Below are 123,337 nucleotides of genomic sequence, written 5' to 3'. Positions count from 1 at the left end.
TAGCTATGATCAAATCAGTTAAACCATTTTAATGAACCGATCCAACTAGATTTTTTATTTTATACAAAATTATATATTTGTCAATATACATTATAACACATAAAATTATGTAATTATCAACATCATACATACCAATAGAAAACTTGCAAAAAAGGGATCACACGGAACCGGACATACATAAAATAAATTACATAACGGTATATGTAATAAATCTATAACATATAATATAAGTCCACTTACTTATAAACTGTTATTATTAGTGAATTTTGTCTGATAAAATATATAATTTGTATAGTAATAAAAGAATTTAATTTTTAATACATATTATTATTGTCACATCAAAGGGAAAACTAAAACCTATGCCTCTATTAATCATTGTATCAGATACTTTTATTTGAAGCTACAGAAATTGTCAATGCACACTTTTTTTATTCTTCTTTAGCCAGCTCATCCTTTGCGTGGCATGGGCCTTTTTTAACTTCTTCAGCCAACGTTATCCTTCGGCAGATCAAATATGATGATGATGATGATGATCAAAGTGGTGATGGGATGGTAGTGGTTTCACGATCTATCAAACCAGCAGAGACGTCATAGAGAGGCAAATCAACATGAAGAGCTGAAGTTGAAGAAGACAACTTAGAGAAGAAGTACATTATGGACGAAGCTTCAAACGTCAGCAACGTTCGCAAGAAGAACAGTCCACCGTCAGCAACATGCGTAAGAAGAACGGCCAAACGTCGTCAGAAGTTGGCCAAACATTGTCATCGTCGTCGCAGTTGCAGCAATAACGGCAACGCTGAAGAAATCACTGCCCTGTAGGAGAAGACGCCTTTATTTGGTGTCTGCAGCTATTGCTTTTTATGATTTTTGAATTTATATATTTAAAATTTGTATGGACCAGACCACAGTGAAACAGACTGGACCGCGAACCAGAAGCAGCCGCAGTCCAGTCCGAAAACTTGTAAAAAACGATTTTTTTTACCAGCAAAACCCATCCGTGTTACCGGTTCATAATCTGACCGGTCCGACCGGCCAGTTCCATCCGAGTTTGTAAACCTTGGATTTTTACATGATTCATGAAAAAAAGTTTAAATTAAGATTGACATTACCCTTTTTTGATAAATGTATTATCAACAATATGCTGCATGTAATCTGTATATATAAGTTCTGTATTTTTCCATATCAAAATTTTAGTAACATACTTTTCTGTTTATCATATCATACCTGTAAATATTGAGCACATTTTTTGGCCATTCCAGATTCACTAACTAGGGAATAAAGCAATACCCATACAGTATAAGAATCGGTATTGATAAGCTATCCCGGGCCCCTTGTTCAAATTGAGAGAAAAAAGATCACCAATGCACTTAATATGCTGAGGGGTTCAGATATATTTGCACTTATGTTTCATCGGTGGTAAGGAAAGCGAAATTGAACCTAGTATTCACAGAGAAGGAAAGTGCTTATTTAACTTCTGGTATATCCTTGGCAGAAACAAGTAACTTGAAGCCAGGGCGTTTGAGGAGAACGAACAGCACTCATTCACTACAAGGACTCCAACTTGTTGGAAACTTCATTCGGTCATGAGCAGCTGTTTATATTTTCAGACAATTAAGGAATCCCGATGGAAATACGACTTCTGTAAAGATGCAAAGTTTGTCTTCTGAACATTGTAAATTTCAAATTATCTAATTATGTTAAGTACAACTGCTTGATTTTGAACCTGTTGCATAAATGAAATCATCACTTCAAATGATATCTGTAAGCATTAGAAACTAAATGGGCTTCACTAGATAACAAAGAACAAGAAATTTAGTACAGGAGTTCTGGTTATTTAGGCAAAAATGCATATAAAAAATCCTTACAAATAGATGCAATAACATGATAATTATGGGTCCCCAAATGACAATTCAGTGGCACTGTCGCAGCACATAAAGTATTAACCATAAAAGGCAATGAATTACAGTATATCCTACTTTTTACAGAGTTTTGAATGTCTATATCATCTAAATTCAAAAGGAAACAGAGTGCTAACTTGATGAACTGCTTGATGCAAGCAGGAAATATTATTTATTTGTTTCTATATTAGTAATGCTCAAGAGTTTTGACATTTTTCATTTGTTTTGTTCAAAAATATCAACATTGTCTTGCTTCTAGGTACTCATAGTATCGATTCCTAAAAAAGACTTTTCATAAGCATGCTTTCATCATCATGAGCTCATTTTGGGTTTTCCTCACTATACCGTGGTATCATTCATTACCAGACATTTTTCATGTCGTTAAGGCTTAAAAAAATAACAACAACAACAAACTAACAAAAGCTACAGTTAAATTAAAATACAATCCCAATGGGTTATAACCAACCAATCAGGAAGAAAAGGCACATAATTTGGAAGAAAAAACCATCTGAATAACACACACACACACACATATATATGAAACTCTCAAATTTGGGCAATGAAAGTCAAGTTTGACTATACATTGCACCGTATCCAACTCATAAATTCAACAAAAACCATATTTGCAAAGAGGCTTTCAATGTACCAAACATTATAATTAGCTCATAACAAAACAAGGATGAAGACTTACTTCCATTGTCCTTGAAGCAATCCAACCAGGAGCTGGCCAAAACAGCTTGGAAAGTTCATGGTAATTTCCTAACGGCTTAATACAACCACTCTCTAAATCAAATACACCTACACCAAGATGAACATCATCATCTGCCCCATCCTTACTCAAACTATGGACATTATCAACAAAAAGTATGCAATTCCCTCTACTGACACTAAGCTCGTCCACAGACAGTGAAAAAACACAATTTTCACCCAAAAACAGTACATCATCCTTCAAATTGTTCACCTCATCCCATTTCTTCCTCTCCTCATCCAACTTATAAACCTTAAACATCACTGTCCTCTCCCACACAAAATACGCAAGTTGTTGCTCCCAATCCGCAAGTTGTTGCTCCCAATCCAAATTTGGATCAAATGTGGCATCGTCAATGCTTAGATGCATATCAATCAACAACAAATCACCCTTACACACAACCAAATACTTCTTATCACCACCAAACACAGGATTTCCAACTAAATTCATACCACCACACGAACAATCAATAAAAAAAGTACTCCCCGTATTATCAACCGCGTAAAATCTCCCTTTATACACTATCACATCCTCGAATGGCAGCACGTGTTGTAATATTGTCCATTTATTATGCCCACTTTTAAACATTGCTAATTTACCAGAAACATGAATGCTAAGCAGCACGAAAATATCGGAATCGCTTTCACATTCACCTAAATACATCAAAACAACCTTCTCCATGTATAAAGTACATAATTCGTTCATAAAATAGGAACTTGGCGGGCAATTTATGTAATTTAGAACATATTCATGTCCGATTTCACAGATATTAAGATTGTGAATGTCTACTACCTTTTCTGAAGTCAACACGGCGTCGCTTCAGAGGATATATCAATCGTTTTCTCTTAAGCGTGTCTTCTTCGATTTTGATGAGCCAACTGGTCGCCATTTGCGGTGATTTGACAAGAAAAATGGTGCGTTTCGAGAGGTGGAACCCGAAGGAGCTAGTGGAAATATTAGTGTAGTAGTCCGGAAGCAACAGAAAACGGGCGGAGAAAGGGCGGCGTTTCGGTGAAACGGAGGATCGCCACGTGGAGCAGACGGACCGAAAGCGGGAGACATCTAAGTCGGTATCTAGGCGTTTAGCTATTAACTCTAGAAGTTCTTTCGGGATTCCGGACCAATCTTCCATGTTGAATTGAACAAAGTTTAGAAATTTTTTTCTCGAGAAAGTGATAGCACGTATGAGAGAAAGTGGAAGAAAAAATTTATGCAAATACAAAAGAGCTTGTGTCTCTAAATTTCAAATGGCAGGAAAAAAGTTTGAGCCTGCTCCGCACATCAAGTTTGTATAGAGAAATTTAAAGGATACCAAAATTAGTGAACCCACATATATTCATAAATTTTATGGGAACCCAAAAAATAAAAATTATGGGATTGTCTATGATGGTTTTCTTAATTGGATGTAATTTGAATTATTTGATGTGAAAATTCATAGGTTCTAGTCATTCTATCCCAACTATTTTTATAATTTACTTCAACTTTACCTAATAGTCATGTAATTTAAGGTTTCGATTTAGAGAGGATATTTGCAAATTTCAAATTCAGGTCTTCTCTTTCTGTATTCTAAATCTTTATACATTCAAACTATTATTTAAGGTCTAATTTTATGTATTTTTATCAATGAATTTTTATCGTTATTAGTTTGATGTGAGAAGGAAATCTTTCAATAAACCTTATATATCATTAAAATATTTTTTGCGTGGCTTATTACGAAAGGGAGATAACATAAAAAAATACCTCAAATGATAGACTCCTGAAGTCAATCAAAGTGTCCTTCTATGAAACAATTTATACGTATTTTGCTTAAAAACAATTAGCATCGATTATTATAGTCTAATAAATAACGTCTCATTTAGAGACACAATTAAACAATATCATTGAAGATTTTCAATATAATTAACATATTAATTTGAATCGATAATATTGCTTTGATGACACTATTAGGAACTCAAGTCCTCTCCTAGTAGCCAATCGAAACAAGATCAGTTGGTACTATCAGAAACTAATATAAATTCGATTCGAATCATAACTAGATAGTCACTGGACCGGTGTAACTTAAAGTTAAACCGGATGACATGTCTAAAACCCTTTTTTGAATTTTAATTTTAATGACACGGAAAAACGATGCTATATATTTTATTTCCCTTGGCTTGCAATTTCGGTATCAGCAAAACTAAAACTTGAAATCAGTTCAACTTATGGAGAAGAAGCATAGCAGAGTGCTGGGCACGAACAAGCTTCAAATCAGTGAAGAAGGGGCGTCTCACTTAGTTGGGAGTATAATCGAAAAGGGTATATCCGATAAGCCTCAAAGCAAGTATTTTTCACCCACCCCAGCTCCTAAACCCACCGTTTTACCTTTTCCCGTCGCTCGCCACCGCTCTCACGGACCGGTTAGCTCTCTCTTTCTCTCTTCTCTGATTTCTTTTATGAGTGGTTTAGCTGATGGCTTACTTTTGTTTTGGTTATTTGGAATGATATTAGAAAGAGAAATTTTATCAAAGTATTTACTGCTTTCAATTAGTTGTAATGAACTTTGTACCGGATTTTTGGTGCTTGGATGACATGTTTGGGACAATTTTAACACTATTACAAGAGCCTTCAAAAGGGTAAACTTGATTTGTATTAATTTTGTCGTGTTTGGAAGAAGTGTTAGTTAGATAAGCCAAGTGCTGTTTAAGATTAAGGAAGTTTTCTGTGAGACAATACTTGAAGTAGTTTTCAGACAAAAAAAAAAAGCATTTCATTGGTGCTTCTGTAGGAAGATATTGACTCAAAACAAATTAAAAGTGTTTCCAAAACAACCATTTCCTAATTCTACATCTATTTTAGATGAGACTGTGGTGACTTTGAACTGAGTATGGGATGAATGTTCTGGAAAGTTTCTCCTTAACTGCATGGGTTTGGTTCACTGATATGAGGATTTAATTTTGCAGCATTGGGGTCCAGTAAGTAGTAATAGAGGTAGCAACGATGATAATGAAGACAATGAAGATGAAGAACATAATAACATTAGTGATGTGTCCTCGATAGCTGCTTTTGCTAATCCAGTACAGCGGAAAAACAAAAAAGATTTAGATTTAAGCAGGTGGAGAAAGCTAATACCAAGCGAGAATGGTGGGAAAATAGAAGATAGAGGATCAAGCCTAGGAAAAATTAAAAGAAAAAGTAAAGATGATAAAGAAACCAAAACTGATAACAGGAGAAACATATCATGTGGCCCATCTTCAACTGGCAAGGATGTGGTCATTCCTGGTGTAATGGATGTCAGGACAGAGTTGAATTCTTGCTTGCCTCTAGATAAACCTAAAAAAGTTGTCACTAAATTTTCAGGCTTTGAATTGCTTGATTCAGCTGCTGACATGGAATTAGATAATAGTCATCAGCGGAATCATCCTGAGGATGTGAAAGAAGAAAGCGCTGTTGTGATGCCCTCAAACATCCAACTGGGTGTGGAATTAATGTCAGATGATGGTTTTGAAGGACATTTTGAGAAAAACGACCATGCATTACAAGGGGTGCTAAAGGAGAGGGACATAAAATCTTCAAGTTCAACTAAAGATTTTAGTTTCAGGTCAAATAAGATCGAAAATGAGAGAGAGCCTATGTCTCTTGAGAGTGAGATTGATGCAGAGAATCATGCCCGGTTGCAGAGTATGTCACCTGATGAGATTGCACAAGCACAGGCTGAGATAATGGAGAAGATGGATCCAACATTATTAAATTTACTGAAAAAGCGGGGCCATGATAAGTTGAAAAAGCAAAAGTGCTCAAGCTCAGTTCTGGCTACCAATTGTAAAGCTGCAATTACTGTGGAAGAGAGTCAGTCTAGCCATGATTCTAAAGATTCTCAGCAATTTGAGGGGGATCTTTCTCACTCACAGAGTAAGCAAGACAATGGTGTGATCCCAAATACAGGCCAATCTGGTGGCACTTTGTGGAATGCTTGGACTAAGAGAGTTGAGGCTGTTAGGGAATTAAGATTTTCCTTGGATGGGTCTGTTATGTTATATGATCCAAAATCTGAGAGTGGTAAGGCTAAATTGTTCTCTTGTTGAATTTCCATTTTCACCTTTCAGTTTTTTATTACAGCAATTTATCTATTTTACTTGATGCCTACGTGTCATTGCTTAAGTATGTGGGATACTTGATAAATCTAACCAAGTTGTAATTATTCAATTCAGCAATTTAAGGCTGATTCTCAGTAGTCATTATTCAATTAACCATTTAAACAAAAAGATAGTTACATTCAGATCTTGGAATGCTAGAAATGTTTTGGAACCCACTGATCCTAACTTTTGTATCCTCATGGTGAGAACTTGGTTCCTTAGTCAAAAAGCTGATAAGTCAGTATTTCTTTGTCAAGCAAATAATTCTGATATCTGATTAATTTTTTATATATTCATTTTATTTTACTGCTTTTTTATGTTGTATTTGACAGGCGATAATTCTGCTCAAAATAAGCTTAGTGTTGATAATGTTGCTGAACGTGACTACCTCCGGACTGAAGGTGACCCTGGTGCCGCAGGTTACACTATCAATGAAGCTGTGGCGCTTACTAGGAGTACAGTAAGTTTTTATTATACCTTCTTACCTATTCTATCATTATTATTTGGCTTATATTGTACTCACTTTATTTAGTGGCAAGGATAATTTTTGTTTTAAGTTTTGAGCCCTGTGATGGAAACTTGCGTGGTTTTCTAATGTGTTACATTGATTTTCCATAATTTTAGGCTGTATGGTTATTGATCGCGTGTTTTTGTTGTCTGCTAACTTGGGTTATATTAGGTGCCTGGACAACGGGCCTTGGCATTGCATCTGCTTGCATCTGTGCTTGATAAGGCATTACACAATATTTGTGAAAATCCAACTGGGAATTCATCGAGATATGATAATAAAGTTGAAAGATCTATTGATTGGGAAGCTATTTGGGCTTACGCACTTGGTCCAGAACCTGAGCTTGTTTTATCATTAAGGTAAATGCATTTGAAGTCTTCTATTCCTGATTTTCATTGACCTTCTGTTATGATTAGACTTTTTGCATTAAGATTGACTTATTAATCTTCAAAGGAGTGTGTTTTATATTTTTATCACATGATATTGCAATGTCAATGCATAAGATGTAGACATGACAAAAAGTTTCAATATGCACAGACTTGGCTTGTCAGATGCTTGCTCTTTGGTAGTTTACAGTCATGGAATCTGATGTGTTTCTTATGTCTTTCTTTTCTTGTCTTTGTTACGATTGGGTGAGGCTCAATAATTTAACTATTGTATTGCATTGGGTTTTCAATTTTTGGTGGTTGTGGTGCTATCAGCTTTAGTCAATACCAATGTAATACACAGGCATTTGATATTAAGAGTATGATAATATGATATAAACTGATATGTTTTCGTTGTGTCTTAAAATTTTTTAAGGATTCAAAGGTTTCTGAGAAGTGCAATAAGACACATCTTGTGTAATGGTGTTATTTTTGCTATTTCCTCTCTGTGAGAGGATGATCAGCGGTAAATTATTTTACGTAAGTCTGTGAATCTTTTCATAACCAAGCTGTATGGCAAGAAGGCATTGAAATTACTAATTATTACATACATAATTCGTAATACATATAATTCAATGTTCCTTTTCTTTATGTAATTTTTATTTTTTAATTGGATGCAATGAAGCACAAAGGTACTCGATTAGATTTTGGGTTTCCATTTAATACTGCTACAAGCTGTTGCAAATATTTGATGAATCTAGATTAAAATTAGTTTTAAAGTAATTTGTTCAAAGCTCAATTTATTCTGACCTTTTTTGCCTTGATTTTCATTTTCACTGAAAGTCTTAAATATTTGGTGTCATTATACAGGATAGCACTGGATGACAACCACAATAATGTAGTTTTAGCATGTCTCAGAGTTATTCAGTGTGCTCTCAGCTGTGACTTAAATGAGTACTTCCTTCATATCTCAGAGGTAGAGCTTTATCTTTTGTATATTACACACACACATGTGTTTCTGCCTATGCACATCATCTTTGTTTTGGAGAAGAATAATATATATTTTGCTTCAGAAATTACCAATGTGTGGGGGGGACATCTTCACTGCCCCTGTGTTTCGACGCAAACCGGATATCAATCTTGGTTTCCTCAGTGGTGGGTATTGGAAGTACAGTGCAAAGCCTACTAACATTCTTGTTTTTGGTGAGGAAATCATGGATGATGAGACTGAAGGTAAGCATACAATTCAGGATGATATTGCTGTTGCTGGACAGGATTTTGCTGCAGGTTTGGTTAGGATGGGAATCCTCCCCAGGCTTCTCTACATTTTGGAGGTGAGCAAGATTATGCTGAAAATTTGCTCTTATTTTGCCCCTTTTTTTAAGGACATCCCCTAAAGGCACTGACCTTTTTGCTTGAGTTGTCAGATTATTACTGATCGGCCAAAATTAGTTAGTGGGAATGAATCCTTTCACATGCTGTCTTTATTCCTCCCTGCATATTTTTATGTTTATCTTCCATGCCCATATGCTTTTATCGAATTCCTTGCATGCAATTGTTGGTTTCATTTAAGTTTTTATGGCTGAGAGCTAGGATACATTTAAAGTTAGTACTTCTATATGGCAGACTTTGCCAGTTTGTGGTCGGAAATGAAAGTATTATGTTGCTCAGTTTAGATTTGTATTGAAGGCTGAAATTTCAAGAAAAAGTAAGATCGCTCCTTTAGAGCTTTTCTCTAAAACAGTAGATAAACTTGCTATATTAGGGGTGAATCTCTGATTCACTTTTTTCTTTCAAATCCCTTTACTTATATCTTTTTTTTTTTAAATGATGATAACAAATAACAGTGTGAGGCATTTACATGCTAATTATAAGTCATGCTTGGAAGTATCCAAGAATTAGTTGCGGGCTCATGGATTTATTTCTGTGTTGGTAGAACTATTTTTATTAATCGTACAAGGACAATGTAACTATCTGCACACTTGAATCTGTGTCTGTTTGTGGAAGAACTATAGAATTTCTACTATTGGAGGGAGCTATTGTATGTAATAAATTTGCTAGCAGAATTGCATAATTTGATTGATGTTTTCTACAGCATTAAATCATAGTCATAAAATTGAATGCTTCCGTCAGTTTGGAAATTGCTCTCAATTGCTTAATGTATCTTTGATGTGCGTTTAAGTATTCATATATTGGCATTTTAACAAATATGTTTTGATATATATGGTTTCAGACAGGCCCTACTGTGGCCATGGAAGAATGCATAATTTCTATACTTATTGCAATAGCAAGGCATTCACCAACATGTGCAAATGCAATCATGAATTGTGAAAGGCTTGTCCAAACAGTTGTTGACAGATTTACCTTGAATAACATTGCTGAAGTTCAACCTTCCAAGATTAAATCTGTATGCCTTTTGAAGGTAGGGATTCAATATGTGTTTGTTCTTTCAAATCTCATAATATCCTTTTACCTGTATATGATGCTAGCATACAGAGTAAAAAGTAAAATGTGGGATAGTTTATGTGTTGGTCAAAATTATCTTTTGGATAGTCAATAAACAATGAGAGAGAAGGTGAAACTTATATCTCTCTTTTTTTTCTTTATTAATTAACATGAAAAGGTGTTGGCTCGGTCTGACAAGAAGAATTGTAGGCATTTTGTAAAGAATGGGATTTTCCAATCTACAACATGGCATTTGTACCGATCTGTCTCCTCAGTTTATGAATGGGTAAAGTTGGGAAGGGAAAACTGTAAATTTTTATCTAGTTTGATGGTTGAACAACTCCGGTTTTTGAAGGTCTGCATTCAGAATGAATATTGTTCGTCTTCTCTTCCAGATATCTTTCCTGCCCTTTGCCTGTGGTTGAATCCACCTTCTCTTGAAAAACTTATTGAGAATAATGTTCTTGGTGAATATACTTCCATCACAATGGAAGTCTATCATGTTTTTGAAGCTTTGGTGGCAAGACTTCCAAAATTCTATTCAGAGGAGCAATCTGATTGTGGTGATGGTGATACGGAGACCTTGTCTTGGAGCCATGTTAGTCCAGTGATTGATACAGCAGTGAATTGGTTAGTTGTGAAGAGTGAGTTTGGTTTACAAGATTCATCTGCATCTGCCTTGTTGTGGGTGTACTCTTCTATCATGCTTTTCTTTAATGGAGTTCTTGAAAGAGTGAGCCCAGAGGATAACATCAACCTGCATGGGAGTGGCAAGCAGTTGTCTTGGTTGCCGGAATTTGTTCCTAAAATTGGACTTGAAATTGTTAAGAATGGGTTTTTTAGCTTTCTGGATGCACATGGACCCAGATATGGAACTCATTTTGCTCAAGGAACCTCCTTTGTTGAAGAATTATGTCATTTGAGGCAACAAGTTGAATATGAAACATCATTAGCTTCTGTATCATGCCTTCATGGACTAGTCCAACTTGTGGTTTCCATTGATAACTTGATCCAGTTAGCTAAGCCTGGGGTCTGTAATACTTTCCAAGGATACAATCTATGTAGAGATGAAAAAATACTTGAGGATGGGATACTGGCGCGATCTCAGGTTGAATTGAAATGTGTGCTGAAAATTTTTATGGAGTTGGTTGCATCAGAGTGGAGGTTTGTGCAGTGCATTGAAATCTTTGGTAGAGGTGGCCCAGCTCCTGGTCTGGGGCATGGCTGGGGTGCTTCTGGTGGAGGATTTTGGTCTTCAACTGTTTTGTTAGCACAGATGGATGCGCGATTTTTTATTCACTTGTTTGGAATCTTTCAAATGAAATCAGTCTCAGAGTTACCCACAGATGAAGAGATGACTTTTGCTGTAGAAAGTATTAATTCTACCTTAGGAATATGTTTAACAGCTGGACCAAGAGATAAAATAATTGTGGAGAAGGCATTAGAGATTTTGTTTCAAGTCCCTGTTTTGAAGATCATGGATCTCTGCATTCGACGTTTTCAAGCTAATAAAGGAATGAAATTATTTGGGTGGGAATATAAAGAAGAGGACTACATGTTCTTCAGCAAAATATTAGTTTTGCACTTCAAAAATAGGTGGTTGGGTGCTAAGAGAAAATCAAAAGCTATTGTTGAAAATAGTTCTCGCAATATATCATTTAAGAAGGGTAGTGTAGCTCTGGACACCATACCAGAGGACTTAGATCCATCAAATATTACGAGTCAAGATCATTGCTGTACCTCTTTGGCAGTAGAGTGGGCTCGTCAAAGATTGCCACTTCCCATGCATTGGTTTCTCAGTCCAATTACAACCATCAGTTCTGGCAAGCATGCTGGTCTTCAAACTGCTCCTACGGTGCTAAATGTTGTTCGGGAACCTGATGAGCTTGAAATTGCTAAATTTGGACTTTTCTTTCTTCTAGGCATTGAAGCTTCGGCCACCTTCATCTCCACTGAAATCCCTTCCCCTGTTCAGATTGTGGCATTATATTGGAAATTGCATTCTTTATCTGTGATATTACTTGCTGGAATGAGTGTGCTTGAAGAGGAAAGGAGTAGAGATGTTTTTGAAGCACTACAAGAGCATTATGGGCAGTTGCTGGATGAGGCATGGGCTAGCAGAAGCAATGAACTCATTCCAGAGATTGATGTAAATTTAATACAGACCAGAGAGAAGTGTAATATAGAGCTGCTGAGGTTTCAGTCAAAAATTCATGAGAGTTACTCAACATTCATAGAAACTCTTGTAGAACAGTTTGCTGCTGTATCTTATGGTGATCTGCTTTATGGCCGTCAAGTTGGAGTATATTTACACCGTTGTGTTGAAGCTTCTGTTCGTCTTGCTGCCTGGAATTCACTATCTAGTGCTCGTGTTCTTGAACTTCTTCCACCTCTAGAGGAATGCATTGCTAAGCCTAAAGGGTACCTTGAACCTGTGGAGGTAATGTTGACTTACTATCAATTTTTATCACTAAACTATCTGCAGTGATCAGTGATCACCTACTTTTACTTGCAAGGTGCCTTTATTAGCACAGCAAAGCTTCCGTATTTGGCTGCAAGTGCTGCGCCACAAAATTTGATTTTAAATATTTTAGAAGTTTATGTTTTAAGGGAAAAAGTTAAAAGAAATTACTTAATTGTCTTGGCCAGGGAATATATCAAAAAATGAATTTGATTGCAATGTTGAATATTGTGCTATATAGTATGTTAGTGTTCATTTTTTTTTTCATATTGTCTGTTTTGAGTATGATAATGAAAACTCATTAGATGTTAATCGGTAGTGGCAAGAAATTCTAATGCTTTGTTTGGTGCAGGATAATGAAGAAATTTTGGAAGCTTATGTGAAGTCTTGGACTTCTGGTGCGCTTGACAGAGCTGCAACTCGGAAATCAATGGCATTTACACTGGTCCTGCACCACCTTACATCTTTCATATTCCTCTTACATGCCAGTGATAGCTTATTACTACGGAATAAGCTTGTAAAGTCTCTTCTGCGAGACTACTCCCGGCAGAGGCAGCATGAGGTATGCAAATTGTTTGACTGCTCTGACTTTTCGTTGGGTCAAATGCTTGAAGATATGCACTTATGATAAAAGTAATTGTTGCAACCGTGTGCAGAGAACTAATTGAAGTGATGATGACATTTAACACGAACAAATTACTATCTTGCGTTGATGCACCATCCTTTAAGAAAAGAAATGCAGATTATACTTGAGAGTTATATCTTTGAAATTAGCCTACCTGAGAAAAAGAAGACTAATCGAATTGATTGTCGTCGTGTTATTAATCTGCATGCAAAATATCAGTGTCATCATGGACATCCATTTTTCAATCTCTTATTTTAATAATTTGACTGCTTTCTGTGCATTGTTTTTTTAGAGAATGATGTTCGAGCTTATACGATACGACAAACCATCTCAAATGCTCAATCAAAACACAGATTCATCACTGCAGCATAGCAGCATAGATGAAAGATTTGAGATACTAACAGAAGCTTGTGAAGGAAACTCCTCTCTTCTCATTCAGGTGGGTAAGCTCAAGTCCAGTGTGAAAAAGCAGTTCATTGTCACAGATTAAACTGTATTTAACACACAGAAGAAAAACAATTGCTTCTTGTGGGTTAGGGATTTCTCACTCTGTTCAACCGACCCCATTTTCCCCCTCATATTTTGCATCATAAACAAGTGAAATTGTTATGAGAAGAACAGATGTAAATTTTTATAGAAGGAAAATATTTAGTATTGTCTCCAGAACATCAGTATCTTGCCTATTTCATTTTCTTCATGGCAGATCTTTATCATTGTTATAATGCCTGCATTTATTTAATACAGAAAAAGGGTACCCAGTTTTTTTTTTTTTCTGAATTTTTTAATGAATAATTGAAACTCATAACCAAATGTTTTGACATTGATTAAAATATATGAAACTGTAAGAGATTTCCTACTCATTAGGATCCAAGTGAAAACAACTTCCTCTTAAGGAAGAGGAACCCACCAGTCTATTAAATAATAATGTGTATCTAGAATCTGTGGATTCCCTGTTTTTATTGGATTCCTTGTTCATTTTATATAAATTCTAATCAAGGCTATATTATTTATTGTATAATTATTGGTTCATGGATGCACACAATTATATGATTTTACTTGGTAGTAGAGTGGCAAATTCCTTTGTCCTTCAACTCTAAAAATTAATAATAGCACTCTTATCTTCGGCTGCCACATAGTCCAAACCCACTCTGCCTCTTTTTCAGCCTGTGTTGGAGTCCCTCCTATCTCTAGACTATCTTTGACCGTGATCTTAACTTTTGTCGCACTTCGCCACACTCTCCCATGGCTGATTCAACGATGATTTCTCCTGCTCTTGCTACCATGGACGCCAGCCTCTCTCTCCAACCCTAGCCAACAAAGAATGTGATTGCTACGAGGTCCTACTTTTTACTAAACAACTGATATTGATGTTTGTGTTTGAAAATTTCCACTTCTCAGTTTCAATATTAGTGTTGACCTGTGAATCTGGATCAATGCAATGACATAGTTATCTGGAGGTAATACTCGTGAATATGATGAGATTGCAATAGAGTGTCTAGATGTATGAATCACAAAACAATCAAATAACAATGTAAAAAAAAAAATTTTGAATGATCCGATCGTTTAAATAATATTTATATCTATTGTTATAATATTATACTCTTTTATATATATAGTATGCTCACTTAATAGGTTAGACCGGGCCATAACATCATCTCTTCATCTAAAATAATTTTAAAATTGTCATTTTGTTATTTTATTTCAAAGATAACATATTAATATATAAAAACTCTATCACTTAATATCTAATAAAATAAAAATAAAATTAAGCTAAATGAGAGATACTAATTTCTTTAAAACATATTTAAAGTAATCAAATATACTTTGTATAGAAAGAAAATTTAAGATAACCAAAAAAATATAATTGAATTGATATTGATAATTTTAAATTTTATAATTTAGTTTTTTTAATACTTTTTTTTTCAGATAATCTTGCTTTGCTTAATTTGAAAGATTATAAATAATAAATTATTAATTTGAACATTTTTAAAAATTAAAAAATTATTAGATGTTAAGTCATCCATAAAAACCTATGGTTCGACCTAATCCATTAATTACATCAATTGATAGACTTAAACACTTGATATGTCATATCATTTAATTCAATACGACTTAATACTACTTATCGTCGTGTTTGCTTAAATAATGATTAACTTTTAAGTTTTGGGTCTATCATAATTTTGTGTCTCATTTTGTTTTTAATGTTTTTTGTTTTAATAAAATTATGTATACTTATTTTAAATATATAAATAGATATATACTTATATGTGTTATTATGTAATTAAATAATTTTTAATTAAAATAATTATACTAAATTATATAATAATACATATAAATTTATGTTTATTTATGTATTTAAAATAAACCCACATAATATTGCTTTTATTATTTTGTAAAGTCATCCTTCCATGTTATTTCTTATTTAGGAAATCTTGATGGGACATTTTGATTTCTGATTTAGGAAATGTTGATGGGATAATTTGATCTCCGAATTGATAAAATAAGACAGTGATACCTGCAAAGTCAAAACTAACTACACTGGACATGCTTTGCACAATTTGTCCACTGGCTGATGAAGAGATATAAGTACAGCGGGATTGCAGCATCATGGTGAATGAATAATTTAGCTCTACGTGAAATTTGAGAAAAATGAAAGAGTTGGGGCCTTATGAAAGTTTCTAGCAAATGGTCTCATCAGTGCACATGATACTTGCCTAGCTTGTGAAGACTTATTTGTACAACAAACGTGGAAATGTGCTCTTTTAGGGCCAACAATATGATTATCCAAATAAAGTGCACTGAGTTTGAAACTTATCTCAACATCAAAACTGTTGACTTATAATAATTATTGTACTAGTCATTAAAACACTACATTCCTACTATGGTCGATTCAGTTATTTTGTTACAAAAATAACTAAAATTAACTATATCAATTATTACGGTTGCATTTGCATTAACCAGATAAGGTTATAAAATTGAGTGTTGCCAGCATTCCACTCTTCACATCTGCCAAAATGAAACGATTTCTTCTTTTTATTTTCTTCGTCCTTCCATCATTCACAATCCCAACAAATCCAGTTGAGTTGAGTAAAAGCAAAACAATTTTTTTCTCCAAGAATGGAAAACAATGAAAGCTTTAGGCAATCTTTGAATTAGCTACCTTTTGATATTTTACATACCATCTTCAGCAAACTTGATGTAGTTTCAATCTGCTCCGTTGCTGCCACGTGTTCAACTTTCAAGAACTATTTTTCTCATATCCTCTTTTTTTTTTTCCGATTTTTAGCTTCTGGTAAGTTTTGCAATGTTCTTCTTGAAACTCTTTTGTCATCAAATATGCTGTTTTTATTTGTTATTGTTTTTTTTTTCTGAATTTATTTGTTATTGTTAGACAAATGAGGGCGTGTCTGAGCAAATTCCTAGAGAATATGTGAATGTTGACAAGAAATGTAAAGGAAAACTTAAATTTTGACTATTGAGTAATTGACAAGGAGAAATTTCTAGACAGTCCATTTATATGAAAATATATTAGTCTTTTTGTTCTTCTTCAATTTTGTATGTGGACGGTTTTTGTTTATTTGTTTTAATGACAAATGAAGCATGCCTGCACAAATGAAACTCAGGAGTTGTTAATTACCATAATATATCTTAGGGGAAAACCAGATTTTAACTTCTGAATAAGTGTTAGATATTCAAGATTGTCGTGTTAGTTTATGACATTTGTGCCATTATATTCATTTATTGAAATAAGGAATGGATTTATGTTGAAGGATGTTGCACCATCAATGGTAATTATGAAGTCTTGGTTGCTGCCAATGCCTTCCTGAGCGCATAAAAGTTGTGACGTTTGTGTATATTTTGTGCATTGATATGCTTTTAAATTGTTTGCTGGTAAACTTGCAAAAAATTTGTGCCTAAATCCTAGTGAGTCTGCTAGTGTCAGATTATCATTTTATTATTAGTGGGACAGATTAATTTGTCGCCTAACTTGAGTAATTTAGAATCAGCTGACCATCGTCCAACAGTAATGGAAACTCTATTTACCATCTGTTGTGTCATCTCCAACCATCTCAACCTTTAAAATGTCTATTTACCATATATGTCACTCCCAACCATCTCAACCTTGAAAAGTAAGGTTTCTTTGGCCACTTGAATGCAAGTTGTGTAATGTTGCCACAGTCATAAACGTACAAGAGCTGTAAGGTACTATCATACCAACTGTTGTCACCAACCTGTATTCTCTCTAATGCCATGATTTAGGTGTCAACTATTTGTGGGCATTTTCGCATCTGAAGTTCAGAAATTTGTACCTGACCTTTGCAAAGTACCAGAATTCCATAGTCTGACAGATTAGGAAGATTTGATTGGTCTAATTTCTACAACTGCAGTTTAGAAGCGCCATCAAAAAGAGCAAAGATGCATTTGTCTATAGGTCTCTTGCACCCTCTAACAGACAAGGAAACCAATGAACGGATGACTTCATATCCAAATTAGTTATATCCTATCCATCCAAAAATAAGATTCTCAATTGAGGAAGGAAGCTGATTGCTTGGAGGGCTTCATCCCCAAGGCTTCTGCACTCTATCAAGTCAAGAACTTAAAGAGCTGTATTGGATGCTAAATTTGTTATTACATTGTTGGTTAGAAGGTTGCAAAAATGTCATTGAGAAACAGATCAGTTAACTAGGTCCTATGAAACACTTGAAGTTTGTGTAGATTTGAGTAAAAACATAATAATTTGTTGTAACCAAATGTGCACCATCGTTGCACGCTAATAAGCCAACATCAGTAACTCTTTTAAAATAGGTATATGTAAATTTCGAGCTTCGTATTAGTGATAGGTATTTCTATTCCCCACACCGATTAAGCTTCTACAGGCCACAATTAGTGAGGTTAGATCTAATTCTTGATTGTAGGATAGGTGCATCCCAAAGAATCAAATGAATTAATGAGTTGAGACCTTGTGATATTGTACCTATATTTGAAGGCACAATTTCTGAATGCATGATACTATGGGCATTCTAATATTATTCGCTGATGGACAGTTCCCAAATTTGAGTTAAGTAATTCGGTTATCATAACTCAAGAAATGTAACCAATCTCAAGTGAAATGAGTTTTGATGAAGCTAATATCCAAACTCAAACAAAATTAGGAAAAGGAAATATTGACCAAACATTAGCACCAATGCCTACCCAAAACGAATAAAAATAAACATCAAATTGCATATATTAGACAATTTCAAAATGTCAAAGAAAACATAAACACAAAATCTTACATGAAAAAATAAAATATAAAGAAGAAGAATAAATTTGAAAAAAAAAAGACAAATTGTGTAATGTCGTCACAGTCATAAACGTACAAGAACCGTAAGGTACTATCATACCAACTGTTGTCACCAACCTGTATTGTCTCTAATGCCATGATTGAGGTGTCACCTATTTGTGGGCATTTTCGCATCCGTAGTTCAGAAATTGGTACCTGACCTTTGCAAAGTACCAGAATTTCATAATCTGACAGATTGGGAAGATTTGATTGGTCTAATTTCTACAACTGCAGTTTAGAAGCGCCATCAAAAAGAGCAAAGATGCATTTGTCTGTAGGTCTCTTGCACCCTCTAACAGACAAGGAAACCAATGAACGGATGACTTCATATCCAAATTAGTTATATCCTATCCATCCAAAAATAAGATTCTCAATTGAGGAAGGAAGCTGATTGCTTGGAGGGCTTCATCCCCAAGGCTTCTGCACTCTATCAAGTCAAGAACTTTAAGAGCTATATTGGATGTCAAATTTGTTATTGTGTTGTTGGTTAGAAGGTTGCAAAAATGTCATTGAGAAACAGATCAGTTAACTAGGTCCCATGAAACACTTGAAGCTTGTATAGATTTGAGCAAAAACATAATAATTTGTTGTAACCTAATGTGCACCATCTTTGCACGCTAATAAGTCAACATCAGTAACTCTTTTAAAATAGGTATATGTGAATTTTGGGCTTTGTATTAGTAATAAGTGTTTTCATTCCTCATACCGATTAAGCTTCTACAGGCTACAATTAGTGAGGTTAGATCTAATTCTTGATTATAAGATAAGTGTATCACGAAGAATCAAATGAATTAATGAGTTGAGACCTTGTGATATTGTACTTATATTTGAAGGCACAATTTCTGAATGTATGGTACTATGGACACTCTGATATTATTTGGTGATGGACAATTCCCAAATTTGAGCTAAGTAATTCGGTTATCATAACCCAAGAAATGTAGCCAATCTCGAGTGAAGTGAGTTTTGATGAAGCTAATATCCAAACTCAAACAAAATTAGTAAAAGGAAATTTTGAGATGCCAAACATTAGCACCAATGCCTACCCAAAAGAATAAAAATAAACATCAAATTGCATATATTAGACAATTTCAAAATGTCAAAGAAAACATAAACACAAAATCTTACATGAAAAAATAAAATATAAAGAAGAAGAATAAATTTAAAAAAAAAAAGACAACAAAGTTTACAAGCAAACTTCAGCATGTAGAGTCTTTACATATTAGTCAATGAATAATATTACGTGCATATATTTTTTATATATAATTTGAGTAAGAGGGAAAATAAATTAATCAACTTAAGCTTCAATATGATAATTTAGATTAGCCTAGAACCAAAATAACCATCAGCAGGGTTGCTTAATATTATACTTTCCCCCATGCACCAAGGTAAAAGCTCGAATTAAACAGCTCACTTGAGAGCAAACTGTCATTCATCTCCTTTAGCCCATTGAAATGTTAGAGCCAATACCACATCAGCAATAAAAACATATAAAGCAAGCATGAATTTGTTTGATTTGACTTGAAAATCTATAGAATGATTGGACATTTCTAAATCACAATTTTTATCCTTAACGTTACTAATACGAGTCACCGTTAACATGTATATACCAACATGGTACCTAATTAAAAACACAGCCAATTGTATGTGAAGTGTAAACGAAAACAAAGAAGAGAAAAACATAATAACAATGAATTCCCAATTGTCATTAGTAATTTGCTTCCCATTTAAAATGGATTAAACTCATATATCAGAGACTGACAAATGTCAATGACTAAACCAGGCTCTGAGATTAACTGATACATGCAAAATATCCACATAAATATTTCTTTATATATATTTTGATACACTCTTTCCCATTTATTTTAAGGCCAAACGACTATTTCCCACCCAAGGTTTAGCGTTTTCTCAAAAGTCCTCCCTTTAACTATGGAAACACTAAACACCCACCCATGACCAGTTAGATTTAACCAAACCCTAACGGTGGTAGGGGTAAAATCGTCATTTTAGTTATAATATTAAAAATAAACTAAAATAGAATCTAATTTTGCCCCCTAAACTTTAAAAACTGAAAATTTTCCCCCGCCTAAGTTTTAAAAAATGGCAGTTTCACCCTAGGGTTTGGTTTTGAAATCTCCGGCGACCTCTCCGGCTCCGTTGCCGATGGCCGCTCCCTCCGGAAGCAACCTCTCCTTCCGGCGATCTCTTTCCTCCCATTTGGAGGTCCGATCGACGCCCGGAGACGCCGTGGGAGACGAAGACTTCGTCGGGAAGACGAAGTTCTTCGTCTTCCCAGACGAAGCCGACGCCGTCGTCCTCGTCTGGGAAGACGATCCAAATGGGAGAAAAGAGATCGCCGGAAGGAGAGGTTGCTTCCGGAGGGAGCGGCCGTCGGCAACGGAGCCGGAGAGGTCGCCGGAGATTTCAAAACCAAACCCTAGGGTGAAACTGTCATTTTTTAAAACTTAGGCGGGGGGAAAATTTCAGTTTTTAAAGTTTAGGGGGGCAAAAGGAGATAAAATTTTCAGCCGTTAGGGTTTGGTTAAATCTAACCGGCCATGGGTGGGTGTTTGGTATTTCCATAGTTAAAGGGGGGACTTTTGAGAAAACGCTAAACCTTGGGTGGGAAATAGTCGTTTGGCCTTATTTTAAAACTAAACCTTAATTCTAACCGGGTGCAATTTTTGAGCAAGTCCTTCAAGTCAGAAGTATGAATTGACCAGCCCTTTTTCAGCAACTGCGCTCGAGTACAGAGACCTGACTTATATTTGACATAAATCTAGTAATATAGCCACTTATGTATAAACACAAACATTTTATTATAGGTTCACAATCACACATACGTACAGCATGAAACTAGCATTTTAAAGGCAAAAGCAAACATGTAAATAACATCCCTCAGGTCCTTGCATTTGCCTCCAATTTCACATAGCAATTTTCAAACTTTAGGATCATATTTTTATCTTTTCTTAATTGATATTGAGCTGGTGATAATAATGAATTTGTGGTATAACATATGAACAACTTATTTATTATTGGACTTTTTTTTTCATATCTAATTTCTATTATGTACATCATGAACTAATATTTTCTTGTATTTCAACTCCACTTTTCCAAAAACAAATTTTGGGTGTTACATGAATAATACATGAACCAAGACACTTTCTATGCATTTTGACGTGTCATCTATATAGAGTGAATGTCATGTACATAATGTTTTAGTTGTTATTATAATTATACATCAAAGTTTATATATTACAATCAATTAGATTGTCTCCATCAAAATTGAGATATTGGAGGCAATTAAAATACATCAAAATCTGCTTTTGCAAAAAATAATAACAACAAATTATTTGGTGAAGATGGCACGGTAAGAGATCCAAAGATAACTCATCCCAGGCCGCTTAAAGGTTTCATTGTTTTCCGTCCTTGAAAAAAAAGAATGGCTTTATTTTCACTCAACTTTGAATCTGTCAAGATTGTAAATGGTGGAAGAAGAAGGAAATGGAAAAAAAAAATATTAGTTCAGTGGAATGTTGATTTATGATGTTGTCTTAATAATGCAAATGCAATGGTAACAATTAACACAATTAATTTTAGTTTTTTTTTTTAATAAAGTACTTCTTAATTATGTCTCCCTTTGAAATATCTTGTATTTAATTACTAAAACAATAATTGTTATATCGAATAAGTTAATTATTTAATTTTAATATATTATCGATGAATTTTAAATTTATACTCTTTTGTTTGGATGTATGTGTTGTTGGCTCCATCTAAAATAAGCAAATTTCCAAGTTTACTGATACAAACAAGTCTTTGCAATGTACACTCGTGATACTATTATTTTTTTATCAACCGTTAGATAAAATGTGTAAAACATATTCATTGTAGTCAGTTTTGGCATTGTAGGTATCACCATCCTATTGGGATCATAATTTACTTCGATCCATTTATCAGTCTAGTTTTAGGGTAAATTGGTCAGTCTAATTTAGGTTTTAAAACTATGGATAAAATAAATAACACATAAATCAACCTAATTTTGTATTTCTTAAAACTAATAGCATTTTACCAAGTTGTGAAGTTTCTCATCCTTAACCGATATACGGTATACATATGTTTAATATTTCTCGTATATTTTATCGATGTAGAATTCATCTGATTATCACAACTTATTATTTAGATACTTTTACACTTACAACACATTAATTGTTTCCTCTAACTTTAAGCTGACTTAAAATGAAGAAGAGCTACAAATATTCAACCAAGTACAATTACAAAGCCTAAGTTCTCTATATTGAATGGAAAAACGTTTAATATGAGCCAGTTCCACTACTATGCATAACAAAATTATTATTTTTTTCTAATTAAACCAAACATGATCAGATTTTTAAATAATTCAGTTTAACATAAATTTTTTTTAAACTTTATTATGAAAATTTGAATCTAAAATTTTATTTATTATATTTGAATATATATATATATATATATATATATATATATATATCATTAAATTAAGTTTATTTTAATATTAAATAAATCAAATTATATATTTAATAATAAATTATATAAAAAAATTTTAAATATTAATTTTCAACCATTATTCAGATTGATTACCTGTTAAACTAAATCATCTCTTTTACTAAATTAATATTTGGTCTAATTCTAAAATATTGTTAAGGAAATAAAATATATATTTCTTCTAATAAATTGTATGTGTAATAGTTAATCATTTTTTAATTTATAAAAAGAAATAGCATATATATACATTCATCGAATTCTAAAACCTTCTAGATGACTAAATTTAATGAACAGTATGTGTGTCTCACGAAATTGATAACAAATGTTTTTATTAACAATACCAATTTACGGCTAGGTACACATAATTTGCATGTGTCCAAAGTAAATCAAAACCAAATTCAAACTTTGGTTTATTATTTTTTTCTTGTAAGCTAAGACTTTCCAGAATTAATTTCATTCTCTTATGTTTCTATCTGACAACTGTCTGCCACCTCATCCTAAGCCCCATTAGTCATTGAGCTTGCCGAGGGTTAAGTGGGAACCGCTGGTTCTTTTTAACACAGTACACGTTAGCATTTAACGCCACCGTGAGTCACCCACATGCCCTCTTGTTTCCTCCCCCTTTTCTTTTCACCAAATTCAACCAATGAGGCCCAAATTAATTTTTATAATTTTAAACAAATTATTTTTTAATAATTAAATTAGAAAAGATAATAAGAATTAAAATATAAATTATTATAAAAAACGTGAGCTTACGTAATACTAATTCTTGCCGGCTATACCAGCGGCCACAACTCGCGGCTTCGCTGTCAATGTTTACCTCAAACTTATCCTCACATGGCTCTTGGTTACCCTGAGAGGCCATTTTGCCACGTCATCCATCCATATCTCTCCACGTGTAAATCTTGTCAGTCATTTTAGATTAGCCCACCTCAACAGGTCGACTCAGCTCACAGTCACAGCTGATGCTCACCTAATTTAAACTAAAACTAAAACCAAAACCAAATTTGGTTTATTCCTTTTAAGGGTGCGAATCCTCTGCCTGCAACTGTCGGTCAACTTCTATGAGTTCCCGTCATGTCAATTTTCCTATTAATTTAGTTAATTACACTGCTTTCAGGGCCGAGTACGATTTCCCACCCAAGGTTTACCAACTTGACAATTCTCACCCAAAGAAAGACATACAAATAATAAATTAAAGACATATTAATAATTGAAATTTATACTAAATAATAAGGGCATTTGTCATTATATTAATAAGAGATAACAGTAATTTACACGTAAACTAAATGAAGTTCATTAATGGAATTGGATGATAGATAAAAAAAAAAATCAAACTTCTCAAACTTAAAGGGTGACATTGTTGTTTCATCAAACCTTGGGTGATTATTATTATTTAGCCAATCTTTACAGTTTTTTTAATCCCTAAATTTCTCGGTGTTTGGCCAGTGAGGACCAAGGTATCTTCCCTCAATTTGTACACAGGCTTAATACCTTAAATTGTTATAATCAAATTATATACATTTATAATTAGAATTGATTGGATATTATATTAATGTGTCATGACGTAATTTAAACGATTTGAAATTAATATTTGATATAAGTACAAATAAAATTAATTAAATTATTATATCAAATCGTCTAAATTTTGAATTTTGAATTTTCTTCACTGTTAACTGTTGTGGGCTATTCATGGTTGTTTCACATTTTGTAAAAATCATAATTATTATTGTAACTTTTATTTCTATTCAATTTTAATCTTAGATATTTTGATTTCTGTCTTTTTTTTAGATTTGTTGTTAAACACTTTTCTCTTTTTACTACTCAAAATTCGATCAACCATCATATTATATCATTTTTTGTTCCGTCTTATTGATTCTCCACCTCACATCACAGGCCAGCATCAATTGCCCTTGGACTCCATTATCATCAGTCAATTTCAACTTTCCCCCGAACTTTTTTCTCTTTTCCATTCCTTCTAAATTTCACGCTACGCTCATGATCCAACTCTTTATGTCACTTTTTCTCCTGGAAATATCTTATAAATCAACAGTTTCATGTACCTGATTTGTGGTTTATCATATTTTCCAATTTTTTCAATATTTCAAATAAAAAATCTGTAAGTTGCATTTACCATAATGCCACTTTCGGGGTTAATGATTGTTTCAACAGCTACGGCGGCCACCACAAAAATAGAGCAGGTTAAGTTCAGGCACTAATACCATCACTACCACTACCTTCGTTCTAATAATATTAGTAATTAAGATGGACCCAAATTCAGCACAGCGAGTCAACCAATCAGGGTTAAAATAGTCATTTCAACTTTGGAGTTTATCCGAAGCAGTGGGCGCCCAGAAATGCCACGTGGCTTGGTCCTAGTTTTTGGAACGTACGTGGAGTTATAGAGATGATTAGTGCCATTGTGCCAATGCCACCCAGCACTGATTCTTAGGCATAATCCAATCTAATTAGAACATTAATTACTCCTTAGTCATCATTAATCTTTACTCTTCCTTTAATTACCTGCTCCGCTCATCTATCTGCCTTCGTATGCCCTCATCAGTTACCCTTTAAAAAAAAAAACAACGCCGTAAACATTCCGCAAAAATAAAAATACAGTACTCACGATTCACGAACCGGGCAAAATCCAACGTAAATAATTTTCATTATTTATTTATTTATTCGATAAAAAGTCTCTTCAAATCTGCTTTCTATAAACGAACTAACTCAGTTCACGTACCCACCGTCACCCAAAGCTACCAAAAAAAGAATCAACAGCCTGCTTTTGATTTTCATTTTTACTTGAATTTATTTTTAACCTAACGAAAATCTCTATTGGTCTCGTTGCGTTTTTGTTCGACGAAACTCTGTTGTTGTTGTTGTCGTCGTCGTCGAATCAATGGTGATGGAGGAAACAAACGAGAGCTGTGGCAGCCGAGCAAGTGACACGTCATCCTCGTCGTCTCCGCTGGCTCACAGCCGGCAGCAGAGGCAGAAACTCGAGGTTTACAATGAGGTACTTCGTCTCCTTAAACAATTGAACATCGAAGAAGCAAATCTGCCTGGCTTCGAAGACGAACTGTGGACTCATTTCAATCGTCTCCCTGCTCGGTAACCTTTTCCTTTCGCATCTCTTCCTTACAGTCAGTACAACTTCAACCGTGTATACGTAGTTGTATACATACGGTCTAGAATGAATTTTTTTCGTTGTTTTTGCTTTTTAGAAGTATTTAGAAAAGTTAATTGTTGTATTATTATTATTATTTTGAAGAAAAGAGTTTGAAATTGTTTTCTGTAGATATGCATTGGATGTCAATGTGGAGAGAGCTGAAGATGTTCTTATGCACAAGAGATTACTACATTTGGCATATGATCCGGATAACCGACCAGCAATTGAGGTCCGACTTGTGCAGGTCTGTTGCTGTCTTTTGTTTTAATCAAACTAACTATGCTTCCATCACTTGAATTGGAGGCCTAAGGAATGCTGAACGACTTATAATATTCAATGTCATGTGGTGCTGACTTTCTCGTTAATGAAGTTTTGATTTTTCCAGGCCCACTATTTACTACCAGTTTCGAAATTTCTTTCTTAGAAGTTTTGACTGTCCGCTTCACTTGATTGCATGGTAGATTCATGTCATTTTTCTTTGCTTTAAACTCAATTTCTGTTTTGATTTGCATGAGTTCAAGCACATTGTTTGTTTTTTAGCTTCTGTAGTTTATGTCCATTGCTGACCAATGCAGATTTAATGTAAGTTCTGAGTATGAATTGAAGTTTAATTGAATATTTAAAAAATTTTCCCGTATACTAAAATGTAAACCTTAGTTTATGTAGGTGTTCCTGTTATACTGATGTATTTTAGTGTTTTTAATTAGGAATGAAATTTGGCAATTGCTCTTTTGCGCAGGTTCCTCCAACGCGTGATCGAAAGGCAGATGATTCTGTTGTTCCAGCCTCTCCGAGGGAAGTAGCCACCGAGGCTTCATCTAGACAGAGGTTTGGCTTTAGAATCTCAGTAGTTGATATGGGGTTGTTGTTTATTTTGTTCTTCATTTATAATGCTGACACTGCTAGCTGGCTTATCAACTTCCAGCATGCATCCACCACCTGCTTTTGGTTCGTCACCTAATCTTGAAGGCCTGGCAATTGAAGCAAATAAATTTGAAGATATAGATGGGGATAATTCTGTACACAACAATGCACAATTTTCTCGGTAAATACATCTGGGTATATCCTTTGGAAAATTTATGGTTGAAATATGTTTTAGTCTGCCTATTTAACCTCGTTCTTCAGTCATTAGTATTCTTTCAGCCATTTGTGTCCCTTGACATCAATCATCCTGCTCCTATTTATTGGCTTGTGGGCATGGTTACCAATTAGTTTGTTCACCCATTGTTTTAGATGTTAACCTTGGACTTGCTGAATTATCACAGTGAGTGGCTTACAAATCCAAATTTAAGCCAGAAAGTGATTGATTAAGTTCATTCACAGCATAGTGAACTCTGAGGCAGTAAAAAGTGAATTCTTTTTGTTCTTACTCCTTACTCCTTACGTGTAACTACAGCTCATTCCTGAATTTTTACTGCACGTTTTTGTCAAATGGTATTATTGTTCAGCTTTGTTTGTATATGTAATATTATGTATGTTAATGCATGCTTAGCATTGGTTGACTGTTTGTCTGAATTAAAGTACTGTCACTCATATTTATCAACTGGTTTTTCTCATATGTAAGCGGAGCAATGAGTTTATCATATGGGTTTGGATGCTTAAATGCTCATTCTGTGCACTTCTCATTGATGTAGGCCAATGCATGAAATTACTTTTTCATCAGATGATAAGCCAAAACTTCTAAGTCAGGTACAGACATTTTTTTTAAGTTTTTAATAAGTTTACCATGTTATTGTTATATCATTTGAGCTTGAATAATTCTTATGGCCGCTTCAATTGGTAGCTGGAGTATCATTTGGTGCTTAAATGATGACTGGAAAGACGTATGAGATACCCCCTATGAACTTTACTGCACCTGGACCTATGACAGATAGTGCTCAAGTTAGTGTTAAGAATCGGTCTACATTTCAAATACATTCTTTTTGTGTGCATGCTTGCATGAGTGCATCTATATTGGTGTAGTCAACTGATAGATGTCAGGCAGCAAGGCATTGTTGGACCATTAAGTTTGTTAAACTAGAAGTTATGATGTCTCAGATATATGAATTACTCAACGTTGAAGGCTTCCAGCTTATCTATAAAATTGCTTGTAAAACATCTTGTCTAATAATGGTTATTCTGACAATGTGATAATTCTCACTATGCATTGCTACTATATTGTGTGAAATACAGTTGACTTCCTTACTCGCTGAGATTGGGCTAAACATTCAAGAAGCACATGCCTTTTCCACTGTTGATGGTTTCTCCTTAGATGTCTTTGTGGTTGATGGTTGGCCATATGAGGTATCTCTGCATTTCGTCATAGTTTATAGTATATATGGCTATTTTAAATGAAAAAGAGCTACTTAACTATATTAGAAGATTCTTATTTCATTTCAATTCAACCATACCTTAATTCTCTTTTTACGGAAAGTTTTCTAATTGGTCATAATTATGGTTGTTTTCCCACCTGAATTTATTAATTTTATCTTAATTGAAGTCATTTGGAGAGGTCATACATAGTTTAGGACTTCTCTAAACTCCAAAGCTTTTATGATCCTAGAAATAAGACTTTTTATCATCAAAACCTGCTTGACAGACTTCTTGTTGGAAATTGGTAGGAGACAGAGCAGCTTAGAGTTGCATTGGAGAAGGAAGTTTTTAAGATGGAGGTAAATCATTTCTCTTAATTCATTGCTATGCGAAATCTGTTGTAAATGTTTATTAGACCCCATGTTGTCAGTTAACAAATTATCTATTAAATTCCTATGTTCTGGATTCGGGTTTCTTATTCTTGCTGATGTTTTCGAGGGAATGTTGTGTGAGTGTTGCCAGTTACTGGTTTTTTTTCTTGCTGGGGTTGCATATTGCTTTTTTGCATGTTTTTCTCTATCATTGAGCTGGCGTGAAATAGGTCTCTGCTGTTGTGTCTTCTTAGTTGAATTTTGTATTCCAAAATTATTGAATGTTTGGTTGCTTAGTGGCCCACTGATTTTTTATTTATAGGATTATCAGCCTGTGAAATAGGATTGCAGAGATCCAATGGCCTGAATGTGTGCAATAGCAAAATGATTACCAATATGGCATTATTTCCAATATTATAGTGCCATATTAGTTTCTTTGCATTACCATTTACCAGAATGTATTGTTTGGTTAAGGAGGCTGTGGTTGGTGGATGGCCAGCTTATATAACATAGAAAAGTTGCAATTTATGACATTTAAGAAGTAATATGAGGAGTTATCTGTTTGGACAGTAATGCAGTGAAAAAGGACATTGGTTAACTTTTGTGATCCTTTAACAGGCTCCAGCGGCCTGAAGGACATGATGTAAGGAATCTCAACTAGATGAAAACAAGGCTTTCTTGAGTCAAGGATTCAACTTTCAGTCATTGGTCAAATTTTGCAATCTAATCTGTTTATTCATTTTGGACAACTCTCATATTCAATTATGTTCTTACTGATAGAAATTATTGAATTTTGTGATGATATTCCATGCAGGTGAAATTTAGAGTTAGATTAGGAAAGTCTTGAAAATGCAGTGAAACATTTAGATGAATTTTGAAGTTTCTGGTCCATTCTTCATAAAAGTAGGATCCCAGCAACAAATACTTTCTAGTTTTTGTTATGATCTTATCACCATGTTAATAGAGACCAATGGTTAATCTTACATTTAATTTTTTTCTATCCCATTTCTTATCAATGATATTATGATCAGTGCATTACTTTGTACTGGTGGCTGTGTAGAAGCAGGGTTGTTATGAGGAAACACCAATGAAATGTGATCCTGAACATGTGGAAATACCTAGTGATGGGACTGATGTCTGGGAAATCAATCCTAAACATCTGAAGTTTGGGAACAAAGTTGCATCTGGGTCATATGGCAATTTGTAAGTTTGTTGCTTCTTTCACAATTCATGTGTACTAGTCATGTTTGTGTACTCACTTAACTAATCCAAATTAATTGATTTAGGTACAAAGGTACATACTATAGTCAAGAAGTGGCCATTAAAGTCCTTAAACCTGAGCGTGTAAATTCAGATTTGCTGAAAGAGTTTGCTCAGGAAGTCTTTATCATGAGGTTTGTTATATACATTGATGCATTGAGTATCTATCTGGTTAAGCATCACTTAGACTTCAAGATCAATTTAAGTAATCAAGCTCTCCACACTGATTGCCTGAATTAGTTTTCATATGTTGTGGTTTATAAAGTGGTTTCTTCTTTGAATGTTATCATTGGATTTACAATAGTATCAAAATGTGCCTAGCTGAGGAATCTGGCTTTACATAATTTGTTAGATTGTTGCCTTGTTGCACAGATGTGGAATATGAAAGTATAAACATGTCTTTGTTATGCAGTATTTCTGGTGAATTCACCTTTTGTTTCTACTTGTGGCCTGCCAGCTCACTGAATAAAGTTGAAATTCCATTAAAGGAGGTGCTGAGGTTTAGACATAGGTGGTCTTACGTGTGTATTTGTTCAAGTAGCTTGATCTATTCCCTGTTGTCCAGTTTTTTCTGTGCCTTGAGATTTCACTCTCAACTTGAGAGGCATAGTCAATACAACAATAACGGCTTTACACTGCAGTGCTCCTGTCTAAATAACCAAAAAATAATAATAATAATAAATATGCTGACATTTGCTATTACATCTTTTTGTGTGTCTGACAGTAATTCTCATCTCCTTGCATTTTAATGCGTAACATAGAAAGGAAAAGGAAATACTCTTCCATCAATGATCTTTGTATTTTCTAAGCACCTATTGAGTTTTTCTATAAGTATGCCATTGACAAGAGTGCTTTTAATTTTAGGAGAAACTCCCATCTTCTTTTTCCAGGTAATATGCAATGATTCTTGTAGGAATTTTCTGTTTCTTTATTATTTTTTATTTTTTCTGAAACTTGCAGGAAGGTGCGGCATAAGAATGTTGTACAATTCATTGGTGCATGTACCAAGCCCCCTAGCTTGTGCATTGTGACAGGTGAAGCCCAAAGGGTTTTCAATTTTTTTCCTTTCCATTTCAGTTTATGTTTTCCTACTTTTTGGTTTTCATCTCTCTTTCTCACTCTATTTTAAATTCTCTTTTGAAATAGAATTTATGTCTGGTGGGAGTGTGTATGATTACTTGCACAAGCAGAAGGGCACTTTCAAGCTTCCATCCTTAATAAAAGTAGCTATAGATGTTTCCAAAGGAATGAACTACCTGCACCAAAACAATATAATACACAGGGATTTGAAGGCTGCCAACCTTTTGATGGATGAAAATGAAGTAAGAAGCTTAGCTTTTTGCGTTTCACTGTGTCATTACTCACTTTGTATTAAAAAAATGTATTATTTTATCAATTCCTTATGTTTCTTTATCAATCCAGTCGATCTTGAAAGAGTTGTGACATGGTAATGGCAACATTCACGGTTAAAACTTTTTGGAGGTCTATAAAGTAAATTCATACAGTGGGTTGTGTATAATGTAATTACTTGATATTGCAAGCGTATTTTGACTGTTGTTGGAAGTCTATATTCTTATAGTTTGTGCTGTTTATTTTTCTAAATTCCTTCCACATGTTCCATGTACTATGGTATTTATTTTTCGTTACTGTCATTTTTCCATGTTCTTTCTTTGCTACCTTTTTCAATGAGGCAAGCTAAGAAAGATTTTCATATGATTTGTGTTATAGGTGGTTAAGGTAGCTGATTTTGGTGTTGCTAGAGTGAAAGCTCAATCTGGAGTTATGACTGCTGAAACTGGGACGTATCGATGGATGGCTCCTGAGGTAAGCCGTCAATGTTATTAAGTCTATTTGATTTGTTCAATGCATACCTATATATTCTTCTTTACATCTCTCTACTTTAATTTGATGTATGTTGACACTAGTTTTATCAACCTTTCCAATTTTCTGCCATTACTCAGTTGATCAGTTTGCTTAGCAAAAGAGGTTTATTGTCTGGACTGTTTCTTTTTAAGAAAACAATTATAGATTTTTGGATGCACTGATACTGTTATCAGTTTCTTCTGGGCAATTATTGTACATTGGCACATTTTTATCTCTTATACTTACACAACTGTCCATTTGCCTTGAAGGTTATTGAACACAAGCCATATGATCACAAGGCTGATGTTTTTAGTTTTGGAATCGTGCTGTGGGAATTGCTCACTGGAAAGGTATTGTTTGCTTGATTTTTTTTTAATTCCACATAGGTTAATTTTCAGTTTTTTTAAGCTGCCTTTATTTATATGACTACATATTTTGTCTGGCAGCTTCCATACGAATACTTGACACCGTTACAGGCAGCTGTTGGAGTGGTCCAAAAGGTATATTCAGACTACAGTGTTTGTTCTAGAAGTTTAGGTGGCATTTAGTGTTTTATTTGCTGTTTTTGTTTTCAAAACTGAATTTGAAACTTGTGAATAATTCACGTTGTATTATCATTAACTTGTTTTAACAGGGTCTACGGCCTACAATCCCAAAGAATGTGCATCCAAAGCTGGCAGAGCTGCTTGCAAAATGCTGGCAGCAAGATCCAGCTGCAAGACCTGATTTTTCCGAAATTATTGAGGATCTGCAGCAAATTGCTAAGGAGGTATCCTCACCTTCTTGTCAACTTGTATACTAAATCACCTATGCTTTCCTTAAAGAAGCATGTGCTCGCTTTATGTTCCTTCTCATCAACCCTATTTATTCTTGTGATTCTCATAATTAAGTTATTGAAATAGGTTGCAGAAGACGGCGAGCATGAGCGTCGTAAAGAGAAGTCATCTGGGGGATTCCTGTCCGTCCTCCGTAGAGGCCACCACTGAAATTTACCCGGAGATACATAGAAGTTTAAGTGTGCAGATCTTTATTTTGTCAGCTTCTTTTTCATCACCACTGTACAGTATTTTTTCCTCCAGATGACGAAAGGTTTTCGTCCTTTTTTTGGGGTTTGAGTTTGTGTCTTCATTAATTAACCCATCATTTGCGCTTGATGAAGTAAAGTTGTAGTGAGGGAGACTGACATGATGAGGAAGAGCTTGAGCTTTATGTAACTTCAGCATTTCACATGAGGGCTTGAAGTTATTTATAGTGGATACAGTTCCTTAATTTTTAAAAATCACTATCTTAAATAGAAACTTTGTAATAATGTGTAGATGACACAATCATATGTTTTCGTTTTTAAGGAACAAACTAGTAAAGTATGTAAGTTGTTGAATTCACATAATCCTATGTTTTCGTTATTTAGAGATAAACTAGTAAGGTATGTAAGTTGATAAATTCGTGAGAGAAATTTTGTAGATGGTTGGCCAAAAATACCCTTCTCTAGGTAAGTTTAGTTGACTTCCGGTTAATTTTAACGGAAAATTTTAGGAATGGGGCTGGGGCCTAATTTCCCAAGTCATTGAATTTCTTAAATTCGTGGGGATTTTCTGGAACTTACAGTCTATAATTTCTCATATTTATCTAATAAAAAAAATGTCAAAACCTTTATTCCAGATAATGTTATTTATTTTATTAATTTAGTAGAAAATTAATAATCCTGCTACGTGTCACACTCCTGTCACAAAATAAACGCCTTAATCAAAAAGATTTTGTCTCCTTTAATCTGACCTGCGCCTCGACTTAAATTAATGAATTTCACAATCCCATTGACCCGCTCACCGACTCACTGCCAACCGTCCCCAGTGCAGTCACCTTCTTAAATAGACTCACTACTTATCAGAACCGTTTATTTATTTATTTACTTTTGGGGTTTGTTGAGAATGAGCAAGAGCACCAGACCCAGAGCCATCCTAGACTCTACAGCCACAGTGGTCGATGTTTTCCAACGCGAACTCGGCCTTCTCTCCACCCGGAACTTTGAGTACCGCCGCCGTGCCTCCGAGGTCTTCTTATACTTGTCCCTGGACATTCTTATTCCTGTTTTTTTTGGTCTTTTAATGAGTATATGTGCTTATATATACGTTGAGGTTTTGTGTTGTATTGTTTTGAAAATACGATTATTAGATCCAATTGATTGTTTCTTTGTTATTTTCCTGGGAAACAAACGGTGGTAAATCTGCGTATGATCTTATTTGGATAATAATACTTTGAGTGGGTTAGTGAGGAAGTTATGATGCAAATAGTTTTGAAATTTATGTTTTCAATGTGAATAATATAAGGGCTTATTGGTAATACTATTGTGTATTGCTGTTGTTTTTTTGTGTTTTAGGATCTTGTCCTTCGACTTGATATTTGCAAGAAGCTTGATAAACATCGAGGTTGTGTGAACACATTAAGCTTCAATGCGGATGGTGATATTCTGGTGTCAGGCTCTGATGACAGGCGAGTTATACTCTGGGATTGGGTAACTGGGCGTGTCAAACTTTCATTCCATTCTGGTCATGATGACAATGTTTTCCAGGCGAAAATCATGCCATTTGCAGATGATCGCAGCATTGTTACCTGTGCTGCTGATGGGCAGGTTATTATTTTTTTTAAAGAATGTACTGTAGCTTTAGTAGGATCCCAAAAGTTTTTATATGCTCCTTCAGACCATTGATTATGCTGACTAGAGTTCCTCTTGACATCCTATAAGATCAACATACTTTGAGGAGATGTGTTTTAAAATTAATTGACGAGTTCATCTTGATCTTAAAGATTTTCGATTTTCTTGATTATGTTTATTTGTCTTATCTTATCAACTTTTTTTGTTATTTGTCCTGTTGAAAAACGAATACTTATCTTCATTTGTTTTGTCATTAAGAGTTTTCATATAGAGTTGTGCATTTATAATGTGAGTAACTTTTGGGTGCTCTTAGGTTCGTCATGCTCAAATTCTGGAAGGCGGTGGAGTAGAGACTACTTTGCTTGCCAAACACCAAGGACGGGCACATAAATTGGCTATTGAACCTGGAAGCCCTTACATTTTTTATACTTGTGGTGAAGATGGATCGGTGCAACATGTGAGTTGTGATTCCTCTTGCAAATTGTATGTTAATTGTATAGTTTCTTCCACTAAAACATCCAAGTTCTGTTGGAGGCATAGACTATAGTAAACCTACGGTGGTGGTGAAAGAATTTTTAATTTCTTATGAGGGTGCCATTGACTTGATGCATTTAAAGGCTTTACTATTAAATCAGAATCTGTGCCAAAAAAATTGATTTTCTTTTTTGCTATTAACTAGCTACTTGATTTCTAACATGATCATCTTGAAGTGAAAAGATGTACTCAGACAATCCCCTGTTTTTCAGCTTTGAGTGGCAAATGCTTATCTTTAATTGTTGGATTTCTTCTGTGGATTTTAGTGTTGCATAATTTTGTGCTGATAAAATACTTGTCAATGATGTTTCAGATTGATTTGAGAACTGGGGTTGCTACTGAACTTTTCAGTTGCTGCTCAATTGGTGGTGGAAGAAGTTACATGCCAGTAGCAAATCTAAATGCAATTGCAATCGACCCAAGAAATCCAAATCTCTTTGCAGTAGCTGGATATGATGAGTATACTCGAATTTATGATATTCGCAAGTATAAATGGGATGGTTCTACAGATTTTGGTCAGCCTTCTAATTACTTTTGCCCTCCTAATTTGATTGGTAATGACGAAGTTGGAATAACTGGCTTGGCCTTCTCAGATCAGAGTGAGCTTTTGGTTTCATATAATGATGAATTCATCTATCTATTTACTCAGGATATGGGATTGGGGGCTAACCTGGTACGCTCCTCTCCATTGTCTACTGGGAGTGATGCTAGTGAAATGGCATCTGCTTATTCCTCATCTCCAACAATGGATGTTGGTGATATAGTTACTCCCCAAGTTTACAAGGGCCACAGAAATTGTGTGACAGTGAAAGGTGTGAACTTCTTTGGGCCAAAATGTGAATATGTGGTCAGTGGGTCTGACTGTGGTCGGATATTCATTTGGAAGAAAAAGGGTGGAGAGCTCATCCGTGTCATGCAAGCAGATAAGCATGTGGTAAACTGTATTGAGCCACATCCTTACACCACAGTGCTTGCTAGCAGTGGACTTGAAAGTGATGTCAAGATATGGACCCCTGAGGCTATCGAGAGAGCTACTTTACCTGCAAAGATTGAACAGGTATGCTTTGTCTATAAATGTAATTATTGCGGGCCACAATTTTGATAACATTTTCATTATACTTGTTTGAGGGTTAACTAAATTGGTTAAATTTATTTCAAGACACCAAATCTCTATTGCTTCAAGGGCTCCTATTCCTGACATTGAATCCTTAAGGTTGGAGAATTTAAAGCATATCTTCTTTCATTCTTTCCTCTTTGGGCTATAAGTGTAATTACCAAAACAAATAGGGATTAGTAGTTTTGAAGCTAGCAAAGGATATAACTTCGTACAAAATGGACATTTTGTTGTTTAACTTGTTAAAGTTGACATGTGGTGTAGGATTAAAAAAATTCACCCTGGCTCTTTAGAACTCGAACTGAAGACTTATCTTTTAGTTCTTAAGATCTTTGATATATATAAACACTTGACCCTATTTGTTCAACTTGTATCTCTATTATTTAAAAAAAAAAAAAATCTACAGTCCTTGGAATTGGTGAATAGGTGGAAAACTAATAGACTATATAGGACATGAATGGTTCATTTAAGCTGGTAATATGGTGTTTTTGATAAGTATTTGTGGAATGGACTTTAGTACTGCATATGATATCTGCAGCAGAGGAGTTAATTTCTCTGCTGTTGCTTGTTTGAAAAAGGTTTTACCTGATCGTATTCATTGGATTGCACTTGGTGATGACGACGATGATGACGATTATTATTTTTATGATATTGATGATGACGACAACGACGACGACAATGATGACGATGATGGAGATGCTGATGAAAATGATGATGATGATGATGATGACAATGATTACGATGATGATGATATTGAGAATGAAAATGATGATTATGATGATGATTACAGCGTGGAAGATGTCAATGATGTAGATGATGGCGATGAATGGTGTGACGATGATGATGGAAGCGCTAAAGTTGATGGCTAAAAAGATTCTGATAATTTTGCAGGAGGTTATGATAATGCTAATAATGATAATTTGTGATTTTGCACTTTGTGTCCAGTTCAAACCAAAGGCGAGGGGCTGGATGCACCGTATATTTTCACCGGGGCCACAATTATTTTCACTGCAAAGGCAAAGGACTGATCTAGATGTGGAGTGCATTGACGAAAACTCAGCTGCAGGTCATGAACTTTTAGAGCTTATATTGACATTCATCACCAACAGTGATGGATCTTCAGACGATGGAGATGATCTGGAGCCATGAAGCTTTGCTTTATTGAATGAGCTGTGATATCGTTTTGGACTAGGAAATTAAAACATGGTAACTGTACATAGCATAGCTGTAAAACTGCTTCTGAGTAGATCTTTGCAAATTTTTGTCCACCGTTTATTCATTATTCAAGATCTTTACCCTTAATATATGGTTGATTAATGTTTACAACTTTGCTCTTGCTAGATTTGGATTGAGTGTTCTTTTGTTTCATCGATTGTACTATGTTTCCTCTTGAGTATGTGTACAAATTGTACCCGTCCTCTGCTTTAAACAGAAAAACCAGACCCTTCATTACTAATCAAGTTAGTCGCATTCAAGAACTCATCCATGGCTTTAACAGAAGACCCTTAAATCCTTCCAGTTTTTCCCAGCCTTCCGGCTGATCTCCTCACCTTTATTAGTTTTTTGCCTATACAATCTTGATTACTTCTGCAATGTGATCGAGCTCCCTATCTTCAGAATCACAATCTTCTTCTAAAATGGAATTGACAGTCTCGCTTGCAAGCATCAGCATATATGATAATGTATATATAGTGATAGGCAGCATTGCATTGTGCTAGTGTATTTGACATACAAATCTTTTCATATATGGATTTATTTCAAAGATCAGTAATACATGATATAATTTATTTCACAAATATATAAATTTAGTGTATTATTACCCATCCTGAATTTCGTTTGAATGGCTTACTCAAATTGACGGTATCTATGCTGTTCTTTGGCAAGTTTTATATCAACAAAATATGAAAAAAATGTCAAATATGAATATCTCACACTGTCAGGGAAAATGGTGTTGCATGATAAAAAGTGGAGTAAGGGTTTGTGTGTTGAGTGGGTTGTTGGAAAGAGAGAGAGAGAGAGAGAGAGAGCTAAGAAGAGGTCGAGAGAAGGAAAATAAATGGGTCTATGTAATAATAAACGGGTTTATATAATAATTTTAGAAAGTGAAATAGATAATGATAGATAATATATTAATCTAAGTTTCTAATACAGTGTCTTAATTCTTTTCCGGTGTCAAGGTTTGATTTTGCCTACAAAAGGCCTTATTAATGAACACTGGGTGGGACAATGTAATTTACTCATTACCAGTTACCGACTTGCCGGCAGTAATACTCTTGATACTACGAGTTGTCGTTTGAAAATTATACGACAGAAAAACCATATCCACAGACAAACCGACCACTGACAACAGTTGACTAAGATCGAATCGCACTGAAAAAGCGATGTGGTTTCTGCTAACAAATTATCGTCTTCAAGAAAAGTAACAGTTTCTCTCCCTTTCTCTCTGTCGAGATTCTCTCTAAAATCCGTACCCTCAGCTTTCTCTAAAACCCCACTTGGAATCTTGAAGAACCGCCTCACAGTTCAAGCAAATCTTCAAACATGTCAGTCCATATGAAGAAGGTAAAGTTTTTTCATCCTTTGATCTTTCAAAATCATTTCTTTCTTTTCATTTCCCAGTTGCTTTTCATGTTCTTAATTATTATTATTATTATTTTTTTTTTCACAGAAACCAACTTTAGTACTTGTTATTAGACCGTCTATCAATAATATCTTTAGTCTTTGATCCCCACAAACAAAACTTTTTTTTTTTTAATGCAAAGTGACAAATTGGTTACTTTAGCGTGGTGGCAAATTTCCCAACTGATTAGTTTTGTTGATACATTTAAGTCGTATAATCCTGCCTGGTTATTGTTTTATTACTATGTGTTCAATTTTTTTTTTTTTAAACTTTGGATATTAATGTTGTAATTTATATTCTCACTTGTAATTTTTGTTTTTCTTTAAGTTTTCGTCAGGAGGGTTGTTTGTTGCACTTATTTCTGTACTTAACAAAGTTACTAGATTCTGGTAGTGGTTCGTATATAAATACTACTACACGATGAAGTAGTATAACAAATTTCTCATCTAATTTCTTATCTTCCCATGCCACACTAACATGTATATGATTTGCTGGAGTGTTAAATGGCATGGTGGTGCTCATAGAATGGGATGTTGTTGGGATGAAAAAACTAGATGTGGTTCTTGCATTCGTAGTATTACCGTGTTGTATATAGATATCAATGGAGTTTAAGTATATAGTGAAATTATTTCTGCAAAAAATGGTTTTTGATAATGTTTACCGTTATGAAAATTTTCAGATTTGTGACCAGGGAGAGATGAGGAACTCTTTTGGACTTCCAGAAGATGTTATGGGTGATATCTTTTCGCGGCTTTCAATCAAGAATCTAGCTCAAATGCGGTGTGTGTGTAAATTATGGAATGACTTCATAACCAGCCAGTCATTTGTTGGATTCCATCTTAATAAATCCAGCAGAAAACCTCGACTCCTTTTTTTTAGGTATGGTGTCAACCCTTCATATTTGGGGTTCTACCCCTCAAAATGTCGGCAGTTTGAGAATCTTCATGATCCTCCATTTGCTATGAGACTTGTAGATTTAGATTTGTTAGGTTCATGTAATGGTGTTCTCTGTTTCTGCAGCACTGCTGACCATTCCCTTATCTATATGTGGAATCCTTTGAATAACAAGTACGTAACCCTTCCCAAACCCTCATATAACCCTCGTTATCTAGGGTTTGGTGTCAATTCAATGAGTAGTTATATCGATGACTTTAAAGTTGTAACTATCTCTGCCAATGCAAATGCTGAGGTTTACAGTTTGAGGACAAATTCTTGGAAAATTATTGATGATGGTTTTCCTCGAAGTATTGAGATATATGGTAGTCATATTAACTGTCCTGTTTTTGTCAATGGATCTGTGCATTGGTGTGCTCGGTACAGCTGTTATCTTGATAGTAGGTGCACTTGGCTTATAGTCTCATTTGACTTATCAAGGGAGGTTTTCCACACAATTATGTTGCCAAATGACATGTCCATTGATGATGATGCCAAGTACTTGAATGTTTTGGATGGCTGCCTTTGTGTTTTTGCCAGTACCGTTCATAATTCCTTTCGTGCTTATGAGTTATGGGTAATGAAGAAGTATGGTGTAATTGAGTCATGGACTAGGCGATGCATAATTGAAAAGGCTCAGAATTTTTGGTGGCCAATAGGATTTACAAGAAAGGGAAAAATTTTTGTACAAGGGGATTGTGAACATTTTGGCAATGCTTTACTCTCATATGATCCAAATACAGGGATATTTGAGTGCCTCGACATTCACCTTTCAAGTTTTTCAATTCAAGTGTTGACATTTGTGGATAGCATAATCACACCTGTGCCTCGATCTGTGATCAGAGGCTAGAAGCTGATTTTATTTTTGGAGCTCCTTACAGTAGGGTTTGAGCAACCAACAGAAACTGTGGCAGAGAAGGGGAATCATCCTCCATTATTTGGTTTTTCCTGTTGTTATTGATAAAACTTATTTCACTCTGCACTATTCAGTCTCTTTAACAGTGTTTTGGATTATTGTTAGTAAATTTGATCATTTCTGTTTTGTTGCTCTATCAAGTTCTGTTTCTCAAAGCATATTGCTGCTGTCCTTTGTTAAGTACATTGTATATTGTCCATGTTTCTCATGCACTGGCATTTTATGTTTGCTAAGGTTATTGCATTTGCATTACCTTTAGACCATAATGTAACACAGTACCATTCAATATTTGACTTGAATGTCAATATGTTGTGTCTCAAAACTTCTGATTCTCATACTTGTTACGGCTCTTGGCAGCAAAAGAATTCTCTCTATTTTTTGCAATATAGTTAATCGGCTTTTGATATTTTCTTGATCATTTTGTACATATGATTGATTGCACTATGTTTTATACCCCTTAGTTTTAGAATCGATCTTATCCATTGGCATTAAGTCATACAAAAAGCAATATTATGCCGTTATTCTTTGGATGAAAACTGAACTTCCTTCTGCTCATATAGTCGATGGGTGTTAAGCGAAAACGAGTAACCTTGTATGATTATTATCACTTGTACTCTTGACCCATTTGAGAAGGCTGATTTACATTCATAACTGCACCTAAACTTTTAGATCCTTTGGCCGGATTTCCATATTCCTGTGAGGAAGTATTGTAGCACGGGTGAAAAATAGAACAAGATGGTCCTGTTGTCAGATGAAGGCTGAGAGTTTTAGCTACTTATTGTAGGTTTCAGAGTTTTTGGAGCCAGGTAGCCAAGACTTTTTATGTTGTACTTGTGCTTGACTTGATCATCTCTTCATCAAATTTCTAGAGTTGATGCTGGTTGTTGTGAGTTGGATTATGCAGGGAGAATTACAAGTTAATGTTAGTCTTCAAAGTACACTGTTATGTCATTTCAAAACAAGATGCTATGAACATTTCAGCTCTTTACTATATAGCAGCTCTAACAATACCCATAGTCAAGTTAACAAGATGAAGAATATTACATTTTGTGGAACTAATAGTAGAGTATAGAGAGTTGTCTTACTAAATACTGACTACTCTCATGACTGACTGTATAATTTGTAGTTACACAACATTTTCTCTGAGCTTGAGCTCACTGTAACTCCAGCAAGATCTTTCTTAGATTTCTTCTGTTCACCTGTACAAAAACGTTGCTCTCGCAGCTTAAACAAAGCCTAGCAATAATTACCTTTCTACATGTAGAGTAAATCATAAGCTTCAGAGAACTAGGCCTCTTCCACTGTGCAGTACTGATTTTGTGACATGGAAGTTGGAGCATCCCTTATCATGAGACTTTGAATGAATGCAATCATCTGAGTAAAACATAAGACTTTCTGGTATTAGCTCCACGAGATGAAAAAAAAAAAAAAAAAAAACAATTTGAGTATAAGAATTAACATGGAGGTTCATACCAATGCGAGTCCAATGCCCATAATACTGAACCCCGGGTAATAAAATGGTGCCCCATCAGAAAGGAACAAAGCTGGATGGACAAAAACAGAAGTTAATTAAGGATTCTCATGCCTTGCAAAACTAGAAGCTTTCAATTACTTGAGTTACCTGTCAGAGGACTAAATATCAATGGTGAAATAATGGTGGCAAGGGAACTTATGCCTGATATACATCCTTGAGCCTTCCCCTGTTATGAAGTCCAGCAAAAGCATAAGTTTGCTTCTAAAAATGAAGCACTATTGGATATGGTTACCTGCTCATGTGCCCCAACTTGCTTCGACACAATGCTGCGTAACTGTGTTTGAAAATTTAATCAGTAACCATACTACTTCTATCAACTAAGCTAGAGCTTTTAGGAAACTGAAGTAAACAACACTTACTGATGGCGGTCCAAAGGCAGCGAAAACACCAAAAGCTGTGATTGCATATGGAACCTGCAGGAATGAAGATATGTTTAAGAAGTATATGCAACAGAACAAGAAGCAAAGCATAGAAGAAACTACTTAATTCAAACTTTGTTGAAGAAAGCAATTACCCAAGTTGCCCAGGCGATGCTGGAAATTAACATCTGCATGATAACAAAGAAAACATCAGCACCTTTGAGCCACATTTACTGGGGTTGTATGAGAAAATACTTACATGTATACAACCGGCAAAAAGCCCAATTGAGAGCAATTTTCGTTCTGCTATAACTGGTGCTAAAAAGGGCATGAAAAGCAGCTGCAAGAGTTGAAAGAACAGGAAAAATAACTTAGAATGAAATTGCAGAATATAAATGGCAACACAGAGTCATATGTCACATACCTGTGAAAACATTCCTGCAACCCCAACAATTAGCATCAGATCAGCAAACTGGTCTTTGTTGAAGTGAAATTGAGCCTTTAAGAAGTACTGCATGAGATTAAGATTTTAGTCATTAGTAATTATAATAGAATGAAATAGCCCATCAAACTTGGCTCCTCTCTCAACAATTGCAGTAAAGGCATACCAGTAATGAAGCCTGCATTCCTCCATCTGCTAGACTGCTAAAAAATGCAACCACCGCAGCTTGCGATAGGGTAACACTGCACATAAGGAGTTTAGATTCAAGATTCTTGATCAAATTCTAAAATAATTCAATCAATCAAATCAGATTGTTTCAGATTAAACTATTACCTACTCTTGAGTAAAGATGTAACATCCCTTACTGATGGGATGTTCTTGATTTCCCATATCTTCCTTGGAGAATCATCTTTGTCAGTTTGATTATCCTCCGGTTCTCCCTTAAGAATTGGCTGCGTCGAGCCATTTTCACCATGGGGTAAACTCTCCTTGAGGAAAACTCTCATGTACACCACTGCAATCATGGAGAATAATGTAGCAACCTGAAATCGAAACATCATTTACATCACAAGATCCACAAAATACAGGCCGTAAGTATAAATTTCGAATAATGTAGCAACCTGGAAAGTGGAAGTTGTAGAGAGGAAACGAGTAGCCAAGGTTCCGCAGACAAAGGAGGCGCCTGTGCTGACACCTGATAAAATCCCGAATGCAGACGCTCGTTGTCCTTGTGGGATGTGATCTGCCTGAGAAATCATCAACATGACAATCATTTTGTAATAGATTCTTGAAATTGTTAAGCGAAGAAAAAGATGATAATTTGATGAATTATTACCACATAAGCAAGAGCGAGGGAATTGATGCTGATTTCACCAACCATGGCAGTGAGAGTCCTGATAACGTAGTAAGCATAGAAGAAGCTAGTGCTCCTGCTAAATGCCAAAATGGCTACAAAAACATCGTTCATATCATCATTCGTATGTCTGAACAACTGAAACTAGAAGATCATGGATGTTCACAGGTCATTGAATACAAATCTGGTAAATAAATTTTCATCATCTACATCTCATATTTATCACGACAAAGTGATAATAAATACGTTGTAATAAATTTTATTAACAGAATTCTTCTGAAAAGATAATAATGAATGTATGTTAAAATTTTAAGAACATTAACTGATGTAAATGGCATTGTTCCACCCAAGGTTTGGACTAAAACAGATTTTCATGAGACAAATAACCATTTCTCATGCAAAATAAAATTTTATCCGAAAATATGAATGTTGCAAGATAAAATAACTCTCATATAAATCTCACATAAACATTTATTGTATAACAATTTGAGTTTTTCACATACTTAAAATCTTACATTTAATATTTATAATTCATTTGAAAATTTAGTTATTGATCTGTTTCGTTATGATTACTACGATCTTATCGTTGTCACGAGCCTCAACTCCCATCACCCTTCATCCTGTTGCAATTACAAGTTGTTATTGATGACTACTTTATTAGATCAAATTGTTGATAACTTAATCGATAAAAAAAAAAGGTTAATAATAACTTAGATTATAATGGAGAAAAAGTGATGCCGACCAAAGTTTGTGATGACAAAGAGGGGAAATATGATGACACGGGAGAAAAGGTGGATTGAGGGTTAGGACTTTGCGGCGAGTTGCCAAAGAAAGGGAGATAGTGGGGACCGACTTGGATCTAATGAAGAAAGAGGTGAGAGTGAAATATAAAAGAAATAAGAGGGTCTTATAAAATAGAGATATAAAGGATTTTTTTAATTTTTTAATTTTGGTGATACACAAATTTTTAGAAGTGATATAATCAATAATATTATGTTAAAGAGTATTATTATATGTGTATATTTTGAAGTATATAATTAAATATATAAATAATATATTATTATATAATTAAATATTATTTTATTTTTAATTTAAAATTATTTATTACATAATTTTTTGTTTACCTTAATCTTTTTTATTAAGATATTAATAAAAAAATTATTATATAAAACATCATTGGTGAAAAAATATTTTTGGGCCATTCCTTACGTGGGTAAACGTTATTTTCCCTTTTTGAATTCGGATTTTTCTTAAAAGAGGAACAAACCAATTCTTACCGACTAAGAAAAAGAAAATATCAGTGGCAGGATGAACAGAGACGAAAAGGGAAGCCACCCCACAGAAAGTGACACAAATGGGCCATTAATTAGGTGGGATGGCACCTTGGGTGGATAAAAAGCTTGCAAGGGCTTGCACAACTGGGAAGGAAGGGCCAAAAGAGCACCCAGAAACAAAAAGTTAGAACCAAAAAATAAAATAAGCAGCACCCAGATCGAGAATATTGAGTACGTTTCTATTTAAGCCCATAAAATTATTTTATGTGGATTTATATATATATATATATATATATATATGATACATATAAAATATACATTGATTTATATAATTTAAAAAGATAAATTTAGCATTATCTGGTTTAATTTACCTAAAGGAATGATGGAGACTGTCATTGGCAATGTGAGCATGGCTTTCCTCCCGTATTGGTCTGATAGATTCCCAATTACAGGCATCATCACCATCATTCCTAACCCTATTATCTGTTAAAAAAAATATGAGTGAGTTAATAAAAGATAATAAAATCTAAAATGGATAATATAAAACTTTAGAGATTATATATTATTAATATTTTCTATAATAAAAATCAATAACTTTTTTAAATCAAAGAGGGGTTAGTTAACTACTTTTGACCCCTGAATCCGCCATTAAACAAGTGGCAAGTTAGCGACAATTAAAAATGTACATATCTCAAAGTTACACTCCTTGTATCCTTATCGATTCATTAATAGCATAATTTGTTTCTTTATGTGTTTTTCCCAGAAGTAAAGCTGATGAAAATTGATGCATTTGGAGGGTTTCGAAGCACAGAGACAGCAATGGTAGGTTTGAAAGGTTGGTGAAAGAGGAAAGGCAAGACAATTAGGGCTTTGCAAGCTTCATATTTAACCACGTTGCATGTTTCAAACCTTTATATATACTGCCCAGATAAGATTTCATGGAATGGGAAGTACCTCACAAAAGAAAAGGAATTTAAAAAATAAAATAAAAAGAAAACAAACAACCGAGTTTAAAACAGGAGTTCAGGCAGAAATTTTAGTTGGTGGGGTGGGGCTAAAATATTGAACTAATTATCAAAATTTTATATTTTTATTTAATATTATAAACTATTTAGTGGAATATCTAATAGGGTAATTGTCAATTAAAATGAAAAAGAAGAAAAAATTAATGTATTTTATAATTTCAGTGGGTCAAAGTTACCACCTTGGCTACACTATCCCCTAGTTTAACCCCAAAAAAAGAAAAAAAGTGAAATAGTAAATTAATTATTTAATTTATTAATTTCTTTAATACTTCTATCTTCCATCACCCTTTACAAAAGATAGATGAACCTTCTGAATTAATTGCAAGAGGGTCCATATCACCATTAATGGAGCTTTTGATGTTTGAATTTTTCAGATGGGTAGTGTTAGTGACCACGACAGAAAAACGCAAAAACTGTTCAACATAATTGCAAAATATTAAAGCATCTCTTCCTCCTTTGGCATGGAAAAAAAGAATTTAAAAAAAAAAAAAAACCAAGCATACGCAGACTTGATGAAGACAAAAATACCTCAAAGTTAAAAGAAAATGAAGCATAATCTGAAGAAATTGATTTTTTTTTTTTTTGGTCGAGGGTTTATCAGGGTAAAGTAGAAAGAAACGTACCGCCTGCTGAAATCCGGTAAGGTAAATGGCGAGGGAGCACTCATCTCGACCAGGGCAAAGAGCCAGCATGGTGACATCAGTGATGGCCGGAATCACCATGAAACTGGCGAATCCTGAGAGGAAGACTGTCACAAAGAGGTGACTCAGACCTGTTAACTTCTCCATTAGTTCTCTCTCCTTAATTACTGGAAGAAGTTGAAGCAATGATTCTACAAACTCTCTCAGTACCAGTTAAATATAAATAACGCTTCAGAGGGAGGTGGAAGAGGTTAGATAATTTTCTCTATGTAACGCTAACAAATGAAGGGTGAAAAACGACACCCTAACTAAGCAAATTACATATAGAAACTGAAAAAATATTGGTCGTTTTATTCTGCTTTTTCTTTTGCTTTTGCTTTTGCTTTTATATATACGGTAGGGAATGAGAGAGATAGGAAAATAGTGGGATTCTTTATAAATTTCGTAATCATTTTTGTCAAAATTTTTGACTTTTTTGACAAAGTAAGAAAAAAGGAAGCATGAATAGACTTTGCTGGATCTTATGGGTAAGTTCTATAAAAGATATATTTAATTTGATGTACATTATTTACCAGCGGCTCTTCTTATTAATTGTCTCAACTTTCCCAGCCAATCGGAGGAAGTCAATTATATTATAGTTTTTCTCTTATAGATAATATTATATATTCAAAGAAATTATATAAAATTATAATTAAGACGTTAATGTGATTTTAAAGTAAGAAAAAAGTTATTATATGTCATTATTGTCAAGATATAAGATTGTTAATTAATTGTTAATTAATCTGTCAAAACACACCGCGCAAAAGCTCATCACTTTGGCATGGCTATAACTTGTGAAATTAGTGGTGAAAATCAAGGGGTTATCAGTTGCGATGGAGAGTCTTCTTTAAAACCTAAATCAACCTCAGGCAATTCTGCAGCTTCAGTTTATCAACACAGTTTTTGCAAATTCCAGAACGTTTCACAAGTGTGTTCACTGTTGTCTTATCATCCATGGTAATGTGGACAATATAAGAGCATTTAAGGAGACAGCAAGTAAACATTCCGACAAACACATTAACATATGCATGTTCAAAGGCAAAAACTTATTAATAATAATAAAAATACAAACACCATATGTCATATGACAAGTGCCCCACTTTGTTAGGAAATAGTTTAAGTTAATGTATTGTGTTTTTTATTTTATTATAAAGCCCAAAACACTAAGTAATGATCACTAGATTTGAATATACACACTTTTGATTATAATAAATAATATCACTTCTTTTCAGCAGTATAACACTGTGACAATTACTTTTAAGGTAGAATTCGAGAATGAAAAAAGAATTTTTAAACATGGGAATACAAATTTAAGAACTATTAATGAAATATTAAAATTAAAATATTAATTTATTTAGTATATTGATTATAGATTAATTATTATTGATTTAATTATAGAAAGTATTATAATTCAAATAATATTTTCTTGTTAAAAAAAAAAAAACCGTAATAATTGTTCAAAGTGTGTACAAGAGAATTTTATAAATTAGCAAGGAAACTTATCCAAAAAAAAAAATAGTGAGAGATGAGATGTGTGTAGATATGATAATGGTAAATAGTTAATAAGTTTCATTATTGAATAATTGTCGATGAGAATATGAAAAGAATAGATGGTGGATTAAATGATGAAGGCATCTACCATGTGCAAATCACGAACATATTGGAATGACTCATGAAATCGTAAATATATGTGGACAAGATCTTTTGCTTTTGCTTTTGCTTTTTCTTATGGTGTATTCAGTCGCATTTTCTTTATTAGAGGAAAAAATATAGTTTATTTATAGTGCATTTTTAGGACCACACATCTTAAAGCTAAGCCACAGTAAGTAGATATTTCAATGGACGAGGCCGGGCTGGCCCAAGCGAAAAAAGCACGGCCATTTCGGGCTGTACCTCTTCTGTCTGGTGCATTGGTCCGCCAATGGACATTGGCTATAGGAAAGGAAGGAGACTGGGAAGTTATGTTAGTTAGAGAGACAAATCTTGATGATGCATACATGAAAACAGTCTATAAACAGCTCAGGAGTTGACAAATATTGCATTTGGACTGACCAAATCGAATGAGCTTATCCACCATCTTCGCCTATTAAATGCTCGCTGCCACCTATCTTTCACATGTCCTTCTAACAATTTATTCCAGAGAAGCTCTCTGAGCTAACTCTCAGCTAACCTCTCAGAACTGATACACGTTGCTTTCAATCTCCACTGCATCAACGGGGCTTCGCACGTGGGCAGTCGGTGACGAATTTCGTTATGTTCAATAATAATATAATTCAATTCCTCGTATAGATTGCTTGGATTCGCAAGTTATCTCATAATCGTTGGACAAATCATCCTGAGAACCCCATGTGACTCATGAAAACATTTAACGTGTAAATGCAATCAAAAACTTTAAGTAATCTAACAAAGTCAAATGCCATCGTTTTGTTTTTCCTTGTCCATTATATAAGGCTCCATGTGCAAGAGCTTTGATCATGCCTTCAGCGAAAAGATTAAGAAAAGGAGGAGGAAAGAAATGGAGAACTTGAAGGTTACCGCAGGGGGCGAATCATCCCCGAAGAGAGAGATGTTTCGGTCGTGGAGAAGTCGGCAACAAAGGAGTATGAAGAGCAATCTGATGGAAGCCATTACTCAGGTGAGTGGTGGGGGAGATTGTGTTTTTTCAGAAACCAGGGAAGATGGAGTTGTGAGAATGAAGGTTAAGGTAAGGAAGGAAGATTTGAGGCAAATGTTGGAAGTGATGAAGAGTAGTAAAAGCAATGATAATAATGTTCAATTACCATTATCGTTGGACCAGCGGTTGAATCTTCTGCGGAGAAAGCATTTTTTGAGATCTAATTCGACGATGAAGGAAGGCCAGAGAGGGCGTTCTTGGCGTCCTGTGCTTCAAAGCATCCCTGAGGAGGCCTGAATTGTAATAAAGGATGTTGCAGAAGTTAAGAAATTTAAAAACAAACGAAGCTTTTTTTTCCTTGTTAGTGTAGATTGCATTGACATTTTCATTGTAAATTCTGCATAGAATAACGGCTTTTGGCTGTCAGTAATTAAAACCTCACCTCCATGTTTCAGGAAGAAGCTGATCGTCTTCCCATGGAGGCAGCTTTAAATGAAGGTCAGGTACTAGATTCACTTATACAAGATCTTCAACTTATGGGGCCTGTAACGGTGCCATTTTCTTTCCCAGATTGCTTCTGTATTGTCAACATGGATAATTCTTACCACTATCATTACAAAATGCAGAAGATTATACTCCTTTTAGGGGAGTAACCGAGTAAAAATTAATCATAAGGGGTAAACAGAGCTTTTTTAAAGTTATGGGTTGACATGAACATTTTCCTTTGTGGGGAGTAAAAATAGTCATAAGGGGTAAATGTCTTTAAATATAATCATAAGGGGTAAATAAAACTTTTTAAAAGTTACCGACTAACATGAACAGTTCCTTTGTGGGGGAGTAAAAGGGGTAAACAGAACTTTTAACAAGTTACTAAGGGAGTAAAAGTAATCATTAGGGGTAATGAGAACTCTTTACAAGTTATGGGTCAAAACGAGAAAAAATGAAGTTGTTGAGAGTGGGATATAATCATAGGCCAAACGACTATTTCCCACCTAAGTTTTGATGTTTTCTCAAAGCCAAACGACTATATCCCACCCAAGGTATGCTATAATGACACGTTTCTACCTTTTAACTATGGAAACACCAAATACTTACCTATGACCAGTTAAAAATAACGGTGGTAAGGGTAAAATCATCATTTTCTATATAATATTAAAAAATAAGCTAAAATATAATCTATTTTTACCCAACTAAACTTTGAAAACTAAAATTTTTTTCTAGCCTAAGTTTTAAAAATGGCAACTTCACCCTAGGGTTTGGTTTTGAAATCTCCGACGATATCTCCGGAGACTTCTGGGAAGACAACCGTCTACCCAAACGAAGACGACGGCTTTGTCTTCGTCAGGGAAGACGAAGTTCGTCTTCCCTGACGAAGTTCTTCATCTCTTAAGGCGTTTCCAACGCTGATCGGCCCTCCAAATGGGAGGAAAGAGATTGCTGAAATGAGAGGATGCTTCGGGAGGGAAAGGTCGTCGGCAATGGAGCTGGAGAGGTCGACGGAGATTTCAAAACCAAACCCTAGGGTGAAACTGCCATTTTTTAAAACTTAGGCTAAGGGAAAATTTTAGTTTTTAAAGTTTTGGAGGGCAAAAAGAGATAAAATTTTCAGGCGTTAGGATTCTGTTAAATTTAACCGGCCATGAGTGGGTATTTGGTGTTTCCATAGTTAAATGGTGGAAATTTGTCATTACAACATACCTTGGGTGGGAAATAGTCGTTTGGCCTTTTCTCAAATATCCACCCTTTAACTATGGAAACACCAAACATCCACCTATAGCCGGTTAAATTTAATAGAACTCTAACGCCTGAAAATTTTATGTCTTTTTGCCCCCCTAAACTTTAAAAACTAAAATTTTTCCTCAGTCTAAGTTTTAAAAAATGACAGTTTCACCCTAGAGTTTCGTTTTGAAATCTCTGACGACATCTCCTGCTTCATTGCCGACGGCCTCTCCCTTCCGAAGTATCCTCTCCTTTCGACGATCTTTTTCCTCCCATTTGGAGGCCCGATTGGCATTAGAGACGTCTTGGGAGACAAAGAACTTCGTCTTCCTCGACGAAATTCTTCTTCTCTCAAGGTTTTCCAATGTCGATCAGACATCCAAATAGGAGGAAAGAGATCGCCGGAAGGAGAGGATGTCTCAGGAGGGAGAGGCAGTCGACAATGTCACCGGAGATGTCGTCAGAGATTTCAAAATGAAACCCTATGATGAAACTGCCATTTTTAAAACTTAGGCTGAGGAAAAATTTTAGTTTTCAAAGTTTAGGGGGGCAAAAATAGATTATATTTTAGTTTATTTTTTAATATTATAAAAAATAACACTTTTACCTTTATCACCGTTAATTTTAACTGCTTATGGGTGGGTGTTTGATGTTTCCATAGTTAAAGGGTGGATATTTGAGAAAACATCAAACCTTGGGTGGGAAATAGTCTTTGGCCTATAATCATAGGGGTTACAAAACTTTTTTCAAAGTTATGGACTAATTAAATATATTCCTTTGAGGGGAGTAAAAATAATCATATGGGGTAACGAGAAAAGAAAATACAATCATGTTGAGAGTGGGATTTGAACCCACGCCCTTTCGGACCAGAACCTTAATCTGGCCCCTTAGACCAACTCGGCCATCTCAACATTTTGGTTGCTTTTTTCTTACATAATAGTATAATAATGTATATCTACTCTAACTTATACGTTGATCTGCTAGAATATTTGATAGTGTTTTTTGCTTTTTATTACACCAATTTATTATCACAATTATTTACAAATCGCTTACACGTTTGAAGAATTAAATTATGAGTAAACTAAATTAAAAAGAAAAAAAGACAGAGGTTGCTTTAACAAGTACATAATTTTTTTCTTTTATTTACATGTATTTGAGCTTACCTCATGAAAGTGACAATATTAAAACTTGTCTAAGCTTCTAAAATTTTACATTGACTGATTTTTATTTTATTATTTTTTTATCACATATGTCTTATTTTTATTTAACTTTCATCACCCATGTTTTATTTCTAATTCCATCATTGTCTTTTAAACATATACTTATCTTGGTTTTTAGCATCAACCCTTTAACTATATCTTTACTACTCATATATCACTTGATGAGCCAATTAAGAATCTCATAAGCCATTTGAAGAAGCTCAGCCATTACAAGGCACCATAATCTAGCACAAAGTGGTTATGCGTTTGTAATGCTTGTGAATTCTTCTTAAAACCTTATCAAAGTTCTTACACTAAAAGGGTATGTATATATTTCAGTTGGTTCTCGTCCAAATTTGAAGATACACTCTCTTCTCACAGTCATTCTACGATCTACTCAATATTTTAATTGATCATAACATCTTTTAAACAATTCATCTTCTATTGATTAACATAATACTTTCAATTATTTGAAACTTGAAGTTTCAGAAGTTAATGTAGATTTTGACTCTATTAAAATATAAATCAATTTAAGTGTGAAGTAGTTGCTAGGGAGTTGGCATTTGGGTGAGGATTATTAGTTTTTTTAAGCGAATATTCAAAGTGAAATGACCAACCTAGCAATGGATGAACAAAGATTTTATGGGAGAACTCTATACATGTGACTCAATGGATTGAGAATCCTAAATCAAAGTACATAAATACTTACTAGAATAAGAGATATGGGGTTGAAAGTTTTCCAAGGAAAGCCACTGGCAAATAAACAATTTCACAAGTATGGAGAGCAATCTCATGGAAGCTATTTCTCTGGTGAGATGTGGAGTTGATTCTCAGACCAATGAAAATGGATTTAAGAGGATGCAATTGTCGCCCACCAAAAAAATTGGACAATGCGAATGTTAACCCGATTGAACAACAATTTCTTAAACCAAATGGTCATCCTAAGCAACGCTGGTATGGCTTCAAGCTCATACTATTCGAGGCAAAGATCGATTCTTCATGCAACAAAAAAGGCTTCCACACTTGCACTCGAATGCTTTGATTGGATGAGTTTCATCATCGAAATCAATGCCATAGTCCTGCAGTAAAATCATGTTGGTACATATATCAGACATGGAAGACCAAACAAATCCAATCCTTTTAACCCATTAAAAAAATCAACAATTAATTATATAATTAGATATTGAATATTATTTTATTTTTAATTCAAAATCATTTAATCGTAGAAAATTAGATTCGAACCAAGCCAAATTCAACTCACTATAGGGGAGACGAGTTCAAGTTTAGCTCAAGCCAAGATTTAAGCTCGGTTTAAAACTGTAGTCAATCAAAAATATTAAAATAACATTGTTTTAATCATCCAAACAATGTTTTAGTTTATTTGTACATGAATTTTTTAGGCTTACAAGTCCGATAAGACAAACACTTTTAAAGTTTTAGCTTAAACTTAAAAATATTAACTTTCAGACTCGAATAACTGAACTCATTATAAGTTCATTAGAGCACATACAATTTCGAGTTTAAACAAACTCAATTAAAATTTTACTTACAACTATATGATAATCTATCATTTATATATTTAATTGTATATTGAGAACTATGTACAGATAATTTTAACATAAACATGTTCCATTTGGTTAAAAAATCTGTTATACATACCCAAGTCAATTCTTCGTTCGCTTTGATCTTTCTACTTGTGAAAAATGCAATCTGCATTTGAAAGAAAAATGAGCAAACAAACAGAAAATATTTAGTATTAAAATCCCAAATAACAATCTGAAATAATATTTTTACGGTATATATTAATCACACATTAGTTTATGAGAAGTGTTGCTTTCAGATTTCATACATGATAGTAGTGATGATCAGGAGTCTCCACTTCCACGGGAATCTCAACCAAGTTTGCATCGTAACACCTGAAAATTTCAATGAACTTTGTCACATAAATGCCCACACAAATTAAGACAAGAGGAAGAAGTACAGTTCTAGTAGTACCTGTGATTGATAAACCTTGCAACATTTCCAAATTTTGTTGCATCCAAGCAAAGAGCTTCTTCATCCTTCAAGTGTCTTTCAGACGCCCAGTCTGCATCAAGAAGCACTGGATACGTATGTTCCTCTTCACAGCTTTCTTCATTGCGTTCATGGAGTTCCAGATTTGTGACAATTTCACCAACATACTCGCAAACAAAAGTTCCCTTCTCCAAATCCTCAAGTGTTCGAACTCCCCATCCTTTTCCTTGGGGGGTTTGAAACACCTGCAGTTTCACTGTAATTCCTCTCTGAACAACACGGTTTCCACAATTTCTACTGCATCCACATTTAGCCCAACATTCCTTAATGAATTTTCTCATCAGATGGCCCTTACAAGCCCGTTTTGGTTTCTTTCTTTTCTGTTGCTTCCTACTTGTAACCAAAGGGTTCTCCAATGGGCAATTTTCGCAGTAATAGAGATGGTCTTTCTTGATTTTCCTCCGGCTCATGGCTATGCATTCATCTAAAAATTTCTCCTCAACTAGCCCTTCACTTGTGTAGGCAAAGTCGCCCCGAGTTTCGCCGGTGCAGGCGCAATTGGCCGGAGATGAGAGACAATCTCCGTAACAATGTGAGCACCAATGATGATCGGATATTCTCGCGAGCGAGAAGTTTACATATGCGTTTTTGTAAACTACGTTCTTTGATATGTAGAAAAACTTGGGCAACTGCAAAGAGCTACCACCATTGTCGCCCACCAAAGAAATTGGATTTCTTTCCTCACCCCGTGTTATGTCTTTAACAAAAATAGGATTGGTGGGGATTCCATTGCATGAGCTTGAAGATTGTTTGTGATTATTAAACCCCTCAATATTCTTCTTTTCACTTTCAACTGATAAGTTCCCAACATCTTTACCATTGCAAACATCAAAAGGAGCAAGAGTTTGAAGATTGGTAGAGTTCTTTCTGCCATTAGTGAGGTATTCTGCAATAGATTAATTTTTCTTTAAAATTATCAAACATGGGTGGTAGGAACTGACCAAATAAAAAGATAAGAAGAATACCAGCAGTTCCATTCTCAAAGACTGAAGCTTTCCCATTAGGATCAGTATCAGCCGTCACTGGCCTATCCTTTTTCATGTCTCTAATTGTTCCAAGAGGTGGTTGAGCATGAGAAGGTTCATTTGTTTGAGGTGCAGCTTCATCCAGTTGTTTCCACTCTGTTGTTGACAATCCCTTATGCTTCTCATTCTGATTTATTTTACACCTTTTTAATGGAGGTTCAGGCTCTTCAGCTTCCTCTTGTGAGAAAATTGGCACCAGCCTCGATTCTAATTTCTAGGCACAAGAAAAGAATAATAACAAGTATTGCTGTGAGAAAACTAGCTAAACACAAAAAGTCTTCCAAACAAGTATTGTTGAAAAAAAAAAATTTATATTGGTGTCCAAAAATAATGACATTAAGATATAAACCTTCTCTTCTTGGATCAAAAAAGCACCTGATATGCTCTTGGATTCTACAGTCTGGCTAAAAAGAATCGATTACCGAACAGTTTTTGGAAAAGAAACGTGATCGATAAAAGAAGGCAAAGAAATACCTTATTTTCTTTTTCCTTATCATTCTCCAGTGTCCATTCAAAAATCGCGTTGTAGTTATTTTCTTCAACACGATCCCATGCATTACTGAAAAAAGTTAGAAGATGTTTCAGCGCCGCCTTCACTGTTGGTTCTGGCGTGCCGTACAATCTCTTCATCTCTGCACAAGCCCTCCTTATTCTTTCCCGATTCGACGCCATCTTCACTCCTGGAACACGAAACCCGGATAAAAACCCTAGAAGCCGTGCATTAGGGTTATGTAAAAAATTTAACTTGATTTACAAAAACAACTTTTTTCCTTCTGGGATATCTACTATACAACAGTCTCCACAATAATCTTGTAAAGAAAAAGGAAATCGCAGAGAAGAGAAATGATTGTTTGCTTTGCCTAGTAATGGAGAAGGACATTCATTGGTGGCCAGCGAGAAGAAGCCGAATAGGCAGCCATTACGTAGAATAATTGTATTGCATGTAGTGTAAATCAAAATTCACAAAGAACTAGGCTTGCTCAGCCCTAAAAAGTTTCTGAAGAATTGGAAGAGGCGGCGCGAAAGGCGAAATTGTGATTAAGTAGATAAAAAACAAAGATTACTTGGATAGTCTCTGGCTTTTGTGGCTATACAAGACTCCGGAATAGCCATTTAAATTAGAGTGAATCACATTGCCCACCACAGGTTTTGCACAATAAACTATATACAAATAAATTACACAAACTAAGATAATAATATATAATTAAACGATTTGGCTATTTATTTTTTCTCTTAAATTAAAATCATTTAATCAGATATTATTATTTTAATTTTTATATATAAGTTTGTATATATAATATTACTTTAACAAAATTACATCAACACCCTTTTCTTCTGTTTATTTTCTCACTTTGAAATATATGCATACCCTAACCATTTCACTTATTAAAATTATAATAAAATTATGTATATAAATAATAAATATATATTTGTGTAAATGATAAATATTATAATATGATTAAATAATTTGAATTAAAAATAAAATAATATTTAATCACATTGTGACATCATTATTTCTATCAAGTTTATACTAATTATTTATACACATAATATAATATTTAAAATTAACATTATTTATGTGCATAAGCTTGACCGTATTTTCTAACGAGATGTATACAAGATAATACTAATCTAGTTTAAAAGATAGTGTTTGTCAAATAATTTAATTTTATTATTGGATAAAAATTAAATTCATTGAAATGGTTTAGGAATCCATTTATAAAAAAAAAAAATTAAGAAAAATAAGTTTTTGATGTTCTTAGGTTGGATTTATATAAAAAAATAACTTATTAAAATTATAAATAATTTTGAAATTTTCTTTTTAAACTGTTGTAAATTTTAAAAATGTTTATTATAGTTTAAAGAATTTTTTCTTTCTTTTTTATTTTTGCTATTTTTATAGTTTTTGTTTAGAATTTATTATTTTTTTAATCTCATAATATTTTAATAGACCTTCTATTACTAATTAACAGGACAATTAAACTGAGATCCCGGGGTGCTATTTACCGCCAAAAGCCACCGAGCAGGTACCCACCGTCATGATTACCAACGGCTATGTTTCTGAACCTTGAACCCTCTCAACGATGGCGTCAGCAACCCTTCTTGTTCATAGTCGCTTCTTTGACTCCAAAAGTACTCCCCAAGACGTTTCGCGAAAGCACCTCAAAACGCCCAAAACTGATTTAATCAATTCAAGGACATCAAAATTGACCTCTCTTCGTAAAAATAAACTGAGATCTTCGAAAACTGGGGAAATTGAACCACGAGTTCTTGCTCTGACTCGGGCTCTTATTGGGTTTATTAAATCTGGGTCGATCGACAATGCACTCAGTCTGTTTGATGAAATGGATTATCGGGATTCTTATATATGGAATGTTTTGATAAGAGGGTTTACGAATAATGGGTTGTTTGAAAAAGCTATAGAGTTTTATCGTAGAATGGATTTTGAAGGGTTTAGAGCTGATAATTTTACATATCCGTTTGTGGTTAAATCATGCGGCGGGTTGTTGTCTTTGATTGAAGGAGAAAAGGTTCATGCGAAGTTGATCAAGTGTGGACTGGACTTGGATGTCTATGTGTGTAATTCTCTTATTGCTATGTATATGAAGCTTGGGTTTGTAGATTGCGCAGAAAAGGTGTTTGATGAAATGCCTATGAAAGATTTGGTTTCTTGGAATTCTATGATTAGTGGGTATCATAGTGTTGGTGATGGTTTAAGTGCTTTGAGTTGTTTTAAAGAAATGCAAAATTATGGAATGGAACATGATAGGTTTAGTGTGATTAGTGGTGTTGGTGCGAGCTCTGTTGAGTATTGTTTAAAAAGTGGCAAGGAAATTCATTGTCATGTGATTAAAAGTGGGCTTGAAACAGACATTATGGTTCAGACATCACTTATTGACATGTATGGCAAATGTGGTGTGGTGGATTATGCCGAGAGGGTGTTTAATAGGATTATTTTGAGGAATATTGCTGCTTCGAATGCTATGATTGGTGCATATGTGCTAAATGCTCGTTTTCTTCAGTTATTTACTTGCTTGAAGAATATGCAAGAGGTCGATACGTTGAATCTGGACGCTATTACAATGATTAACTTGCTTCCATCTTGTTTGCAATTGGGAGCTCTCTTGGAAGGTAAATCTATTCATGGACATGCCATTAGGAAAGGGTTTCTCCCTCATTTAGTTTTGGAAACTGCTTTAGTTGATATGTATGGACAGTGTGGGGAGCTGAAAACAGCAGAATTTATATTTGAAAGCATGACAGAAAAGAGCTTGGCGACATGGAATGCCATGATTGCTGCTTACGTACAGAGTGGGCAGAACATGGAAGCCTTGAAACTGTTTCAGGAACTATGGAGTGAACCTCTTACCCCAGATGCAATTACATTTGCAAGCATCCTACCTGCCTATGCTGAAATCGCCACATTGAATGAGGGTAGGCAAATCCATGCTCTTGTTATAAAATTTGGACTTACTTCAAATACATATATCTCAAATTCAATGGTTTACATGTATGCGAAATGCGGGGAAGTCCAAACTGCCAGAATACTCTTTGATGGCATATTGTGTAAGGATGTGATCTCATGGAATGTGATCATTATGGCCTATGCCATTCATGGGATGGGGAAAATCTCTATCCAACTGTTTCATGAGATGCAGGAAAAGGATATTAAACCTGATGCAAGTACTTTTGTTTCCCTGCTAGCATCTTGCAGCATTTCTGGTATGGTGGATGAGGGGTGGAATTACTTTGACTCAATGAAAAGAGATTATGGTATTGATCCCGGAATTGAGCACTATGGTTGTGTTATTGATCTTCTCGGTCGCACCAGGAATATTGAGCAAGCCAAGCGTTTCATTGAAGAAATGCCACTGGTCCCAACAGCCAGGATATGGGGTTCTTTATTGACTGCTAGCAAAGTAAACAATGACATAGTCTCAGCTGAATTTGCCGCTAGGCATATTGCTTCATTGGAACATGATAACACTGGTTGCTATGTCTTGCTCGCAAATATGTATGCAGAAGCTAGGAGGTGGCAAGATGTGCTGCGGATTCGAAGTATCATGGAGAATGAAGGACTTGAAAAAACAATTAGCTGTAGTGTGGTTGAGGAAAACGGTATAACTCACAGGTTTATCAATCACGACAGATCACATGATGAAATTTACAAGATTTATGATGTGTTGGATATTCTATCGAAGCAGATAGGGGAAGACATTTATGCTGATAGTCTAACTAAGTTCAGTCCACCAAAGTTGATTAAGAAAAGAGCAAAATCACCAGCGAATCACAGTGTAAGATTGGCCATTTGTTTGGCTTTGATCTCTACCACTATTGGACATCCTGTTCTTATAAGAAACAACACTAGAATATGTGAAGCTTGCCATAACGCTGCAAAAAAGATGTCAAAAATCACCAGAAGAGAGCTAATAATGCGGGATCCCAAGCTCTTTCACCATTTCAAAGATGGGTATTGCTCTTGTGGAGATTACTGGTGACTGCAGATCTTTCACCTACACACAAAATATGTTGTAGAAAATCCTTGCAGACAGTTTTGTTAATGCCCAATGAGGCATAAGAATAGTTTGTACATATTACTCAATCCAGACATATCTATTCTGCATGAAATCAAAGTCTCAAAAATATATCACTATCAAAATCAATGAGGGAGAATTGGTATTGGATATTTTTCTATGTTACATGTCACCCGACCCATAAAAAAAATTCAAGTTAAAAAAGAATCCCACCTGCAAAAACTAATTAAAAAAATTGACACTTACAAGTTGAATGAACTGCTAATCTATCTTCCCGTCAAACTTACAAAATTATCTGTCTCAGTTAACTTTCTTATAGTCTTCATCTTCTTCCTCATATGTCCATCCCAGAACGCCTGTTTCACACTCCAAGATACGATGTCGTTTATCCACGAAAAGCACTCACATTGACAGCAAAACAAATTCCTGAGTTTCCCCAACAACCCTTTGCCCCGGGCCTTCGGGGGGCCGGACATAGGCCGCAAACAAGCCAAGGCCGCATGTTTAACAAGCGGGTTCTTGATGGGGATCTCGCCGCAGCCGGATTTTTTTGTCGGCGAAATTATAAACGGCGGCGACGCGGGTAACAAGTCCTTTAAACTCGTGTAAATTGAGGGCTGTAACTTGATCATCTCTATTTCTGAAAACCGAAAGGCTTTAGCTTTTGAATTGCAGTGTAAAAGAAAGGCCGAGGTCAACGGCCAATCATTGGCTTGATTTGCGTGTGTGTTGGGAGGTTTAATGAGATGCGTTGGCGTTTGAGGCATGAGGGGAAGGATTGACGAGAAGAAGCAAGAGAAATATGAAAACAGAAATAGAAAAAAGAGAAAATATATAAGGGAGTTGATTTATCTTCTATTTTATTTATTTTTTTTTTTAGGTTTTTGTCTCCCATAGGGTAAGTGACTGTAAAGATGTATTTTAGTTCAACAAAACTATCTTCTTGCTATATCAAAATTAACAAAATTTATAAAATATTAAAATTTTTAAATAAAAAAATATATATATTCATTTAGGAAGAAAAATTATTTTGCTCCTTTGGTGCACAAATATTAATTTCTATATAATAAGATTAAAATCTAATATTAATTTGACTTCACAAAAGATTCAGTCAAAGATTGAAAATAATTAATTTTCCCATGTAAGTGAATATAAAATTTATTTGATTTTGGAATATGTATATGTATGTATTTATGTATGTATGTATGTATGTATGTATATGTGTGTGTGTGTGTGTGTGTGTATATATATATATATATATATGAAGATGATTTTTCAAAAAATGGGATTAGATCAGTTGGTGATGTTAGTATTATCCATTACCCCTTCGCCAATGTTTAATGCATCAGTTTCTTTCTTTGTCTCAGTTTGCTTTTACCTCCATGCAGAGAATGCGAAGTTGGTGGAGGGTAAACGAATGAACGACGTGTCGGTTGTGTCCTTGGGACACGATGAACATGAAGACGACGCGTGGGTGCCGACTCATGCACTCACGTAACAACTAACAAAGCTTCTCGCTTCTCATGTCTCACTTTCAGTGTCAGTTTTCATCACTAACACACACATCTAATGGTTTCTTAATTTTGTGTCATTCTTTTACCTTCTCAATCTTTCTTTCTTCAAGTGGATTTCAATGCATTTGTTTGACTTCTTACTGTTGAAAGTCCGAACCCAGATAGCCAACGTTTCGGTTGAATTTGTTATTTTCTGGGTGTGATTTTATTTTTGTTCTGTAATTTACTAAATTAAAATGAAAAGATGCTAGTAATCTTCTTCATTTTCTTAAAGTACTTGTGATTAGTGTTACCATTATAAAGTGAAGCCGCTATATCAGTGCTTCTCATTCATTTCTCTGACATTAACATCTTAACCTGGAAATGTGATAGTATATTTTAAGGTTATGTTCGGAATATTAATGTTGCAGGAAGAAGCAGAGAAATTCATTATTGAGGAAGAGCTTTGCAGCATTGATGGAATCCACGGATGCCCAATTCGTGGAACTAGGAGAAGGTTCATGTCCCAATCTAGAAAGATTTCAAAAAGTTTCAGTTGTACCTCTTGTTTTTCTGATATTTATGAGGTTTGCGGAGGAGCATTTGCTGTTGAAGACAGTGTCCAGGCTGCAGGTCCCTTGCTAGCCCTTCTTGGATTATTGCTTTTTACATTTGTATGGAGCATTCCAGAGGCCTTGATAACTGCAGAAATGGGTACCATGTTTCCTGAGAATGGTGGATATGTTGTTCGGGTTTCATCAGCTCCCAGCTCCTTTCTGGGACCTTCTACAAGGTTGGATGAAATGGTTGAGTGGGGTTATTGATAATGCATTATACCCTGTTCTGTTACTAGATTATCTTAAATCAGCATTCCCAGTTCTAGAAGAAGATTTTCCAAATCGTTGCAGTTTTGTTTTTGACCTTAGTTCTCACTTAATGAATTATGAAGGTCTAACAATTGTTGGTTGGCTTGCTATATCACTTGGGGTGTTTTCTCTTCTTCCTTTTGTGGTTATGGGGATTGTGGCAATTACCAAACTGAAGCCTTCAAGGTGGTTTGTGGTGATTTGAAAAATGTTAATTGGGGTTGGTATTCGAACACTCTTATCTGGAATTTAAACTATCGGGACTCGATTAGCACTCTTGTGGGAGAGGTTGAAAATCCTCCTAGAGCTCTCTTTCATGCTTTAATCTTGGTTTTCTTTCTCTGACCCTGCCAATTTTGGTTGTCTCTCTTTCTCTGAGAGAAAAAGATGGTTAAGACTCCAGGAATTTAGACCTCCTAGATATCTACTCTGCTTCTGCCTCTTACCATGGTAATGAATCATGAACTGTGAATGGTAATGCTAGCAACTTCATACAGAATGCATATATCGGCAATAGTTTTGGGAGCTGATTTTCTTATGTTGTGGATCTGCTAATATGCCATTTCTGGAAGCTAATTGCAGGAATAGAGAACTGAGATTGTCTCATTTTAGTAAATATATCTAGAATATTATTACTTGTTATAAGGATTTGTTGAGGTCCAAAATGTCCACAATGTTGGTGGGTAGCTGAAGCACATTATTAGTGCATTGGAAACATTTTAGCGAGGCCTGTTTGTCCTCTTGCTGATGTCTCCATATGAATTGCAACCTAGTAATTTTTGTAACCCAAATTACTCTAAAAACTTGAGAAATGAATCCACGTGGCATTCACCCAGATGAGGAGCAAGAACAAAGAAGCTAGATCGCAACCTGTCACATTACTGGACTCCTGGGAGAACTTTTTATACTCCATTTTCGGATATTACAACCATTGTTGTCTGTAAAATATCGCTGTCCTTTTGGAATTTCTTTCATAACCCAACAAGGGGAAAAGATAAGGAAGATACATTGAAACATTCTCTCTTTCAGCAGTTTGAAAATTATAATCAAACTGTTTGGTGTGGTTGGAGAAGTAAAGAAGAAAGAACATGGGTGTAATTAGGAACTCTAAAGAGACTTCTTCAAAGAAAAAACCTCGGAGTACCACACTTAAGTACCTGTTTGATCTTGATTCCAACTTTTGCAGTAATCCTTCTAGTCCCAACAATGGCAAGCCCTCATCTTTCGATTCCGAAAATGAAGAAATCCTATCAGCTATCTCTATCTGTACTACTGTTTTCACCTTCACTGATCCTGCAGAGTCTCCTTCTCAGCAGGACCTCAAGCGCCTCAAACTCACTCAATTACTTGCAGTCACAAAGTCCCCCAAGAAGCCACTGGATGATCGAATTCTGTCTCGTTTAATCTCCATGGTATCGACCAACCTCTTCAGGCCTCTCCCGCCACCATCTAATACCTCCATCATCACGGAGTTAGCAGAAGATGAAGACTTGTTTTCCAGTCCAGGACCTTTGTGGTCACACCTACAAATTATTTATGACATTCTCCTCAGGCTTGTTCTTGACGTGGATTCCAAGATACTTCGCGAGTACATCGATCATCATTTCCTCACCAACCTACTGTCCCTATTTCAAACCGAAGATTCAAGAGAATGCGACACTTTGAAGAATGTTTACCATAGGATATATGCAAAATTCACTTTCTACCGATCATTTATGAGAAAATCGATGAATGATGTTTTCCTTCACTATTTGTACGAGGCAGAGAAGCATTATGGGATTGGGGAGCTTCTTGAGATATGGGGAAGTATCATCAATGGTTTCACAGTTCCACTCAAGGAAGAACACAAGCTATTCCTGATGAGGGTGCTCATTCCTTTGCACAAGCTCAAAGGAATGCAGGTTTATCACAGGCAGTTGGCTTATTGTGTGTCTCAGTTTGTGCAGAAAGAGCCTGCGCTCGGCGGGGTGGTTGTTAGAGGCATTTTGAAGTATTGGCCTGTCACTAATTGTCAGAAGGAAGTCATGCTTATAGGAGAACTCGAAGAATTGGTGGAGAACATTGACCCTGATCAATACAGGAGGCTGGCCCTGCCTATATGTACCCAAATCACAAGGTGTTTGAACAGCTTCAACTCACAGGTTTGCTCAACAATATTAAATCTTCTCTGTCAACACTTTATTTCTTTTCCTGAAAGGGCTTTCTCTGAAAAAAGAAAACCCCAGATGAAAACTTAAAACAACTTTGAATCTGACAACAGCTGCTGAAACTCAATTTTCCAATTGGATTCCTTCTACATGTAGCTTTTTCCCTCTATCTTTTTTCTGGAACCATATGGAAAATGAGAACATAGAATCCACGAAACCGGTTTCTTTTGCATTTCTGGAAATCCATTAATTTATTTTTAAGCTTTGTTGGTTTCGGCATATATGGAAGCTCACAAAAATCCTCGAGGTTCTTTCTTTTGCATATTACAAGTTTTTGTTACAATTTAACGTGTATATACTGCAATATTCAGGTTGCCGAGCGAGCCCTTTACGTATGGAACAATGAACAGTTTGTAAAGATGGCAGAATCAGCATTGGAAGAAGTGTTTCCAGTGATTGTAGAAGGCATGGAAAGGAACCTGAAGCTGCACTGGAGCAATAGTGTGAAGCAACTGACAGAAAATGTAAAGTCGATGCTGGAAAAAATGGATCAAAATTTATACAGCAAATGCCTGCAACAAATAAATCTCAGAGAAGCTGAAGCTCACAAAGAAGAGATCATTAGGAAACAGAAATGGGAAAGAATTGAAATGGCAGCATCTCTAAATGAAATACTCAAACAAACAGAGTCTGTAAGTGTTTCTCATTGAAGAACAACAATACAATGTTGTGTGCTGGCAATTTGTTTATCCAGAATCAAATTTTAACACTATTATTAATATATATTTAAGCTAATATGTATTATTATTAGAAAAACCTTGTATTTATTCAGATAAATTGTGCCATGTCCAACCTGGTCTTCATATAGAATATAATGCCAGAATAGAGGCTGATTAAAGAAGGTCAATTATTGAAAACTAATCAAGCCAAAAAAGGACTTCTATAATAACATAAGGAGCCATGATTGCAGTTTCTCACGGCCGGCCATGTTTTCTGCAATTACTAATAGGGTTAAGATATAATATTATATCTTAAATAATTGTTGTGTGTTTCTATTGAAACTGAAACCTTGCCATGTATTCAAGAGCATAGGTGGATTTGAGCCACATCGGCTCAAGCTTGAATACATGTCTGGCTCGAACAAGTTAAATTAGAGCTAAAGTTATAGTTTAGCTCAAGTTTATTAACTCGTTGGCACTGTCGCATCTGAGTTCACTTCACTGATGATTCTTCTCCTCTTACGAGTAGAATTGTATTCGAGTAAAACTCGAACATGGGTTGATTTAAATTACGCTTGAATCTATTATGAAAATTTCGAGTCAATACAAGATATTGTAGATAAGATAAATAGCAATAAACAAGATGAATAATATTATAATGAGATAAATAGTATCATTAATGAGATGAATAATATATTTCATAAGATGAACATAATCATCAAAAGAGGGTTCATACTAATTTTGGGTCAAACAATCAAACAGCAACTTTAATTGAAATTTAAATCAAATTGAGTCAAACATTAATTCGAATTGAGCTTACTCAACTTAAGTTCATCTCCATCTCCAACTATTCTTCTTTTTCTTTAACAATTTTTTTTTCAAATGATTTTTCCTTATCTTTTTTCAACATTACTTTACAATCGAGTGAGTCAAACTCTTGAACTGACTATCGTAAGTTTAAATGGACCTCAAATTAACTCTTGTGTGAGTGCGGCTTGACTTTATTCCACGCATAAGATGGATGTACACATACTAGATGTGATTTAAAAGGTGTGCCTCTCAGCCAAGTAGTGGGTGTCTTTAGGGTGCGTTTGGTTGGGGGAATTTATTATTACCTTAGTAATCTATCTTTTATTCTCTTGTTTGGTTTGTCAGTAATAAAATATTACAGTAATCTTCTATTACCAATGCTGACGTGGCAGGTAATATAGGTGGTAATCTGATTACCACCTTCACCTTAGGTATTTAAAGATTACTGGGGTAATCTTGGGTTTATTATAGAAAAATTATTATTTATTAATTTTTTGAGATAAAAATAAATTTATTTTTAATTAATATGACAAATAATATAAAATATATTTAAAAATAATTATATTCAAGGTCATTTAAGTAAAATAATTTACTAATAATTTTTTATTACCTTTAACCAAACACAATAATTATTTATACCTATCAAATTTTATCAAACATAGTAATCATTTATACCCAGTAATCTTATAAGTAATTTATCTTCAAGATAATCTTTCTATTTTAGTAATCAAACATTACCCAAACCAAACGCCCCCTTAATATCTTAAAAGGTAGTGGGCCATTCTTTCTTAATACAAATACAATGGCGGGTTTCAACCCAGCCCAACTACGACCCTGCAAGTTCTAGTCTTTTCACTTACATTCTTAGGGCAAGTATTTGAACTTCCTTCAGGCTTCAGCTTCTTTCTTTGGCTCCAAATAACTTGGTGGATGGATACCCACTTATTTTAAATTTCGTTTCTTATTCTCTTCATAATAAATTACAGTAAATAAACTTGATTAAGTTCATCAATAATGGGTTATGTTTCCAGCTTGCTGGCAAATTGCCCAGGTTCAATATCTTACTCTTTCTTTTCCTTTTATCAAAATTTTCATTCTTTACTTCTCATCATATCCGCTTCTCTGTTTCAACCGCTTTGCTTCATCCTGCTCGGCCGATTAAACTGCCGTTCCCATCTCGGCGATGTAACAGCATCAATTTTTTCCATCGCAAGTGAAAGAGCCCATAATTGAATTTTGAAATTTTGTTTTGTAGATTTTTATGATAGCAATTGGATATTGTGTGGAATAGCGATTAGGCTATGAACGTGTTAATTCTGTGGGGAGAGATTATCAGCATCGAATAAGTTTTGATGATGACGTTCCTGAAGAACCCCTTTTGTTAACTGGCATCAAGGAAGCCATTTGGTATTGTAGTTTCAACCTTCTTACAAATTTCTTTAAGCTTTTACATATTGAAATAGTTATGGAGAAAAGAATGCAATTGAAGTAAAAGTTGAAGGATGTTTTCTCTTCTCTATAGGGCTTTGAGATCTTTATTTGTATTTCTGGTTGAGCAGCCTAGTCAGCTGAAGTACATAGGGTGGCCATGCTTTCAAAATACAGTATGTATAATTACTCAAGTCCATGTTTGTGTTTTCTACTTTTAAATCCTATGAATAAGCCACTAACAAAGGATGCTCATCCAATTTTAATGCACTGCAAATATTCCACATAGTTGATGTATATTCTGCCAATCTAGCTGAAGTTTTTTTTTTTATTTTCTGCAGTGAATGCTTGTAGAGTTTGTAATCTGGGTTTTTCCTGTGCAGCTGAAGACTGCCACTTTTACTCTAGTTCTTTTAGCAGTGCTTATTGTTGCATTATCATCAACAGACTCTTTCCTCAGCTATTTGCTGGGTTTGCTTCAGAGGAGAACCCCATGAAGGAATGTACCAGTTTTGCAATTATTTGTCATAATTTGATTGATAATTTATTGATAGTGTACTATTCTTCTCCAACCTCAATTGTTCATCGGTACAATAAGGTTGAATGTTTTCTGCCAAGGCTGCAAAGTCTGGCATTTTAAGTGTAAACTTTATGGATCTGCTAGGATGATGAAGCTTGACTGTTGAAGCGGCATCTTGTTTTCTGATGTGAGATTAAGCTATATTGGGAGCTCTGTTTTACTTACCAAGGTTGAAACAAATAAGGTTGAAAGATTTTTAGTGTATGATCATGTAGTGTGTATTTATATTCTTGCTGATAATCTAGTATATGATTCCACTCCCGTTTTCACTTCTCCAGGCAGTTCAAACTCTTTCAATGCCCATTGGCCTGTGTCATATAAACTGGCAACTAGGTAATATTGTAGTGCACATGCACATTGTTTGATTCAATCACAACATTATTAATCTTCAAAGTGTAACTTGAAACTCGATAACAGAAAGTTTCATTGAGGGCCTTCAGAAAATTTTGTAGCAAAAGCTTAATTCAGTGGATGTCCAGAACTGAAAATGCTATTGCTAGCTCAACTGATATTTATGTAAGATGATAAATTTCAGTCAGCTCTGCAAATGAGAAACGGTGATGGACACGAAAACTTGTCCATGTTCAAATGAATTACTTTCAATCAATTTTCATGGAAAAACCAAAGTTACAGAATGATTATTATCCCCACAACCCAAATCTCACAATCGCCTGATGCACAAAGAATTACTTAAAGTTACATACTTAGACATATATCGACATGCAGGTAAACTCTAATAATCCAGGTCAAAACTGCTTGAACAAAATCTGTGGTAAACCAAACAGAAACCCATAACTGAATCAACAAAAATAAGAAACTCGGACCAGAATGGAGGAAAAAAATAAAGACAAATTTGAGCTTCAATAAAATGCTTCTACCCATCCTTAAACCACAAAATAATAGGACCCAGAGCTTAAAAAGCTGTACCCCTGTACACCATATCCAAGATCAACCCTCAGCTTGCTTTTAGTTGAAAGTTTGAAGAGGATATCAGCTCCAAGCTTTTAATGATCAAGGCAAGAAAGATGCTGTGGCTCAAGATTTTGTGACCAAAACTTTTGACTCTTTTGCTTTAATAAATAAGAGCTTCAACATTGAAGCAGAGGTAGAAGACTTCCATGACACGGATGCACAGATCCCATGGACCACATTAAAGAAGAGTAGATGACTGCTGGGAGAAACACACAAAAGTATCATACTTGATATTTTGACAGCTTATCTTTTACAGGGGGCTCCAAAGCAGACATACACTGATCCCATGCACCATTCCTGAGCATCTGTTAAAATATTTTTGTCGATATGAGCAGCGGATCATTTTTCTGTTTCTTCATTCCAGAAACTATTGTTTACACAAGCTACATAAGCATGGAACCAAAGCATTACCAACCTGTTTATAACCAAGCAACACCTGGCAAACATCATTATGCAGCTCTTCGCTCCTTATTTCCTGTAGGAAAATAATATGTTAAAAAAAGGTCAAAAACAAAAAACTTTTAAAAATGTATGCAGTGCCATTCTTACATGCCAACTTGCAATAGCTCTGCACATGAAAACAAGTGAACTTAGAGCCCCCGAGGGATTTGCTTTAACCTGTAAAATTTTAAGAAGAACCAAAGCATAGGTTTAGCTATTAATCTCTCCAGAGAAAATATTAAAACAATAATGATATTAATACAAAAAATAAGAATTAAAAATTATCCACAGAAATATTATAAATATAAATGCATACCATTGCACATAGACCTCGGAATGCATCCTCCTTCTCAATGTCATCACGTATCCTGACATAATTAAATTAAGTGCTTGTAAGAAAATGTGTTTGCATTGGGCCTGTGAAGATAAATACTGAGTTTATGCTTAGAAATACTCAAGTCCCTGACCCTTGTATTACCTTAACAGTACTGAATCTATGGGTGTTCATATCAAGCAAATACTCAAATCCAATAGAAATAAATACTCACATAGACAACGCAATGCACCATGATTGCATGAAATGTTCCATATGAGGTGCCACCATTTCTGGACAAACCCAAGCAAGCCTCCCAAGTGTGATTGCACTATTTTCTATCAGTGACTTATTAAGCTCCTGCTTAGTGTGAAGAGATGTTAACTATAGTTATGATGCATAAGATTCATACACAAACAAAACATATTAAGAAAAGGGAAAGTGACAATCACCTCAGAATGTTGAAGAATTAGGACCAGGCTTGAAATAACTGTCATAACAACAGGAGAGACTTCCTGACGAACCTAAAATTAGAGAAGTATAGATCACATAAATCTAGTCCATCAATTGAAAACTAAATAAGTTAATTCTATTCATACAAAAATGTAAAGTACAAGCAAGCACGATGCCATGAGTATCATTGAATTTAATTTAGCAACTTAAAATCAAACAAAAGCACCAGAAAGCTGCTTAGTCCAACCGAATCAAACAACAGCTACAGGAGCTTATATACCTTAATAGCTAATTCTCCGATAGCCCAACATGCATTATTTGCTACTGAAATAGTTTCTCTCAGCTTAGAAGTGTTCTGCATGGAGCATCAATCATGTACACATTTAGACAGCCAAATATAATTCTTAAAACATAGACATAAGCTTAACTTACCAGTTGTTTGGCAGCAACATCAAGAAATTCAGATAATCGAGGGTGCAAATGAATAGGGCAAACCTAATAACAAACATCAAAGGCATTGTTACGAATTAAGAATCACAAACAATTTACTTCTTAAACATAAACAGATATTCTCGAATGGCTACCACAAGAGCTGTAAACCCAGTGATACCAGCCACTGCTTCTCTAAAGGAGCACAGCATTCAAGTTTTCACATCTTACCATTGGCTCCTGGGTCAAACAAAACTTGGCTAGACTGAACTTACTTTTGCGAGGTCTCCAACAAGGGCAAAGGCACTTTGTTTGACATCATGAGCATCATCCATGCAACATTGAAGAAGCAATTCACGCAAATTACTTTGTGCAACCTGCATATAGAAAAATAAAAGAGCAAATATATGGTATCTCAATCCTAGGTAAATATTTGTCCCTGTTTGCCAGATCAATAGATATAAAAAACAAACGACTCATTAAAACATACTAGAAGTTTCTATATTTCTATCCAAAGCAGTGAACCAAATCATGTAATAAAAAGAAATCACAGCATATGGATAACATGATTGAAGTTATAAAATGATTATTTTCAATAGTAAAAAGCTCCATTGTAAGATCAATTTCCTCGTAACAGGGTAATCATTAGTAAATATGTTTATTTCATTCTTCCAGAGAAGAAAGGGGGTTTCAATTCTAAGATATGGATCTAGAATATATTATATATTGCAATATTAAAGGTGCATCTTAACACTTATTGCGATAAAAAATTTTAGATAAAGGGAAATACCAAGCTCTCTATCCCACTACCGAGACCCTCCACAAGTCCAGAGAGCAGATCAAGAGCGCATACAATAAACTCTTTATCATATTGAACTCCAGCTGAAACAGGATTGACCTGCAATAAAAAGTTCCAGCAAATATCTATGAAAAACTGGGGGAGATGTGTCTCTTGAACACAAGTAGTGCTATAAGGATACTGTATATCTGATGCAAAAGACAGTTCATAAAGCAACATATATGATGTGATCACACAAAGCAGATTGCAATAGAGATACTTAAAAGAGATCAGATGTCAAGCTATGAAGGATATGCAATGACAGTTCAGAAAATCTACAGCTTTGAGGTATTATGCAAGCATATGTGTAACAAGGACAGATTCAAAAGATATTGTTAAGATCCCAAGTGCAAAGTATAGTACTTAGATCCCACATTGAAAAGTGAAGGCTTCTAATACAGGGTTTATATGATTTTGAGCTCTCACATCTCAACAACTAGTTTTTAAGGTATAGTTCTTCTAAGGTTCATATCATTTGATATCATAGCCACCGTCACATCTCCTAGTTGCAATCGTATAGTGCAAGTGGTAAAGCCAATATTATAGTGTTCACATAGGGCTAGCAAAGAGCTAGTGCATTGCGGCTCTTGGAGCATGGTGTTATATAAGACTTAGATCCCATATCATAAAGTATGGTTATATGACTTTGGGTTTTTCAATCTTAACAAGTAGCTTTTGGAGTATAGTTCTCCTAAGGTTCATATCAAACTGCTACAACACACTGATTATTCACACCAAAAGTGAGTTTATTGAACTCTGAAACAGTAGTGCACCATGTACACAACATTCCATCTTAGTGGTGTAGAGAAAGATACAAGACTTGTGAACCAGCAATATAGGAACAATTACACCTAGGCATCTCAACAATGAGAAAAAGAGTTACATGATATGCCTATCAGAATGAAACGTAACAGACACAACTGTTAACGTATATGGAACTAAACTTTAGCAGTTAATAACATTGAAGTATAATTATTCAAAGGAAATTGTTACAAATATAGCAACATAGTAACTATCTATATATCAATCAGAAACATGGTAAATATTTATATATTAATCAACTGAAACCTTTGCCAGTTGTTGGGTCTGGATGATATCTATGCACCTCTGAAATACAGGAAGAGCAAACTGAGTGAATCCGCTACCCAATGCCTGAAAGAATGTAAAACAAAGTTCAATCATTTTTCATATCATTCAACTCCCATCTGTTATTCTATTTAATTTTTGTAAGTCAATTTTAAACAAATCACAGAACAGGTAAAACAAAATAGAGTTCATCACCACTTCATTTAGTGTAGCATTATAACATACACATAAATGTGACATATACAGGGTTGTCCAAAGATAACTTCATTATACTGAAAGGAATCAATGATAGTTCAACAGATCTCTGATTTCAACTCCAAGATATTAAGCCTCCTAAAGAATAACATGAAAATGCAATATGCTAATTATGTATTGAAGCAATTTTTCTAGATGCAGCTTGTTAAATGTATTCCACAGAGCAAGAAACTGTGAACAGATTCTATGATCACACGGTATCTCTAAGACCCTTGACTTCAACTACTAATTATTAATAATGAATCTGCAACCTAATAAATGCCTTTAAAAATGACATTCTAGACATTAAAACCATCACTGAACCACCAATAAATACAGCAAGATATATTATTGATCTTAACTATACAACCTTTAACTCCATAAACTATTTCTCAAAAAACTCTAAATTTTCTACATGTACACTAAACCAGCTTTCAATATGTCAGATTTTCAAAGTGAACAAAAAAAAAAAAATACAGAGAGAAATCTGTAAAAGATTGCTAAATCATATATATATATGTATGTATATATATGTATGTATATGTATGTATATATATGTATGTATATGTATGTATGTATATGTATGTATATATATGTATATATATCAGGAAAAATTCAAAGCCCAAGACAGCTTAATAAGTTGTTTTCTTGAAGAAGCTAGAGAAACAAGAAATAAAGCAAGAGCAAGTCACAACAACTAGTCCACACCTGTGCTATGGATGTAAAGCACTCAAGCAATGGAAAAAGATCTCTGTCTGAATTTGGAAGTTGCTGCCACTTTGTGATTAATGGTGGCATCAGAATTTCAAGATAAGTGGGCTGCAGATCATCAAGGTATTAGTTGGCACAGAATTTTCTTTATGCAACAGAGATTCAATTAATATAAATCTTCATACAACACTGAAACATACACATGTTCAGCAAAGAGAACAAGGAAAAAAAAAAGGAAGACAGAGGCATAAGAAACATTCTCAGGAAAAAAGTATTACCTGATTTAGTTCTTGTCCAACAGCATCAGCTAGGGTTCCAATTGCATCATATACAATTCTGAGGTTCCGTCTCTGGATACAATGGACATACATACATGTAAAATTAAAAAAGGAAAAAGAAAAATAATAACCATATTGTATGCCAGTAACCAAAAAAATGCAAGTTAAGTGTTAGATGTAAATGAATAGCATAGAATCCCATTGTTGTGACATTTTAAGGAGCTAAGTATATGATAAACACCAGTAAACCAACAAATAACCTGATATTTTCCAAAAGCACACATAAGGTGCTGCAAGATAACTTCCAAACGCGGTGCCAACTCTTCTGCAGCCTCCTGAAAATTAGAGGTGTGTAAGTATTTAAAACCAGAAAACCAGCAATTAAATAATAGTTATAAAAGAACCTCTTCAAGTGTTGCAAAAGCTGAACAAGCAGCCTCTTGCACCCGTTTGTTGGTATCCAATATTCTTTGTAGAAGACCCATAAGAACCTTGTCAAATTGCTCATTACCATTCTGATGGCCAACTTCCTGAAATAAACAATGACAGAAGTTTGTAATCCACAATGCAGCCCCAAGAAAGACAACAAAAAATTTTCAAAAGGGCGAGAACAAATTAGTTATTCCATGCATAACACTTATAGAAGATGAATAACAATAAACTAATAAGCAAATTAAAATGCAATTGTCAAATCACAGGTACAACCAAGTAAATGTCCACTTTGGTTAATTAATTTACTCTTCATCCTAAATAGGTCATTAACAATGAAAATATAACCAAGTAGAGGCAATCAGAAACACTGAGCAGAAGCAGTTGAAAAAATGTACCTGAACAACAAATTTGCTGAATCGAGAAAGCGTCCAACAAGAAATACTCCGAATTAAAGGAAACTTGTCATCTAATAGAGGGATAAGAAATGCCACAATCTGCACAAATAAAAAATGCATTGTTTTTGCTGAATTCAACATTCTGAGTCAGCAAATGAGCAACCAGATCCAGAAAACTAAAATTCTTCATTTTGCGAGACAATTTGTGCACAAAGGTAAAATTCACCAGTTAAAGGTGGGTGGACAGAAATTAAGAAAATGTGAATAATTTATAATTAGCAGTGCAACATGAATTGTCATTCAATGAGCAGATTACATGATGCATGAACTGAGAAATAAACACCCCTGGAAAGAGACATATGGTTAAAAAAAGGCTTCTTCAAAAAGAATAGTGGATTAAAAGGACATAAAAACTAAGGAATGCTGTAGAAGCAATCTCAAAAGAGGAAAATGAATATAACAAACTGGTTTAAGCATAATTCTACCTTTCTTAATTTTTTTTTTTAAAAAAAGATCTGAACTTCTGCACCCAGTACTTAATATGCCATTTGTAATCAGATTCAAAGTCCAGATCATCCAACAGCGTATTACCTCAGATAAATGAGGGTAAAGGCCATTAATGCAACCTTCTGCCACGGCACCAAGAGCCAAAACAGCTGCTTCCCTGTCTTTCCAGGCTGCATCACCACTAGTGGCCAACTTAGCCTGCAAAGATTCTTGAGAACTAAAAGATGTACTTGGAAGAAGAGCTACTTGCAGAAAATTTTAGTTTCATTGAAATTAAATCTTAGTAGCTATGTGAAATAAATTGATGTTACATGAATAATAGGCATCAAAGTTGGAAGAATCTCATCCCCAAACACGTTGGAGAGAACATCAAGTGCCGCTGCACTGCACTTCCGTAAATTCCATACATTAACAATGTCATCATCCTGTAAACCAAAGAAGTCATTTAAAAAACTGAATGACCTTCTCTATTAAATTAGCTAAATGCAAACTTCTATAAATTCCATATATTTATTAAAGGATTGTTTAACTGAGACTTTTGAAAAACTGTTAACATGTATAAGATGATGCAATGACTTACATCATCTTCCAAATCTTCTGATCCATGAAACCGTGATGTATGAAAACGAGGTTTTAGATCCTGTGGTGTAAATAGATCAACTAAATAAATATATCAAGCAAGATGACAAGACTTAAGAACAAACAATGTATGAACATATAGATATTCAAAAACAAACCTGGTCCCGGTCTGGGAGAGACTCATCCTCCTGTAACAATAAATTGATCCACATAAATTATGCAATACAATATTAGAATCATTCAAAGGCACAAAGTGAACAGAAACGTTAACCTCGGCTTCAAGAAGTGACTCATCATCATCAGCATAAACCATATTTGAAAGCAGAACCTAGAAAATTGTTTCAGACAATTAAAATCATGGAAAATTACTCTGGGACAAAAAAAAAAGCAGAAAAAGAAACTAAACAAACATTAGCAATACCGGAAGCAGACGTGGCAAGAATTCTTTCAAGTTTTCAGGTGGTAATTGCGTCTCACAGTATGCAGACCTGTCAAGGAGATGGCCATCAATGAAAAAGAAAATAAGATAAAACTACATAAAACAAAGAACAAGGTCTGGAAAATATTTCTTTTTGTTTTATAATACCCCAAGACCCTTAATCTTCACTTCTTCACCAAGTTCTAAACAAAGGGTGCAAATATTACAAACCAAAAGTCATAACCTTGCCCAGCACACACATGTTTTTACTTAACATAAGAAAATCTCCCATTTCTTACATGAAAGAATGCAACACTATGGCATTACATTTATGATCTAATAAACACTGAAAATCTTCACAGGACACTAGCTTATCCAAGGGTATAACAGCATAAAACCAGAAATGTGAAAAGATAAAAGGAATTTGAAAGTAGCATAATTATCAAACATGGCATGTCTGTGTTAAGATCTCAAGTGCAAAGTATAAGACTTAAATCCTACATCAGGAAGAATGCGCTTCTGGTGTGGAGTTTATATAGTTTTGAACTCTCCAATCTCAACAACTAACTTTTGAGGTGCAGTTCTCCCAAGGTTTATATCATTTTATAGCAGAGTCGTCGTCACGTCTCTTAGTTGCAGTCGTGTAAGGTAGGTCGTGAAGTCAACATTGCAATGTTCGCCCAAGGCTAGCAAGAAGCTAGCACATAGCCCAGTCTGCGTGGGAGCCGAGGTTGTTGAGCATGATGGTATATTAGGATCTCAAGTGTAAAGTATGAGACTTTGATCCTACATCAGAAAGTATGTGCTTCTGGTGTGGGGTTTATATGGTTTGGGTTCTCCAATCTCAACAACCAGTTTTTAAGGTGTAGTTGTCTCAAGGTTCATATCAGTCCGAAACAAAATATACAACAATTACTTAAAGTTAATCACTTTTTGCACACAAATATACAGCAATTAGTTTAACTATAAGCAAGAAAAACCAAAATTCAAAATTGCAATTGATCCCATCAAAATAAATCCCTACTCTCCAAAGAGAACAACAATACTGATGTAGAAATAACAAGTACTTACAGCAGCTCTTGGCATCTTTATTCTATATCAATCTTAAGTTAGTATAGCACACTATAATAGCATGTTTCATATTCCACCAACGTTCTATGGTATGAAACATGAAATCTAGATAAAAAAAGAATTTTTATAGAGACTTGATGTTTAACTTCCACATGAGCTTACATAATGAGTATAAAAGTACTAGTCAAGAAATTCAAACTCATTGTTTGCAAAGCAGAGGATTACCAGAATTCACAAGCTTCAAGAGCCACTTCATCATCAGCATCCTTGTTGACTTGTAACAAGTATTCAATTACATTCCTTAGATGCGGCTGAAATTGTGAAAGTCATCATCAACAACAAAAAGAAAAAGAGGGCATAGAAAAAGACAACACACAAGAAAAAAATTATGATATAGAAACTAATAAAATAACAATGAAGGGTCTATTCAAACTCTTTGACCAGACTGGATCACAAGAGATGAAACAAAACTTCATAACATCACCCCAAATTAAGATCCTATATATATATATATATATATATATATATAAAATCACTGATTAACGGTATGATAATAAAATAAAACAAGCAAGAAACTCACTTCCAAGAAAGATGGTTGGACTTCTATTAGCTGAACAAATGCTGCACAAACCTATTAAGTTGAGATAGACAACAAACAGATGAGACCATCGCCAGGACTACAAAAAAGTTAAAATTCAATAAGCAGTCACTAGATCATAAAATGATAAGATTATAGTCTATTTACACCCTAACTTCTGGAATCATAACATATCTGTCTAAATCAGCAAATATCCAGTTCCTTCAAGATATACGTGATCAAAGTGTACATTCAAGGAAAAAAAACTGTGATGATACATCTAAGACATCAATGCCAGAAACAGTTTAAACCAGAAAACAAGATTACTAAAATAAAGATCGATTATTTTCAACATGTTTAGGGAAGAATATGTTTAAGTTCTACACTGGATGCCATAAATAGAAAGCCTAGTAACAGCAAAAAGAGATGTAATCACCAATTTTCGGACTTCTGTAGCAGAGTCATTAGCAAGAACAAACAAACCCTGAAGGTATTGATCCATGGATGTATATAAAGCCTGTTATAAAGACAAAATATTAGCTGCTAACCCAGAATATAATAAGATTCAGACAGATGGACAAAAGCAAACAACCCAAGCATACTCACAGAAGGCATCAGCATGATGTATTGATTTACAGAACCCAAGGAAAGTTTTCTTAGAGTGGTATGCGGTGACTGGAAAAACTGCTCATACAAAAGCCAGAAAAATCAAAACCCTTTAAAAAATCAACAAAAAGTAGGAATTGGGCATGGCATAAGTACAATACTAAATTATAAAGTCACCTGCAAAAATCGAGGAAGTAAGATGTTGATGGGACGCTCAGCCAACCCAGGTACATCTGAATCCAGTGCTTGGGGTAAGTCCTCACAAATCTGTATTCAATTGCAGCATAATTTGTTCAACATTATAGAACAAGGACAATTATATAGAACTGTGTGCTAGCTGTGAGAGTGACTATTAGAAAGATTACTATTACTGCCACTAGTTCATTAATATATGGTTGATATATGTTACAAAACAATGGAAATTAGAAATAAAATATGTTTTTGTAATTTGCACAGCTACTTAACCTGTTCAACAAAGTAACTTACAAGTTTTAGATATTAGGAGAATCAAACCATAGTACAATTGGTTTGTCAAACTACCATAAGTAATAATGTGGAATACTTTAACACTTACTTGTAAACCCGAAAAACAACTTAACCTGTTAGGTCCTCCAGGAAAAACAGAAACTAAACAAAATGGGGGCAATCAGACACAACTTAAGAAATACCATATTAGAAAAGTCTCACCAAGATAGCTGAGCAATTAAATGAGGAAGAAAAAGGTCTTTGGATCAAGTCCTCAGTAACAATCATATGTAGAAATTAACCAGAAACAAAATCAAATATTTTTTCTTATTTCAACCAATAAAATTAAAAAAAATATAGCATTTGAACAATCAAAATGCTCACTTGAAAAGATAATCTATATTATGACCACCGTCACTGTATAAATTGTTTCAGCAGAGAAGGGAGTCCTAGGGGGTCTACAGACACAGAAAAAACTTAAGTGAAATCAAGAAAGCAAAGCCTCAAACTAGAAAATTCAGACTAATAAGAACATTTGTCACATTATAAAGCATCTCTTGGTAGAAAAAACAACAACCGATGAATATGCTGCCGTCCACATACCACATGCATGTTTGAAATAACAATGAGAATTATGATTTCGTGAGAACTTGTGCTTGGTAACTTAGGCAAACTAAAGATATAAAGTCATAATTTTATCAGTTGTTACACTCACTGACAAAGATCCATCTTTAATCAATTCAATATGAGGATGCCTTTTCTTTGGCCCTCATAATGAAATGGGCAGCCAAGATAATGATGAAAGGTACGCTAGCTTGCTAATGATGCTTTCAGTCATTACAGAAAGATAACAACCCCTACCCCTTCTCACCTTCAGAATAACTCCCAACAGCTTTTGCAGTAATCATAACTCTTTACATTTCATGAACTAATACATAGCTTCAAGTTAATTAACAAGGATAGATCACAGTAACACATAATAGAAGAGTTAAACAAAACAAATGAACAGCAAGGAGGTTTTAGACAAAGTAATGGCACCTTCTGTGTTATTCATTGCATCAATATATAACAGAAAACTAACAGAAATATCCATATTATTCTAAGAAGCAGAATATACCTTGGACAAAGCGTCCATAGCACCTTCCATGTGATTGATGTCATTACTGTCCAAGCAATTTACTAGAGCTTGCAACAGTTCAGGCCACACTGAAATCCCACCTAGTTGAACAACAACACTGATAATAGTCCCAACAGTAGACCTGATGCGCCTATCAGCAGCTCCTAAACAAGGCAACAACTCTGACTTTATATACTGTAGGTTTGCAGCAGCGATAGATTTGTATGCTGTTCTAAGGTTATTTTTCAGCAGCAAACCAGCAGCTTGTCGAATCTCCACTGATTTGCCCTGTTTAAAGTCCCCAACACAGAATGGCAATTGTTAACTAGAAGCTTTAAGTTACTTCACTGCCTAGAAGTTATCAATACCCATAGTATAACTGGAATTAAGACATCAACTTCGTTGTATGTAAAACCATTAGTGATAAAACTGATAATAACCCTACTAAAAATTTTATTTAACAAAAAATTTAAGAAAAAGAAAGTGTTTGCAGCCAAGCTATAAAGCTCAGATGGCATCTGAATTGCATGGTATAATGAGGCCACCAAAGCCAGTAACTGCAATTAATCTCATTTGTGTGAAAATACATATCCCAAGAGCATTTTTATACACCACACTCAAGTTAATCAAACTCTCTACAACATCTCAAATCAACACCAACTTCACCACCCAAAAACCCATCAAAAACCCACAAAAGAAAAAATCATCCAAACACTAACACCCACCATCACAACACAACAAAACAACAGAATTCACCAAAAAGACCCATCTCCGAAATTAACCAACCAATCCAAAAACCCACCATTAAAATCCATCCAAACTCTCGAAAACCCACCAAACCCAATAAGCTTTAACCACAATTAGCAACCTAAAACCACAAAGCTAACATAATCAAAACAATTAAAAGAAAAAGGCATTTCCTATTTACCTCGGCACGTGCGAGGATGAAAGCGAGGTAGTTATTGAAATCAGGGAACTGAGAGTAGTGTTGGAGTTGTTGCCAAATCTGGGACTTGTCAGCAGTTGAAGTCGGCGAAATCTGCTGCTCTAACAAGCCACAGATCTCTCTAAAACCCTCTTCTTGAGGCTGCCACGAGGCGGGGGCGGCCATGTTTATTTTTTAAGGCTGAAAAGGAAAAGAAAGTGTTGGTGTTTAGACAAGTTCCAGAGGTTGAGGTTTGGGTTTGGGCAGACGAGAAGAGAAAGAAAGAAGTCCGCGAGGGGGTTTTGTTTGTTATTTATATAATTAAAATACATAAATCATTTTCAATCATATTTTGATAGAGCACTTGGTGTTATTACGAATTTACGATTATGAATACGTTCTTGAAATTTAAAAAATTTAAAAAAAAATCATATTTCCCAAGTATGAATACGTAGATTTTACGAATTTTCATTTTTCTGGGTACAAAATACTGAATGAATATTACTGCAACCATGAATACGCAATTAATATTTAAAATAAGGTCAAAGACTTATCCCCACTCAAGTTTTAATATGTTTTCAAAATTTTTAAGGGTTTTAAAAACTCAAATACTTATTTATATGTTTTAATTTTAACCAAAACTATTAGTTATATAAAGTAAAATCTTTATTTTACTACTAAACTCTAAAACTTTAAAATTTTATATCATTATCTCATTCACCCAAAAATTAGAAAAAAAAATTTTCCCCCTTAAGTTTCTTTTTTTCATTCCCTAATGACGGGAATTCGTTGTCGCCGTCAACCAACCACCCCAACAACTTCTTTGGTCGTCAACCTTACCAACAGAGCAGGTTCGTCGGACGTAGACAAACTGTCTTAATCCAACGTAGAGTCTTTTCATCTATTTGTCTCTTTGATATAACCAAGACAAACTATCTTCATTCAACGAAGAGTCTTTCCATCTTTTTGTCTCTTTAATCGGACGAAGACGATTTGTTTTTTCAGACGAAGATGATTCATCTATGTCTAACTAACCTACTCTAGTAGAAAGGCTAACGATCAAAGAAGAAGATATTGGGGTGGTCAACTGACGGCGGCAACTGATTCCTATTGCCAAAGAATGAAGAAAAATCTTTAAGACAAAAAGTGAATGTTTAAACTTTTGCATTAGGGAAAATTGTTTGTTTTTCAAACTATAAGGAAGAAATAATATAAATTTTTATGTTTTAAAATTTTGTGATAAAATGACCATTTTATCCCCTATTTGGTTAAGGTTAACAATTCATAAATAAATATTTGAGTTTTTGAAATACTGTAGATGAAGTTTTGGAAACGCATCAAAACTTAAGTGGGAATAAGTCCTTTGCCCTTTAAAATAAATCATATATAAAATAAATTATACCTTAGGTCAAAAGACCATTTCCCACCCAAGTTTTAATATAAAGACAAATATGCATTTTTAGAGTTTCAAAAACTAAAACACCTACCTATGAGTTAATTTCTATTAAAATTTTCAATTATAGGTAAAATCGTTACTTTAACATTAATATTAAAAATATATATAATTCATTATATTTTCTCTCATATATTTTAAAAACTAACAACTTTACCCTTGTCTAAAGCTTTTTAATTTGAAAAATCATATTTTCCTCTCCCACACTAAGGTTTTCATATTTTTTCCATTTCAGCTGCCCCTAAACTTTTAAAAACTTCAATCTAACCCCTCATCTTCAACTTCAAATTACTCAAAATTTTGGCAACCTCTCCCTACTGAGCCAATGTCAACTTTTGCTTCTCTCTAAGGCTCAAGCCCTCCAACAACGACATGACATCATTTCTCCTCATCGTGCAATGTCCTAGAGATCACATCGTCTCAACGAAGAGATCTCCGAGACATCATGTGACAAGGAGAAATCGTGTCATGTCATCACCGAAGGATAGCTTAAGCTGCAAAGAGAAGCAAAGGTCAATGTTGGCCCAGTCAATAGAGGCAAAGGTCATCAAATTTTTGAGTTATCTAAAGTTAAAAATAGGGGGTTAAACTAAAGTTTTCAAAAGTTTGAGAGATGGTTGAAGTGAGAAAAAGATGAAAACCCTAGGTTTGGGTGAGGGGGAAGAGGAATATGACTTTTCAAAGTTAAAACATTTTAAATAGGAGTGAAGTTATTAGTTTTTAAAACCTATGATGAAAATATAATAAATTATATATATATGTTTTAATATTATTGTTAATAAGACAATTTTACCTTTCACCATAACTAAAAATTTTAACAAAAATTAGTTTATGAGTAGATATTTAGGTTTTTGAAACTCTACAACTGTATATTTATCTTTGCACTAAAATTTGGGTGAAGAATAGTCCTTTGACCTATGCCTTATCATGGTGTATATATTAATGTATGACAAGTCATTTAAGTTAATGAATAATGCACTACATGTCATCCACCTTTATTTTTATATCCTGTTGTAAGCAATTCATATATCCTCAACAAAAAAGAGGACATTTACCAAAATATCATCATATAAATCACTAATTAAAATTTTAAGAAATTTCTCATTTGCTTAAACAGGCAGCAAGCTGTATTAATTAGAGATCTGATTCTGGCTCCTTGCCCATCTCCCCTTACTTATTGCTGAACAAAACATGTTCTAACTTGTTGAAGCTCTGTAATGTTTCTCTCTACAGTAGAAATCCGAAATCGGATCAGATTAAGATAATCACTCTTTAAAAATGCTGCAATCTCTGAAAGACAATGAGACGAGGGATCCTGCATTTTCAAGATTCATAAATGTCAAAAGTTCTATAGTCTCTTGTTGGTAGCTTAAAACACAAATCCAGTACTTTGCAACAAAACAAAATCACAAAGGAGCAAGCAAACAAGAGAAATGGTGACATGGGCAATAATAGGAGAAGGTAATTCTTTTGCCTTCACTTAGGGTTCCAAAAGGTCAGAGACACATGACATGATCCATCTAAGATTCTCTTCCTCATCACTTTTGCTTGTCACTTTTGTCTTTTAGCAGCCTGCCGAAAAGCATAGACAACTCATTAAAAAGCCAAGAAATGGGAGGAGAAAAGGCAGAAACTAGAAATAAAGTGCAACAAAAGGTTATGGCCACAGCATGACCCACACTGGAACACATCATATCAATCTACCTACTGGCTCAACAGTGATAATAATCCAATACCACTTCCAGGCTTCACAGAGAGCAACCCACACTGGCATACATCATATCAATCCACCCACCGCCTCAACAGTGATAATAATCCAATGCCACTTCCAGGCTTCACAGAGAGCAGTACTACATGCAGATACTATAATTTAGGTGCAGATTAAGTAAGCTTTAATAACAACCCATCAACGGCGGATTTGCAGTAGCAGAAAGATCACATAACAATACCACTGAACCGACATGCCAATTCTTTTAACAAAATATAATCTGTTATTATATGATCATATCCACCCAGGCCATTAATATATTGATATTAAAATACAAAAGCACCTTTTAACAATCTGAAAAAGGTTCCAACAATGTAGTTATGTAAGCATAAACAGTGAGAACCAATGTTATGTTATCCATAAACCAGTGATGCTTTACAAACCTTAATCCCAGATCCGAAACAATAAAATATATTCAATTGAAATGAAATATCTAAAGAAGAGATAGAAAAGGAGCAGACAAATTAGCTTTATTGATGATACCAACCAAGAACAGGAAAATCCCTATTTGGAAAATCTAAGGTGGGTTATGACCAGTCCAAAGTATTGGAAAATCCCTAACATTATATCGAATAAACACTTGGGGAAACACTGACAGGAGATAATTGCAATCAAGTTCACATGACATAAATGTATATTAAAATATGGCTTGCCAGTTATAACTACCAAAGGCTTAGAGGATTTAACATGAATGCAAGTGAGAGTGTTAGACAGCGAGAGAAAGAAGGGAAAGAGGGAACAGTCTATTAACATGTGTAGCAGATCATACACATCTGAAACTAATAAAAGTATAGGCTCTTTATAAAGTAAGCCCACCATTAATCACACAGAACTACAAGACAATTCAAGATATGATGTGTTGATTTCTCTTCAAAATCCATTAAGGCAAAGATCTATTTTGAATCTCAGAGCATTTGCACTACAGACTGAAAATTTATAATTAATAAAGAGTATAAATCACACCATTTGGAGTTTTTAGCAACACAGCATCTTCATATGCTTGATAAGCTGCTCCTACCGAATTATTCAGGCCATCAGTCTCCCCATGACTTTGTGGACTTGGAAATCCAATTGCTACAGCAGGTTGAAGAGGCAGAACCAGCAAAGGGTTTCCCTCTGAAAGACTGCCACAAACAGTTCCTGTAGCAGCAACCTATAACAAAATAATATCAAATAATAAGTAATCATAACATTACAAACTTGAATAAGGTAAAAACGAACCAATACAATTCAAAAAACTCACTGCTGCATCTTTAGTGGACATTACAATAAGTGCAGAACCGTCCTTAATGACAACATCTTCAACCTGTCCAAACTCTGAAAATATCTCTTTCCGCCTCTTTGCAGTATAATCCTCTCCCACCTACCCCACGACACCTTAGCATCTTTTCCTTGTCAAAATCTGCCCCAGCCAATATTACTTTGTTTAGTCTCTATAAATGAAGTGGGTGCAGCAGGTGCTTCTTTGCTTGCGTGTGCACGTTTGATTCTTGCAATCTCTTCCTTCAGTTGCCTGGCAATCCTCTCAACTTCCTGCCAAGCTTTCAAAGTCGGGTCCAGAGTAAAACCAGCCCTTTCCCTCTCCTCAAGATCAGACCTCATTTTTCTCTTTCTCCCATCCTGCTGCACTAATTGTTGGTCCTTCTCACATTTGATTTTGAGAAGATCATCAGACAATTTCCGTGCCTTGTCATCCTTCAAATCCTCATAGGATGACTCAAGCTTTTGGAAATTGGCATGGGCATCTGAGTCATCAGGTTGATTATCCAGGTGCAATTCTAAAGCCTTCAATTTATATGCTGTGATATCTCTTTCCTCACCAGAAGGTAACCCCACTACTCTATAGTGATCAACAGAAACATCCACTCTTTCTGATAGAAATTGACAAGATACTGGAAATGAAGTAAAAAAGAAACTTTAGTTAGCCAACTGAATCAAAACCATAAGCATGAGCAACTTCTTATCACATAAATCATGACAATATGAAACTTATTATAGAACTCAAACAAAACCCATCATGGAGTTTCTTTAAAGTTCCAATCTCTTATATCCCCAAATATACACCGATTAAGGAATTTGAATTAAAAAATGTCTGAAATTCTTTTAGCAAAAATATGAGATTATCAGGAACTATAGCACGATTAAAAATTCACTTTAGTTCCTTTGTTGTATTCAACAGCAAATTCAAATCCAAACAACAGCACACATTCTTAAATTTCTTAGGTTTGAGCAATCAATTCAACACAAAATACCGAAAGAAAAGTAAAGACACAATTTCATCACAAAGCCCATTCAGATTTGATGTGTTACTTATTTTGTCTCTAAGGTGCAGTTTTCTCATATGAGCGATCACCTCAACACAAAATACTGAAAGAAAAGTAAAGACACAATTTCACCACAAAGCCCATTCATATTTGGCATATTACTTATTTTGTCTCTAATGGGCAGTGTTCTCATATTACAATCAAAGCAATTAAAATATCCCCATACTTACAACAGTAAAGCTTCTTAAGTTAAGACTAAAGAAATTCTCCATCAAAAAATCTTAAAAAGACAATCAGCGAAGCCAAAACATTCAACAAGTGCTTGGATTGAAACAGAAACTGAACCGAATGAGTAGGGTATACAAAAATTCAGTCGGGTGAAAAAATTGCCTTAAGTGCAGAAGAAAGTCATAAAAACAAAAATAATAAGGAACCCACATTAAAAATAACGAAAAGGGGAAAACCTTAAAATCTAACAGACAAGGAAAAAGAAATCTTACTAATTGAATTAATAACTTAACATGAACGGTGAAAGACGTCACACAGACTGAGACGCATGAGACGGAGTAACAACTAGTTCGGCGGCAGCGGCTTTCCAGCGAATTTAGTGTTAAGGAGAGAGAGGCTTCGAAATGAATAAAGCCTGAAAAGTAATCCACAAAATGCTAGAAGGTAAAGATTGGGCCTTTGACACAAAGCAGGTCGAAGAGAATGCTAAAATTTAACAAACAACTTTGTTTCCATTTAACATAAGTTCGAAGAAACGACTTTTACAACTTTTTATTGATAGAATTTCTTCTCTTTTATTGCAAAATCAAATACATTCATTTGATTCCCATTTATATACAGATGATTGGGAAACTGGATTCTGATTATAAAAATAGAAATCTAGCAAAAATTTTGAATACGATTCTTATCTAGTATGCCACAATGACAAAACCAATAGAATTGGACATAAAATGCAACCAAAGTACTTGAGTTGGTTGAGTCACTTTGTTCATACATCTGAAGAACTTTTATGGTTGTTTTGGCGTTCAACACTGAATAATACATTCTACACAAACAAGAAATGTTTAAACACAATTGTTATTGTTTGATGTCAAAATAAAGGCCACGGTTTCCTGCAATTTCCCAGGTCACCTGAGAACAACTGCTGCATTTCTCAGAGCTAGATATCTTTGTACATACTCATTAGGAAGCGATCTTACGAGCTTGAAGACTTCAGCATTAGCATAGCGGAGATTAGTCCTCGGATCATAGTAAGGTGCCTGCATTATACAAATTTGAAATCAATCTTATTATGTTTATATAGCACCTGGATTAAGTTGAATAGCAACACAAACAAAATTGATTTGCGAGGTACCCCCATGACTGAAAAAAGCTGTAACTCAACATTTTAAGAGTTAATTAGAAGAACAAATAAGCCTAGCACAAAGTTTGGTAGAAAGCTCAATTTTAAAGTAGTCAATCTTAAGCGGTATGATTTAGTTGGGATTTAAAAAATATAACATTGTTATTCTATAATGCCTAATGAGGAAGAATACAAACGAGGAAGGTACGTCAAGCACTATTGTTGAAAACATGGGCTGAAGATGTTCTATGCATAATTAGAAATGAGCAGTGTAAGTTCTAAAATGCTTTCAGATTCCAAGAATGCCAAAAACCTATCAAATCCTAGAAACATGGCATATTCATTCCAGGATGATCAGAATAAAAATAAAAATGTCTAATTCAATCTATCCATTGACCAAATCTTCAAAATAGAGCCCATACCTCATATCCAGTTATATCACAAAGTCTCTTGCAAGGATGCATTGGGGGAGGTGATTCAATATTAACATCTGCAAAAGCAGAAACAATACAGGAGTTCAAATTCATCAGGCAAAGCATGACACTATTCTACATCTAAATTAAAGAGAAGAAAAGCAAGGCATTTATCATTCTTAGAAGCCAACATGAAATGCATCCCTGAGGTTTTAGGAAAGATCATACCAACATGACGCAGTAGCAACAGTCGGTGCTATATTTTTGTTCCATTTGCTACAACCTTAATGCAACTTTACTGGTGCAAAGCCTAAGACATATATGAACACACCTAGCAATATCATCTATTCAACCACATAATAGAATTAGCCCATCTATTTAAGATTACTGCCATGTTGATATTGAAACTTCAAATTACAAGGAATGCTGAAGTTCGCTTCAGTAATAAATGTTCGCCAAAAATATCACAGATGTTTGGCTATTACACATGTTAAGTTTTGATTGAAGTTCAAAATTCAAAATACTGGATAAAATATAATGTTGTCACTGATTCATTATTTTTAAATGTTGCTCTTACATCAAACTCCTTAATTTAACTCCATATAAAAGTGTGAGCACATTCAATTAAGCTACATTTAGTGTGAAAGAAACCCATATGCATATAAACAGAAAATTAATTTATTATTATGAGGTAAACACATAACAAACACACAGATACAAGGACGATAAAACCCACAAATTCTACCATTCAGCTTCTCTTTCGCTTTATTGACAAAGATCATCTCGTTAAAGGAGATGCAAAAGAGGATTAGCAAAATCCCATCTTTTATCACAAAATAAGGCTCATTGATATAATGTAAAATAAGACCACAAATCATACTCCTCCCAAGATTCTAGCAACTCCAATAAAAGAAAAGACAAAAATAGGCTTACCATTCACATTTTATGTTAATTTACCATATACAACACTCAACTCAATACGCTAATAAGCAAAATTCTTGACTTCACTAAGAAAATCAAAAAGTTTTCACAAAAATAACTTGTTTCTTCAATCATGCATAATCAATTCACAGACAAATGAAACAACAAAAAAATCAGGAAAAGGGTTGTTCCCTTTGCTTACAGTTGGATTCATCAGGAGGATAATTCTGATAATTCTCAGCTTGAAGAATCTGTTTAAGATGTTTCCAATGTCTGCCTCTTGATTGGCCTTTAGGATACTTCTCATACATCTGCACTCTCTTGAAACTAAAGTAAGTTGGCAATACTAGCTCTGCTTCTATCACCTCTGCCTCCATCTCTCACTCTCACTGCGTATTAAACTAAACAAAAGCTTTTTGAAATAAAATAAAAATCTAAACTTTGTTCAACCCGGATATTTCAAACAATATAAAGATCGTTACTTTAGATGGAAGGAGCTTACAAAGCGAGGTATATACGACCGATTGGAGAAGGAAGAAGAAACTTCGATCGTGGCAGGGTAAACGATAAACCAAGGAACCGATGTCGGTTATTCAAACTAAAGAATTTTCCAGTTTTGGGGGTAAAATAGTAGGGTATAATCTTTAGAATCCTTCGTAAAAAATATAGAACAGAGACGATATACTTACAGTTGTAAGCAAAGTAACATGCAATAAGACCAAACTATCCACTTATAAAGGCAAAAGAACTTATTCCCACCCAAAATATCTAGTTTTGACAAGTTTTCCCCATTTATATTTGAAATTCTCAAATACCCACCTATGGGTGGTTAAAATCAATGATTTTAGAGGCAAAATTGTCATTTGATTTATAATATTAAAAATAAATTAAAATTTAATCTCTTTTCCCCCCTTTAAACATTAAAAACTAAAAGTTTTTTCCTAACCCGAATTTTAAAAAATAACATTTCCCCTCTGGGGTTTAGTTTTCAGATCTCTGACGTTATCGCTAACCATGAATATATCTCAATGCCTCCTCTCCCTTTAAAGGTCAAACTTCTCTTGTTTGAAAGCTTGGATAGGTCGATTTACATTGGAAAGAACTCCTAGTTTTGTTGGGAAAAAGAAGATGAGATCACTCGTTTGGAAGCTTGGATAGATCGATTGACACTGGAAAGAACTCCTAGCTTCGTCAGAAAGATGAAAAGGGAGACGATGTTTTGTCTTCCCCCACAAAACATCGACTCCTACTAGGTTTAGAACTACCCGCCAAGGAGAGAGGTAATGAGGGAGCAACAGTCAGAAGAAAAGAAAAGAGATATCATTGGGGAAGCACCAAAGATGACGTCGGAGTTTGAAAACTAAACCCTAAAGAGAGAAATGTCATTTTTAAAAATTTGGTCTATGGGAAAAATTGTTAGTTTTTAGGGTTTAAGGGAGAAAGAAAAAAAATTTTAAGAGATGAAAGTTATATTAACTTTAACGGCTCATAAATGGGTAAATGAGCCTTTCAAAATTAAGGGATGAAAATTTGAGAAAAGATGATACTTTGGATTGGAAATAGTCCTTTGGCCCTTATAAAAACTTAAAGCACCACAAAATAAATGGTATTTCAGTTAGAGGAACATTCACTTAAACAATTTTAAAACAAAATTTAGTTCACATGAGTTTCAATCGAGCGTAAGAATTTTATATTATTTAGTTTGCGTTCAGGAAAATGTGTGATTCATCAAGCTTGCAAGACTGAACAAGTTTTATTCAAAATGGATTAAAATGATATCATTTTAATTGATTTATCTCATCTAAAATATTAATTCAATCCGAATTCGAATTCAAACTTAACTCCTCTCAAACTCGAATTAGTTTAAAGAAAGTTCATTGAACTTAAACTTGAGCTCGAATTTAACTTTTTCAAATTGAATCAAACTTAAATTGATCAAAATTCAAACTTAACTCAACTCAAATTCAACCTTACTTATCCACTTCCACATTGAATCTACCATAGGGTATCATAAGATTTCCAATTTTGTGGAAGTGGAGTGTGACGAAGCACATCAGCACACTAGAACAGGGTATTGTTGTCATATCATATTATATTGGTTAATTTCATAAGAAAAATGTTTCGGTCACTCTACTGTAACCAGATAGCGCATATGCAAAAGGTGTTTTTGCAAAAACTTGAGAAGAAAATAATTCAAGAGCAATTATTTTGAAATTATCCTGTTTTCTAATCAGCATAAGCTTCCTAGATCTGGCAGTCTATACTTTGCTTCTCAAAGTTCTAATCTTTATTTGTTGTTGCTTTTTGTGTCGTTGGCTAGAGCCTTGGTTTCATAACTTGGTCCATTAAAAGCGTACTTATGATTACGCCAAAATTTGAGGCTTTTTATTTGTGTTAATTTAATGCTGGTTGAGTGTTAAATTTTTTTTTTTTCCAATTTAGCATGAAGATTCTAATAAATATTTGAAAGAGTTCATTGAATGAGTGATCATGGAGGACAAGATTCAACGTTCTTTTTCTTTGAGGTTAAACCGTCGAAATCAAACTCCACGTACAAAGGGTAAGTAAAAATTCAATTTTTTTTTTTTATGGTATAAATTGTTGATGCATCATCTTATATTATGCGGATTCATACTCAAATCTTTTTATCATTATCACATTGTAGCATCAAACTTAAATTTGTTTTGTGGTTGTTGGCTTATGTTGTGTAATGAAGAAAGATTGAACTTCTTTGTTGCAACAATTGAAAAAAATTAAAAACGTTAAATTTATGGGAATCTTGTTTGGTGTAAAAGTAGAAGTTTTAATATTTATGGTTTATGAGTCTGGCATTGCTTTGTTGGGGCTTATCAGAGTTGAAGCAAGTGTTAGTTGTGTACTGCTGATGCAGATACCGAAGGTGGGAGGTTTTCACAAGATTATCCGATGAAGATTGTTTGGAAGAGAGGATTTATTCGATTAGTTCTTGTAGCAGGCATTGTATGGATGTTACTGATCCTCTTTGTATTGCTAATTCATGTTTGGTCTTGCCAGTCTTCAGTGGTTTTCTTTTCAGGTGTTTAGTAAGATTTCAGTTCTGTTATTTTAAAGTTTTTCCTCAGTTTCTTTCCACAATAAGTTATATGCTTGAGATTATTTTAAAGAAGAGTTTGAATCTTATATTTGCTATTTCATTCTTAATTCTAGAGTGGCTCAATTTCAAGGGGCCTTATGTTTTATGCTTAACATGCAGCCATTTGTAACAAGCAAGGCAAGGTATTCATCATATTAGACACAATGGGATTTGTACCAAAACCACAACACCGTAAGACTATGGCAACGTCTCTTCTTTGTGGTATTCTTCTGTATGTTATTCTGATAATTGATTTTGATTCTAATTATATTAATTAGGTTGTCCAGTTCCTGTTGCTGATGAACCTAACAGAATTGTTATTCCAAAGGAAAGAACTCCCAACAATATTGTCAAAAATCTAACTTATATTATGGAGGAGGTATTTGTGAATAATGGATCTCAATCATTTCCTCTATTTGGAGGAAATCAAAGCTGGTCTCAAAGAGAAGAAAGTTTCAAATTAAATTCTACAATGAAGGTAAAATTTAAATTTTTTAACTGTCAATTTACATCTATTGACTGCAAAACTAGAATTTATGTTTTATTTTTTTTAAAGTATCAAATGTTGGTCACAGATGATTGATTTTATCAATTCATGTAGCTTTACTTATTTATGAACATTTGAAATATCTGTCATGTTTTGCCTTCCCTCTGAATTTTAAGTTAGTTTAATATTGTTTTTTGTGTGTTCTGTCATTCAGGTGCACTGTGGATTTATGAGAAATGGTGGAGCTGAAATGTCTTCCTTGGATGTCAATTATGTTAAGAAGTGTAGGTTTGTGGTTGCATCTGGGATTTTTGATGGATATGATGTACCCCCTCGGCCCACAAACATAAGTCACCGTTCTAAGAAGCTCTTCTGTTTTCTTATGATGGTGGATGAGGAATCGTTGACTTTCATAAAGAAAAATGTTACTGTTAGAGAAGATTCTGCTGGGGGGCAATGGGTGGGTATATGGCGCCTTGTTCTACTAAAGAATCCACCTTATGATGAACCCAGAAGGAATGGAAAGGTTCCAAAGATTTTAACCCATAGGCTGTTTCCACAAGCACAGTACAGCATTTGGATTGATGGTAAAATGGAGCTGATTGTTGATCCATTGCTAATTCTTGAGAGGTATGTTATTGCTTATGAAGTTAAATGATATTATCAAATTCATGTTTTATGGGCTCTACTATTCTAAAATGAATCCTCTGCTCAGTTTAATCAGATACGAGGCATCATTTAATGGAGCACTTCCCCATCACCCTTAATCAAACAAATGGAGCATAATAGTAAAGATAGGATCGTGATTGAAACAAATGGAGCATAATAGTGAAGATAGTATCATGATTCAAATGACTGTTTTAGTTGTCCGAATTCAATTTGTTATGTTTGCATTATTATGGTCTTGCTGTTGGGTACTATGGCTTAGAGCTCTGATGAGATGAAATTTCTCCTTGTTACTAATTTGGCTGAGCTATTACTTTTAAGTAATTTTTCACAGCTTGGGTATAAACAATGTTGATTCTTCTGATAACTTATTCAAGCTAATTTTGCCCAAGAACCAGTGTGCTTTGCCTGCTGACTTTGTTCTTGCCCTAAATTTTTACTAGTTTCTTTATGATTACAGTTGAGAAGCATCTTGACCGTGTCAATTTGGTTTTGATCTGCAGATACTTATGGCGCAATAAGAATACCTTCGCTATTGCTCAGCACAAACATCACCGCAGTATATATGAGGAGGCTGATGCAAACAAGCGTAGGAAGCGATATGCTAGACCTCTTATCAATCTTCACATGAAAATTTACCGGTATGAAGGGATGGAGACTTGGAGTATAAAGAAAAATACCGTTAGCGGTAAGAAGAATCTCACACTCTTGGCTCAATTATGTTTGCTTGCCCCCTTTTTTTACTTTTCAGTGAAATTATATAATACCTCACTACAGAAACACACAAGGCAACCTTATGATGGGCACTTGGAACTTCCATAGGATACCTTTGAAGGACCTCTTGGGTGCTTCTTCTGACTTTTTCATATTTGCATTTGAATGGTGTCAACAAATTTTAACATAATGCAGATGTGCCGGAGGGAGCTGTCATCATAAGGGAACATACAGCAATGAGTAACTTATTTAGCTGCCTGTGGTTCAACGAGGTCAACCTCTTCACACCCAGAGACCAGCTGAGCTTTGGCTATGTTGTGTATAGGTTAGGCGGTTTGTTCAAGTTCTATATGTTTCCAAATTGCGAATACAACTCATTGTTTGTATTGCACCCGCACACTCGAGAGCATTCTTCAAAAATCGAGTGGGTGAAAAATACATCCGAGTTGACAGGGAAAGGTAGCAGTATGAAAGAAAGTAGGGGTGGATTAGGTTTGTGGACACCTTATCCTGGTAACCTCAATTCGGTCGTCTTGCCACCAGTTGCTAGAACATCAAAAGCAGGATGAGATTCAATGCAGCAATTCATTTGCCTTTTTCCACAACTCTTCTTTACTCGATTTGTACAAAATTTTTTGAGAAAAAAGGTGACACTGGTTGCCTGAATCTGTAAGATTTTGTGAGACATTATAGGATTAACAAGACGGAGTTTTTTTTTATTTTTATGGAATCACTTATCACCTCAGCTCGTACAATTTATTTGTTCTCAATAGTTTTTATTCATAGGTTTTTATCAATGATTTGATATCCCAAATCCCATCCAACCTAATTTTATTAGTATAAACTGCCAAAAAAAAAAAAAAAACCATTAAAACAGGTGCTTTCTAACTCTTCCAAGCCCCTGGGTGCATTTTGAGATGTCATACCCGGGCCACAACTGGGTAAACCACTGATAAATAGAAGAAGACACAGGAATTACAAGATCTAAACCTAACTCACTGAAAGAATATTTGGCTTCTTTTACTAGTCAAATGAGTTCTGCTGGGGGGCTCAACTGAAATACAACCTGTTTATTATTTGTGCCTGGAGGGACAAGCTGCGGTGTAATTTGGAAAAAGCAGGTGGATCGAACTAACTGTAGACAAAATGCATGAAGCAGGGAAAGCAAGGTTGTACTGCATTATTCTTCATCAATTATTAGCGTCGCGGCTGTAGAAAGCATCAAGGGTCTTGGCCGGAATACGGTGGAGAAGCTCACGAGGGAAGATGCGAAGAAGTGTCCATGCCAAATCAAGAGATTGGAAAATGTTTCTGGTATCATAAGCACCTTGCGTCACAAACTTCCTCTCGAACTTATCCAAGAACTCCAAGTATAGCTGTACAAGTAACAGAAATCTTGTTACTTTGATTAAAAGACAATACTTAATTATTTATTGAGGTATGTAGATATAGTAAAGTGAGACAGTGAGACCAGGTCCTCAGAAGAAAGTGCTTCTTCTCCGACCACAGCTTTCATTGCCTGAACATCCTTCCCAATGGCATAATTTGCGTACAGCTGCGGGTTTAAGAGTCAAGCAATGTTAAAAAGGTTTCAGGTAAATCAGAATGCTAAATTCATGCCACTAGAATTATCCAATCATACCTGGTTAGACACATCAGAATGGTCCCTCCTAGTCATTCCTTCACCAATGGCACTCTGCCACAATATAAATCAAATAAATTAGAACTTGCTCCACAAGCGTGCCTATCTTGACTGATAAGATGGCACAGATTTCAGCACAATGAAAATTTTAAAATGCAAGAGATATATCCTTACCTTCATCAACCGAGACAGGGAAGGAAGGACATTGATTGGTGGATATATCTGTCAATTTCAAAGCGAGAGGTACGTTAGTTTCAAAATTACTTGTTAGCTCAACCTAGTAAAACAATTATATCATAGATCTAAAAGTAATTATTTCTAAGTATTAATACCAGGTTTCTTAATGCTTCAAAATCCGCATTGCAATTCATGTCAGGGCAACTAATATTTTAATCTTAAACTAAGATATTAACTAACTCAAATATCAAGCAAATAAGAATATAAGATATATGCTCCTCAGATAAATTATAATCAAACCAAAATAGCCTCGGAAATTTATGAAAGCATTGAAGAAATAGAGAAGACAAAAGTTGCCTCTAGTGTCACAAAACAATACGTTGACTTAGATTTTGAGAGTGACAATTTCTACCATGCCAAAAGTTGAACATACATATAAAACTATGGAAAACTACAAGTAGACATATGTTAGAAAATTATGGAAAATCCAAAGTAGGCAAAATGCTGCCTACAAATCCTGCAGTTACTATGGATCAGTTAAGACCCAATTTGATTTCAAATAAACATTTCCCATCTTCATATCCAGCACTCAAACGATGCCCTTTAAAAGAAAAAGAGCTCTGTAACTTTACCTGTCTGTTATGGAGCTGCCTGTCAATATATATCTGCCCTTCTGTGATATATCCCGTAAGATCTGGAGTGGGATGTGTAATATCTGGCCATATAAAAAAAAAAAATTCATGACAGCTCACTACTAAGGCAAGGAATGTAATTATATATGCAAGCCAGCCAATAAAATTTGAAAGAAGCATTACCATCATTTGGCATAGTTAAAATTGGAATCTGGGTGATAGATCCCTTTCGGCCTTCAATCCGTCCAGCACGCTCATATATTGTGGCCAAATCAGTATACATATATCCAGGATACCCTCTTCTTCCAGGTACTTCTTCTCGGGCAGCAGACACCTGCACCAACAATCAGTAGCTTGTATTGCAAAAATTGCCCAAAAAAACACTTGATTGAGAGTATTAAGAAAATAGCAACAAACTTTCAACTTTTTATTAAGTTCTTGGATAGGCCTACATGATTCTGAATATCTCTGGAATATACATATGCATTCAGAGTTGAAGTCAAGGGAATTATCTAAAAAATCCATTAACCGCATTTGACATGTATCCTAGACCATGTAAAGCAGAGAGATGGTTGGTCTTTTTACCTCACGAAGAGCATCAGCATAAGAACTCATGTCTGTCAAAATGACAAGAACATGCTTCCCACATTCATATGCCAAATATTCTGCTGTAGTAAGAGCAATACGAGGAGTGATAATACGCTCAATTGTAGGGTCATTTGCCTGTACAAAAAGAAGGAAACAATTTAGGTCCTACAAACTCTCAAACAAGGAATAGGATAATAAACCCTAAAGAAAAAGAAAAATCAATTATTGGGAACAGAATACCACAAAAAATCAATGAATTAATTAATATTATACCAGATTAAGAAAAAGGGTCACTCTCTCCATTGATCCATTTTCCTCAAAATCACGTTTGAAAAACTGTGCAGTCTCCATGTTCACACCCATGGCTGCAAAAACAATTGCAAAATTGTCCTCCTCTCCATCCTGAAAATCCACAAAGTTAATTGACAACTGAGTCAGAACTTCTTTGAAAGAAACAAAAACTATACATCAATAAGGAGAATCACAGGACAATATTCAAATGGTCATTGCACAACTCATACTATTAGAAACAAATTAAGTACATGTGGACTAAAAATAAAAGATAAAAATCTTTCAACTGTCACATAGTCCAATATCTAAAAGTGAGATTTAGAGCTAAAGTTAAACTTCTAAGATTTCCCCGCCATTACATGTTATAGTACGTATTGTAAAAATATTTATTGCACTAATATTCCTGGGGAAACAAATCACTTACCACAGCATGATAGATTATTAGCACACTAACTAAAAGCATTACAATGTAATGAGATTGATGTCAACCATACAAGTTCTTGGGCTTCACCCACAAAACTATGTGGTGTAAGAAAGCTCCCAAATTGTGGAACATAATTAAAACTAGCACAAAACTTGTAAATACAGTTTATGTTATGAGCCAATAAATAATACCTCAAGAAGATTAGCAGACTTCTCCAATCGCTTCACCAAACCAGCCTGACGACAAATCTGAGCAGCAATTTCATTATGAGGAAGACCAGCAGCAGAAAAGAGAGGGATCTTTTGTCCTCTAGCTATGGAATTCATGACATCAATAGTTGAAATCCCTGTCTGTATCATCTCTTCAGGATAGGTTCTCTCACTGGGATTGATGGAACTCCCTGACGAGAGAAAAAGCAAGCAAAAGAATCAAAATATACATTTCAAAGTAGCATATATTCTTTAAAAAAAATTAGCTATGCAAAATTTTCTTACTCAATTTATTTAAGCTAAAATGCACAACAAAACCATTATTAAGTTACCTGAAATATCCAAGTATGCCTCAGGCAGAATAGGAGGACCATTATCAATAGGTTTTCCAGATCCATTAAAAATGCGGCCAAGCATATCTAATGAGACAGGAGTTTTCAGAACCTGAAAAAATTGCCAGGGAAGACAGGAGGAAAGGCAATTAGATAATAACAATAATGCTCTCAGGAAAAGTTCTGCATGGCAGAGGAATCAAAAGGTTGCTAGGGAAAATCTGAGCTACATTTTATGATCAAACATAATCATTATCATGACTTATTTCACTACAGTCTATGTGCTCAGTACGTCACAAGCAATTCTTTGATGTTAAAAGAAAAATAAGAAGTTCACACCTCCCCTGTAAACTGCACAGTTGTAAATTTATTGTCAATTCCAGATGTTCCTTCAAAAACCTGGCCAGAAAACAAACAAAAAGAATTTAATAGGTTATAAATGAAATTCCCTGAGACAAATTAATAAGTAGACAATCATCAAATACAAATTACAATAATCTCATTCAAAACAAAATGAAAAATTAAAAAAAAAAAACACTATAATTTGAAAATTCAAACAATTTTTGAAAACACACAATAGCATAACAGATTCTTAGCACTACAAAGAAAAGTTGTAGAATATGAAAATGAAACCACCTGAACTACAGCTTTCTCTCCATCAACTTCTAAGACCTGACCACGTCGCATTGTTCCATCACCTAACCGAATATTAACAATTTCTTGATATTTGGGTCCCTAACAAAGACAACAGTAGCACGATTATCACAGAGTAGAAATCAGGAGTAGGATAGCAAACGAAAAACACCGAATGGTGTGGTGGAAGAAAGCAAATACTCTACCTTGACTTTATCAAGGATAACTAGAGGTCCAGCAACCCCAGAGACTGTTCTATACTCTGCAATGAGACAAAAAGCATAAGTATGCAGAGACCTATAAACACTTAATGGAACATCTCTTTCACAAACACAAGTTGAATCCAAAAGGTATATCCACATTGAAAGTAACATTTTCTCAGAAAATTTAAGACCCTTGCCACTTATACATGGCAAAAATCATCATTAATACATTGCAAAGTCTCCATATTAAATATATGCATTCATATCTAATCCAAAAAAAAGAAAAAATCTACCATACCATTCACAAAATAACATTAAACATAAGAAAAAATCAGTAAATCACTTTACCCATGCCAATCTCTAGCGTTCCCTCCTCCATATCATTACTGGCCTTATCCATACCCATTTCTGAGCTCTCTACAAATATAAAATAATTGAAAAACCAACAAATTCATCATAACTGCTAAGAAAAAAACACAGCATTTACAATTGAAACATAAATAAAATTAAAGCCAATGAATTCATCACAATTACAGATAACACCACCGCATAATTAAAAATGGTTAATCTACTGAAATACCTAGAACACTATCAACTTTACAGAATTAACCAAACACTGCTCTAACCAAACAATTGACAACTCTAAAAGCAAAAGAATTACCTCTTCATAATAGCATGAAAACATTTTCATTGAATCCAATATTAATTAACTCAATTGAAATTAGCTACAAACTGACAATAATCATCAAAAGCAATAAAGTTTTTCAGTTCTCCAGCCATTTCTCAACAAGAAAACACTGCTCAAACTCAAACCAAAATAAATGAAACTTGATTCTCTAACATCAAATTATTAAGTTAAAAAATAAACACAAAAACTGAAACAGTGACCAAAACCTCTATCAGTCAAAGGATCTCTAACCAACTCACAGACTCCACCATAGCTATATTAAACAGCTCAACTTGATAAAATTACAGAATTAACCAAAACATGAATCTAATCAGACGATTCAAAACTCAAAAAACCAAAAAAAAAAACTCTCCGTGATAGCTAAGAAAACATAGTCATTGAATCGTATTGCTCAACTAAAAGAAGCCACGAACACTGTCAATAATTCATTAAAAGCGATCATAAATATAAACTTCCAATTCTTTGTCCATTCTCCAGCGTTTCTCAGCAACCAAACAACGGTCGAACTCAATAATTCAAGAATTCAATATAAAGAACAGAAACAAAAATGAACAGCATTAAGAGTAAACTAAGAGTCGATCAGTTAAAGGATCTAACGAACTTACGGATTCATTCAACAACAGTTGGTAATTAATTAAATCAAATGAAAAATGCAATTAAACAAAAGATTAATTAAGATTTAAACAGGAATTTGAGAAATGGATCTAAAAGGCGGTACCTTTTTTTAGTGATCTCTTAGTTTAAAGAAGGAATGATAAAAGAATAAAGCTGGGATCTGTAACCGTGTGTAATCTACTTGTATATCTTTTCAAGTTGTAAAAATTGTCATAATGGTAATAAACCAGGGGCATAAATGTCCTATAAGATATTTATGTGATGTCGTGGCGCTTATTTATTGGGTATGCTGAAATAAGACTTCTGGAAGGCATGTAGAGCGTTTAGTGCGTCCGTGTTGTTGTGCTTGGGAGCACATGAGAGGACACGTGGAAAATGGATTGTAAATGGGCCCAACTGAACATTGTCTCATATTTAAAAAAAAAAAAATGTGTATAAATAATGAATTGATGTGACCTAAAATCTCACACCGCTCCCGTTCTGTTTACACTTTGTATATAAGCAGGGGTCAGAAATCTTTAACTCAATAGACCCATTTTAAAGCCGTGAGGGTTTGAAACCCACAACAAACAATATCTATTAGGTTGTTTATAACATGAATAACATTGTCTTATATATTTGAATACACAAATATATATATATATATATATATATATATATATATATATATATATATATATATATATATATATATTTATATATTTATGTGTGTTATTATATAGTTAAATATTATTTTATTTTTAATTTAAAATTATTTACTCATATAATGATATATATAAATATATACATATTTATATATCTAAAACGGATATACATAATTTTATTGATAAATAATATATATAATTTTGTATATAATAATAACAAATTATTATATAATTAAGTATTATTTTATCTCTAATTTAAAATTATCTAATTATATAATAATATATTATTATTTGTGTATAAAATCATACAAATTATTTATACATATAACACTATTTATATCAAAAAATAGTTAATTTATGTTACAAATTTAGAGATTTTTTCTTAAATTGTATTGGTATGGTAAGTCTATCTAAATTGGATAATCCATGATAATGAGATAGCGATGGTTCGTATCGAACCAACTTTTGCATGGCCACCTTGCCTAAGGATCATATTAGGTCTAAGCTCATCAATTAACAAATTAGATCAACTCACTAGGATTGAAGAGCTTACAGTATGATTCAAAATCCTTTAGGTCATGCCTTCACAAATTGTTAGCGTGCTTATGCAAATAGACCTATCAAATCATAATTTTTAATTTTACCCAAGACTTATTATGACCCACATAACTGTTGTGTTAAAAAAATAAAAGGGTTTCAATGGTACTGCAAGTCACACCGACTCCTTTGACATGTTTACATATTTCAAGTCAAGGTAATGCTTTGTACTTTAGCTTTCTTAGATCCAAGTAACTGGTTATTGAACTGACTTGTTTAATCTAATTTTGGCATCAAATCTAATGTTCTATACTTCCTTTTCACCTCAAGAATATTATTTTATTTGCCCATAAATAACATTAGTTAGAATTTTATATATTAAATAAGAATTCCATTGACTTTAAAGTTTAGACAATTACCTTTTTTCATTTAATATTATTATATATAATAAAATTATATAAACTTATTTTAAATATATATATATTATTATATAATTAAATAATTTTAAATTAAAAATAAATTAATATTTAATTATATGCTATATATTTATACACCTTAAAAAAATATACATAATATTACTTTATTATATATTATATTTATTCATTGAAAAGGTCTGCAACTGTATAAAACACCAATTTATTTTTGTAATTAAATCCATGCCACATATTAATTGAAGTCATCTAATCAACTGATTTTGAAATATATGTAAATACATTATATTTATGGTTAATAACAAGAATCCCATTAAGGTTATTTTGACTTACCAAAAGATCCTTAAGGTTTCAGAAATAACAAAATCTCTCTTGCATTAAATTTTAGGTTTTAAAATACACATGGAAGGGTAATTTGATAAATCATTATTATTCTAAATTCAAAAGTCTATTTTTTAAGAGTGATTTGGCTTTCCCTCTCAAGATTTTGTCTTGAAAAACTTTTCAACTCTTTAATTACATAAACACATTTTATCACCTAAAATCAAATTTTGTTTTAAAAAATGTAAAATAAAAAAGTAAAATAGTCAATTTACTTAAATTTAAAACATGTAAAAAAAAGGGATAAAATCAAAATTAAAAAAAAATAGAAAGATGAAGGATAAGAAAATGAAGTCATTATTTCTTTATACAAATCAAATTTCAAACACAACCATCATCCACCAACTTTAGCAACTCATCTTCATGATGATTTCAACGAGTTTAAAAGATAACTTCTCTACCACTTTGCCTTCAAAAAGAGAATTCAAGAGCCCAAAAACAATGAACAAAACAAAGGATATAACAAGAAGTCGTAGCTCAATTTATTAAGGTTGGAATTGATGTTGTTGATCTTCTTAGTTTTTTATTTTTTGGGAGATCCTGGTAGGGTTATCAATCTTTATAGTTTTGAGCTTCATGGACGATAAAAGATTTGTGGGATTTATAGAAGTTGGTGTAAAAAATGAAGAGCCTAAAGTGAATTTGTTGTAGACAATGGCAGAGCAAAATGAGATGTTGACAATGAAACTTACAAAAGTATTTGAGGGTGGAGAAGATGGATAAAGTGGCAACAAAGGGTTTGGTAGGGGTAAAGATTGACCCAAGTAAAAAGGATAGTTGATAAGATGATAAAGATAAAATTTTATTGCAATAAAAGTTTCCATTTGTATCTTTAATCTCACATATGAAACTAGTAATTTAACTAGTTGTGTTTATTGTAATAATTCCACTTCTAAGGACATTCATTGAATTTTGAAATGAGTTGATTTCTTCTTTTTCATAAGATTTAAATAAAAATCTTTTGAGATTTTTTGTTTCTTCCAAGGGAGGACGAATGAAACAAAAACAAACTCACAATCCAAATAGTCTCTTAAAGGATTCACATGGAGGGTGATTAGGGAAGAGAAAGTGCCAATATGAGGATATCAATAGAGATTCGATGAAAGAATTTACAATATTAGATATCATAATGACTGTAATCTCATTTAGCTAATATAATGATAATGTAAGATTGAAATTACACCTTTTGTCACTACCACTTGTCGAGTGATCGATTATGTCAAATAGAAAGTATAATACGGTAATTGTAAATTTTGTATTGTGTTAGACTCAATTCTCAATAATGGAGTTTTATTTTGGATAATAAAGTGTGATTTATACAATTATGGGGTACAAAAGGACTTTTAAGTCAAACCTTGGGTGGAAAAAGTTAATCACTCTTTTTTTAATTCATATTTTTTTAACATACTTCGCTTAGAAATAGTCTAGCTCCCTATAATAAACGCAAAATGTTTAATCTAAAAGGGCCAAAATTAATCAGATGATCCGACGAAAACATACAAGATTTTTAACCGTTGCTTTCTTCTCACTCATTCTTCAGCACACAACAAACAAACGGCTCTCAACACAGCCTCATATTCATTCGCTCTACAAACATCTCATGGCTGCCACTCTCTCCGTCCGGCCCAACCGTCTCTCCGCCGGTTCAACCTTTCCTCGACCGTCCCCGTTTCGCCTCCTCAGCTCTACTCATCTCTCTTCTTTGAAGACCGCCAAAACGACTGACCTTTTCCGAGGTGTAACTGTTTTGTCTCGGCGCGCCTCGGCCGGAGTTGCTAGAGCCAACTCCCGAGCTGATGACTCGGCTTCGTTTGAGATGTCGGTGGAAAACGCACTTAAGCTGCTTGGAGTGTCGGAAACGGCATCGTTTGATGACATACTTCGCGCCAAAAACTCGATCGTTGCTAACTGTAAAGACGACCAAGAGGCGATTGCGCAGGTACTTGTTTACCGATACCACTATGACTATTTGTGAGTTTATTGGATTTTGTTTGTTTTGGGAGATGGGTTGTGTAAATCATGTGAGTTCATCTATGCAAGTATTGAATTTTTTTTGGTTCTCCTTATCCTTAAAAGTTTCTTAGTTTTATGAAAGCCGTGTAATTTTAAGTTTATTGTAAGGGCAACATTTGGCACGTATTAAGAACTTAAGCTTCGAAGGTTTTAAATTGAGTTAATTGAAACAAGTGGGTTATTTTTTCATTGACGATTTGCATGTTTACAACTTCTTGGTTGTTCACTTGTTTTGCTGATTTTTGCATCTGATGTGTCATTGACTTGTCATTATTCAAATCTTGTTGAATAGTCAACGGTTAAGCCGTTTGCAGAATGCGGATTTCAAATAGCGTTGTCAGTGATTTGATCTTGAAAAAGTTGAATAATTATAAGTTTCAGGTGTTTTTTTTCTTTTTTTTTTTTGTGATTTATGACATCAAGCTAGTGTCTAATTTAGAAGTTTTTAATTTTTAGTCTTTAATTTAAATTTCTTTTTGAATTCCGTTGGGTGGTTGACATTATGCTTCAATAAGCTTTAGTTGTTAACATTGCTGGTAATTGTTATTTTTTAATTGTATGACAATTGAATGTTTAGGCTGAGGCTGCGTATGACATGTTGCTTATGAGGAGCTTGACTCAGCGCCAGGCAGGAAAAGTTGTTGATAGTAGCATACGATATGCTGATGTTAATCCTGTGAACACTTCTGGGACAGGATCAATGCCTCTGTGGTTGCAGACTACTTTGAAGAAGTCATCTGTTTCAGTAGAAACACCAGCAACTAAAGATTTGGGCATTCAAGCAGGAGTATATGGAGCTTTGATGGTGCTAACTTATGTAAATGGAGCGTATACATCTTCTGTTGCACCTTATGCTGGGGCTGATGTTCCTGGGCTGATCTTGGCAAGTAGCTTCGGTGCTTCATTGTATTTCATGACAAAGAAGAATGTTAAGTTAGGTAATGAGCTAACTTTGATTGAGATATTTCTGTATGTATTCATTCTTTTTTTGAAACAGTGTGCCTTGAAGAAGTTTGAGCATTTTCCTCCTCTGCTAACATTTTCAGTAGATGGGGCACTTTGCCCTTTACAAAATTTTAGTGTACATGTTTCTTTGAATTTGGGAGGCATTGCTTTTAGTTAGATTGGTTATTTGTGATGCTGGGATTTTCCATAGGTAATAAAGAGTGGGATTATGTGGAGTTGGGTTAGGACATAGGTCCATATATGTGGTAAAAATCATTACGTATTCAGAAAGAGTGAGCTTTCTTGCAGTCCTAAATATGAAAATACTTCTAATATGTATTGTATAATATTACTCAACATGGTTATGTCAGCCACGGAAGTCTTGCTATTGCTTACTTGGCTTGTTGCTACAGCTTGAGTCCATAACATTATTGTTTCTGTAGAATAACAGTTTTAAGCATCTGTTCTCATCTTCAGTTGAGTAAGAATGTTTCATTTACTTGTGAAGCATAGTGAATAGTCACAACATGCTATCATTTACTTGTGAAGCATAGTGAATAGTTACAATATGCTATACAAATACTGTATTGTGAGGTGAAACCTAAGTGTTTTGGATACAGGTGATATAAACTTTCACCTATGGGTGTTTGCTATGCTTCTTATCATATTATTCATATTTAATAACTGTAAAATCAATTTTCCTAATGCTTCACGAATAGAGAAGGGTTTCTAGTGGTTGTAGTAGAACATATAATATTAAAACTTCTGACACAGATCTGTATTAGCCTCTTTTGAGCATGAATTTCTTTGTCATCTATTTACCAAGGAAATGGAGAAACAATTGAAATGGTTTCATATGGAAATAACACCTATAGATGATAGAAATGAATACAGCTGCAAAGCTCTAAAGGATTATGTGCATATAGTAGTTTGCAACACCGAGTGAGGTAACTCTGACTTTCCAACAACTGAAGAAGGATAAGAGAGAGAAAAAAATTATTGAATTCCTTTTTAAAATAAAGCATGTCAGTACAGTTACATTGGTTATACTTCTTATTACATAGGTTTTATGAAACTTAGTTCATTTCTTGTAAAGGCATTTAGACCAACTGCCTGATGTCTTTGCAGGGAAAGCCACCATAATAACCATCGGGGGGCTTGTAGCTGGTGCAGTGGTGGGCTCAGCAGTTGAGAACTGGTTGCAGGTAGACATTGTCCCATTTCTTGGCATACATTCCCCTGCTACTATAGTTAGTGAATTCATACTGTTCTCTCACTTTTTGGTCTCCCTGTACTTAAGGTAGTGCTAAGAGGAGATTGTAATCAACTAGCTGTGTCATGAATCGTTAAACCTGTAATTATTCATTTGCATGATCATACCCCACCCCGGCATTTTTTAGGATATGTATCATTGCATAATGTACAAAACTTGAAATAGAATGTAGTGAAACTGAAACATAAGCTATTTAAATACCTACTTGAGAATTACAATGTTCACGAACATCTTTTCATGTCCTTGGGATGCATTCTATCTTCTATAATTTCATTTGTGAGGTAGATAAATTCACAAGCTACCAGAGATTCCCTGGACATTATGTCATGAGAAACTGATTCAGGAACAAGATCTTCTTTAAGTTTCTTAATCCTCCTTGCTGAGCTTACTTTGCATAGTGTTTTTATTCTCATCTATCTTTTTTTACCTTGATTGACATGAATTCTTGTGTCTTCTTAAGTGAAACACCAGAATGTATCAAGTCTTTATTAAAATAGCTCCATGCATAGCCAATATTTCTCTGAATGGACAGTGCATAGTAATGATTTCAAAGCTGGATGTCAGCCCGTGAGGAGTGTAGTTTCATCCGGCCGGTTTCTAAAATCAGTGTGCATAAAATATCAAAATGTGGCAATGTCTTGAACAAGAGAAAATACTGAATGATATTTATGCACCAAATGGTACATGTAGAACTAACGTCAATCCAGAGAGGGCAGTTTTACGTCATACAGAGCTTTGAGAAAAAGGAAAAGAACCCCGTGCGTTGCCGTTCTTTGAATTTGTTGCAGAGTCCATGATGATACCCCCAACAAAGCTTGCTTATGCTGAAAACTGAAAAGGCCTTAAGAGGCACTGCCTTTTACCAGAAGCTGATCAAATTTTCGGCTTTTCAAAAGAAAAAACTATCCTTACAAACGTGAAAACGACCACTTTCATGATGATTTCTCATGCTTAGGCCAAATTACAAAAAGATATTGCAACATCAAGCATTTATGGACCAAAGGGTCCTACATAACCAAATCTCAAATAAAGATCCCCTATTCATCACCAATATTTTAACTACTAATTACGGAGTATTGCCCATCAAAAGTCCTTCAAACTTCTTGTGTCGCCAAGAAAGAAGAGAAGAAACTGGAAATATACAAATCCCAAAACAAAATTTGGGCAACTACTAGAACAAACAATCAGCAATTCATCTAAAGAAATCTTAGTGTAAATATAAATAAACTTGTCTCAGCGAGCTGCTTCGACGTGATAACAATATACATATTAACCTGTAAACCCCCAATCCTCAGTGACCAGCTGTGTTTTCTTGTATTATCTGCTCAGCCTGGAAGCCCTCTATGTATGATTGGCTCTCAGCTCTTGCAGCATTCTCACTGCAAGTCAGAAGATCATTATACATCTTTAGAGAAGCCTTCGAGAATTCTGTTAAGGACTCAAAAACGGAAGAAAACCCAGTCTGCAATCCATTCAATGTAACCCTTTGTGTTTCTTGCATGCAGTTGTGGTGTTTCTCCTTCTCAACTTCCATTTTCCTCCTGAACATGTCCAACTGTTCCTTCTTCTCTACCAAGAATTCATTTTGATGGTCTACTTCCGCCTCCGATTTCATGTCCTTGTGCTTTGGTTCTAGGATCCTGGTTTCTGTCTTCTGAAATGCCAGTGTCTTTTTATCAAGTTCTTTTGCTAGACCATCAACTTTTCTCTTTTGTGCCTGTTCTTCCCCTTGCTGATGCCACAAGGCCCTGATATCTTTAGAGAAGCTTTTCAATGCAAAAGCTATTGGCTTATCTGGTAATTTCTCCATGGAAGCTAACCAATTATGGAAAATCAAAAGCAAGGGGGGACCATTAGCTCGATATGGTGCTGATGAGTTCTTGCTCCTACTCCTGGAACAGAATTCAACCTCAGGAGCAAGGAATTTGGTTAGCCAATTGTGGAGAGCTTCAACATATGCTTTCTGTGCCATAACATATTCTGTAAAGCATGAACGCCAATTTAGAAGCTCTGCCTCAAGCTGAAGTGTAGCAAGTCGATGAGAGTCATTGCAGAACTTTCCATATGGGGGGCTGGCATAAGATTTTACTTCAAAAAGAATCTTCTTCTGGGTTTCATGGGATTCCAACATAATCTTCCAGTTTTGTGCCAGTCTGACCAAGTAAAAAAATAAATAAATACACAAGAAAACAAAGACTGTTTATAATGATGCAATTGTATGTGGTCTGTGGAGATTAAACCACTTACCCTTTCAACAGTTCAACAATTTGAGGCAACAGTTCCTCCTCACTTAGTTTCTGTATTCTCTTTGAGATAGTCTCAGCACTTTTAATTGCAACTAAGATCCGAGCATATAAATCTTTCACAGCTGCTCTCATTTTGTCCATAGTAAGCTCATCTCCACTGACATCCTGATTTCTAAGCCGGGAACATTTTCTCTCATAAAGTTTTCGTGTGTCATCACCAGCCTAATGCAAAATAGCATGTTAATTTACCAAAGTAATATAATTACAAAGAAGCCTTTTGCACCTTCTAGGTACTTTTTCAGACAAACTACAATGTATACAGTCCATAATAAAGATTATAGGTATTTATTTATAGAAGTGTAAGAGTTATTCCTTCTATAATCTTAAAATTATAAAGCTGATTCAATTAATCCACCACAAAATGTGCTTAGATTGTATATAGTACTAAGCTCATTTGCCTTCCTCCAATTTAACACAGCAAGAAGGAAGCAAGAAACTATAAGAAGCAACACAAAGAACTTGTTTTTGAGTTTGCCGACTCTAAAACATCCCAAAAGTTTCTAAGTTTCAGAAACATTAGTTTACCTTAACTTGCTCAAAGAGCTTCTTCTCCCAAGCATAGAGCCTTTCCAAGGTTGAAGAATGGCTTCCAGAATCCATTCCACCATAGTCATCAAAGAGATCGTTATTAAACTCTGTCCAGGACACAGAACTTTTGGAACTTGATGCTACAAGGCTTTTACAAGATGAAGGCTTCGATGAAGTTGAACGATGCCATGTAATTGCTTGCATGAGTTTCGTTGAGTTCTCTGCACCGAATCAGATGAGGTCAATTTCCATTAAAAAATATTAATGTGTGCACAAATATAAGTTGAACTGGAGCGGGACTGATAAGAAAATTGAAACAAATGCAGCAAAGCATAAATCACATTTTTTCATGAAATTGCAATACCAAATCAACAAAATTAAGACAAAGATAACAAAATAAGCCCCACCACAAAAAGATGTTAAAAGCAAAAAAGTCACAATGGCAAGACTTGTAAAGGGCAACCTAAAAGCAGAAGGATTGCAAGCAAGGCAGTAGAGCAAATTCACACGTGCCAACTATTTGATTAGTGAAGAAAGCAGAGATATCTTTGGAAAGTTAGTCTGCATAATAGTATTAAGACAGAGGAAGAAGAGATTCAAAAAGCTATTAAAAAAGATTTTCTATTTTTAGAACAAATATCACATACTAAGCCCCAGAACATTAGATCTTGTCAAAAAGGATAAAAAATAATTGAAAGTTCCTCAGAGTGGAACTTCAGTATATTAGATTAGCTTAAAACGAAAGCACCTTGATATAAAGAACAATATTTTTTTTTTACAAAGATTTTTTTTTAATGAGAAACTGAGAGTTTAACTTGAAATAAAGCTCATGCACAGTATAACATAAACTAGAATAAGGAAAAATCAGTTTCAAGGACAAATTTTTCTTTAAAAGAAGCCCACAAAAACATGTGTAGCAACAGACGGCAGAAATCATGGAAACAAAGGTATTAAAATAAAAACTTGAGAAGAAAATCTGTACACACCCTTGATTTCCTCCACACTCGATTGCAAATGAACTCTATTAGCCTCCAGCATCCTTGATACTACCTTTCCAGAATCATAAGCCCTAATAAAATGGTCTTCAATGTCCCTTAAAGCCTCAAGCAATTCCCTTCCATTTTCTGGGCCATCAATAACAGTAAGCCCTTTTGGTTCTCCTTGGCTGTTCGCGCTAGCCCCATCAACCACTTTCACTACACCAACTCCACTCTCTTCAACCTCCTTGTGAACATTATTTTCTTCAACTTTCATAACACTTTCCTCTTCTACTCTTTCATCACCTTCTTCTTCTAGCTCAGGTATCCCTTCTCTTTCTCTCACAGCCTTCATATCTTCTTCAGTCATCCTTCGGTAACCACTCATGAACTCTGGTCTCATGCCATCAAATGGGTTGAAGAAATCCCAGCCAAAGTCTCTCTGTGGTGATGGCATAGGTGGTGGCATTTGCATGTAAAAGTACTTACAAGCTTGTTGATGGTCTTCTCTCACCACTTCTTCTTCTTTAGTCTCTTCCTCACAAGACTCAGAACTTGTTGAAGAGTCAGAATCAAATGACTCACAAGTAACAGCTTCATGGTTTGTTGACTCAGACGATGTTTGTTGAAGAAACATGGGGTTGTTTATCACATTTTGGTCAGTGGAAAGTGGTGGTGCTGGAGGACAAGGAGGAGGAAAAGTGATGAGAAATGGTGAAGAAGGTAAAGAATGTCTAGCAACAAAGAGCTTAATGGCCGCTGAAACAGCATATAATGATTGAGAATATCTAGAATGTGCTTCAGCTAGTGCATATCTTCTCTCAACTGCTAGTTTTAGCTGGCGTTTTCTTTCTCTACAAATGGAAACAACTTCTTCTTCTTCGAGTTTAGAGGCAACACAACCCATGCTCTCCCTTCTCTCTGCCTATTCTTTTGAAGAGAGCTGGGATGGCTTAAAGTGAGAAACAAGGTTTCAAGGAGGAATCTATGTACTCTTTTGTGATAAAAAATAAAAGAAATGAGATTTTATCAAAATGACAAATTTGTTATCTTACACAACTAAACAGGAGTGAAAAAAAAGGCTTTTTTCACAAGTTCGAAAAAATAAATTCATGTTTTTGTTTAAAAAAACAACATTTCTTGTTACCCATGAACCCTCTTGAATGCATTTAAGACCCACCATTTCTCTTTTTTATTCATCAAAACAACTCAGTTTTTCTTACACTAAAAATGGCATACAGAGAGAGAGAGAAAAAAGACAAAAAAAAAAAAGGAAAGAAGACAGAGAAAAGCCACACAGGCAAAGGCCAGAGCTTGTAGATGATAGTAAAGGTAGGGGCTCGAGAAAGAGAGAGAAGAAATAATGTAGTGAGTTGAGTGTTTTTGGTCACTTGTTCCTCTACAAAGTCGGCCTACAGGTACAGCCATGGCTAAAATAATAGAATACTGAACCAAAACAAAATAAATAGGTAAACGAAGTGCAAAAATCAGTGGACATTTTTTGAGAAGAGACACGTAGACAGAGCCGTGAGTTAAAAGAGGAGTCAAACGTACTGCACAGTAAATAACTGACCAGATGATGCTGACCAGAGCACTGCAAAGACTATTGAGTATAAGAGAGAGAGAGAGAGATTGCTTTGTCTTCTCTTTGGCTGTTTTCTCGATTCTTTAACTCATAAAATCATGCTTCTTTCTCTTAGCTTGTGATCTTGCAATAATATGATTATAATTGTGCTCCTTAACTTGTGATTTTAGCTAACAAAATGGTCCCAACTTCGTTTGTCTTTGTCTTTGTTGTTCTGGATGAGAACTCATGCATCAAACTTGTTAAAAAAAGATGATCAGTGTTTTTAAATTCATTGATTATACTGATAAAAAAATGTCTCAACAGGGATTTTGCCGTTTTGGCAAGGGCAACATTTAGATTTTGCAGGGATTTTCTGGTTTGCTCTGGTTGTGGGGAAAGATGGTTTATGTTTGGTCACTTAATGAACCCATTATGAGACCATTTTGATTTATTGCGACAACACAATGCAGGTCATATAGAAGCATTCATATCAATGCATCCGAATTTAAGTTCAATTCACATTTATTTTTCTTTTCATTGTTTACTTGACTGTCTTCAAATATTTTGTCTTTCTTTCTGCTGCCTTCTGTATACAATTTCACAGAAAAGGTAAACTTACTAAACTTGCATGTATGGCCTCTGCTATGGTATGGGGATGATGTAAATGTAATGCTACTTGTGGACCAATGACCATTGATTGTCTTTCCAAGAATGAAAATCCAACGGCTCAAAAATGGAGATAATATTACCCCCATTGTATCATACAATTAAACTGGTCCAGTTTTTGAGTAGTCATGGAAACCACCTTTTAGAATAAAAGAATATTGATGAGAGAAGTATGTATGGTTGCTCTACTCACAAGTTACATACATCAACTTATGTATGATTAATATGAATATACATTAACATACATGATATGCATACATATTGGGGGGGACAATTGCCATTACATGAGCTTGACTTTGGCAGTGGATTGAAGAAGTCAGTGAAGGGAAAGAGACCCAGAAAGAGAGGAAATTGATTCTATTACATTATTTGGTGGGCTTAAATCATGGAAGAATAAGAGAGATGTCCATTATTTGGTGCCATTTAGTTGAGGGTGATGCAGAATTTGTGACATTGAGGTAGGTGGTCAATGAGTTTGGAGCTGTTGGAAGAAGATGGTGGAGTAGAGATTGGAAAAGTTACGGATTTTAAAGAAGAAAAACTTCATTTTTCTAATTTCTTAGAGTTTTTTTTTTGAATTTTTGAGTTTGAGGTTTGCATTGAAGAGCAATAATTTTTTGAATTTCTAAAAAAGAAAAATTATCATTTAGTAAAAATATTTAAAAAAACTAAAAATTTAATCATCATCCTCCTTCTCTTCGAATTTAAAAACTGATAATTCTATTTATCTCACACTCAATATTTCAAAAATCATTATTTTCTTTCTCTCGTGCCTTTTCTCTCCCTCCTAATCACCCGAGCTACACTCTTCAAGTAAGTTCTTTAAAAACTATATAAATAATCTTCCTTATGAAAAATCACAGATGACATGTTAAACGTGAACGGTTTTATGCTGTAAACTAGACGGCGTTAGGAAAGTACTTGAAATGTAATGAAAGAAAGAAAGAAGATCACATATGAAATAAAAACAAAGGAAGAAAGAAAAGGTCGCTCAGAGACAGAGAGGCACTTAGAAAACCTCCCACAACAAGTGAAACAAACAAACCCATTTGAGTCAAAATCAAATCTAACACTAAACTCATGTTTTTAAGTTTCATGCAATAACTAGTTACTTTGACTAATGTCTTCTCTCTTTAGTCAAAGAAAGTCCTACTACTAAAATTACTTAAAAAAAATTTCTTAACGAAAACTCTTATTTAAATTATGATATTTCATTTAGTTTAGTCAGAGTTATTTTTTAAATTATTTAAACAAAAACCCATATTTTAATATTAGTTATCAAATAATTTAAATATATAAATAATTAATCATATTAAATAAATAAAATTTTGATTAATTATCAAATAATTTAAGAATTTTTATTTTTATTATTAGTCAAATATCTATTACATCATATACATACAACTTTTGATAGGCCATAAATAAGTTTTGAACATATTCGGTTACTAGTCAAACTTGAGGCATGAAAATGGTATAAATTTATTGCCACAAACTCAACCTGTCCTTCTTTACTGTCCTTTTTTCCATTTCCTGGGAACAAGAGAAACCCAACTTCTCTCCCTCTCTTTTTAAACTCTACTGGGTGGAGATTTGTGTCCAATTTTTTTTGCGACACAATGAGCAATAAAGTACTGGGACTTCTTAACTAAGTTTTGCATTTTTGGGTTCTTCAAGGAGGTCAAAACTTAACAAAAGTAGTTTTTTTTTTTTCATGAACTAGTTAGGTTTATTTATTCAGTCACTGAGCCTTGATCTTCTTGTTGGCATGGGTAATTGAGCGATTCTGTAGACTGCAGGGTGAAATTAGTTGTACTTAAACAAATATTAATTGACCATCAATTTGGTCAAGATTGAGATTAGCTGAAACAGCAGAAGGGCAATTGTGGGTCTGTCAGAATATGCTCTGACAAATTGAAATAAAAAAAAGAAAAAAGGCACCTTGGAAATCCCCACTTCTTGCCTTTTCAAATTTTCTATTGCCTTTTTATGTAAACATTCACCACTTCAGAATTTAGAGGGCAGGCCGCAGGTCTTCATTTCACATGTTCAAACACTTAACGACAATATGTTACTCAGATAAGGGCATGTATGACAAGTCGTTTAATTTTGGAAGGTATGACAAGTCATCTATACATCTGATTAAATATACGGATGACAACTGACCAGTCATCTTGTATTAAGAAATGTGGACGACAACTCATCAGACTTTATGCAGAATCCAACTTTTTAAGCAGGAAGTGGTAGCCCATTTAGGTGTCTATACAGTAACAAATACGTTTGCATTTAGTGGCAGAATCCCATATTTTCTTTGTTGTTGACAAGGAGGAATCCTAACTTATCCATCTCTTTCTAGATTAAACCTATTATGTTAAACAAGTAAAATTATTAATTCATTAATTAATCTCAATGAAAAATTTGATACTAAAATATGGTTAATAAATTTCGAACAAAAAATATTCTCTTATTTGAAGAGGCCCTACTTTACTACTCAAGCTATTCCATATTATTAATGGACTTGCTGGTTGCCATGGAACTTTGAAAGCATCTTCTTTAAGTCTATCATGGCCTTGAACAGATGAATGATAAACGAATTTGAAGCAACAGGTTTGGATTCAAGATTTGATGACATTATATTAAGTTAAAGCATTTGATTTTATTATCTAATATAATAATTATAAAACCAATCATTAAACTCAAAATTTTATATATTTAATATGATTGATTCAACTTAAAAAAGCTTCTCATAAAAAAAAAAATCTTGATGATATGCTCGCGTTGGCATATTTCCCTTTGAGGATATTCAGGATTAATAGCCCAACCTTGATAAATTCTTCTCTTCTACTTGATCAGAAAAAGTGAACATTAAAAATCTTCATTCAAACAATGACAGATTCTTAGTATTTTGATTCTTGTAAATAATGCCAACCTTGAGCTCTTGAAAAGAAGGTTTCCCTTAAAGTAACACGTGCACATGAACCTTCATAAGGAAATCAATAAATGGAGACCAGAGAAACCACGAAAAGCAACATCAGATTGCATTTAACATACCAGGCAGATCCAAACTGATGATAACAAAATAATTAGTTGGTCCTAGGGTAAAGAGTTCACCTTCTGAACTCTGTTCATAACTCTTCGATGGGAAGATGGCAACAGATGGTGAAAAGATAGTGAAACATGGAAGAGAACTGTCACAATGAAACAGCTATAATAATTGTCAATTAATACTCCTCTTTTCCCAGTTCTCTTTAAGTTTTTGGTAGAGAAGCTAAATGCAAGTATTAGTTCTCAGGTAAAAGTAACAGTGTACATTAAAGAATTGAAGGCTTGCTCCTCATTTCTCCCAGAAACTACGTGGTATTCACACAAGGGAATGATAAAATATAGAAACACGAGATACATATTCATCGGGTACCACCAGCTTCAGTTGGCGTCGTGAAAGGAGCCAAGGTGTTAGAGCGTAGGTTGATTCCACCCCCTCTCACTGATATATTTGGGGACCGGACAGAGCTGGCCCTACTCACATGATTCAAGTCAAGGAACACAACTATTACAGTGATATCGTCATGGAAATGGCGGCGGACGCCACGATCAATCTTCGTAAGGTCTGAATACCTCATTTCTCTTTTCTTTGCTGCTTCTTGCAGAGCAGCTTTCACCAACCTCCTTGCACTTCCCTGCATGAAGGTTAGAACACACAAGTGAAGTTTCATCTCTATGTCCAGTTTCCAGATGACTTTTCTCATATGGATCTGTTATGATGCAGTAGATCATATGAAAGAATTTATCCCTAGCCATACACCTAAAAAAGACAGCAAGGAAAACAATAAAAGGTTCTCTTAGGTGGGCAGCTACTTTATGCAGTTAATGCTTTGAAGACCCTTTCAATTTATAAGGTGCATTGGACAATTTCAATGAGAATGCAACAAGATGGCAAACTTGAATGTTCAATGAAAATGACACCATTTTAAGGTACTTTGCATTCAAAGGAATTTAAATTATTCACTGACTTTTGCCATGTGGCTTCTGTAATGAATCCAGTTCCATGGATGACTTTATTTGTTTAGTAATATTATAAAGCAAGTTCCTCGTATAACTTAGGAAAACCAAATAAAATAAGTTGCTCTTATAACTTGAATGAAATAGAGCAAGTTACTATAAGCTATCCAAATAATTGGCCTAACTATTATTGCTTTTCCTTTGTTTATTATTTTCCCACTTCACATCAGAGATGGCCAAAACGAGTCAAACATGATTAATAAGTTGCATCAACAGTAGATAAGATCAGATCCTCCAACCAAATATTATCATCATTGAGCTAAAAGCCCTTCCAATAACACGTAACAAATCAAGATAAAACTGGTGCTTCTCATTGATCAGGAGACAACTATGCATAAACTTCATCGACAATTTTAACTCCAAAATCAAGTTACAGAGAAAAATGTCACCAAATATATAATTTACTGTAGAAATGAGCAACTTACATTGTGTGGATGATTTTGAACTATATCAACTGCTTCCTGATTTGTTAGGTGTTCCCAGAGCCCATCAGATGCAAATATTACAAACTGATCGTGGGGCTGCAGCGGGTGCACTGAAATCGATGGTTCTGCACTCAATATCGGCCTTCTCATTGGTTCACGAAGGCGGAACTTAGCAATTAAAGGCTCTCTGTTGAACTCAGCCTTTTTCAAATATACATCACCGATAGATCTAGAAACCTGTAAGGTCAAAGATTCTAACCATTAGTAAGAAATTTGAAAGGTGAAGAAGCAATTATGAGAACAACTGAGAATTCTACAGAGCAACCTGTAAAATAAAGATGAAGCAGCAGCAATCCAGACAAACCACAACTATGGTGTATATATGTTGAAAAATCCTTAGAAGTAAAGATAAACCAGTACAAAAAAGTTCCCAATCTAGCATCATTAGAATTAATGATTTTGAATGCTTGATGATGACAGTAATGCACAAGTAGCATGAAGTCTACAAGACCACAACAGTAAAATAACTCAGAAGTCATGACTGAAACACTAGCTACACAAGGTTCTATGAAGAACTGTCGTATTTGACCATTCTCTGAACAGTGAATAACTTACCTGTATAAGGCCCTTTACACGCCATACATTATGCTTCAAAACTACAATCTGATTGTCATCAGGGTGTAAAGACTGTAACTCCCGTCTCACAGACTCTATACATGCATTGTGCTCTGCTGAGAGTTGCATGGCCAGCACCTCTCCTGTTGCCTTCATAACTCTCCCCAAAACAGCACGTGAATCACCAACATTTGCGATATAAAGAGTTCCATTACAGATAACACCAACGAGGCAGCATGATCCAACTGCTGCAATTTGCGGTCTCGTAGGCCACTGCCTAGAAACCAAAGATATAAAACCTTCTTCTGTTGCTTGATATGCCTTTCGTATAACATCCACTGACATTGACTGCTGCTCTGATGTAAACCCTGAACATAACAATTGAAAAATTAAGAAAATAAGAAACTGGGAATAAATCAACAATTCAGAAAGAGCATTAAATGAAGCAGACATTATCCATATTTATGGCACATTAGCTAATGGTCGATGTTTATGTAAAATTTGCAATCCTAACACCTTAAGTTGTTCAGAAAAGGCATTGAAACTCCATATCTCCTAAATGCCCTTTTTTTCCCCTTTCGGCAAAGCTCTATCAAGACACAAACTTGCCATCAACTTATTTTTCAACTGTATTTCAGGCATAGATTTTGGCACAGAATGGTCATCCATATTCTCAAGAAAAATGAAGGGAAAGAACGATATTCATGATTCCATATATATTTATTACTCAATTCAAGAAGCCCAACTACCAAAAGTGCACTACATGAATCTGTTCCTTCCATTCAATTCTATAAGGCCCATATCTCTCAGTGACCGAACTAGAGACAAACAAAAACTTGGAATCAGATATGAAGATAGAGAAGTTAGAAGTTGAAGTCACTTACTCTTGAGATGTTGAAACAGGTGATCTGTAATATAGCATGATGTCTCAGGCCCTCCATGCCCATCATAAACACCAACAAAGGTACCATGAGGTCCAGACTCATGAGAACTCAAACTGCCAGACTCCAACTGACTTTGATCCTCAAGTAAATTGTTGGCCTGCACCACAGCCATTGAGAATTCACCATTCATGTGATGTCCTGAATCTTTGTACCACAACAGTCCATCTTGGCGACCCGCAGAGTCAGAATTTGTGTGAACATATTGATCAGACCTTGGCCGAAAACAGGCCCTCAAAAAGTTCATCAACCACTCTAACATCCCTCATCTCATCCAGACAACCCTCTGAATTCTCAACATCTAATAACCATTCAAAACAAACTGCCCCAAAAACCTCAGTTGTAAATTTATGCTCCTTCACCCTCAACACAACAAGAACTCTCTACACAGCAACAAAACACACATAATTAATACTTACACTTGCACAACAAAGTTTCAAAACAACTGTGATTTAAAATAAGCCAACCACTAATAGTAGCTTCCTCTACTTCTCAACACTGAATCAATACACTCTTACTCTCGGATTTTGAATTGAAAACAATAAGAACATACTAAAGCAACTACATCAACAAATATTATATACACAAAGTAACAATGGCAATAAAAGAAAACCACCGGATCAAAGATGTTATGTAAAGAACAGGCCTTTTTATTTTGCTTACGGTTATGAATTACCAAAAAAAAAAAAAAGAGGAAACCAAGGCCTATAAAACAGAACCCATCAAAGTTGTTCTGAAAATGGAAACAACCCATGACCACAGCACAACCGCTAAAATTGAAAAAATCAACCGATACTACGAAAAAGTGGAACTTTAAAAATATGGTCAAAGTACAACTCTTCTTTCAAAATATCAGAAAATTTACATAACCAGATTGTCTACTGCTTCACATTGAACAAGTAAACAAAACCAAGTTCTACATAAACCCATTAATCACTAATTCAACTCAATGAACTTACAAATTTGAACTTTTTCTTTGAAAAAGAAAAAAACAAAGCTTACCAGTCAAATTGACTAATTTATCACAGATGATAAGCAGAGAATGATCTAAAAAGAGAAACTTTCATGTGGGAATTATCAAAGCATTAGATCTATGGATCAATCAACTCAAGAGAGAGAAACCGAAGAGGGTTGTGATTTCTTTGTTGGTTTCATAAGTGAAGATAATAAAGAAGAGATTTTTAAAGAAGAAAGTGAATAAAAATGGCAGAAACTAATACGAAAAGTTAGCAAAAACTCTCTCTTGCTATGTACATGATGGTAAGCAGACAAGACCCATAAAGAGGCGAAAATGGAGAGCTTGAAGCCAGCAAAGCAAAGGTCCAGTTTTGGGCTCCACACCAGAATGGTCTAATGGTTGAATAAAGAGAGATTGAATTGAGTTTAATTGAAGGCAGAGAAAGAGAAAGAGAGAAGAGTCAATGAAATGGAGTTAATTTGGACAATGACATTCTCTGAACAGTAACTCAATTGCATGAAGTAAGGTTCACGTAATCACACGTGGGCCAATCATTGCTTGACACCAATCTCCCTTTAAGTTCCCATTATGAAAGTATATTCAATCAAAATTATTTAGGTAGTAAGTACTAAATTATTGCTTCAATTCAAATGAAAGCATAGCTTTTATTATCTCTATGTATGAAGGATAGCTTTATACAAGTAAATTATGGGATTAAAGAAATAATACAAAAATATGATTTTTTTAATTAAAATTATTTATATGTTTGACAAGATATCTTATAATAATCAAAGATTTGACCAAACAAAATAGGAATTCAGGGGGGATTTCTGTGGTTTTTTAAGAACGTGCTTGGAAACCTCTTGATCATTTCCCACCCAAAGTTTGATAAAATGATCATTCTTATTTTGAAGTTTTAAAAAGTCAAAATTTTACCTATTATTTATTTTTATTAATAAATTTTATTTCAAAGTTTACCGTGATATTTTCAAAATACTGATAAAAATATAATATTTTAAAGTTGATTATAATTTTGATATTTCTAAGAAAACTAAACAAGTTTACTAATTGAAAAGCAAAATGGGAAGAAATTAGATTTTTGTAGATTTAGGAGGTAAGAATTTGTTATTTTCTTAAACCTCAGATGAGAAATAGTTATTTGTAAATTATATTATAATTAAAATTTTGATTAAGGCCAAGGTCAAAAGGCTTATTCCAACCTAAGGTTTAGTTTATTGTCAAATTCTTATTTGTTAAGTTTTAAAAATCTAAATACCTATTAATCAACTATTAAAGTTAACAAAATTTATTAAATTTAAGGGTATAATTATTATTTGACTAGTAATTTAAAAAAAATATCTTTTTTTTCATCTTAATTTTAAAAACTAACAATTTTTCTGTAATTTAAGTTTTGAAAACTTAACTTTTCTCTTTTAAAATTTTATTTTTTTCTTACATTTTCCGACTAGCTTCTCTGTCTCCGATTGTCTTCTTCAATCTTTTTGGCATTCTCTCTCCCTCTTGATGCAACTAGCGATACTCTACCTTCTTGTTGCAAATTCAGCAGGTAAAATTTTGATAATAGATTAAATGTTAGGAGGGGAATAAGTCTTTTGGCCTAAGCCTAAAACATCGACAGCTCATTCAGAGCTCTCAGTTGTTTGGACATATCCATGTCTCTATCAGCTGTCGACTTTCCATGACCTCTAAATTGTTTTTTGTTTCCAAGATTTTCAAACATTTTTCTTATTTTAGAAAATTAAATAAAAACTATTTTTTTAAGTCCTTCAAAGAGAAAATAAATCATTCAAAACGACTGCATAAGTGAGCATTTTGATGTATTTTTGACTTCATAAATGGTCAAAATTTTTGTAAACATTTTCTGCATGTCTAAAATGTTTTGGTTCTTCATAGTCAAATATTGTCACGTGGGTTTTCTATTTCAAGCTTTATGTTAATCATATTTTACCAGATCAAACTTCAATAGATTTCTTCAATTGTACATTTCCAAATGAGAAAGAAAATAATCTCCTTGTGTATATCAGAAGAGGTCATCGACGTAGGTGGTTGCCTTACCGATTACCAATTACTTTTCATAATATAATTTCTGACTATTCACCCTTCTTAATACCATTTTTTTGACACAGTTTATAATGATTTTATTTTGAGATTTTACAATTTAAAACATATTTTCACGACTTAAAAAACTCATTGGATATTTAAGTAGTTTTATTTTAGTTTAACCAAATGATATGAGATACATATATAAACCCATTATTTATTCTATGTTTTGTCGATATAAAATTCGTCTAGAGGTGTTTAAAGAACTCATTGATTATTAAAGTAGTCTTATTTTAGTCTCTCTAAACGATGTGAAATACATATATAAACTCATCATTTCTTCTGTGTTTTGCAGATATAAAATTTACCTAAGGGTGTGAGAGTTTATATCCATCCTTCTCAAACTCAAATTTTTTAATTCAATACCATTTAGACGACGTTTGGTTTGAGAAATATTTTATTACAGAAATTGAAGGATTACCTTAAAAATTATTGTGTATAAATTATTACTATATTTGATACAATAAAACTATGTGTACCTATTTTTGGTACACAATTTATGTACACAGATGAGGTGTTATCATGTGATTGGATGTTTCTTTATCATATGATGACACATATTTTAAAATATTCTAATTACATGATGATACATCACTGTGTACATAAATTGTGTACCAAAAATGGGTACACATAACATTACTCTTTACTTAAATACCCTTGAGTATAATTATTCTAAAATACTTTTTATGTTATTTGTTATATTAATTGAAAATAAAATTATTTTTACCTTAAAAAAATTAATAAATAAATATATAGTTATAATAAAATCAAAATTACTTTGATAATATTTTAATATTTAAAGTAGAACACATAATTAGATTAGTCTTTATAATAACTGACACATCACCATTAATAATAAAAAATTATCGAATATTTTATTATTTATAAATCAAATAAAATAATATAAATAATAAAAAATAGATTACATAAATAATCTTTAATCCCTCCTAACCAAACACCCTTTACAATCAACAAATGAAACCAATCTCAGAATGGAACTGTGGTGATTGAATAGGCCGCAACAAATTGACAAAAAAATGTGGTCAATCTGGGCGATAGGCACACAGATTGGTCATAGAAACAGCGAGATACCAGGCCAATGTGGGGACTCTCTAAATTCATTTTCTTCAACATTCATGGCCCTTGGCCAAGTAAATCGAGCTGTGATTTTGACAGGTCTGATTTATCAATGGCAAAAGAGGACTAAAATTTGCAAGTTGGTGAATAATTATGGCCTGTGACATTACAAATTTTACTCTTCTAAGAATGAAATCATTGGAAAGGTACAAATATGTCACATAGTCCTCTTGCTTAACAATAATGCCAACCTTTGAACAGCTGAATCTGTGGATCATATTCTAGTTTCATTTTCAGTCTTGTCCAGGGAAGAAGAAAAGATTCATGAAAGAAATTTAAGTTATCAGAT

General features: G+C 34.4%; 16 protein-coding genes, 1 long non-coding RNA gene, 1 other non-coding gene and 2 pseudogenes across 27 annotated transcripts; 10 read left to right on the top strand and 10 right to left on the bottom strand.

Moving 5' to 3' along the window:
• Positions 1–1,307: 1,307 nt before the first annotated feature.
• Positions 1,308–3,952, bottom strand: LOC123226959 (F-box protein SKIP23-like). Its single transcript, XM_044651545.1, is given in 3 exon segments — positions 1,308–1,723; positions 2,590–3,410; positions 3,412–3,952. Coding segments are annotated over 3 exon segments (1,227 nt in total). The 5' UTR covers positions 3,779–3,952; the 3' UTR covers positions 1,308–1,684.
• Positions 3,953–4,768: 816 nt separating this feature from the next.
• On the top strand, positions 4,769–13,828 carry LOC123227617 (transcriptional elongation regulator MINIYO). Its single transcript, XM_044652681.1, has 10 exons — positions 4,769–5,042; positions 5,586–6,681; positions 7,091–7,218; positions 7,438–7,625; positions 8,502–8,607; positions 8,705–8,965; positions 9,865–10,053; positions 10,255–12,516; positions 12,890–13,099; positions 13,455–13,828. Exons 1-10 carry the CDS (start codon positions 4,848–4,850, stop codon positions 13,650–13,652), a joined length of 4,833 nt encoding a protein of 1,610 aa, XP_044508616.1. The 5' UTR covers positions 4,769–4,847; the 3' UTR covers positions 13,653–13,828.
• An 11,773-nt stretch (positions 13,829–25,601) lies between these two features.
• Positions 25,602–33,370, top strand: LOC123228258 (serine/threonine-protein kinase STY46-like). Of its 2 annotated transcripts, none has more exons than XM_044653603.1 (16): positions 25,602–26,111; positions 26,299–26,413; positions 26,909–26,997; positions 27,095–27,214; positions 27,804–27,858; positions 28,342–28,452; positions 28,770–28,820; positions 29,899–30,035; positions 30,119–30,226; positions 31,053–31,126; positions 31,239–31,414; positions 31,821–31,916; positions 32,225–32,305; positions 32,402–32,455; positions 32,590–32,724; positions 32,858–33,370. In XM_044653603.1, the coding sequence occupies exons 1-16, from the start codon at positions 25,900–25,902 to the stop codon at positions 32,939–32,941; spliced, it is 1,698 nt and encodes a 565-aa protein (XP_044509538.1). In that variant the 5' UTR covers positions 25,602–25,899; the 3' UTR covers positions 32,942–33,370. The 2 variants fall into 2 exon arrangements, with proteins under 2 accessions (XP_044509538.1, XP_044509537.1); XM_044653602.1 differs by having other exon boundaries at positions 25,603–26,111; positions 29,893–30,035.
• Positions 33,371–33,752: 382 nt separating this feature from the next.
• LOC123228259 (DDB1- and CUL4-associated factor 8-like) lies at positions 33,753–37,579 on the top strand. 2 transcript variants are annotated; one of them, XM_044653604.1, is made up of 5 exons: positions 33,753–34,003; positions 34,330–34,581; positions 34,919–35,062; positions 35,453–36,196; positions 36,832–37,579. In XM_044653604.1, exons 1-5 carry the CDS (start codon positions 33,881–33,883, stop codon positions 37,120–37,122), a joined length of 1,554 nt encoding a protein of 517 aa, XP_044509539.1. In that variant the 5' UTR covers positions 33,753–33,880; the 3' UTR covers positions 37,123–37,579. The 2 variants fall into 2 exon arrangements, with proteins under 2 accessions (XP_044509539.1, XP_044509540.1); XM_044653605.1 differs by having other exon boundaries at positions 33,754–34,003; positions 37,199–37,579.
• A 720-nt stretch (positions 37,580–38,299) lies between these two features.
• On the top strand, positions 38,300–41,044 carry LOC123228262 (F-box protein At3g07870-like). Its single transcript, XM_044653609.1, has 2 exons — positions 38,300–38,815; positions 39,553–41,044. Exons 1-2 carry the CDS (start codon positions 38,795–38,797, stop codon positions 40,654–40,656), a joined length of 1,125 nt encoding a protein of 374 aa, XP_044509544.1. The 5' UTR covers positions 38,300–38,794; the 3' UTR covers positions 40,657–41,044.
• Positions 41,045–41,686: 642 nt separating this feature from the next.
• Positions 41,687–47,218, bottom strand: LOC123228261 (tetracycline resistance protein, class A-like). Of its 2 annotated transcripts, XM_044653606.1 has the most exons (14): positions 46,833–47,218; positions 45,556–45,667; positions 43,893–44,005; positions 43,678–43,803; positions 43,391–43,599; positions 43,224–43,299; positions 43,040–43,126; positions 42,875–42,955; positions 42,771–42,803; positions 42,616–42,669; positions 42,489–42,530; positions 42,344–42,422; positions 42,196–42,266; positions 41,687–42,096 (listed from the first exon to the last, which is right to left on the bottom strand). In XM_044653606.1, the coding sequence occupies exons 1-14, from the start codon at positions 46,995–46,997 to the stop codon at positions 42,010–42,012; spliced, it is 1,335 nt and encodes a 444-aa protein (XP_044509541.1). In that variant the 5' UTR covers positions 46,998–47,218; the 3' UTR covers positions 41,687–42,009. The 2 variants fall into 2 exon arrangements, with proteins under 2 accessions (XP_044509541.1, XP_044509542.1); XM_044653607.1 differs by lacking the exons at positions 45,556–45,667; positions 46,833–47,218 and adding an exon at positions 44,234–44,411.
• A 4,834-nt stretch (positions 47,219–52,052) lies between these two features.
• On the bottom strand, positions 52,053–52,133 carry TRNAL-AAG. Its single transcript has one exon. It is a non-coding gene; the product is annotated as a tRNA-Leu (tRNA).
• A 1,207-nt stretch (positions 52,134–53,340) lies between these two features.
• On the bottom strand, positions 53,341–56,191 carry LOC123227781 (histone-lysine N-methyltransferase SUVR4-like). Its single transcript, XM_044652905.1, has 6 exons — positions 55,994–56,191; positions 55,460–55,733; positions 54,417–55,380; positions 54,271–54,337; positions 54,081–54,131; positions 53,341–53,500 (listed from the first exon to the last, which is right to left on the bottom strand). Exons 1-6 carry the CDS (start codon positions 56,189–56,191, stop codon positions 53,390–53,392), a joined length of 1,665 nt encoding a protein of 554 aa, XP_044508840.1. The 3' UTR covers positions 53,341–53,389.
• A 1,291-nt stretch (positions 56,192–57,482) lies between these two features.
• On the top strand, positions 57,483–60,183 carry LOC123226658 (pentatricopeptide repeat-containing protein At4g35130, chloroplastic). The gene has a single exon (XM_044651162.1). It carries the CDS (start codon positions 57,604–57,606, stop codon positions 60,016–60,018), a length of 2,415 nt encoding a protein of 804 aa, XP_044507097.1. The 5' UTR covers positions 57,483–57,603; the 3' UTR covers positions 60,019–60,183.
• Positions 60,184–61,328: 1,145 nt separating this feature from the next.
• On the top strand, positions 61,329–62,759 carry LOC123227449 (annotated as a pseudogene).
• Positions 62,760–62,766: 7 nt separating this feature from the next.
• Positions 62,767–65,320, top strand: LOC123228288 (serine/threonine protein phosphatase 2A 57 kDa regulatory subunit B' alpha isoform-like). Its single transcript, XM_044653636.1, has 2 exons — positions 62,767–64,554; positions 64,932–65,320. The coding sequence occupies exons 1-2, from the start codon at positions 63,502–63,504 to the stop codon at positions 65,268–65,270; spliced, it is 1,392 nt and encodes a 463-aa protein (XP_044509571.1). The 5' UTR covers positions 62,767–63,501; the 3' UTR covers positions 65,271–65,320.
• Positions 65,321–66,892: 1,572 nt separating this feature from the next.
• LOC123227536 lies at positions 66,893–68,301 on the top strand. Of its 2 annotated transcripts, none has more exons than XR_006504525.1 (3): positions 66,893–67,496; positions 67,612–67,693; positions 67,859–68,301. It is a non-coding gene; the product is annotated as an uncharacterized LOC123227536 (long non-coding RNA). The 2 variants fall into 2 exon arrangements; XR_006504524.1 differs by having other exon boundaries at positions 66,895–67,496; positions 67,901–68,301.
• Positions 68,302–68,678: 377 nt separating this feature from the next.
• On the bottom strand, positions 68,679–81,260 carry LOC123227535 (transportin-1-like). The gene is made up of 29 exons (XM_044652523.1): positions 80,948–81,260; positions 80,020–80,307; positions 78,615–78,704; positions 78,438–78,515; positions 78,268–78,348; positions 77,835–77,885; positions 77,480–77,565; positions 76,187–76,253; positions 76,037–76,093; positions 75,924–75,953; positions 75,767–75,826; positions 75,498–75,611; positions 75,271–75,384; positions 74,680–74,778; positions 74,257–74,382; positions 74,113–74,187; positions 73,853–73,924; positions 73,572–73,682; positions 72,612–72,695; positions 71,496–71,603; positions 70,981–71,082; positions 70,709–70,771; positions 70,557–70,631; positions 70,276–70,347; positions 70,059–70,183; positions 69,827–69,878; positions 69,619–69,687; positions 69,485–69,544; positions 68,679–69,374 (listed from the first exon to the last, which is right to left on the bottom strand). The coding sequence occupies exons 1-29, from the start codon at positions 81,128–81,130 to the stop codon at positions 69,291–69,293; spliced, it is 2,676 nt and encodes an 891-aa protein (XP_044508458.1). The 5' UTR covers positions 81,131–81,260; the 3' UTR covers positions 68,679–69,290.
• Positions 81,261–83,376: 2,116 nt separating this feature from the next.
• Positions 83,377–87,245, bottom strand: LOC123228186 (annotated as a pseudogene).
• A 144-nt stretch (positions 87,246–87,389) lies between these two features.
• LOC123228187 (chromatin-remodeling complex subunit ies6-like) lies at positions 87,390–89,805 on the bottom strand. The gene is made up of 4 exons (XM_044653481.1): positions 89,617–89,805; positions 89,317–89,515; positions 88,203–88,270; positions 87,390–87,697 (listed from the first exon to the last, which is right to left on the bottom strand). Exons 2-4 carry the CDS (start codon positions 89,489–89,491, stop codon positions 87,566–87,568), a joined length of 375 nt encoding a protein of 124 aa, XP_044509416.1. The 5' UTR covers positions 89,492–89,515; positions 89,617–89,805; the 3' UTR covers positions 87,390–87,565.
• Positions 89,806–91,253: 1,448 nt separating this feature from the next.
• Positions 91,254–94,812, top strand: LOC123227838 (probable hexosyltransferase MUCI70). Of its 5 annotated transcripts, none has more exons than XM_044652960.1 (7): positions 91,255–91,674; positions 92,005–92,169; positions 92,347–92,418; positions 92,514–92,704; positions 92,928–93,343; positions 93,883–94,067; positions 94,289–94,812. In XM_044652960.1, the coding sequence occupies exons 1-7, from the start codon at positions 91,605–91,607 to the stop codon at positions 94,660–94,662; spliced, it is 1,473 nt and encodes a 490-aa protein (XP_044508895.1). In that variant the 5' UTR covers positions 91,255–91,604; the 3' UTR covers positions 94,663–94,812. The 5 variants fall into 5 exon arrangements, with proteins under 5 accessions (XP_044508898.1, XP_044508895.1, XP_044508894.1 ...); XM_044652959.1 differs by having other exon boundaries at positions 91,256–91,674; positions 92,505–92,704; XM_044652963.1 differs by having other exon boundaries at positions 91,254–91,674; positions 92,005–92,171; positions 92,505–92,704; positions 93,883–94,420.
• A 280-nt stretch (positions 94,813–95,092) lies between these two features.
• On the bottom strand, positions 95,093–100,719 carry LOC123227839 (V-type proton ATPase subunit B 2-like). The gene is made up of 15 exons (XM_044652964.1): positions 100,631–100,719; positions 99,573–99,641; positions 99,228–99,283; positions 99,025–99,123; positions 98,728–98,787; positions 98,389–98,500; positions 98,039–98,247; positions 97,406–97,534; positions 97,130–97,267; positions 96,728–96,878; positions 96,545–96,627; positions 95,910–95,957; positions 95,736–95,789; positions 95,565–95,648; positions 95,093–95,469 (listed from the first exon to the last, which is right to left on the bottom strand). The coding sequence occupies exons 2-15, from the start codon at positions 99,628–99,630 to the stop codon at positions 95,284–95,286; spliced, it is 1,467 nt and encodes a 488-aa protein (XP_044508899.1). The 5' UTR covers positions 99,631–99,641; positions 100,631–100,719; the 3' UTR covers positions 95,093–95,283.
• Positions 100,720–103,989: 3,270 nt separating this feature from the next.
• On the top strand, positions 103,990–106,981 carry LOC123228132 (protein CHAPERONE-LIKE PROTEIN OF POR1, chloroplastic-like). The gene is made up of 3 exons (XM_044653377.1): positions 103,990–104,459; positions 105,111–105,471; positions 106,607–106,981. Exons 1-3 carry the CDS (start codon positions 104,001–104,003, stop codon positions 106,780–106,782), a joined length of 996 nt encoding a protein of 331 aa, XP_044509312.1. The 5' UTR covers positions 103,990–104,000; the 3' UTR covers positions 106,783–106,981.
• Positions 106,982–107,621: 640 nt separating this feature from the next.
• On the bottom strand, positions 107,622–111,993 carry LOC123228131 (protein ALTERED PHOSPHATE STARVATION RESPONSE 1-like). Its single transcript, XM_044653376.1, has 4 exons — positions 110,572–111,993; positions 109,583–109,806; positions 108,999–109,219; positions 107,622–108,904 (listed from the first exon to the last, which is right to left on the bottom strand). Exons 1-4 carry the CDS (start codon positions 111,467–111,469, stop codon positions 108,043–108,045), a joined length of 2,205 nt encoding a protein of 734 aa, XP_044509311.1. The 5' UTR covers positions 111,470–111,993; the 3' UTR covers positions 107,622–108,042.
• Positions 111,994–115,981: 3,988 nt separating this feature from the next.
• LOC123227931 (probable protein phosphatase 2C 60) lies at positions 115,982–120,196 on the bottom strand. 2 transcript variants are annotated; one of them, XM_044653079.1, is made up of 5 exons: positions 120,087–120,196; positions 118,776–119,215; positions 117,892–118,259; positions 117,277–117,513; positions 115,982–116,469 (listed from the first exon to the last, which is right to left on the bottom strand). In XM_044653079.1, exons 2-5 carry the CDS (start codon positions 119,092–119,094, stop codon positions 116,197–116,199), a joined length of 1,197 nt encoding a protein of 398 aa, XP_044509014.1. In that variant the 5' UTR covers positions 119,095–119,215; positions 120,087–120,196; the 3' UTR covers positions 115,982–116,196. The 2 variants fall into 2 exon arrangements, with proteins under 2 accessions (XP_044509014.1, XP_044509013.1); XM_044653078.1 differs by having other exon boundaries at positions 119,835–120,195.
• Positions 120,197–123,337: the final 3,141 nt, after the last annotated feature.

The sequence above is a fragment of the Mangifera indica genome, chromosome 10 (assembly GCF_011075055.1).
Source record: "Mangifera indica cultivar Alphonso chromosome 10, CATAS_Mindica_2.1, whole genome shotgun sequence".
NCBI lineage: Eukaryota > Viridiplantae > Streptophyta > Magnoliopsida > Sapindales > Anacardiaceae > Mangifera > Mangifera indica.
The sequence above is the reverse complement of the archived record's forward strand: the minus strand, read 5'-3'. Positions and strand labels throughout refer to the sequence as shown.

What these genes read in the sequence shown, in the direction of transcription:
- LOC123227838 (XM_044652959.1), top strand. Translation starts at nt 91,605, where the DNA reads ATGGAGGACAAGATTCAACGTTCTTTTTCTTTGAGGTTAAACCGTCGA. An exon ending in TGTACCAAAACCACAACACC is followed by an intron (nt 92,419 to 92,504) that starts GTAAGACTATGG and finishes TATATTAATTAG; the next exon opens with GTTGTCCAGTTCCTGTTGCT. An exon ending in CCATTGCTAATTCTTGAGAG is followed by an intron (nt 93,344 to 93,882) that starts GTATGTTATTGC and finishes TTTGATCTGCAG; the next exon opens with ATACTTATGGCGCAATAAGA.
- LOC123227839 (XM_044652964.1), bottom strand. Translation starts at nt 99,630, where the DNA reads ATGGGTATGGATAAGGCCAGTAATGATATGGAGGAGGGAACGCTAGAG. An exon ending in TTTAACTATGCCAAATGATG is followed by an intron (nt 96,628 to 96,727) that starts GTAATGCTTCTT and finishes TTATATGGCCAG; the next exon opens with ATATTACACATCCCACTCCA. An exon ending in CACTTTCTTCTGAGGACCTG is followed by an intron (nt 95,470 to 95,564) that starts GTCTCACTGTCT and finishes TTACTTGTACAG; the next exon opens with CTATACTTGGAGTTCTTGGA.
- LOC123228258 (XM_044653602.1), top strand. Translation starts at nt 25,900, where the DNA reads ATGGTGATGGAGGAAACAAACGAGAGCTGTGGCAGCCGAGCAAGTGAC. An exon ending in TTTTGATGGATGAAAATGAA is followed by an intron (nt 31,415 to 31,820) that starts GTAAGAAGCTTA and finishes TTTGTGTTATAG; the next exon opens with GTGGTTAAGGTAGCTGATTT. An exon ending in GGGAATTGCTCACTGGAAAG is followed by an intron (nt 32,306 to 32,401) that starts GTATTGTTTGCT and finishes TTTGTCTGGCAG; the next exon opens with CTTCCATACGAATACTTGAC.
- LOC123228261 (XM_044653606.1), bottom strand. Translation starts at nt 46,997, where the DNA reads ATGGAGAAGTTAACAGGTCTGAGTCACCTCTTTGTGACAGTCTTCCTC. An exon ending in CCCTCGCTCTTGCTTATGTG is followed by an intron (nt 43,804 to 43,892) that starts GTAATAATTCAT and finishes ATGATTTCTCAG; the next exon opens with GCAGATCACATCCCACAAGG. An exon ending in GAATGCAGGCTTCATTACTG is followed by an intron (nt 43,127 to 43,223) that starts GTATGCCTTTAC and finishes AATCTCATGCAG; the next exon opens with TACTTCTTAAAGGCTCAATT.
- LOC123228259 (XM_044653604.1), top strand. Translation starts at nt 33,881, where the DNA reads ATGAGCAAGAGCACCAGACCCAGAGCCATCCTAGACTCTACAGCCACA. An exon ending in ACCGCCGCCGTGCCTCCGAG is followed by an intron (nt 34,004 to 34,329) that starts GTCTTCTTATAC and finishes TTTGTGTTTTAG; the next exon opens with GATCTTGTCCTTCGACTTGA. An exon ending in CCTGTGCTGCTGATGGGCAG is followed by an intron (nt 34,582 to 34,918) that starts GTTATTATTTTT and finishes GGGTGCTCTTAG; the next exon opens with GTTCGTCATGCTCAAATTCT.
- LOC123228262 (XM_044653609.1), top strand. Translation starts at nt 38,795, where the DNA reads ATGTCAGTCCATATGAAGAAG. An exon ending in TGTCAGTCCATATGAAGAAG is followed by an intron (nt 38,816 to 39,552) that starts GTAAAGTTTTTT and finishes GAAAATTTTCAG; the next exon opens with ATTTGTGACCAGGGAGAGAT.
- LOC123226658 (XM_044651162.1), top strand. Translation starts at nt 57,604, where the DNA reads ATGGCGTCAGCAACCCTTCTTGTTCATAGTCGCTTCTTTGACTCCAAA.
- LOC123227931 (XM_044653079.1), bottom strand. Translation starts at nt 119,094, where the DNA reads ATGTTAGAGTGGTTGATGAACTTTTTGAGGGCCTGTTTTCGGCCAAGG. An exon ending in GTGTAAAGGGCCTTATACAG is followed by an intron (nt 117,514 to 117,891) that starts GTAAGTTATTCA and finishes TTGACCTTACAG; the next exon opens with GTTTCTAGATCTATCGGTGA. An exon ending in TTCAAAATCATCCACACAAT is followed by an intron (nt 116,470 to 117,276) that starts GTAAGTTGCTCA and finishes ACCTTCATGCAG; the next exon opens with GGAAGTGCAAGGAGGTTGGT.
- LOC123228132 (XM_044653377.1), top strand. Translation starts at nt 104,001, where the DNA reads ATGATCCGACGAAAACATACAAGATTTTTAACCGTTGCTTTCTTCTCA. An exon ending in ACCAAGAGGCGATTGCGCAG is followed by an intron (nt 104,460 to 105,110) that starts GTACTTGTTTAC and finishes TTGAATGTTTAG; the next exon opens with GCTGAGGCTGCGTATGACAT. An exon ending in AAAGAAGAATGTTAAGTTAG is followed by an intron (nt 105,472 to 106,606) that starts GTAATGAGCTAA and finishes ATGTCTTTGCAG; the next exon opens with GGAAAGCCACCATAATAACC.
- LOC123227781 (XM_044652905.1), bottom strand. Translation starts at nt 56,191, where the DNA reads ATGGCGTCGAATCGGGAAAGAATAAGGAGGGCTTGTGCAGAGATGAAG. An exon ending in ATAAGGAAAAAGAAAATAAG is followed by an intron (nt 55,734 to 55,993) that starts GTATTTCTTTGC and finishes TCTTGTGCCTAG; the next exon opens with AAATTAGAATCGAGGCTGGT. An exon ending in GCAAGGTTTATCAATCACAG is followed by an intron (nt 54,338 to 54,416) that starts GTACTACTAGAA and finishes TGAAATTTTCAG; the next exon opens with GTGTTACGATGCAAACTTGG.
- LOC123227617 (XM_044652681.1), top strand. Translation starts at nt 4,848, where the DNA reads ATGGAGAAGAAGCATAGCAGAGTGCTGGGCACGAACAAGCTTCAAATC. An exon ending in TGATCCAAAATCTGAGAGTG is followed by an intron (nt 6,682 to 7,090) that starts GTAAGGCTAAAT and finishes TGTATTTGACAG; the next exon opens with GCGATAATTCTGCTCAAAAT. An exon ending in GAGCTTGTTTTATCATTAAG is followed by an intron (nt 7,626 to 8,501) that starts GTAAATGCATTT and finishes GTCATTATACAG; the next exon opens with GATAGCACTGGATGACAACC.
- LOC123227535 (XM_044652523.1), bottom strand. Translation starts at nt 81,130, where the DNA reads ATGGCCGCCCCCGCCTCGTGGCAGCCTCAAGAAGAGGGTTTTAGAGAG. An exon ending in ACATCATGCTGATGCCTTCT is followed by an intron (nt 78,349 to 78,437) that starts GTGAGTATGCTT and finishes TCTTTATAACAG; the next exon opens with GCTTTATATACATCCATGGA. An exon ending in GTAGTGGGATAGAGAGCTTG is followed by an intron (nt 71,083 to 71,495) that starts GTATTTCCCTTT and finishes TTCTATATGCAG; the next exon opens with GTTGCACAAAGTAATTTGCG.
- LOC123228187 (XM_044653481.1), bottom strand. Translation starts at nt 89,491, where the DNA reads ATGGAGGCAGAGGTGATAGAAGCAGAGCTAGTATTGCCAACTTACTTT. An exon ending in TCCTCCTGATGAATCCAACT is followed by an intron (nt 88,271 to 89,316) that starts GTAAGCAAAGGG and finishes CTGCTTTTGCAG; the next exon opens with ATGTTAATATTGAATCACCT. An exon ending in GTGATATAACTGGATATGAG is followed by an intron (nt 87,698 to 88,202) that starts GTATGGGCTCTA and finishes TGTATAATGCAG; the next exon opens with GCACCTTACTATGATCCGAG.
- LOC123228288 (XM_044653636.1), top strand. Translation starts at nt 63,502, where the DNA reads ATGGGTGTAATTAGGAACTCTAAAGAGACTTCTTCAAAGAAAAAACCT. An exon ending in TGAACAGCTTCAACTCACAG is followed by an intron (nt 64,555 to 64,931) that starts GTTTGCTCAACA and finishes TGCAATATTCAG; the next exon opens with GTTGCCGAGCGAGCCCTTTA.
- LOC123228131 (XM_044653376.1), bottom strand. Translation starts at nt 111,469, where the DNA reads ATGGGTTGTGTTGCCTCTAAACTCGAAGAAGAAGAAGTTGTTTCCATT. An exon ending in AGCTCTTTGAGCAAGTTAAG is followed by an intron (nt 109,220 to 109,582) that starts GTAAACTAATGT and finishes ATTTTGCATTAG; the next exon opens with GCTGGTGATGACACACGAAA. An exon ending in ATTGTTGAACTGTTGAAAGG is followed by an intron (nt 108,905 to 108,998) that starts GTAAGTGGTTTA and finishes TTACTTGGTCAG; the next exon opens with ACTGGCACAAAACTGGAAGA.